Genomic DNA, 121,896 nt, shown 5'->3' on the forward strand with positions numbered 1-121,896 from the left:
CTTGAGTCTTTTCCAGAATAAAATGTATGAAGAATTAATCATTTAAAAAATGCCACCCCCCTAAAAGCTGAACTAGCTACTTCTGCAATGTAATATAGCCCCTTTAACTACTAGGATTCATAATCTTTGGACACCCAACATCACAATTTACAAGAGTGCAGTAAGGTGGAGGAGGGCTTTACTATTGTTCTCTGAATTTAACTGGAACTTGGCTACCCAACAAAATTGTATTGCTTTAACTGTAACAGTATAATTCAAGTGGAACAAAACCCTAGAGTGGATGCAATTAGAGCAGGATAAAAGGGCTTTTTACTGATACAGTCATTCCCTTTCCCATATGGAAATAACTAGACTGGTGTAAGTCACCTTTTTACGAGTATAACTGCATCCACACTAAAGCTTGCACCAGTATAACTATATTGGGTAAATATAAATCAGAACTCTACCTAACACAGATATATTGGTACCACATTCCAATGTCGACTAGGTCTAAAGATTTAATATCAAGATAATTCAACAGGGGCTAATGGTTTTGGTTGCTTCCATTTTGGGGTGCCCAATTTAGACAGTCTAAAGGGAGCCTGAATTTCCAAAATTTGGCCCTTTGTGAAATTTCTTTAAAGTTGGGCATCTAAAAATTGAGGAAACCCAAATCATTAGTCACTTCTAAAAGGCTTAATAAGTTAACTTTGTATTTAGTTTCTTCAATATGAAAGACAGAGAGAATTAAAAAAAATATAATTTTAGCCATAAATGTCTTCATAATAGCACACGTTCATATCTGAAATTACAGTGATTACAGTACAAAAAAATGAAAATATAATTCCACAGTTTAGCAGTCAGAGCACTTTGAGATTCCAGATTCCTCGTCAAGTTGGTCCTGCGTGGTTTTTATGCCAGCTTGGCTGGGGTCTCTTGACTCTCGGGAGATAAAGCCATTTGCTGCATGAAAAGGCTAGTGCGTGCTATAGGCAAGTCTAACCAGTATTGTCTCATTACTAACATTTTCAGTTCTACAATAACATGCTATGCCACGTACATGAATAGCCCCGTGGACAAATACTTCATTGTATGTGTTCCCATGGGAGAGCTGGTGAGCATGCAAGATATACATTTGCTGTCATTCTCTCAAAGATATGTTAGCTTTAGAATATCTACCAAATCTCACACACATTTATTTTATCTCAGTTTTCTATCTACTTTAGACATTTCTGTTGGGTCCATCACTATGTTATCTACACACTAGACTTTTACTGAACACTTGCGTTTGCACCAGTATATGATGTATAGTCATGTTTTTAGCCTCATTTATATTCTTTCCACAGCATACATGAGCTAGCACAGCCCAAAAGCTAGTTCTTTTGTTTATTTTCCTCCCTCCTTGATTATGGTCCTTGACTTAAATGTCAGAAGCATGATCTCCAGTGACGGAAGTAAAACCCACTGGCCAAATATGACAGAACCACCAATTCCTTGCGAGAACTTGCGCAGAACCAAATCTTCATCTGACATTCTCGTGTCCATTGTTAGCTTTCTCTCAAGAGCTGACTCAACATAAAATGTGCTCCGGTATACAGGAAAGCGCTATGAAATGTCTTTACATTGAAGCGAAAAATCATAGAGAAGGTCCCGCCATACAACATCTTCAGGTTCATCAACTTTTGGGCCTGCTGCCACCAGACCAGAAAGGAGAGCCAGGCTCCATAACAGATGAGGGACTTTAACGAGAGTTGCACCTCTGAGCCCCCTATTATTCAATCTCACAGGCAATGGTCCCTATTTAGGAGAGCGGTCCCTGAATGTTTCCCCCTCATGTACACACCCTGTCACTCCGCAGAGCTGTCTTAATCCAATGTGTTTTAAAGTCATAGCCCCCTTCTCCTTCTGCCAACCTTCAGGTGATACCGACACACACATCCCCATTTGGAGCTTCCAGATATTCAGTTTTTCATAACCCATACAAGCTATCCTTCCTGTTCTTTCAGCTGATGTCAGACGTAGGACTAACGGCTGGGAAAAGAGAACAGAGGGAATGTCTGAGGGTGGCAGAGGGATAAACTGGCCATAAAGGGAACAGGGAGATGCAAAACTACTCAGGACAACACATGTGAGTTTTCCATAAAAATGCAGACTTCTCCCACTCTCACGGAGAGGCCTTATCCAATCAACCAACTTGAGGTGAGGAGCTATGTGTAGATCTGCCTTGACGCCACCGCACATCTACTCTGGGTTAACTCATGATCAGGAAAAAAGGAGAGGTAAAGTAACTGAATTAAAAATGCACCCAGCTCTAGCTGCAATACAGCAGTGCTGTTCCTTTAATTGCACAACGAGGAAGTGCCCAAACCAGGTTTGTACCAGTTAGACCAATACACTATCAGCAGAGAGACAGATCATTTAAATTGATAAAACCTGATTCACAAATAAGGGAACAAAGAATGTGTGTGTTTGTTTTTTTAAGAGGTTGGCACTGGATTCGGCATTGACAGGAAGACCGTGCGTAGATTTCGAATGGTTGTGTGCATCTGTTTTTCCTACGTTCTTTGTCTAAATGCAAAATAGGCAATAGAATCCAAAGACAAACAAAGCTAACAGTACATAAATATTGCCTATGCGTCATGGGGCATAAGGGATTGTGTTATAGGTGATGCAGACTGCAATGCCTATAGTTAAGGTTGCCCAATGCTTCCTATTATAAGCTCCTGTATTCCTTTGCTTATAACTTAGTCGTAATGTCAAGGTTCATTATAAAAGAGTGGCTAATGTTTTTCTCCTTTCTGATTTTCAAACAACACTCCACTTCTAGGTTTCAGCCAGACCAGAAGCATTAAGATACCGTGAGTGCTGCTGTCAGATTTCCAGCATAGTTAGAAGTAGAAAAAAAATCAGCAATCCTATGAGAGTTTATTAAAGAAAAGCTTGGTTGGTCATGAACTGTTCACTTTAACAATGCTTTCGGCTGCTTGCTCTCTGTTGTAAAAGTAGTTGCCTCCCTCACCTGGTAGTGTTTCTGATCATTGTTTGATTGAAACTTAATAAATAGGGGAGGTAGAGGAGTCAGAAACAGCAGGTGCCCATAGTGTTGTTTCCATGCACACACAGGTATTTGCATGGTGAACAGTCATCCCCCAACATCTATGTGAACAAAACACTCCTCAAAAGACTATTTGTGGAAAAACAAACAAAAAGGGGGTGTGAATGTAGTAAAGTTTTAAAAAGCCTGCTCAGCACAGTTAAGAATTTGAAAACATTTTTCCTACTGTGCATGCAGGTCTAATCTAGATGATAAGCCCCAAGGACAGACTGTCTCTTTTCTGTGTTTGTATAGCACTTGGCCCAATGGCGTCCCCAATCCCAGCAAGGGCTTTGGGGTGCTAGAATAAAAATGCTTCCTACTAATAATAATTGTAGCATAAGGTGTACTGGCATATTTTCCTCCACTCATTTCTTACACAGTTGTTCTTTGGGGCGGCAATCTGCAAGAGGCGGCAGTTCCTGTGGTTTTGCCCCCAAGCAGCGCGCCGAATTGCCGCCGCAGGCGGGGGGGGCAGTCTGTGTGCCTTTACGGCGGCAGGCACGTTTCTGCGGCGGCAGCAATTCGGCGGCAGCTTCTATGTTTAGCTGTCTGCGGCGGCAATTCGGCGCGCTGCTTGGGGCGGCGAAAACTGTAGAGCTGGCCCTGTCTTTGAATATAACTTATTGCTCTACATAGGCAACTAAACTGGATAGAGTGGAGACATTTTGTGATGCACTAATAATTAGGAACACTAGAATCAATTCTAATTTCTCTTTCAAGATTCCCCATTCAGACCCAGATTAACCAGTGCACTTTCACGAGCCCCCAACCACTGTGGCTGGTGGGGGAAGCCTCCCCCTCACACACACCCCAAAAGCCAACCCAGGGCCAGGAAGCGGGCAGAGCCAGCATGCCAGAGCAGGGAGCCAGGCCAGCTCCAGAGGACAGGAGCTGCTGTGGGGATAAGTACAGGATGGGCTCACTCACCAACAACCCCACATGGGGACTCCCACACCTCAGGGGCAGGGAAAGTAGGCTCCTCCCAATTGCTATAGTGCACAGGACCCCCAAAATTCTTTAATTCAGCACTGTCCCCATTTTACTGGCTTGTCCCTGCTTTAGTTGCAGATCCTTTCCTCTCATCCGGCAGCTCAGATGGGCATTTGTGAGCATGAGCAGCATATGCGTTCGACTGTGGCCTCTTCCAAAGCCCATCGCAGGTAAAATTCCTATTGGCTGGAAAGAGCTTTTGTTCAGGCCATTAAAGTGATGTGCACACATTTCTTCAGATCTTGTGCGTGCGTGAGCGCGCGCGCGCACGCACGCACACACACACACACACACAGACTGAAAAAAAATCCCCTAATCCCCTTCTCTTTAAAGGTGAATGATTACGGTGTCAACAACTGCAAAGACAGCTCCTAGTAGACAGGCAAATGAGTGAGGAGGCTCTTGAGGGTCAGCAGATATCATGCGGAATCTGACCCTGTGATAAAAGAGAGGAGGATCGTCTCACAAGGGGAGAAGCTGCAGAAGAGCTCAGCAGCCTGACGTCTCCAAACAGAGAGTTACAAGAAGTTAGAGATGGAAAAACAATTGTTTTTTCTATTGCAGCAGCAGCTAGTAGCCGCAGTCATGGACACAGGCCCCATTGTGCTAAGTGCTATACAAACACAGAACCAAAAAGATGGTCTTTATTCCAAGAGTTTACAAGCTAAGATCATGCAACCCATTCTATATTGCATCATACAATCGAGAGGTGGCACAGAAGCGTTACTTAAGTGACAGTTGTTGCCGTGTCTATTTACTAAATGATTTCATCTAAGACAAAGCCCAACCTGTTAGGAATGTATGTACCTATGACAAATGTCATGCAAAACAAGATATGGGATCTAGTCTGAGGCTAGGTCTACAGTGGAGGGGGGAGTCAACCTAAGATATGCAACTTCAGCTACACAAATGTGAGGACGGCGGCGAGTCGACCGCTGCCACTCCCCCATCGACTCCGCTTCCGCCTCTCGCCGCGGTGGAGTTCCGGAGTCAACAGCAGAGCAATTGGGGATCAATTTTATTGCGTCTACACGAAACATGATAAATCGATCCCCGATAGATCGATCACTACCCGCCAATCTGGCGGGTAGTGTAGACGTACCCTGAGGTACCTTTTTATTTGCGACAGAGGGAGAATGGTGTAAGAGTCACACACCCAGGCATACTACACTGCAAAATACACAGCAGACACCAATATTATTAGCTAACCGAGAATAGACTGACAAGCACTTGGATCAATGGGCAAGCTACAGCTGCAAGAGGCAGTGAAGTACAGCGTGAAGGGAAAATGAGAACCATTTACAACATGGTTTAGGAGTGGAGCTACACCCTATCCTGCCCAGATAGACTCCCTATGGATACCACCCTTTTGTTTCTCCAGGAGCACAAGCTCTGGGAAGAGCTACTTGTACCTTCTCTCTGTGTAGCACCTTCATGCAGAGCAGCCCTAATGGAGCCCCGAGGGCTCAGTCCTGTCAAATAGTAGCTATTACCATAACCCAGCAAAGTATTTAAGCATGTGAGCAGTCTCCTAGATTTCAAATGGGATTATTCCTGTGCTTAACTTTAACCATGTGCTTAAGTGCCCTGTGGCTGAGGGCCAGAGTGCTCAGCAGGATCAAGCCCCAAATATTTTGTGCTGTTTTGGAGGGTTCGGGGGGGTTGGGGGAGGAAGAGCTGTGTTCTACTATATAGCAAGTCAATCATTTCAATACTGTATTTGTTTTCACTGTTCATTATTATAGGAAGTAGAAATGGCGAAAGACTATATTTTGAATTGATTTGGCCAACTTTAAATTATCTTGGTTGTTTTTTTTTTAACTCCAGGTTACAATCTTACAGTCAGGTTGGTCCAACAACAGGAGTGCAAGGAGTATTACAAAATAGAATAATGAATGCTGCATTCACGCTCGCACGCAAGTTGGGGTGAGTGACAGGACTGCTGACATTCAGATCAAGCTTGTCTGCATTCTTTCTGTGTTTCAGCAACAACCTGCCAACAGATTGCCCTACTCTAGTTTTCTGTAGGACAGAGGTTAAGTTTATCGTACCAGGAACGGCTGAAGTCATCCATGTTCTAACCTCCAGCACAGAGACTATTACAGCTGTAGAGACAGAAGCCCTGATTCAGCAAAGTACTTAGCCATATGCCTAATCAAGCACATGAAGTAGTTTCATTAAAGACAATAGGACAACTCACACACTCCAAGTTAGGCACATACTTAGTAGTTTTGATGGATTGGAGCCAGATTCACTAGAGCAGCCATAGAGAGATGGAAATTAAACATCCCTGTGCCTGCTGAGCCACTTGCTTAGCAGAAGGGACAATGTTAATGCCAGCAGGAGGCTCCTATAAAAGTCTACCAGCAGGGGTTACATTACGGCCCAAAGCATTCACTGCCTCCCTAGTCCAACACCAAGGTAGGATAGGGTCAAGGTTATGAGCAGATCCCAGCAATGTCTGTTTTGAGGCCCCATTTGAGCCTTTTGGGGCATTGCCTAGATGGTTTTATATATCACATTATGCTACTTTCTCCATGCACTCATCCACAGAGAACAGTTTCAGGGAGTCAGTAGGAGGTCATGCTAGCCATGTGATCAAATCATTATAGTTAACACCTTTTCATGACTGCAGTCACACACTGCACTGTTCAGTCTTCTACAGCTGTTGTTTCTTATTCTATCATACCTAGGATACAGCACAAGCACCTCATTTCAAACATCTGTGGCTTTTACACCAGCTACTTTGTCAGAACCCACATTTCAGAACCGCATAGAAGTGTGGTTAAAATGAACATTGTGTATAATCTGGTTTAGTTGTCCTGGACACTGATTTAGGATTCCAAACATTTTATTCAGGCATGTAACTATCCCCTGGTCAATGTCATCTTCATTGCAGTTGTCATCTATTATGATGGAATCCAAGTAGCAGAAACTCTCTACTTGTTTGATGTCTACACTGTTAATAACTGCTTTAGCCTGTGTGACGCTGCGGTTCTGGCGGGACCCAACTGAGAGTGCCAATTCAGGACCAATTGCTCAAACAGGGCAGTCACAGCCCAAGGCTGGGGTTTTTCCACCTCTAAGGCAAACCAAACCAGCCAGACAAAAAGGACTTCGGTTTTACCCCACTGGCTAACCACAAGTCACACAAGCAATTTCCTTAGACACACCAGTCTCCCAGTATCACCACCAGTGCCACCCGTCCTGGGATGAATGGTTATGAAAACCAACACCCCAGTAAAAGAAAAAGGTTCTCTCAATCCCAAAGGACCAAGCCCCAGACCCAGGTCAATATACACATTAGATCTTACCCACAAATCCCGCTGTTGCCAATCCTTTAGAATCTAAAATCTAAAGGTTTATTCATAAAGGGAAAAAGATAGAGATGAGAGCTAGAATTGGTTAAATGGAATCAATTACATACAGTAATGGCAAAGTTCTTAGTTCAGGCTTGTAGCAGTGATGGAGTAAACTGCAGGTGCAAATCAAGTCTCTGGAGAACATCCCCCACTGGGATGGGTCCTCAGTCCCTTGTGCAGAGCTTCAGCTTGTAGCAAAATCCCTCCAGAGGTAAGAAGCAGGATTGAAGACCAAATGGACATGAGGCCTCTGCCTTATATAGGCTTTTCCAAGTGTAAGAGCACTCCTTTGTTCCTGCTGTGGAAAGTTACAGCAAAATGGAGTTTGCAGTCAGGTGGGCCAGTTTCTGCACACCCTGCTGAGTCACAGGGCGTAACTGCCTTCTTTCGACGGGACAATTGTGTAGGTGATGGTCCTTAATGGGCCATCAAGCAGGCTAAACAGAGCTGACACCAACTTGTCTGGGATCTTTCCCAGTAACACAGCACAAGTTTGCAATACAGACAGCATACAGCCAATATTCATAACTTCAACTACCAAAATGCTACAGACATACAGACAGCATAATCATAACCAGTAATCCGTAATGCAGTTTTAGACACATTATATGACCCACTTTACCTAGGATTTGGTGCCACTACAGGACCTTGGTTGCAACCCATGTTCTGTATGGTCCCAGTTTATATCAATAACGTCACAGCCTGTTTCTTGATTTTTGATGTTACCATTAGTTTGGTCTTTTGTTCATTTATTTTTAATCACAGTTCTCTAGCTGGCATGTACAGGTTAGTTGTTGCTTCTTTGTTGTATTCCTCTTTAGTATTAGCATTACAATACAGTCTGCAAAGTCAAAGTGATTGATAACTTGCCCTGGATGTAGCCTCCACCAATGCTTCAGAACATTGAACTACAAAGTCATTTTCACTCTGTCTCTCTCTCTCTGGTCCAATGACTATTTAAGTATTTTTCCCTAGTGGAAAAGTAAAAGAGAAAGCTATTTCTAATGAATTGTGTGTGAGTGTGAGAGAAAATATGACTCTGAAACCTGATAGATTGGAAATCCCAGTCCCAGGGCTGGCTTTAAGAAGTGCGGGGCCCAATTCGAACATTTTCGGCGGGGCCCCGGCAGAGATGACTAAAAAAAAAAAGTATAAAAAAAAGCCTTTCATTTCTTAGCAAATGGTTCCCTATAAAAAGTTCTGATTTAAGGGATGTGCCACAGTACATATTTTTTGTATCAATAGGGTTACCATACATCCATACTTTCTCAGGAGGAATTTTTAAATTTTAAAAATTCTTCCTGGATGGCGATTTAAGAACCAAAAAGCCTGACATGTCCAGGAAAATACAGATGTATGTTAACCCTACCTAAAGTTCTTTTTTTAAAAGATGGGCCTGAACTAGAAATGAGCTCCGTTTCACATGTGTGGGTCCCGGCCACTCCCTAGGGGTGTGCTAGGGTAATCAGATGTCCCGATTTTATAGGAATAGTCCTGATTTTGGGGTCTTTTTCTTATATAGGATCCTATTACCCCCCAGTCCCAGTTTTTCACACTTGCTGTCTGGTCACCCTAGGGTGTGCACCTGTGTGGGTCCCAACTGCTCCCTGCCCCCTTCATTGAAGCAGGTGTGTAGGGTTACTGCCCTGGGAACTGCAGGGCACCACTGGACATGGGACTGGCTGGAGGCAGGGCAGGGGCTGACTGGAGGTAGGGGCTGGCTGCAGGCAGAGCAAGGGGTGCCGGGCTGGCTGGAGACAGGAGGGTGTGGGGTGGGCTGGCTGGCTTCAGTCAGGGCCACAGGGGGGTGCGCCATGGGTTGGCAGGGCTGGAGATAGAGGAGTGCAGGACTGGCTGGCTGGCTGGCAGGGGGGGTGCAGCAGGGGTTGGCTGGAGACAGGACATGGGGTGCAGGGCTGGGGCGGGCAAGGGGTGCAGGGCTGGGGCGGGCAGGGGTGTGTGGGGGGCTGGCTGGCTTCGGGCAGGACTGCAGGGGGTGCGGCAGGGGTTGGCTGGAGACAGGGGGTGCAGGGCTGGCTGCAGACAGGACAAGAGGTGTGGCAGGACAAGGGGTGCGGGGCTGGCTGGAGACAGGGGCTGGGTCTGGGCATGGCAGGGGGTGCGGGGCTGGCTGGAGACAGGGCAGGTGGTGTGAGGCTGGTGTGGGCACGCCAGGGGGTGCAGGGCTGGTGCGGGCAGGAGGTGCGGCAGGGGCTGGCTGCGGGCAGGGCAGAGGATGCGGGGCTGGCTGGAGACAGGGACTGGCTGTGGGTAGGGCACGATGGTGTGGCAGTGGCTGGCTGGAGACAGGGCAGGAGGGTGTGGCAGGGGCTGGCTGGAGACAGGGCAGGAGCTGGCTACCGGCAGGGCAGGACAGGGCAGCCAGGGTGTATGGGGGCAGGGGGTATAGCCCACCCTCTACGGTAAGTGCCCCTTCCTCCTCCCTCCCCCACCAGGGTAGCAGCAGCAGCCTGGGGCTATTTAAAGGACTGGGGTGGCAGAGGCAGTTGGAGCCCCCCTGCTATCCCAGGGCTCCAGTGGCTATTTAAAGGGCCAGGGTGGTAGGAGCAGCTGGAGCTCCAGACTTTTTAAATAGCCCCCAGAGCCCCGCAGCCCTACCCTAGGGCTCCAGCAGTGGGGCTCTGGTGGCAATTTAAAGGTCCTGGGACTCCAACCCCTGCTGGGAGCCCCAGACCCTTTAAATTGCCCCCGGGGAAGCCAAGTGACCCCAGTATGGTGCACGGGCTCTTGCTGGTATGCCATACCAGGGCTTGGGCACGGCCAATTCAGGGGAATAGGTGGAATCGGCCTAAAGCGGGCCCTGCCAGTCCAGTCCTCATGCATCCACCACTCTTTCATTATTTATTCACACCAAGAGGGAGGTTGCAGTGCACATGCTGAGAGGCAGAAATTTAGGCACCAAAGAAAGTTTTCCCTGAAAACTTGGGTGCCAAGTGAGTTTAGGGACCTACAGGGTTTGGCGGGAGTTTTGTGGATTGGAGAGCCAAAACTAGGATGTAGGTTCCTAACACAAGACTTGGGCTCCTAAGTACCTTTGTGGATCTGGGCCCAAGCGTTTGTCTCTCCTCTTGCTGAATGAATGACCCCAGCAAAACAACGAACCCTACAGGGAAAAGAGTGACCCTAACAATACACAAAATGCTCTCAAATATACAAACAGCAAAATATTTTCCATAGACTTTCAGTTACACTAATCATAGGTGTTAATTTATTACACACCATTGTTATACTGTTGCAGACAGAAGGATGATTGTTAGGTTAACAGCATCTCTTTAAACTTCTCAGTATGCATATGTCATCATCATACATTACATATGGGGAAACTGAAGTAGAGCAGTTAAGTGACTTGCTCAGGATTACAGGACTACATGGGGTAAGTGGCCAGGGTTGCAGTTGAGAATTATCTGCTCTTTCCATTCGGCATTTGATCCCCAGGCTGTACTTTATGCTTTGATCATTGAGTAATAATGACAGCTGGCATTTGCTATAGATGCCCAAAATCAGAGGGGAAGTTAAATGAAAGCCTTTGTAAAAGAGATTGAAAGTCCCAAGATATGGCACTCATGGCAGATTTTAATCTAAGACAGTTATTGGGTAATAACATTTACAGCAATAATCCAGGAGCTTTGTGAATGCTGTGGTAGGTAACATTCTGGTTCAATACACTGAACACACAGTTAAAAGGCAATTTTGGACTGCCTGTCCACTGTAAATGGATTAGACAGGTACCTGGAGCTAAAGTGGAATCCTTGAGCCGGTGAGCATGAGTTAACTGAGTTTAGGATAATAAAGAAAAATAATAGAGTAAGCCAGTGGGCAAAAGCATTTAGGTAGGTTCCAAAGACAATGTTTAAATATACATTAAAAAAAGACCCCAAAAAAAAAGAGAGAGAGAGAGAGAGAGAGAGAGAGAAAGAGAGAGAGAGAGAGGGAGAAAAGGGAAAGCATAACATAAGACCCAGAGAAGAGAAAATCTATTTCAACAGGAAGAACTGGAGAAAATGTATGTAACACACATGCCTCAATGATAACCCCCATCTCTGGCATGAGCATTGGAGCCTTGGGAACGGTCAGCCCCTTCTGCCTCAAGCATATATAAAAGAAAAAAAGAGCAAGTAATTCTTCCCTGGGAGCTGACACGTAGGAATGAAATTGGACTCCACTATTTACATCATCATTAAAAATTAGTAAGCATATCAGCTAGTTCAGCCCATAGAATCAATCTCAAACACACGGCCTATCATGAAAGTGTCTGTCACGTGCCTGGTGTCAATACTCAGTGACCACTACAGTAGTACGCAAGAGATGCCAGCAGCAGGACTGATAAAGAAAAAAGCAGTTTATAAAATAGTTTATAGTACCCATAAAAGGATTGATACTTGACTGGACAGCAGAACACGTTGTGTTGAGTCACTTAGTCTTTATGCACACAGATTAGATTGCATTGGAATTTTTTATTTTATTTTATTTTATTTTTAGATTTGGGAAATTTACAGCACCAGATACACACTAGTCAGTGGGAGCAGTGAGATTTGTATTAAGTGCCTTGTTGATTAAGCTGGCTGAAAGCAAATGTAACTTCACAGAAGAGATGGCAGCAGAACTGACAGACAAAGGAGAAAGAAGTTAACCTCCCATTTCAGGAAGTGCAGAGAAAAAAAAATCACATGACTAAAGTGACTCCAGTAATAAAGAAGAATTGATCATCCAGAATTCAGAGGGGTACACTTTCTTACATAGTGCAAACAGACTGATTCAGACAATTTCTTCTGGAGGTCTGGAATACACTAATTCTCTTTTCAGCTGTCTCAGTACTTCTGCAGTTCTTCCATCCTCTGCACTAAGCAAGTGCATCAAAATTTAACCATGAGAGACAAGGTGAGGGAGGAAATATCTTTGATGGGTCCAACTTCTGTTGATGAAAGAGACAGCCTTTTGGGCCACACCCAGCTCCTCTTTAATCATGGCAATTCTAGATGGGGCAGTTGCGCCCTTATCACTGAAAGCTAAAGATCTCACCACTGTCTCCTACTCAAGAGGCAAACGGTACCTCTACTTAGATGCAAGCCACTCCAGATAACATTTCACATGAGGGGAATTACTCAGAGTTTAGGCTGGTCAAAGTATGTGCATTGCAGTTTAAGGCTAAGTGAACCAGGTTGGAGAAGACAAGAACAGGCCCAAACTATGAACTGAAATGGAATCTTTGTGGCATTTGGGGTGGAGGAGGAACACTTGATATAAATATAATTTATGTTTATTTCCTCATACCTCTGCACTTCCACTTCAGGCTGTAACTAGCCAGTTCCCAAGTCACACAAGCACTCTTTACTCACATTAGCAGTCCCATGGAGCTGACCATCTGTGCTAGCCAGCGTTGCAGGATTGTCTCCAAATATATTGGCATCCTTGTAGCGTTTCTTTCTCATGAGGTCTCCAGCCTGATTTCTAAACCAAAGAGCGTCCAACATTTTTTGAACTTCCAAAAAAATCTCCAAACCTCTTAGTATTTCCGGGCTCACCCCCAGCACACCCACTTCATTTTAGACCACAGATTTGTTGCTCTTCTCTACACATAAGCAGCAGCTATCACACAGTACAAGCTTTGTAGCTATGAAGGATGTACATCTTCCTTGGGCTGGTTCTTCTTGCAAAACCTCTTGCCCAAAAGCAAAGTGTTCTGTTCCCAAACCTCATTGCGAACTGAAATTTCCACTAAAATCCAGGGCTTAAATCTTCCTTTCAACAAGGCCACCAGCCTCTAGCATCCTGAGATGCATGAATCCACAAAGGATGGCCTCAAACTCTTTATTGCCAACATTGGACAGCCATGCCAAACTACTTGTTGCCTTGGAAGCTAGAAACAGAAAAGACCTATTCAGTCATATAGTCCCAGTCAATCCTGCCATGGCATAGTGAGCAACATATAATGCTCCTCTTTGTATTTTACAAGACCTTCAGCCTTCTGCAAGGAGACCACATAATGAATTCCTATTTTTCAAGTTACACTTTTTATAAGAAATACATAAAAAAGGTGAAATTTTAGACCAATTTAAAAAATGAAATTTTGACTCCTACTCACAAAAAATGGAAATGTCTCTAGCCCAATGCAAGTCATTTACATGTGTGCCAAGTAAATACAAAATGCTACCAAATCCAAATTCTCTACTCACTTGCACCAGCAGGATCCATTCTTGCAACCTTCCACTCTTGGTAGTGTTTTAGATTCACTTTGTACAGACATGCGTCATGAAAGGGAGTTATGAAAAGTATCCCTCAACTGAAGTAATGAACAGTCAAAAACTCTAATAATTAATTAATTATCTTCCAAAGCATTTCGGGTGTTAATGAAGAACAGACACACTATGGAGTGTAGAATGGGAACTAGTCTAGAGAATTTGAGCGTTTTAGTGCACTGGAATTTATTGCCACAAGATGTTGCTGAGGGCAAAAACTTAGCTAGATTCAAAAAGAGATTGGATATTTATAAAATAGCTGGTCAGAAAATTCCTTCTTCCCCGCCCCCCCAAAAATATCAAAACACAATTTTTTTATCTGAAAACAGTACCTTTTGATTTGGAATTGCCACTGTAGTGCATCATGAGAGATGTAGTTTGGTCAGAGGTCTAGCCTATGGGAGAGAATGGAAGTATCCAAACTATATCTTCCATGAGACACCATGATCTTCTCTCTTTCTTAGCCGCTGTGGCACATCATGGGAGAACATGTCTATGGTGCATCATAGGGGAGACAGTCCCCTGGGGAATCCAGCCCATAAAGGAGAATGGGAGCATGAGGCAACCAAATTGCAGCTCCTACGAGGCACCATAGACCATTTTTTAATTCAAACTTTTCAGTTTCCAGATGTTTGTGTTGTGTGGAAAATTTTAGACTCTCCATTGACAAAGCAGACCCTTTTCACATAAATCTTCGTTCAGTCAAAAAACACAAATTTTCCATTAAAAAAGAGTTTTGATTAAAATTTCTTTGCTAGACCTAATTTATATGAATAACCCAAATATTCAGTTATCATATAGTTCAGCCCCTTCATTTTAAGTTTAAACCAATGTTTAATGAAAAAAATCCCAGGTTTTACAAAAAGTATTTTCCCCCCGATTTTCACCCTACTTTTGTATCATTCAAATATATTAAAATTACTTGTTTTATTTGGAAAATACAATACATTGCATGAGATATATGTATTATGATAATACATTAATCTGTGTGTATATGTAAAGCTGCCTGTTGAAGTAAGGCTACATGTATTAGTCTAGAACAGGGGAAGGCAAACTTTTTGGCCTGAGGGCTGCATCGGGTTTTGTAAATTGTATGGAGGGCCGGTTAGGGGAGGGGGTTGTGGCCCGGCCCCCACCTACTATCTGCCCCCCCCGGGACAGATGCCCTATTCAACCCCCCAGTGCCCTGACAGCCCCTCTGGGACCCCTGCCCCATCCACACACCCCCGCTTCCTGTCCCCTAACTGCCTCCAGACCCCCACTGCCCCATTCAATCCCTCCTCTCATTCCTGATGGCCCCCCCAGGACCCCTGCCCCATTCAACCACCCCTTCTCCCTGTCCCCTGACTGCTCCCAGAACCCCTGCCCCTGACTGACCCCAGCCACCCCATCCAACCTCCCTTCCTTCCTGACTGCCCCCCGGGTCCATTGCCCCCAGTCAACCCCATTTCCCCCCTGACCAACATCTACACCACCACCCCAAACTCCCCTGCCCCCTTACCACGCTGCCTGGAGCACCAACGGCTGGCAATGCTACAGCCGCACCGCCCACCTGGAGCCGGGCCACGCTGCCGCCACCATGCAGCACAGGGACTGGGTCAGGCCAGGCTCTGCAAGCTGCGCTGCCCTAGGAGCTCACAGCCCCACTGCCCAGAGCATTGTGCCAGCAGCAGAGTGAAGGAGCTCAGGCTCTGGGGGACGGGGAACAGCAGGGGAGGGGCCGGGGGTGAGCATCCCAGGCCAGGAACTTGGGGACCAGGCAGGACAAGGACAAGTAGCCATTTCTTGTTCCGTTCAGGTTATCAGAGGAGCCCAGACACATCCCTCTGTGCTCTATCAGGATAACTTTACTTTTGTATTTTCTCTGATTGGTCTCTAAGGTTAAGGTCACTCTGGACAATGTTCATTTTCCACACAGAGAGATGCAGTTTGTAACAGTCCTTTTCCTAATTGGGAGTGAAGCTGGAGGGAAGGGAGCTAGTGAAGGGAGAGTGTGGGGAACTCTGGGAAGAGGAAGTGTCATGAGAGGAAAAAGTTCCCAAAGGGAATTAAAAGCAAAGAATGAGCAATTGGTCAGACAAAAAAAAGTTTAACTGGGGGGGGGGGAGGGAGAAGAGGAGGATATTAAAAATTTTGAAAAGAACCAACAAAGCACCCAATGCATCCTCTGTACAAGGCAAACAAGGGAAAATTTCCCACAAGGTACAGTTACTAATGTAGTAGGCATTTAAAAGTTGGTTAGGAACATTTGACATTTTTTTTTAAACTTAACATCTGTTCTATAGAAGCTGGAAGTGAAAAAAGGAGGGGTCAGGGGAAGAGAGTGACACCTTAGGCTTGCTTTTGACTTATCTGTCATTTCTCACTTCACTCCGCTGTCATGTACATGGTCCCTATTAAGCCCGGTTGACCAAAGGGGTGTGACCATCTAGACATAGTAATTACTGAGCCTGATATGTTATGGGCGCCCTATAGCTCATCACTTCCAACCCATCCTGCCATTTGCCAATAAATTTGCTAGATCATTATTTTGTTGCAAGTGCTAGAGGCCCAACTTTATTTTCATTATTCACAAAAGAGAAATTGCCACACCAGATCAGACCAATGGTTCCTCTATGGCAGGGGTGGGCAAACTTTTTGGCCTGAGGGCCACTTCTGGGTATGGAAATTGTATGGCGGACCATGAATGCTCAAGAAATTGGGGGTTGGGGTGTGGGAGGGGGTGCAAGCTCTGGGGTGGGACCAGAAATGAGAAGTTCAGGGTGCAGGATGGGGCTCTGGGCTGGGGTAGGGGTGAAGGGGATGAGGGCTCCAGCTGGGGGTGCAGGCTCTGGGGTGGGGCTGGGGATGAGGGGATGGGGGTACAGTAGGGTGTTCCAGGCTGGAACCGAGGGGTTTGGAGGGTGGGAGAGTGATCAGGGTAAGGGCTTGGCACCCGGGAGGGAGGCAGGCTCCAGGCAGCGCTTACCTCAAGCATTGGCATGTCTCCCCTCCGGTTCCTACATGGAGGTGAGGCTAGGCTGCTCTGCGCATTGTCCCGTCCACAGGCACCGCCCCTGCAGCTCCCATTGGCCATGGTTCCTGGCCAACAGGAGCTGCAGGGGCTGCGTTTGGGCATGGGCAGCGTGCAGAGCCCCCTGATTGTCCCTACTTGTGGGAACCAGAGGGGGGACATGCCGCTGCTTCTGGGGAGTCAGGCAGAGCCACGGCATGCGCAGAGCAGGTCCAACCCCCGACCCTGCTCCCTGGCTGGGAGCTTGAGGCCCAGATTAAAACATCTGAAGGGCCGAATGCCACCCCCAGGCCATAGTTTGCCCACCTCTGCTCTATGGTCTCTAAACAGTGGCCCACAACAAATGCATCAGAGGAAGGTAGAAGAAACCATGTAATGGAAAGTGTTATAGGAAAAGTTCCTTCCTAACTCTAGGCAGTTAGTGGTGTTCTTATGAAATGACGCATGAAGATTTACATTCCTTCTAAAATATTGTTTTCTGTCTAATGTAAGTAGGGATGTTCTCATTAGCTATATAAATATCTACTCCTTTTTCAATGTTACTAAGTTCTTGGGCTTAGCAATATCTTGAGGCAATGAGTTCCATATGTGAATTGCATATTGTATAAAAAAAAACTGCATTCCCAAGTCTGGTGGAAGGGAAAATAGAAGATTGCCAGCATCTGTCAACAAATCAAGACTAGCCATAATCAGATTTAGGCTTATGCTGTAAAATTTGGCTCCAGATCTAGATCCAAACCTAAAATTTCTGAAAGCACAGAGTTACTCTGATTCTAACCCATCTCTAGCACTAACCTAAATACTTGTCACTGCCAGAAGTTTGGTTTTAACTACTAGTTTCTATTTGAAAGTTGTGTTTAAAATTCACACAGGTTATAGGCTCTAGTCACTTCCATTTTTACTTATGTCAGGTCACATAACACTGGATGATGAAGACTGAGTAGAGACACTTTATCTCTTGCCTTTGTCATGACACCTTTCGGTGTTATAACTGAGCTCTTCAGACATTGATAAGCAGGGGCTTCAGCTGCTAATATCCCATTTCCATTCCTCGCCTTTCCCACTTTGTCATCACCACTTGCTTTCTGCACAACCATCTGTGAAAGTAATCAAGTATTGCAAAAAGTTTCCAGCTGGAACTGTGACCTTTATTAATAGGGAAATTTGGTACTTTTGTTGACTTCACTAGGGATGGGCAGACTGGTACACTTTTTAAACCTGAAAAAAAAAAACCTTCAAGTTCTCAGCACAGTTCAGGGGGGAGAAGAAACAGAATATTTTGAAAATATGTAACTATTTGGATAAAATACAGCACCAGATGTAATCTTTCCCTATCTATGTCCACTAGTTTTCTATCTGTCTCCCTCCTTGCTGCTTTCTCACCAAGTCCCAAACATCCATTCACAATCCTTCCTTCCTAACAAATTCTCCTTCCCTCTCAACTGCTATTCACCACCCGTGTACGTCTAACAACCCCTAGAAGAGGCAAAGAATGGAAGAAAGTCCATAGATTCCTCTAATAGGCTGTATTTTCTTGCTATTTTATCTGAACTAAATCTGTAAACTTTGAGAGGTTCTTCCACCATTTTAACAATAGAAAGCAAAGTTCTCTTCTATCTCCATGTGTCAGACTAAGTTCCTGATGTACACTAGAAGGTTTTACTGCTTTAACTATACCGGTATAGTTACAGTGGTATAAATCCTATCATCAAATCCGCATTTGCTCCAACCCCTCAGACAGAGACCAACACCTACAAGATCTTCATCAAGCACTCTCAAAACTACGATACCCGCATGAGGAAATAAGGAAACAAATCAACAGAGCCAGAAATGCACCCAGAAGCCTCCTGCTATAAGACAAACCCAAGAAAGAAATCAACAGAACTCCACTGGCCATCACCTACAGTCCTCAGCTTAAATGTCTCCAACGCATCATCAGTGATCTACAACCCATCCTGGACAATGATTCCTTGCTTTCACAGACCTTGGGTGGCAGGCCAGTCCTCGCCCACAGACAACCCACCAACCTTAAGCATATTCTCACCAGCAACCACACACTGCACCATAACAACTCTTACTCAGAAACCAATCCATGCAACAAACCTTGATGTCAAGTCTGCCCACATATCTACCTCAGCGACACCATCACAGGACCTAACCAGCTCAGCTACAACATCACCGGTTCATTCACCTGCACGTCCACCAATGTTATATACACCATCATGTGCCAGCAATGCTCCTCTGCTATGTACATCGGCCAAACTGGACAGTCCCTACGCAACAGGATGAATGGATACAAGTCAGATATTGGGAATGGCAATATACAAAAACCTGTAGGAGAACACTTCAACCTCCCTGGACACACAATAGCAGATGTAAAGGTAGTCATCTTTTGGCAAAAAAAAACTTCAGGACCAGACTTCAAAGAGAAACTGCTGAGCTTCAGTTCATTTGCAAATTTGACGCCATCAGCTCAGGATTAAACAAAGACTGTGAATTGCTAGCCAACTACAAAAGCAGTTTCTCCTCCCTTAGTGTTCACACCTCAACTGCTAGAAGAGGGGCTCACCCTCCCTGATTGAACTAACCTCATTATCTCCAGACTTATTCTTGCCTGCATATTTATACCTGCCTCTGGAAATTTCCATTACATGCATCTGCCGAAGTGGGTATTCACCCATGAAAGCTTATGCTCCAATACATTCGTTAGTCTTTAAAGTGCCACAGGACTCTTTGTTGATATTTAGTGCTGTATGGGGTCCCAGCTCCTACCTTACCATGTGATCAGACAAATACATAGGACAATAGTTGCAAAGCAGGAAGGAACCTAGCCATAGCTAGGGAGGAGAGCGATGTTTCTTCAGCCAGAAATGGGTTTTAAAGTGCTGTTCTGCTCTGAATAAAGACAATAAAAAATGCATTTTCTAACTGCTGGCTTCAATGACGGAGATACGCTTTTACTGTTTTTAGTTCATTAGGCCTTGTAGAGCTGGCACAGTTCACAGGAAGTGAGCTGGAGTCCATACGTACTTTAAATCATCAACAGAATTGTTTGCAGCTTTCTAGTCTGGTACATCTGTGCGAACCATTTGAAGGCCATCTGATTTCACAGGTGTCATAATTTTGTCTCAACATCCTTTATTACTGGTGATGATGCACGAAATGTAAGGAAGCCAGCTTGACTCTCAGAGCTCAGGCAGGGTTTGCAGGGCTGGCAGTTTGAGAAAACTTTTCTACTTCTAAACTGAGCACATTTGACCTAGACAGACAGACCAAGAAAAAAAATGGGACCCTACAGCACTTTATTTTCCTACAATGTCTCTTTTCAGAATAGGCCCACCTGTTAAGGAAGGGTCTGAAAGAGGACACTTGGTTTAGAGTAAATGGAAAGTGGCAGTCATAGGAAATGACTGGAAAGAAGGCACACGAGAGAGAGAGAGAGTGAGAGAAATCCAGGAAGTAGTTAAAGAGGATGTGGCAGAGTGAGAAGTGATATCAGATGACAAAAGAACAGATATTTTATGTTATCATTGCTTCAGTGACTAGATCAATTATTCCATTTTCTGTATCAAATCAGAACTGGAAGAAATATGACTACAGCTGGAAAGGTAGATTATCCTCAAAAACACTCTCAAAATTAGTAACATCAAATACATCAGCAAAGAAATCGTGCCTAACCCCATTCTTACAAGGGGGAAGGATGTTTGTACTAATACAGTAATTAGAAGTTGAAGGCAATTTCCTTTTATTTTAAAGTTATTTTCACAAAAACATCTGAGAATCTGGAGTCATCTTTGCTCCAAGTGTACTACCTGCACAGCCTGCCAAATGCATGAGAAGCAGACACTGGTCAGAAATGGAAACTTTGACAGCAGTAAACCTCATCGCACGCAAGTACCTCTGCCAGACTGACTAATGCAATTAAATTGCCCTTTCCGAAGCAGAGAACAAGAATTTCACCTCTATTAATTTTATGTTGCAGTAGCACTTAGAGGCCACAGGCCCTCATTGTGCCAAGAACAGTAGTAAAAAACAGTTCCAGCCCCGAAGATCTCACAATCTAAGTAGGTGGAACAGACAAAAGTGGGGTTGGGGGGGGGGGAAAGAGGTGGAAACCAAAGGAGGGGGACTTCCCTAAAATCACAGACAGAGCAGAGAAATGACTCTCAAGTCTTCCAAGTCCTAATCTAGTGCCCTATGCATTAGATCATGTCTCATGTACTTTAATGATCCAGCATCTTCCAAGCTGAATGTCAAGATGTCATATCACATAAGGATCCATTCGTTTTCAGTCGCCTTTGTGTTTGAATCACATCCTTGTGTTTACATTCCAGTGCCTTTGTGTAATTATCAATTTGTAAAAAGCAAATCCATTTTAAATTCTACTTTTCCATTTGCACAATTAACCCCCCCAAAACCATACCGAAACCCACCCTTTTGGATGTGTTACCATGTTAGGCCCACATTTTCACCTCACACACCACTGGTAGTTAACTGTGATATTTATTACCACTCTATCTGACAATACAATGCTAAGTCTCTCAACTAGAGCCATCAACCAACTACTGCCAGGTGAGCTTGGGAGGAAGGTCTCTCATCTCCTTGCCCTTGCATGTATAATATTGCAAAATAAGGCTATATGTACCTTCTTCTGAAGCATCAGGGTTAGGTCACTGTAGCTCTTTAGAGCAGGGGACTTTGTTGTTCTGCGTATGTGCAATACCTAGCATGATGGAATCCTGGTCCATGACTCGTGCTCCTAGGCTCTATGATTATACAAATAAATAATTATGATTAATAATATGGACTGTGGTCTGAAGCAGTTTATTCCTATCAAAAAAAAATCACCACATGTTAAAAAATCACTGGCAAGGGGGAAAATATGGGTTTGTCTCTCTTTTTCGCTTCTCTATGAAGGTGACCTAAAAGGTTTTTCTTCTCTTCCCAAAACAAAAGCTTTTATCCTAGCTTCTTTTTTCCTATTAGAAATTCAGCTCTTGTCTGCCCTGCTTTCCCCTGAAAAACTCTGGATGACTGGAGAATTAGTAGGTATTAAAAACATCATGCATATGAAACCTGATCAACTGAGAGGAAAGGCGATTTTTAGTCAGGCCATGTAAGGTCTTATTTTTATTATTTAACTCTGCACCCTGGAAAATGTAGAGAAAGAGCTGTGTTTATAAAAAATATTGTATTTCCCAACACACACACACACACTCTCCCTACTCCTATTACCAAAGCTCTGGGAAAGCTCACCATTCATTTTAGGTCTCCAAGAAGTCTCTGAGCAGAACTAGGGAAGATGGAGATACCATTAACAATTCTCTCTATTTTATTACAGTTCTCACGGTGTTTGGTGTTTTTCTTAAAGCTCCAGCCGCTGAAATCAGGTTACTATTGGAAAATCTCAGCTTTCATTTTAAAAAAAATTCTAGTTCTCATAATTACTGCAGACAGGGGGGAACCATGTTGAAAATGTGAACCTTACAAGTTCCAATTCCAGAAGGCATATAAAAAGAACCTCAAATGTGTTGCTTGTTTGTCTTTTAAGCATCACGATTTTTAAGCGAGTATAAGGATCTCTGAATCCTTGGGTTTTGCAATTCTGTCAATATCTCTCAGGTTAAAAAAACAAAACACATAGCAAACAAACAAACAAAAAAGACACCTTTCAGACTCCCTTTATACACCAGAGAGAGGCAAAAAGGGACCATTTCCCAGATCATTTAAAAAGATTCTACAGATGCATTTTCTTGTATTTTCTTGGGAAGGATGGGAGCGACTGCATCGTCCGCACCTGTAATTCTTGAGATGAGAGATGCAGTATTTACTATATCCATGCTGTGTGTGAATCAGAGTAAACAGACTCCACAGCAGAGACAGATAAGGCTGTTGTACATACAGGTCATAATTAGATTGCATTTACACCACAGCAAGAACAAGAAGTGCTGCATTTGGCTCATTCATATTTTGTGTGTTGCAGTCATGGGGAAACCCTAGTGAATCATGAACTGTGCTTTCCCTAGGGCTTCTCTGGAAATCTGCATCTCGAGTAGAACTTCTCGTTTATTCCTTTCCCAGACAGGGGACATTGACTTATTACAATTTGGTATTTTGGCAAAAAAGTGTTATTGTAGCATTTACTAAGTAGACCAAAATGTATCCTTACTTGCTAGACAGAGAACGGCCATCATTGTCAAAAAGCACAACTGTAGCATCTTCATCCTCAAATTCCTCCACTCTCTCCCTACTGAGGGCCTGATTCAAGGAAAAATACCCATGCAGGACACCATTTAGGTATATGCTCAACTTCAGTGTGACTTAAACATGGGCTGAAACCTATTCCTGTTCAGACCCTTATTCAGACCTATTGGGTCTAATATGCTTAGCTTTAAACATGAATGAACTAGGGCCTCAATTTAGAATCCAGGTTAAACCTGCCCTTTCTCCTTAAAAAATTTTCATATATTTGATCAGATAGCCTCATATTAGCCTCTTCCCTTCTTTTCCCATCTAAGCACTGGTCTCCTATCTAGTCCTTCCCAACAATCTTGTTACTCTTGTTGCAAAAGCGTTCTCATCTGCAGCGTCTAACATTGCAAATGAAGATACGGAGCAATCACCATAAAGTTTGATTCTCACCTGAACACTGTTTTACTTCCTTGTCTATACCTGAAAGATTCTCCCCCCCATTACTGAATATTAGAGCTTGTTGAAATATTTTGTTAACCAAAAAAGAAAAGGAACCCCCCACTCCATCAGAGAATGTGGTTTCATCAAAGTTGATGCGCTCGCATGAAAAAATGTTGATTTAAACATGTTTTTACATTTTCCCCATTGGAAAATTTGAATTGACAGTTTGAAACTAAATGAATTTTTGTATCATCTTAAACATTTCGACAACAAAAACATTTTGGTTTTCCATTTTCAGTTTTTGGATGTTTGGTGTTGTTTCTGCTACTCTCTCTCTCTCTCTCTCTCTCACACACACACACACACACACACACACACACACACACACACACACACACACACACACACACACACACACACACACACACTTACTTTTATCCCAACTTGAACAGTCTTTGTGTTTTCCTACTTTTTTCAGTTGGAGAACAATATAAATAATGTAAAAAGTGGGTTTCCACCCACTTTTCTAATTTTAACTAGTGTCTAGTAGAAAAGGAGGGAGAGTTTAAAAGAAAAAAGGAGCAATGAAATCCAAAACTGGGAAAATAACATTTTTTTTTTGTTTCTCAAAACCAAACATTTTAAGACAACAACAAAAGTTATTTCAACATTTTTTGGTTGTTTCAAAACAAAAAAATGAAAAGAAATTTCATTTTGTGCCTGGAAAAAACATTCTGCAGACAACCTGCCATTTTTCATCACTATGGGATTTTCCCCCATTGGAAAAAACTGGGCAACAACTGTGGCATACAACAATTAAACTTGACTTCTGATTGAATGTACGGTCAAACAATGTCTATTGTTCACCTCCTAAAAGGTCAATACTGTCAAAGACTAGTGTAATAAATATCCAAGTAGATAGCAAATTTTTACTGAACTCTGTGCATAGTAATAACCAGTCAGAGTAGCCTGCTATTCACTTTGGAGGAGCTAAATCAAACATGCAAAAATCTCTGCTTCCTGATTATCAGAGCTTATCTGGTTATTAGTTCTTTGGACTAAAATTCATTGGACTAAAATTCCCATTAATTCACTTTCACAATATTGACAGTCCTCGTTTGCAATCCTGATCAAAGAAAAATAATGGTTGGACAAAGAAAATATTGTGACTATTCATTGAAATGTGTTCACATAAAGTATATTTGCATGCTTATTTTGAAAGCTCTCTGTGGTTTCAAAGTCACTAATCTGGTCTGGGAGGGGAAACAGTACCCTGTGGCCCCTCTGATCAGTCACAGTTTAAACAGTGAACCACAAAGAGTAAATACTTGAATCAGTCACAAACAGTTCATGTGAAATCCATAAACTGAAATATGTTTGGAAAAACAAACTCATAAAATCAAAGTCACTCAGATAATTTTGACCAGTTAACAAGAAGTATACAAAAATCAAAAGTTTCTTCTCCAAAAATTTGACAACACATAAAGGGGTAAAATTAATAAAATAAATTTTCAGAGAACAGTTCACACAGCTCTACTATTTGTCATCTTTCAGAATCCAATTTTTTCAGCACCTGGCATTTAATCATGTAGTTGTGATGGATCTGCTAAGCAGGGGACTACAACTCCCATCAATCCGCTACCCAATGCAAATCACTTTTCCTGGACCATTTCAATCCTGAACCAGGAAGTGGCTGGGCTCGGTTTGGGAATTGGGACCAGCAGCTACATGGCAGGCAAGGAGATGGAGGCAAACAGGAGGCAGGAACAGTATGCAGAGCTGTGAGTGGAACAGACAAGAGAGTGACTGCCAGATGTTACAGCTGGGTGTGGGTCTGCATGGACTTATGGGGAAGCAGCTGCAGGCAGAGGGGCCCTTACTTTTATATAGGCTGGACAGGAGAGGGCACCCCAGGCACTAGGCCTGAACAGCCTTGACTCTCCATTGGACTGCCCCAGGGACCCAAAGAAGAATTACTGTTGCTCACTTTGAACTGTAACTGTTTAAGCCTCTGTACCTAGGGTATTTGCAACCTTTCCTGCCATCCCTAGTAAAATGCCCTTTCCTTTAGCCATGTGCTGTGTGGTTATTGGGCCCCACCAGGGCTAGCACCTAGGAGTTCTGGCTGCTGAAGCACCTGTGGTGCTTGCTTCCCAATCACAGTACACCAAGAATGCTAATGGCACCCTGGAGGTTTGGTGGGCTTTATTACTGAGCAACGGCAATAATTACACAGTACATTGTGACACTTCTGAAATTCATAGTCATAACCAAGAGATTACCAGATAATCCTAATTATGGTAACTGTCCATCTCAGAAAACTCTGGTGTTCACACCAAAGCAGACACAGGAGAAGGCTATACAATTTGGTTACTGTGTGTCGCACTGCAGCAGCACGAGTGGCTAAGGCAGCCAGTTCTTGAGTGATAGTCCTTGCCCCAGATAATGCAGGTCTAAGGCACAGGGCCAGAGAATGAAACTGGTGCACTACTAGTGCTTGAGGCCTTCTGTGCTTTCCTTTTTGTTCTCTTCATTTTCCCTCCCTTAACCATCCTCTGACTCCCTGGTGCAGCCCTCTAGGGTAGCCTATTAGTTGCATCTTCTCAGCTTGCAGTATTGATGCTGAAAGTTTAAGTCTCCCTTACAAATGTCCTTCAACTTGAGCCTAGGTCTGCCCAGTAGCCTCAGAGCATCCACAAGTTCTCTATTCAAGAGATATTTTTGAATATGTCCTTTGTCCATCCACTTACTCTGGCCCTGCAGCTCTTCTTATACTGACCTGCTGGGCCCTGACTGGCTCTGTGGGAATCAGCCACTCTAGGCAGCTTTGAGGACCTCTCTACTGCCCTTTTCTGAGGCAGGGTGTGGCAAGGCCAGAAGGCCTCGAGCAGCGGGCCTCAGAGCCTAGTCCACCCCATCACACACGCATATTCTCCATGTCCTCTGAAGGTAGGCCAAGAAGTAAAGGCCTTAATTTGCAACAAGAAAAATTTTAGTGAGATAGTAGGACAAATTTTCTAACTATAAAGGTAGTTAAACTCTGGAATAGTCTTCCAATGAAGGCTGTGGAATCCCCATCATTGGAGGTTTTTAAAAATAGGTTGGCCAAACACCTGTCAGAGATGGTCTGGGTTTATTTGGTCCTGCCCTAGTGCGGGGGCAGGGATTTGATGACTTCTTGAGGTCATTTCAACCCTACATTTCTATTATATGCTTGGTCAGTTGGCCTTTCTGTTGCAAGAATTAAGCTAGTCATCTAGAGATAAATTGTGCAGTGTAGTTGATCATAGCAGAACTTGTACACAACTTCTAGTTTGGCATTACCTATTAGAACTTCTGGTGTAGTCAACACACCTTGTGCTATAATCGTTGTCTTCTTTAGACTGACGGTTAGTCCAAATTTGTCACAAACAAGCACAAAGTTATTGCAAAGTCGCTCCTCTTCATCGCATGTGATGAGCACTGCATTATTATTGAAAAGAAGTTCTCTTATCAGTAGGTGTGTGACTTTGCTGTTTGCTCGTAGACAAGCAAAGTTGAGTTTTCCATCTGACTCTTAGTGCTAGATAAGAAAGCATGACAAAGCAGCAGAGAGAAGAATATACCAAAGAGTGTTCTGCCAAAACACATCCCTGTTTGATTTCAAAACTGTCAGACTGATCACCATCACAGTAGACTGTAGCCATCATGCCATTATGGAAGAATTGAATCAGACTGCTGCAGACTTGGGGACAAATCAGTTCTCTCTAGCAATTGGAAAGGGACCTTTCTGCTGATCAGGTCAAAAGCCTTTGGAAGATCTATGAAGGTCACGTAGAGAGGTTTCCCTTGTTCTTGACACTTTTCTTGCAAAGTCCTTAGTGCGAAGACCATGTCAGTAATCAATCTACCATCATGGAAGTTGCACTGACTGTCTGAACATACATGTTCAGCAAGAACATGAAGTCTTAAGAATGATCTCTGTGAAAGCCTTGCCAGAAATACTAAGGAGAGAGATTCCTCCATAGTTGTTGAAATCACTCCAATATCCTCTGCCTTTATACAATGTATGGATGTTGGCATCCTTCATGTCTTGTGGTATCCCTTTTTTCCTCCAGCAGGCAAGTAAGACATTGTGCAGATGTTTAAGCATGAGCTGACCTCCTTGGTTCAGTATATTAACTGGAATTCCATCTTTTCTTGTTGCACTTCCTGGTGCTAGGGAGGTGATCGTCTTTTCAAGCTCATTTACAGAGGGTCCTATATCAAGCTTTTTTTTTTTTTAATCTGGAGCCTGGAGAGCACATTTAGCACTGCTTCAGAAACAGAGATTTCACATGCATAGAATTTGTAATAGGGTTACAGCCAGCATTGCATCTGTTTGCTTCTGTCAATGATGATGTCTCTATTAAGAGATTTGAGTAGGGCAGGCTTCTCGACAGAAAGACATGCTTATTTCTTGCTTCCATTGCACAGACTTCTTAGACCTCCATTCTTAGGATGGCAGCATTTAGTTTAATATATTTGTCATTTTGATGATTAATACTGCTTTTTTATTTTTACTTTTTTTCAGTTTAACCATTTTAACTTTCACAGGAACCTAAGCAGGAAGTTAGGGTTAAGGCAGTGCTGACAGCGGGGCTGCAGGTGCTCCCTTCACAGCCCAGGGGCCCAAGGCATCCAAACGCAAGATACGGGGGAGGCTGCTGTCCTGACCCAGTGGAACAGAAACCACCCTACTCAAAGGCACAAAGAGGAGGATGTGCCCATGGCTGCAGGGGAAGCCACCCCAATGCTGAACAGCTCCTGCCTGGGGATGGCCCCTGCACTCCTGGCCGTGAGTGAGTGAGGCTGGGAGAGCAAGCCTGCAGAGGACTTCCTGCATGGCCATGGGGCCGGTGATGGTGGATCCTTGTGGGTAGTAGGTGCAGGAGGGGCTACACTTGCCTTACTGTAATCAGTGGAAAACTTCTGTGTGATTGTGAGGAGAAATCAATATTTAACAATGACTCCTGATTTAAATCAAATCCCGCCAAACCTACCCATCCTCAAAGGATGTTTGTATCTTCTCTCACGTATCGAGTCAGTATGATTGAGCACACAGCCTTGCTGTTCAATGCAATGCACTCTTGGCCACTCTGAGGTATCTTGGGAGAGGGGTTCACGTTGTGGCAGAGATATGCTGGGCATTTTGCTTCAATAACTGGAAGCGTTTCTTCAGAGCATGCTGCAACCCAGTCTTCATCTTGTCCAGTCTTTTTACCAAACACTAAGGTTGCAGCTATATGAGTATTCATCCTGAGTGTGCATCAGCATTCAGGGGATGTGCAGTCGATGACACAGATAGCTTCCTTGAGATTCATAGCGAATTGGAGGCATCTTTCTTGGTCTTTTGTGATGTTGACGTTAAAGTGTGGACAACAGCTTTGTTTGGTACAAGAGGATTTCCATAATGAAAGCCTTATTTTGCAACATACAAGCTCACAGTCGGTGCCACAATCTGTAGTGTGAAAACTTGGAGTATGGAAGTATCTTGTAGGTGTTTTCTACGGGTGACAAATCCAGTTGACACCTGTGTCCAGATCTGGGGTGTCTTCACAAGACTTTCCAGTGGTGATCACCACGGAAGCAAGTTTTGGTAATACCCAGTCATCAGTGGCTGCAGAGCACCAGTAGTCTGTTCCCATTGTCATTCATTTCCCCCCCCCACTCATGGTGACCAATGCACAGTGACCACATATCATGATCTGAGCCAAAGCTTGCACAGAATCCCAGTAGATAGAGTCACTCGCCTGATATTAGCAGCAAAGAGTCCTGTGGCACCTTATAGACCAACGTGCATCTGACGAAGTGGGTATTCACCCATGAAAGCTCATGCTCCAATACGTCTGTTAGTCTACAAGATGCCACAGGACTCTTTGCTGCTTTTACGGATCCAGACTAACACAGCTACCCCTCTGATACTTGTCACCTGATATTAGTTTACTGATGATGCTGTGAAGTTCTTGATAGAACAAGTCCTTCTCTTCAAGGATGAAAGAGAAAAGCGTCAAGGCATATGTACAGATGATTTTGGCAAAGCCACCCTGTGGCAGATATTCTTAGTGATATATGTTCTGATGTTGCAACAGAACACTTTTGCAGTTATATTAACTGGCAGAGTCACCCACTACTTAAGTGTGTTAATGTGTTCTAGCACAAAATGTGAAAGATAAAAGAAGGTGGAAAACAATATTGCCAGTAATATCAGTTATAGCCTACCAGAATAGCTGGGAGACAAACATTCGGTTATTAAAAGTGATAGAACAGAATTGCCTAATTAAGCTCGACAGCTTGTTATGTACAATGGACTGGTGCCAAAATAAGATCACGGTTTTATGGCTGTTATTGCTCTGTTCATAAGTGTCTGGGGAAATTAGTCAGTTTTCTAACTTACTAGATATGATTGACAAAAAAAAACCTAGAGCATTTGAACTCAGGAGATCATTTGGATGTTTTTGAAGATGAGGTGATCTGTCCAGTGCTTGGTCATACAGTACACAGCAAAGTGCAGGTCACTCTCCTCGCTGATGAAGTTTACTTCAAGGTCAGATTTTCAGTGACAGCATCCATTTTTGTGTATGCAATTTTGTGCTCATAAACACTCGAGCTCACCATGAATTCTGGATGCAAGTAATATTTAGGCATCACATGTCACTGAAAAGTAAAATATGCTGGTGTAAAGGTGCACCCACAAAAAGAAAAGAACTGGATTGCATGCTAGGCTGGAAGTCTGGCCCACTGTCCCCTAGGTGCCAGCAAAAGCTCCACAACAAATACATTCCCTGCCCCAAAGTGTTTACAAGACAAACACCAAAAAATACTAGAATGGGGAGTGGTGTGGGTAGCTGGAACACTTCACAGAACAAGTTTGTTCTTCAGGTTTAAAGGCACTTGGCAAAAATGAACTGGGAAGTTTTTCCACGCATAACAGGCAAGATGAGAGCAGGGATAAAGTTAGGAGTGGGTGAAAGAGAGAAGTTTAGGTAGAGCAGAGAAAATATGAAAAGAGGGAGAAGGTTCTACCATTCATGGGTAATGAGTGCTATAGTTACAGTTTGATTAAAGCTTACATTCTGTCTGAGAAGAAGAAAAAGTGTGCCCAGCATGTTCCATCATTTTAGGAAGCCATTTTTTTTCTATGAAATTGTGGTGTAATATCCTGGGAAACATGAGACTGGGGTTCTGGCTCCATTTCTATCATTGACTTGCCGTGAGACCTTGAACAAATCACTTAACTGCTCTGTGCTTCATTTACCAGCCCTTCACTTAAGCTCTGAAAATGGTCCGCTACTCACTTCATCCAGAGAACCCCACCAAATCATGCAAGTCAAGGGATTCTACCCTTTGAGTCCACTTCAAGCACACTCATGAGACAGCTCAAGCTATCAAGGGCATGCATATCCAGAACGCCACTAAATATTTAAAGGATGTGACCCTAAAAAAGCAGTATGTTCCCTTCCATCATTACAATGGTGGAGTTGGCAGATGTTCTCCAGCCAAGCAGTCGGGCTGGACACAGGGGCGTTGGCCTAAAAACAGTGCAGAGTTCCTACTGCACAGGCTCAAAAATGCTGAGAGTAATGCTGAACTCAAATTGAGCATATCCAGGTCAGCAAGGCCCCCCAGATGCACAGGCGTTCCTACAGAGCTCATGGTCGTATCAACCCCTACGTGAGCTCCCCCTGTCATATTGAAATGATCCTCACTGAGAAGGAGCAGATTATTCCAAAGCCAGAAGAGGAAGTTGCTCAGAAGAAAAAGTCTCTCAAAAGAAGCTGAAGACGCAAAACTTATGGCTCAGGAGTAAATCTGACATAACAGATGTACATAAATAAAAAAGAAAACAAAAAACTGCGGTGTGACTCCTTAACACCATTAGTAAGGATTCAGAATAGCAGTCGTGTTAGTCTGTATCCGCAAAAAACAGGAGTACTTGTGGCATCTTAGAGACTAACAAATTAATTAATTATTCTGAACTCCATTAGTAAGGAGGTCAGTATAATCATATGCAAAGCACAGCACTTTAATAGCTCTTAGAAATAATGTTGAAATTAAAAAGGTGCTATAGCTATGCAAAGTTCTCTCTCACACACACTGTCACACAGTCCAGGTACTTAAGATTCTTTTGCAAAAGTTGCATTTCCCAAACCCCCACAATCAGTGTAAGCCAAAGTCCAGTTGTTAACATTTTATTGCCTGTTTTAAAAGAGTATTTCCAGTATTGGAACAACAGCAGCAAGTTACCAGAATGGTTGCTTTGAAAGAGTAATAAAATCCTAAGCAAAGTGAACTTTGGATTATACACTCTGTCAAGTTATTGAATTTGAAAGTTTTCTTTGTTCATTTATTTGGCCTAGCCACCATACTGTTTTTGTGTTTGTATAACCATAAATGCTGTTGTTGCTCCTATAAGTGTCTAATCCTGCTGTACAAATTGACCAGATCTGCAGAAGAAGCTGTCACCATAAATTCCCACAGCAAGCAGCACACTGAAAACCATATGCAGCCCCACAGTGTATTGATCATTAAAATATTATGTTGTGGTTGCACCTAAATGCCACAGCGGGGTTGGCCTCCCACTGTGCTAGGTACTGTACAAATATAAGTGACAGTGCTTTGGGGCAATCACTGATTCCAGAATAGGAATTTGAATGCTTATGGCTGCTTGGTTGTATATATTCACTTTTTCAGAAGGTGGAGGAGAGACCAAGGGAAAGGAATGAGAAACAGGTGTGTGTATGTATGTAGGGCAAGAGTTGCTGTTGGAAAGAAAACCAAAGCAGGCCAGGCACCGTATAAGGCCAGTCTATGGAGCATTAGTAGAGTGGAGTTAAACCAATGGAGAATTTTCCACCTCTTTGTGTTGTGTGATTTTTGTATCCTCCACAGTTCTTCGCAGGAGGTTTGTTTAGGTAAAAGTTCAGGGAACTCAATGTTTTGGCAGTGAAGCATGAGAAAAAGCCCTTGACAATTCAGACATGGGAAGTGTCAAGGAAGTTGAAGGCTGAGTGCCCACAGAGTCCAACTCTGCTGTCACACTAGTTTTACACTAATGCATCTGAATCTAGGAGCTCTACTCCTAATTTACGCTAGTGTGAGTGGGAGGAAAGTTGGGTCTTATATAGAAGAAATTAGCCTTAGGAACACATTTCTCCAACAGACTGGCTTCATTAACACATTGAATTTATACAGCACTTTAAAAACACTAGGCAAGATTTCCCTTCACCAGTCCCTCTGAAGCAGATAAATAGCCTAATCCCCCATTCTGCAGAGAGGAGACACATAACTTGTCCAAAGGTCAGAATCAAAACTGAGATTGCCTAAATAAGCTGCCTACATAATCCAACAGGCCATAGTGCCTCAGGTATATTTCACTTAGTGAGTGGACAAAGTCTAGGATGACCAGATGTCCCGATTTTATAGGGACAGTCCTGATTTTTGGGTCTTTTTCTTATATAGGCTCCTATTACCTCCCCACCCCCTGTCCCAATTTTTCACACTTGCTGTCTGGTCACCCTAACAAAATCATCTCTGCAATGACTTCAGTGGAGTTACAGAAGGAAGGAATGTAGCCCACAATCTCAGTTTCTTCACCTCTAAAATGGAGGCACTGATGTTAGGAGCCTGTGGAGCATCTGTGCCAATGTCGGCTTTCTCTAACTCTTTTCATTTAAAGTATAAGCAACAGAGCTGAAAATTTGCCATAATGTTTTCCCATTCCCCACCTCTGAAGAAAAAAAATAATTGCTTAAGCACAGTCACTGGGGAGGCATTTTGGGTCTGGAAAGTCCATGGGCACAGGGCCAGAGGACTGATAGAAGTCACCTGGAGTAAGGCCAACAGCACTAGATCAGCCAAAAGGTATGGCTGAAGGGTTACAGGATGCTCTCCAGGAGCCGTTGTGCCTGAGAGGTGTTGTGAGACAACAGGAGTTGAGCCTTGGGACTCCCCGTCTCTGACCCTATCTGTGGCAGTGCGATATGCTGCCAGTGGATGACTGGGCCAGGCCTTGTTATATCTTACTCCATAATGGAAGATTATTCGCAGCACTGTTCTCCCCTTAAAGTAAACTTTCCGTGTTCAATTAAGTTGTCTTCATATCCTTTCCAGCCCAGCTCTGGGGTAGAAAGATTTCTTGTTCCTTCCAGGAGAGGATGAATGTGTTTGGCGCTGTCAAAGGTCCCCTCACCACTTTCCCCAATGAATAACTTCTGTTGTCTGGTTCTTGAGTCAGCACGGCTTTTGGGATGTTTCCTAGCTTTCAGGCCCAAACACTTCATGGGCCCACCCAATCCTACCTTTAGGGAACACTTGTTCTATACCATAGGTATGAGCTGGCTCTGCATGTATTTGCATGTCTTGTTGTAATTACAGGGATAAAGGTTCCTAGACATTTGCAGAGGAGATGCACTTAGGGCCCAATCCTGTGCCATTGTGATTAGTGGCAGAACTTTCATTGATGTCAGTCATGCAGGCTCAGGCCCTTAAACTGTGTTACTTACACACAAATAACCCACACATCTCCAGTTTGGTCAACCTGGTTGTCCATTACTTTCATCTCCTTTATGCTACCAAACACAGAAGGACATCAAAAGGTAGCAGATCTTACCCATCCCTGGCATAAAGAGTTTCCCCAAAGGTCATCAAACTGGCAGAAGGCTGTTTCTGAGCCCCCACACCTTCTGGCACAGAGGACATTCCAGAAGCAAGGCCAGACTGCTGCTGCATTCTAGCTATTCTGAGTTTCCCACAGAAGGCTAGGGCAACCTGTGCATGGAGTTAGAGCAGCCTCGCAATGTTTAATGTATATTGGCAAGTTCCTGTACAGCCCCAGAACACAGGAGGCAGAAAGCCAACCTTTGCCCCTCTGTCTCCAAGTGCAGTAGTGAGAGAATTGAGTACCGAGGCCAGTGTTTTTAGGACAATTCCCCACCCCTACCCACCGTCACTCCCCATTCATTTCACTTAGATCAATTTTTCAAGCCCAGCTTTATGCCATTTTGTATCCTGAAAAATTAATGGAGCCAGTTGAGGGTGGGAGGGCGCAAATGGAGAGGTGCAACGTGAAAAGCCAAGGACTTGGGAAAAACTCTATAAAGAACTGTCAGGGATTAGATTGCCTCCCACGTGACTCTGCTAACAGCGCACACGCCACAAGGGTTCTGAACCCATGGGGAGCCAGCGCTGCACTGCAGACAGGATTCTCTCAACTCTTCTTGTCTTTGGTCCACATGCACTCAGAGCATGCCAAGGCAAACAGGCATTGGGTTTAAGCCAAATGCAGACTTCTCACCTGACTCATCTATCTTTTGATCTGCAGCCAGCACTCCACCTCACTGATTAATGTTGCTGGGTCTCTGAATCATACCAGATTCTCTCTCTTCCACCTCCGCATGCCACAAAAGGAGTAATTGGTGATTCTCAGGCACCCTGGATTACATTGAATGCCAGGTTTTTAATCAAATGGCGTGTCCTCTTACAGGGGAATGTGAACAGATGTCTCCAAAAATATTTCAGAGCCCTCAGGTTTCTGATCAGTGCATAGTGAGGTACAGAAGGGATGCAAGCTACATTAAAGGAGATTGAATATAAGAAATCTCCGCTACAGCCACCAAGTATATTGTCAACACATTACCAGTAGGCAATCCATGACCAGAGCACATTGTTGGTGATAGGAACTAACTGTAAGGTCTGCAGTGACAAAAGGGTTTTAGGCTCCTAACTCCCATTGAAATCAATTGGGAGTTAGGCACCTGAGGATCTTTGAGGATCTGGGCTATAGTTCCTTGTCTTTTTTTGGCAGGGGAGGAGGTCGAGAAAGGAATATCCTGGTTGGATAGAACATCATTCACATCAGGACTATTTATCAGGAGAATAGGTTCAGTACAGATTTCCCCCACAAGAGTCTGATAAGGGCCTGACCTTCAAGAACCACATCCAGGAGAGATGGTTGTCATGCTTATTCAGTCTTTGAGCTCTCTGCCAACACGGGTGCCAACTGGGCTGTAGCCACCCATACTAGGAACTGAACCAAGACCACTAGTCATTTCAAAACAAACCATCTGATGTGTCTGTCAGCCTGGACAGAAATAAACCAATTTACTGATTGATGGACACCTCTGTAATGAGTCCCCTGCCATCCCCTACTGCCTTCATTTTCAATTGCACTTCTTATAGAGGCAGCCACTTCCATACCAGTACTTTTAGAGCTCCCTAAGCACTGAACATCTGTAGCTAAGACAATGTGTTGTGCAAGAGGTGCTGTGATGTGTCATGAGAGAAACAAGTTTTATAGCAGATATGCCATGAAAGGAGTCAAGAAGACTCTTTTTAGCCCACTCAAAGATATCACCGTCTCTGTTTTTATTCTTCCTGCTGTGCTATTAACATGTTTACAAGAATACAAGCTCCCATGGGGGTAACAATCTAGAGAGACAGATATAGAGGGTATGGGAAAGACATGATAAAGGAGAGGAAAGGGAAATATAGAATTTCCCCACAGTTGACAGTAGAGATTTATTGTGAGTGGCTTTTGTTGTGGTGGGTTTTTTTGAAGTTAAAGTATTTTGTTATAAATCACTGACGCATGTTTCAGCTGTGAAAACAGAGCTTATTGACTAGCCCTTCCCTAATTTATGACTTTCATGCACCAGCCTCAAGGCACATTTGCAATAAGCAATAAAATAAAAAGCATCTGCTAAACCAATGATAACGAATACAAACAGAAATGCCCTCAACCCGTTCATACAGGGCTGGGTAAACAGATAGGCCTTGTAGGCACCTTGAAGGACAATAGAACTGCACTGTAGTTTGAGCGAGGGGAACAGCAGATTCCAGAGCTGAGCCCTGCACTCAGAATGCCCTGGCCTCAGAGGTACAAATCTAGGTGTTGTCAACTGAAGTGTCCCAAAAGCCTCTACTGCTGGCTGACAACATAAGTGGAGAGATGGCCTCTAAATAAACAGGACCCAAACAATGAAGACTTTGTAGATCAAAGAGAGCACTCCCGCTCCCACACCATCTGCATGTAGCATCCAGCAAGGCCAGGTGATGACAGGCCACATGGAAGAAGTGAGGTTTGAGGAGATGTGAATGAACGGGCTTATGCCCCAGTGCAGAGAGGCTACACTAGACATAGAGACCAGTAATGGAAGAGAGTGTGAAGGCAAGAGTGGGAAGGATATGCCAAAGGATGTGGTTAGGGAGAGGCTTGAGTGGAACAAGATACACAAGGACAGTAGAATTAAGTGAACGAGCTCCAGTGAGGCGTGGAGTTGGGCAAGGAACTGAAAATGAGAACCGAGTATTTGAATTTTAGTGATGGGCAGCCACTGAAGGGATTTGAAGAGGGGAGCAATGTGGTCCAAACAGCAAAGAGGGTGAATTTTGAACAGATTGGTGCAGGAGGGAGAGAGCAAGAGAATCGGGAAGAATAGTAAGGAAGATGCAGCAGTAGTTAAGGCTGAAAATGACTGAGACTTTGACAAATTTTTCAGCAGCAGAGATGGCGAGGAAAGGGATGCTAGAAAGGAAAAATACATCAGTGTCAGGGCTTGGACGTAGCGGGGAGCAGAGGAGACAAAGTGAGGATGTTGCCAGAGTGGCAACAAAGCAAGGGAGAGAAGAGATTGAAAACTGACTGCTGTATCAGCATACTAAGCATGAACTGATAAAAATATCCAAGGTGAGATGTTACATAGGGAGGCAGAGGTGCCAGACTGCATAGAGAGGAGGAAGTCAGGTGTGGAGAGAGAGGTTTGCTCAGCATAGAGGTGGAAATCGGAGGCCATTCGGACTGGGTGTAGAGGCAGACCAGGAAATGGAGGACATATCCCTGAGAGAGGCCAACAGAGAACGGGAGGGAGGTGGTGCTGTCAAGGGAAACACTGATGGAGCAACTGGAGAGGTAAGAGTAGAATCATGATAGTACAGAGTCATGAAAGTCCAGAGAGAGAGAGGGGTAGTTTGAGAAGCAAGTGATTAGAGTCAAATCCAGTAGATTGAATACAACAGAGAAGAGGCTCTCAGATTTGCCAGGAGGGACTCATGGATGACCCTTGATAAAAGCAGTCACCCTTGAATGGAAGAACTTGTCAGAAAATTAAGCTCTGGGGATAAAAGGAAACAAGAGGTTGGAAAATTTTTCCAACCAGCTCCAACAGAAATCCTCATGAAGGAGGTACAACAGGGGATTGGAAAAGACAAGGAAATGGGAATAGACAAACTGGATAGGCAAGGAAGGGTTACCAGAACATTCATGAAAGAAGCAGGATAGAGACCAGAGGAGAATAATTCTTAACTTTTCCCCTCTTCTTCCCACCACCCCCCAAAAAAAAAGTCTTGGAGGAGTCAGATGTTGGTAGATTGGAAATCGCAGTAAGACCAGATAACAGAGCAAGTGATGGGGAGAGGATATGGGCAGCTTTTAAAGTGATGAGCAGAAAGAAAGTACTAAGAAAGTAACATGATTTCTCTCTCTATATATATCTCCTTTCAAGATGCAGTGAGGGCCATCCAGACAATGTATAGCCTGAAATGATCCTGGACAGAGGTAGTGCCTGTGAAGGAGAGGGAAAGCCCCAATTCAAAGTCACTTAGGATGAGGGGGTGAGTGGAAGTGATTAGCAGTTAGAGCCAGAGGGGAAAGAAGAGACAGATGGAGTGGATTTCAAAATAAGAGAAGATGTGGGAAGAGAAACTAGGCTGGTCTAGAATGGGCAGGAAGGGAGATGGGAAGAGCCCAAGGGTGGCCTTCAGGGTGAAGAGAGTGAGAAAAGGATAAGCTGTTATAGGAGATGGCAGAGACAGAGGGAGAAACCCAGGTCTCAGTCAGAGTGGAGAGCAGAAGTTGAATTCTTGATGACAGAAGCAGCAGGAGAGAGGGGCAGGGTTTGGGAGAAAGGTTGGCCAGGGTGGAGCTAAATAGGCAAGTGTCAGGGTGGGAGAAGGAGTGGGAAGCAACAAAGGTGGGAAGCCAGAGTTGGGAAAGGAGGAGGTATCAGTGGAACTAAAATGAAAGTGGCAGCAGAGTAGAACAGTGACAGAGACAGTGGGCCCGGGAGATGGTAAAGGGCTGAGATAAGAGTGGAAATAGCCAAGAAAAAGCATGGAGACAAGGATCCAAAGTATCAGTGTGGGGACATGTTTCAGAGAGGGGAAGTATTGGGGGGGGTGCAAAAAGAGAGAGTGGCCTCACTGAGCAAAAGTGGGAGGTAAACGTGTTAGCACTGGAATTAAGAAAAGCAGAGAGGAGGCCACAGAACTGTGGGAGTGCTAATTAAGAGGCCTGGTACTGAATAAAATGGCAGCAAGGAATTCAAGGTTTAGAAGAGTCAGGAGTTAATCAGGAGCCTACAAAGGTGAAGGTGGTTTACAGCATTAAAGGGAGGCAGCAACTAGGAAGAGCCCAGAAGCAATAAATGAAATGATATGACATCAATAAATATAGCCGGAGCCAGAGCCATCAGCATGATAACAGGGAGAACAATGCTACAATGTGCAAAGCATATGCAGGATCAGCAAGAGATTGAGCTCTAATCCCAGCTGGCCAAGCCCTCCTGCTACCCCCTTTATCTACATCTTTCCTGAAGGCTCCTGTCTCTCAAGGCCCTTGCATGCCATAAATAAAAAATTACCAAATTAAATGCGCCATTCAGGGGAGGACAGAGAATTTGTACAATTTTTAAGTGGCTCCTTGCTTGTCCTGATTTCCCTGTCCATCTGTTATTTAGACTGTAAGCTCTTCAGGGGCTGGGACTGGCTGGATGCGTGTTCTATGAAGGGCTGAGCATAGGTGCCAGTTGACAGCAGCAGGAGATACTGGGAGGTGCATGGTAAGGTGTAAGATACATAGGCGGTTCCCTGGGACCCTGGGCAAAGGGCCAAAGCAGCTGGCAGCTTCCTAAAGAGCCGGGAGCTTTTATAACCCACCCTTGGAACCAATTGCCCTGGCTCACGGTTGGTGTACCTGTTGGGAGCAAGGGGAAGGCACAGCAGGCCCAGACATAGGGTGACCAGATGTCTCAATTTTATAGGGACAGTCCCAATTTTGGGGTCTTTTTCTTATATAGGCTCCTATCATCTCCCACCCCCTATCCCGATTTTTCACACTTGCTATCTGGTCACCCTACCCAGACATGCTCCCTCAGAACCCTTAGTAAGAGTGACAGCTAGTGGCTTTCTGATGAGCTGGGGTAGCTGGTAGCCCTGCATGGCCCAGCGATTTGTGCAGACTTTGGGAGGTGAGAAATCAAGGGCAACAGGGGCAGACTCTCTCCTCCAGAGCTCTGACTGGGGAGGAGCTGGGGGTTTTCAAAAGAGCAGAAGGTTTTCAAGCCTCATCCCGGGTGGCTGGGGCTCTGCTGTTTGGCACAGTAACTTGTGTGGTGTACTGGAAACTGTGTTAAAGTTACAAGCTGTCACTTCACAATGGAAAGAGTTTCCTGATCTTGCTGGCAGGCAAGGGGCCTCACAGGGAACCCACATGATATGCATCCTCAGCAGGCTGTTTGCAAAGAGCCATCCTAGCTGAGTTGTGACTCTGCCTTAGGGAGCAGCCTGCTTTGTGACTCTTGCGTGTTAGGGTTCTGGATTCGAAGACAGAAAGTAGTGTGGACTTGCACCCTTCCAGAAAGTATTTGATGTTTTTATCTAAGTTCTCTGTGGGTATGCCTCAAATAGAATAACTTGGAACACGGGCAAAAGGTGGAGGGATGGGGGTACAAGGACTCAACCTAGATCCCAAGTGGAGAGCAGCAGCAGCAGCAGCAGCACTGCTGTTAGTGAAAAATTCACCTAAAAGTGGGAAGGAAACAACTTTTTTGTTGGTCAACAAGCAGGAGACAAGTGATTCTTTCTGACTTGGCAGTTCCCTTCTCCCCCCCTTGGAAGAGCAGGATTCTTAGGAAAAACAGAGCAAAGTAACACTGCTTCAGTAATACTGTTTTTCCAGTAAGTTAGCAAAATACTATCAGAGCTACTCATAGGATATGTCTACACTGCCCAAGACACCCACAGCTGACCTGGGTCAGCTTACTCAGGCTGTAGGGCCCAGGCTGTGGAGCTGTAAAAAGGCAGTGCACACATTAAGGCTCGAGCTGGAGCCCTGGTTCTGCAACCCTACCCCCTCACAGGGTCTCAGAGCCCAAGCTCCAGCCTAAGCCCAAATGTTTACATCACAGTTTTACAGCCCAAGCCTCTGCCCCCTCCCCCTGAGTCCAAGTCAGCTGACATAGGCCAGCGGTGGCTTCATTGCAGTGTAGACCCACCCTTTGAGGCACTACCTCTGTGGGATTTCCTGAGACTCTAACCTCATTTGAGTAACTAGACCAACGGAATGCTTCTGTTCTGAAAAGTGTTGCTGTAAAATCGCATTATGGGTTTCCATATTTATTGTGTCTCCAAGATTTCCAGTTCAAATAAGCTCAGTTTAAAAAGCTGGGGTGGGGTTCACCCCTAAGCGACCAGCTCTAAAAACACTCCTGAGAGCTGAGAGTCAAACAGGGCTCTTGTCTTCTCATTCACCATTGCCCCTATTAAAGATTCTGCGGCCTAGAGCATGGCTTTTGGCGTCTGTACAACCCTCATGGCTCATTAGCTTGGTAGTAACACTGGGGTATTACTGTTGTTTTCAGATGACTCCCTTTCCTACCTGGGAGACTTGGTAAAATTCAGGTGCGGCATGAGATGCCTGGGCTATGAACAGAGGCCAAGGTTCACGTCTTAATACATGCTGGAGGATCTCAGAGCAGCATTGGCACTTGCCTTTTGCCCACAGCCCTGGCCATCTGAAAATAGGCAGGTATTTGGGGAGGCATGATCTGTCCAGAAGAGGCATGGATACTGATAGCAAGAGGGAGATTCCCAGTAAAGCAGTTTCAGAGAGACAAGACTAGAGGACACATTTGCAGACTATAGGGAGAGGTTTGAAATCGGGGGGCAAAGCTGTATAAATAGCTCTTTTCCTCATTCCATATTACAGGAGTTGACTTTACTAGTCACTGGTGCATGCTGTAAAATACTCACACTGATCATTAATACCATACCTAGCACTGTTGAACCAAGGGAATAATGGAAAATGAAAAGATTCAAGGCAGCCTTGCAGTGACTAGGAGAAATAGTGTACCTCATGGATCATATGGTGTAGGACGCCTATGTCCAAGCTTGGAGGGATGTTAGCCCTGGGCTGGATTTTCAAGAGAGCTCTATTCCCATTTAGGCACCTAATTAAGTTAAGGAGCACACAGCAGTTCCCCTTACACCCCATGCTGCAAGCATTGTCAGTGTGGACTACTGGGTATTGAGCACTTCTGAAGTTGTCTCAGAGTGACATGACTGAATTTACAGGAACAGATGGCAAAAGCACCAGATTGCATAAAGCCAATAGTGGCATGTGGGCTGTCTTGAGAAACTCGAAAATCACAGGGAAGAACTTGAGAAAGAAGAGAGTGTTCTCCAGTTCACAGTATAAATATAGAAACACTTGGGTAATGAAACTTCATTCGGCAGTTTAAAGAGGAAGAACTAGACATGCCGTTTCCAATACTGTTTCTCTAAAAGGAGCTTTTTCGTACAAAGATATCTTGGTGCAAGGGTTCGACAGGGCTTATGGATACCAGATGGGAGTTCTAAGTAGCAGTAGGTGCTGCCCCTTGGCATCCTGAGCAACAGAGCACTACCCCATCACAAAGTTGACTCAGCTTTCCCCACTCTGTGCAACTCAGCCTCCAATTCAGTCTAGCTTCTAAATCTAGATAAGGTGACCAGTTAAGGTAAATTTTACTTTTCAGGCTCCAAGTTCTCTTTGGGTTCCCTTAACCCTAAGCCAGTCATCTGCCTCTACAGTGAGCTAACCCATATTCTGATAAAATGGATTTGCACGTTGTGCTGTAAACACCTCTTCAATGGAATCCTCAGACTTTACTAAACTGGGGCCCTGACTACATAAAGCACATGCATAACTTTAACATGCTGAATCTGGGCCTTCACTGAGCTTCTCCTTATCTCTTCACTGCATTATAGTAATCAAAAACACATGCAAATGCTGTGTCCCAGCTCACAAACAGTTGATACATTTGTTAAAAAAATAAACAAACTGCCTGGAATATCCATACACAGTAAATCCCTAACATTATTAGAAAGTCATATAATGTAAAAGTTTCTCTGCATCAGAGCCTTGCAAGTGTTTGTTTTTACAGCTTCATGCTGTTTGCTTTCCACTCCAACATTCCTCAGAGCTGGATGGGGGAAGACAAGGGATGAAATTCTAGCCCTATTTGAAGTCAGTGGCAAAAATCTCAGTAACTTGGGACACTGAGTGGGGCAAGATTTCACCTAAGGTGGCCCTATCTGCAGTGGTCAGAACTTTGCAGGCAGAGCGACAGATCCTCAGCCGCTGTGCATTGTCATAGCTCTATTGAAGTCAACGGAGTGATGACAATTTGGACCAACTGAGGATCTGCCTGTAAGAGTGACACTGGAACCTTAATTATTTCTGTTCTTCAAGAGTCTCTCATATTTAGTTCCCAACATTCACACATCGGATTATTTTTGCAACTGCAGGTTTCTACTAGTGTCTTAAATATCAGTTTACAACCTTAAGTTTGATTTGTGTGTCCAAGACTGTCCCTATTTAATTTTTAATATGAGAGAACCAAAAATTCTGAAGGCATAGAGCGTAGGCTAGCTATATTTTCTCCTAGACCATTTGTAAAGTACTGATTTCCTTTACAGTATTTCTAGAAAAAGGAAAGTGTTGTATGGGTGTATATAGGGTAACAATACATTTTCCATGTTGCCAATTCTTCTCACAGACTCACAGACTTTAGGGTCAGAAGGGACCAATGTGATCATCTAGTCTGACCTCCTGCACAAAGCAGGCCACAGAACCCTACCTATCCACTTCTATAACAAACCCCTAACCTATGTCCGAGTTACTGAAGACTTCAAATTGTGGTTTGAAGACCTCAAGCTGCAGAGAATCCATCAGCAAGTGGCCCATGCCCCACGCTGCAGAGGAAGGCGAAAAACCTCCAGGGCCTCTGCCAATTTGCCCTGGAGGAAAATTCCTTCCCGAGCCCAAATATGGCGATTAGCTAAACCCTGAGCATATGGGCAAGACTCACCAGCCAGCACTCAGGAAAGAATTCTCTGCAGTAACTCAGATCCCATCCCATCCCATCCCACATCCCATCACCGACCTCTGGGCATACTTATCTGCTGGTAATCAAAGATCAATTGTCAAAATTAAGCTATCCCATCATACCATCCCTTCCATAAACTTATCAAGCTTAGTCATAAAGCCAGATATGTCTTTTGCCCCCCACTACTCCCTTGGAAGGCTGTTCCAGAACTTCACTCCTCTAATGGTTAGAAACCTTTGTCTAATTTCAAGTCTAAACTTCCTAGTGTCCAGTTTATACCCATTCATTCTTGTGTCTACATTGGTACTAAGCTTAAATAATTCCTTTCCCTCCCTAATATTAATCCCTCTGATATATTTATAAAGAACAAGCATATCCCCCCTCAGCCTTCTTTTGGCTAGACTAAACAAGCCAAGCTCTTTGAGTCTCCTTTCATATGACAAGTTTTCCATTCCTCGGATCATCCTAGTAGCCTGCCTTCTAATTGCAAAAAGAAAATCAACCCCCTATATAAAAACTCATTAGGCTTCTATGCTTGTCTATATAGCAGCAAGTAAAAGGAAGGGAGAAAGTCAGAGAAAAATGCATCAGCTTTTGCCTTTAAGAAGCTAGAACACAAAACCGGGCCAAAGTTATATTCCAAACTTAGACAGTAAATAATCCTCCCTTATCTACTACCATTTAAAGCAACAATTTTCAAGATAGGTAGCTCAGCTGCATCTTGCTCCCACAGGAGCATTACTTTATCTATTGGTGTCAAGTTGCTAAGGATGATGGGTTAGGCTCCTTTAATCAGGGCCAGTTCCAGGCACCAGCATTCCAAACTGGTGCTTGGGGCAGCAATCTTCAAGAGGCGGCAGTCTCTGTTGTTTTGCCCCCAGCAGCACGCCGAATTGCAGCCCCAGACAGTGGGGGCAGTCCGTGTGCCCTTAGGGTGGCATGTGCGTTTCCGAAGTGGCGGTAATTCGACAGCAGCTTCTGTATTTAGTTGTCCGTGGCAGCTTCAGCTAAATATAGAAGCTGCCACCGAATTGCTGCCACCACGGAAACGCGCTTGCCACCCTAAGGGCACATGGACTGCCCCCGCCGTCCCTGGCGGCAATTCGGTGCGCTGCTTGGGGTGGTGAAAACTGTAGAGCCGGTCCTGCCTTTAATAGTCCTAACCAATCAGACAGATGCTTATTCTGGCTCTTTGAATAGTATCCTTGGTTTGTATCAGAGGGGTACCTTTGTTAGTCTGGATCTGTAAAAGCAGCAAAGAGTCCTGTGGCACCTTATAGACTAACAGACATTTTGGAGCATGAGCTTTCGTGGGTGAATACCCACTTCATCGGATCCTTGGCTTGAGGAATCTATTAGCAATACAGTGTCCTTGCAACGTATCATACTGTGCTTTAACATGTCCCCTCTCACTCTCCACAGTACATAGCCTTCCATTGCTTTGCTGCAAGTGTTCATGACATACTCCCTTTAGAGATGGGCAATACCTCAAAGAGTTTCCCCATAAATAATCACTTGAATAACAAATTGAATTAATTTTGCCTACATCTGGGTCCATTCTGTGTTTGCTTGTCTGCTACTCTTTTAGCAATCCAGGGTCAGAACAAAAATCTTTCATGGAAAGTGAGTTTTTAAGCTCACTTGTGAGTTTTTGCACCAGAAACCTAAATCTAAACCATAGCCCATCCAACTAGAGGACAGTCAATCAAAACAAACACTCCTCTTGAATATTTTAATAATTTCAAAGAACTCCTCAGGAACGACCTGCAGACCAGGAATTGACCACGGAAATTATTCTGCAAATAGTTGAGAATAGCAAATAACTGAGAGTCAACTGCAAGCCATTTAGACTTCAGTGGATATTGGATCTAGTCCTTTGTGTCTCTTCCCTCTCACAAGCGGCTCTCTGACAAAATCTAGGGGGGACTCGACAGAATACTGGACTCAGGCTCAGCAGACATAGATTCTGTTTCCAGCTCCTCCGCTGACCTAGTGGATGACCTTGGACAAGTCACTTTGTCTCTGTGCCTCAGTTTCCCCATTGGTAAAATGGGGATAATGATCCTATCACCTTAGTAAGAAGCTTTGAGAATTATTGGTGAAGAGGGCTAGGTATTAGTATGATGCTACCATCTGTACTTGGAGTTTCCTCCCAAACCCCCATCCGTCCTCTCACTCATGCTTTTCAGCCAGCCTGCTGTCAGTAACATCCACCCAGCTCTTCGTTCTAGACATTTTGCCTACAATGTAACACTGTAAAGAGGAATAAGATGCAAAAGCAACAATAAGCATCTCTCATGATCTTTTGACTGTTGTAACCTTTGTTCTCCATATACCTCCCCTAGTTTATTGATGTCACTTGTTAGATTGCCTTCCGTTTAGATTAGAAACTCTTTAGGGCAGGGATTTTTATATTTAAGCTTTACATTTCTCTCCCTGCACACTTAGTGTCCGGTGCAAGCAAGAGTGATATATGCTTTACTATTATTTCTATTGTGAGGCTGAGTTAAAGTTTACAGTGTACAACTGAAGACTTCTCTGCACCTTCTCCTGTTTTACTTAGTATGGTATTTGGTACCCTGGGAACTATAGACTAGAAAAAGAAAAAAAACGTTTTGTATGTTTCAGAAGAAGCCAAACAAACCAAACCCAACCCCTAAAATGTAGGCGTGGCAGGATGAGCAAACATAGTCACACAGAACTTCTCCCAAAATGTGTTTTCCTATTCCACTCCTTAAAAGCATCCCACCACTGTATCCTGGTGAAAGATCATTTCACTCAGGCACTAAAAACAGGTTGGAATCACAGCCAGAGCAGAGCTACAGTAGCAACAGGGCAACCTTTTTCAACCCTATGCTCCCACTCCTAAATCAAATGCTTCAACTGCACCATCTTCCTCAGGCTACCCAGTGAGCGAAGGGGAGCAGAAAAAACTCACCAGAAACTAAAAAGGAAGCCAAGTGTGAAGTATGGGGTAATGCAACAGCCACCTCCTTGAAAGGCAAACTTCAAAGAGCAGCTACTACTCCTTATTTTAAAATTAATATTCAGCCATTACCAAGTCTCGAGGCAGTTATAACAGAGCAGAATGACCATCATCAAGTGACATTAATGCCTCCAAAACACCAACTTAATGCATCACATGCTTTGTGAGCAAAAAAGCCTAAGTTAATGAGCCTTGGAGTCAGTCAGCAAACAATGGCTGTTTCAGGCCAAAAGGAAGGAGTTAATTCCAGAGAGGAAGGCCTGCTAATGAGAATGGGCACCAGACAAGGACAAGAGTGCTAATCTAATTAGAAAAAGGCCCACAGCTGAATAACTGTCAGGGGATGTGTGTCATTTGGGAAAGTCACTCTAAGGTAGCAATGGCCCAAACTAAACTATATATTACAGTCACCACCTTCAATTGTCTCCAGAAGGAAAATGGGAGCCATTGCAGAGAGCAGAAGCAATATTCTTTTTACAGCTAACACTGCTGAATAATTTGGCAGTCATGTTTTGAACCAGCAGAAAACACTGAAGAGAACCAACCACATGAAGGTCACCACAGCTACCTAGGTTTTTGTGAATTCCCCACCCAGGTTGACAAACCATTACCACTTGGTAAAATGCAGATGAAAAGTGTTGCTTCTAGCCATCAGTACCTCTTGATAATCCAGGATCAGTAAAGAGTCCCAAAGTATCCCAGATGGCTAGCCTCATGGATAAACATACCTACTCAAAGCTAAGCTCAGATACCAATCAAGCCACATTCTCTAAAGAGAAGCAGGATGCTCTGCAGAGAATCAACCATTAGGATATATTCTTCTTTCATATTTATCCAAATCATAAAATAAAGGTGGAAGCTAGGGATATAAGAAACAGTTTGTACATAAAGGCAACAAAATTTGGCCAAGTGGGAAAGGTTTTAATATTACCTCAGACTAAGTCTACCAGTAAAACTCCTAAAGAAGGTGATGATGGTTTGAATAACCTGACAGGCCAAGGCAATTTGCTAGATATTTAAATTCAGGAGCTCTCTCAGTTCTGACCCCTCATTTTCAGTACTGCTCTCCCCCTCTCCAGGATTGTATTTGTTCCCATAAACAGAGGCAACCAGATAAGCATGCTGCTGTTGCTAGAGAAACAAAACATCCATGTAGCACATTTTGAAGTTGCCATTGCTGCTGCCATACCCAGCCACCCAAAGGGTATACACCCAGTCTATGGTTTCTTGATAAACACAAAATAAATGACAGATGTGGGAAATGCTTCAAAGCAGAGCCATATTTCTAGGACATTATGAGCAGGCACCTTTCCCAACCTGTACTTACCATATGGTCCACAAGTCCAAACTCACTCCTTTCCAGGGTTTGACTTTATTAGCCAAAGAAGTCAACAATCTGGGGATAAAATTCAGCTCAATCCTTCTCTTCAAGTTTACTAGCATTCCTTTCTCAATGCTGCTGAAGCCCCAACCTAGATCCCCTTTCCCACCTCCATTACATCCAGGTTAGATAACAAGGCACCTGTACCAATGAATCAGTAAAACCTACCTTAACCCTTTCCCAGCAGAATCACCTGCTAATGGAGTGCAGGGTTTCAGGCAAATGTTACCCACCTGCTATCCAAGTCAATTCCTAAAGTTTCTTACTTTAATAAAAAGGATAACCTCTAACCTTTGCCTATTCCATAGTATATCAGACACACTAATCACTTTCCAATTTTATGTAAGAAAAAATAAGTTAATTCTATTTGGGGCTAGATTCTTTTTTGTTAAATTGTATACTTTAGCCTTGGAGATAATGAAATAATTCTGGGTACAAAATAAAGTTGTATCAAAATACTGAATTTCTCTCCGAGGGTTGTCTATCCAAAACCTTAATTCCAAAAAGTGTCCCTCCAATGCAAGTATCATTGTTATGAACCTCAATAAGGCTCCCACTAGACCATCTGTGATACTGACCTTATACTCAAGCACTTACTATACCTACATTCTATCACCCTCAAAAAGTACTTTGCTCACTTGCTAGGTGAGCTAGCTAGTAATGACCCCAGAGAAGGCATTCTAGTACATTGTCTTAAACCACAAATTAATAAAGTGGTACTGGAGTGGGACAAAATATGAGCAGCATCCTCACAGAAATGAGCACCATCTTTCTCTCCCAGATCAAGAGATCAGCAGAGAAACTTAGATACGCTACTGGCAGATGTGGACACACTTTTTGACTTCAGGTGTGTCTATAGATCAGAGTCTCTCAAGACACACATTTCCCCTATGAACACTTGTGACCAGGAGACTCTAGGCTAAATTCATCAGTTTATCCATGTGCAACTTCATGGACTTTGAGTTATGTCCACCTACACTAGCTGTGAATTCTACCTTGCTTCAAGTCTCCATGACCATTTGAGATTCTCTTTTCCACTGGTTGATACTTGGCCTCCTCCCACCCTCTCCCCGCTCAAGAGAAGCATCTGCCTTGCAGTAGTCCTTAAGAGGCCCCAGTTACTGAAGAAGGTACTGGGGGAGTATTTGCCCCAAACAGCACCCTGACAGAATTTGGACAAATCTGCTATAACTTCTCATTATGCATGGCACAACCGATGCCAGTGGAACCAAATCAAACTGTTGAACCAAATGGACTACACAAACCATAGGGAAGAAAGAATGGAGTATCAGGAAGAAAGGTCCAAGGAAGGAGATAGTGAAGCTTTGGCACTTTAGCCAACTTCCTGAGTACAAATGTAGAAGAGAGGGCTCTTTGCATGTGAGGTACGATTGTTCATGTAACGACTGCAGTACTGTGTTCAAACAACCTGTTAATGGGTAGCCCTCCCAGATCAGATCCCAGTAGTAACAATAGAGTGTACTAAGAAAAGTCAAAATATTTCATCAAAACAAAAGTTATTTATTTGTTATAAATACACCACAACCCAACATTTTTGGATTAACAGATTTATTTGAAACTGTACATGAGAATTCAGTGGATATGCATCACAGCTACCTTTGAGGATACCAGATTTCTCCAATTAACTTGTCTACAAGACATACTTTGTCAAACAATGTGATCAGATTATCCCAAGTTAGTTACATGGCTATGGAAGAGAATCATATGTGATGCAAGAACAGTTACAGCAAAGAGAGTAAGAACAAACTGGATTATTGTACACACTGGATCACTTTGGAAACATGAAATTCTTTCCAACAGAGCATGTCTATACAGCATCATTAGTAAACGTTTTGCAATAATAGAATTATTCTTAAAAAACTAAACAATGTTAGCTTCAAATATAACTTAGCTATCCACTATGCTTATAAAGGACAAACATAGGACTTAACTGTTGAAAGTATTCTCCTTTAGAGGTAAATACATAGCAAAAGTATTTAAAATTGAAACCAAGGAGGGGTTTAAGCTGATATTTAAGTATTTCACTGACTAGGGAGGGAGTAAAGCAATATGTGCTTAAGTACTTGACTGAATCAGGGCCCCATATTCATTAAAGCATGTTGAGGAAAATATACACACTGTATAGATAGGGATATTTCTCCCTCATAATCCACTGTTAAGATGAAAAAGTCCTGTGCTGATGCATGCAAAAAGGGGCTGATACTGTCCCCACAGATTTCATTGGGAGTAGGATCAAGCTTATACTCATTTAGTTATGGCACTTCATTTCCTGTTAATAACTTTGACTGATGTATACAAGTGTCCATGACACTTCATCTTCACTATACTCTTTTCCCCCACAATCATACATAATGAAATTCATCTATCTGTACAAGCATAATATTAGAATTCAATGTGCAAAACACAATACAAAGTTCTACATTTGAAACGCTTGTCTCTTTAGTTCATTTCAAGCAAATTACAAAGAACTACGGAATAGCAGGATAATGCTACTGATTTATATACAGTACAGCATAAGACACTGAGAAATATAAATATTCTGTTGGCCTCTAAAATTAATATTAGTTTTTCTCCATAAGTTAAGATTGTGTGATTAAAAAAGAACTGAACATTGTTGCCATTTATCTCATACCTATCTAAATACAAAAAAACCTTCAATACAATAGTCCTTGCCTCAAAACTAGTTAAACTGTTTAAATAAGTCAGCTTGCCACAGCTATTAAATCCAGGTATTCAGACACCTGAGTATGGAACATTCCCATCTGTTCAGAGGAATTTGAATTGTTAACATAACCCACTATATGATAGTGAACTAAATACTTTTGTTTCATAGAAACAACTCACATTTGCCTCCACAGGGCAAATGGTCTATTTACAGATACATTAGGACTGCCTAACTGACAGTGAGTGTACTGAACTCCAAGACACAAGGAGTTTAATATGGTGAAGCTCTTTGCTGAACCGCCTTCCCCTTCAGGATACGTCGTATCTGAAGAAAAGAGAGAGACACAAAGATTAATATGCACCTTACCATACTCAATCATTCTAAATATCTAAAACCCAAACCTGTATCTCTTTCCTGCTAATAGCTTAGAGTCTGAGCCCATTCATTTCAGTGATTTGCCCTAAAGTTAAATGATTTATGCCACTGTAAATGAGGTCAGAATTACTTACTTGCTTAGAGAACAACAAGTTTTTATTTGTTATGAGCATCTAGCACAGTGGGTTCCTAGTCCTCGCTGGGGCTTCTAGGTGCCACCACAGTACAAATAAGTCAAGAACTAGTCAGTATTCACAAGATTGGGCCTTATGTGCTATGAAGTTATGACACTGGGGAGAAAAAAAAAGCTAAATATTGGTTCTACAATAAAAAGCTATTAACGCTACAAGTACCTTCTAGAATTCTGTGCATCTGACATGTTAAAACTACACATGATCCTGATCCTAAAAATTTAGATTTTAAAGGAAACGGTATTTTTAATATCTTGTTTAAAGATTACTATTTAATTATGTAAGGGAATGCTCAGGATAATCGGACTGGGCCAAATCCTGGTCCGACAGAAACCACTGTCCCACTGTATTGAAGAGTCTAGAGTTGTACAAATTGGGTATAGCAAATCTGCTATGTGATTCAGAGATAAGCAAACTGAACTGCTAGACTCAAAAAAAAATTCAATTCACGTTTCTGAAGAGCCAACCACCATTCCTGAAACTAAGATCAGCCAATCACTATCTACGCTACTAGCCTTGTGACTCCCCGAGCAACTTAACTTTTAATTGCTTCAAGCTTTACATTTAGCATGTCGCAATTACAAGAGCATTGCAATGAGGGGAAAGGGCTATTGGAATACTCAATTGTCCTATGCAGAATGGTCACACTATTCTGCTCTCTTAGGAAAGAGAACAGGGAGGGTCTCATCTGAAATGAGAACTCAGAAATGTGTTGATAGCTAGGTCTCTCATAGAGGACTTCTAGAGGGAGGGCTTCAAAAACCATCACTGATTTGTATCAGTTGTCAGCAATTCCCAGAAAAGGACTGAAAGAATTTGAAGGGTTTTTTTTACCTGTTCTCCTACAGGGCCATCAGGAACCAGGTGAACTGGTTGCTCATTCTCCAAGTTTCTAGCACTTGGATCAGCTCCCTTTCGCATCAGCAGACGAACTGCATCCAACTGAGTCAACCGATACTGTAGGCTGGCAGCCACATGGAGTGCTGTGTTGCCATTGTAAGCCTAGTGAACACGAGAGAGTAACACTATTAAGGATAGGAAGGTTTATGAACCACAGTGCACACACAATGCCATTACCATACAACAACATTCTACTCCACTGCTGAATTCAAGAAAGATACCATACCTTTGCGTTAACGAAAGAGAGGCAGTTAGGTAGATCCAAAAAGAAACGAATAAGCTCCAGATTGGCTTCTTCTGCTGCCAAATGCAGAGCCGAGCGACCACTTTTACCATCCTATCCAAAATGGAAAGAAAAAAAAAACAAAACACTTTCAGTATTACATGCTGGACATTTGGTGGTTCCACTGTGAGAACACAAACATATATGGACATTCAAGACAAAAAGGGAAATAAACATTTTCATGGGGAAAAAAAAATACCTGCCTTTCCCACCCCACTGGTATTGTAATTCCATGAACACACTTAAAATTAATCCAAATTAAAGCAGAGTTAATTCTTCTTAAAAGTAAGTATTCTGGATTTAACACACAATGGGCCAGACCCTCAGCTGGTGTTAACACTGGCACAGTTCTACTGAAGGCAAGGGAGATGGGCCAGTTTGTCAGCTGGTGAAAATTTGGCACACTACACACTTGAACTGGATACAAGATCAGCATTTAACTCAAATTCAAATGTCAAGAACGGTGCAAAACTAGCACCTAATTATTATGGATATATCAGACTGCTTCCAGTGACTTTCCCTTTACATAAGGCAGAATTACCAACACTGCAAAAATTAGTTCATCTAAAAATTAAGCGGTCATTCCCCTCTCCTAATATCTATTGTTTGCACTGTCTGGCCTGAATAAATGTAATGTTCCTATTCCAATCACATAAATTAGATCCTACTGTGCTTTGATGCTTTTTTTTTTTTAAATCTGCTTCATTTGTAGTAAGTGATTCTTTTCACTTGGAGAAGTCTTTTGAGACCAGTCAGTCCCCAGTTAAGGAATTATTGCTCTTACTTTTGCTTCGACAGAGGCTCCCATTTGGATCAGAGCTTTGATGGTGTCCACCAGGCTCTTGTTTTTCAACAGAAGCTCCTGGACTTCAGGAGAGTGCGGCGGCTGACTGTTCCGGAGTTCGTGCACCACAGCGTTATGGGCCAGCACGGCACAGTGCAAAGCTGTGAACCCTTAAAATTAAAAAAAATTCAATGAGCAAACAGTAAAGAACCAATGGACAGGCGGCTTGTTTCAAAAGGGGCTCCCTTCCATGGTTCCACTTTTCTGACTAACACCAGATGTCCTTGCGCTGCTCTGTGTTTGTGATGTCAGGGGTTAAACAGTAACCAGTTCTCACAGCAGGTGTCTAATGGAAGAACTGATTTTCAGAAGACTGCATTATAACATGTACTTTAGACTAAAAACTGTTCACAGAGCAAGTTTCAATTTAAAGAGCTTTCACCTGAATTGATGGTTTGCTCTGTATTCCTTATTCTTCCCTCGATACTCAGCCACACCAGTTATTAGATTGGTATTAGATTAGAACTTGATAGATGTATGTTTTAAACATTTATCCACCAGAGTTAATGTAGAAGTCGTGCAAAATCCAAGAAATTAAGCTCTTCATAGAAACTAACAGTTTCTACTTGCTTAGGAAATCCTAGCTGATGTGCCAATCACAATTATCTTCAGGTGGGAAAGAAACATTTGACACCCCAGCTGTATTGCTTTTTGCCCAGTGTAGCATGTGTGTCAGTGGCTATAAAAACACAATAACCAGCAACTCTGAATTAAAAACAAAACAAAACCACACACACACACACAGCTGCTCACCATCATAGTTTGTTGCCTCAAGGGCCACATACTGACTACTTCCAATGGCTCCCTTCTGGATTGCCTGCAAAAGTGGGGATGAAGTACTCATTAGTTCAATCCAAAAGATATACCGGTAATTAAAGCATTTTGACACCTTGCTACAATAGTGTGTTGGGAATAAAAAAGGGAAACAATCATAATATTAAAAGGACAATACTCTTCTTTTTTAAAAAATAAAATAAAAAGGTGCTACATGATTCTACAGTCATGGCCTAATACACTGTAGATCATCTTAGAGGAAGCTGCAGGTTTCAACCTCCCTGGCCACACTATAACAGATCTAAAGGTGGCCATCCTGCAGCAAAAAAAACTTCAGGACCAGACTTCAAAAAGAAACTGCTGAGCTTCAGTTCACCTGCAAATTTGACACCATCAGCTCAGGATTAAACAAAGACTGTGAATGGCTTGCCAACTACAGAACCAGTTTCTCCTCTCTTGGTTTTCACACCTCAACTGCTAGAAGAGGGCCTCATCCTCCCTGATTGAACTAACCTTATACACACACACACACACACACACCCTGGAAATTTCCACTACATGCATCTGACGAAGTGGGTTTTCACCCACGAAAGCTCATGCTCCAAAATGTCTGTTAGTCTATAAGGTGTCACAGGATTCTTTGCAGGTTTTAGGCTATTAGTGTAAGGGATATATTTATAAAAGGCTTGTTGATAATACTTGGCAATGCAGAGGACTGTTTTCAGAATCTTCTGGGAAGGGTCATACAAGAATATAAAGCCATTAGGGATAGGGAGGAAGGCAAAGGGAAAAGATTTACAGCCTGACTCTTACCTGAAGGACTTGAGAATGCCCCTTCTCAGCACAAACATGCAATGGCGTTCTACCCCAGCAGTCTGTGGTGTTCACTTGGGCCCCCAGGCTAACGAGGTCCTGGACGATAAGATGCTGATTGGCAGCCACAGCCACCTGAAAGGCACTCTGCAAATATTGAGAAACAAAGTTAACATATTAGTCAGCTGTTATCTACCAGGAAATGGGGATTAAATATATCCCCACTACAAAACTATTAATAAAACAATGCCTATGGACGCTGGGAAGCTTGGACAAAACTCCAAGAACATAATCTTACTGATTCTGGGGAATCCACTGAACTGGTGACAGCCCAAGGTGGCATGCAGGCTCAACCTTAGGTTTAATATTAACAGGCATTCCACCACACTTGGCTTAGAGTTTGGAAATGTAAAGCATTTGGAAGCACATACAAGAGGCTGGGACATAGAGAACCTCACCTGGCCATTGTGTTCTTTAATATCCAACATGTGCAGAGCAGCCATCTTTCTAGCAAGAACATAAGACAGAGCCCGTCGGCCCTGGGCAACAGCAATGTGAAGGAACCTGCAGGGAGGGGCACAAATACAGAGAGAGAGCGAGAGAGAGAGAGAGAGAGAGTTACAATTTAACTGTGCAAATAGGGGACGTACCATTAGAGAAATACAAGTGCAGGATATACATGCTACAAGCATTCCACATTCAATGATGGCATGCAATTTGTGCTTTCGTTTTAATTCACCTAAGCACTGATCTACATCAGATTCTACAACAGTGAAGTCATATGAGATACTGGGTACCGGCAATATTACTGTACCACCTTTATTTGATAGGAGAAGCTATCACACATTCTCAACATGCACCCACTGCTAATACGTGAAAGGAATCCCATTCCAACCCAACAATCCACAGAATCAAGCATAAACAATCCACACACTTCTAATTTAGCAGTGGTCAAATAAACAATACTCACGTGTCCCCATCTGAGTCTTTTGCAAGGATCTGCTCTTGAGAGATGTTGGCCAGTTTGTTCTCTTCCTGTTCCACTTGCCACTGAAAGAATGACTTGCCCAGCTGTGTCGTGTTTCTGACAATACCTTGGTGTTGTAGAGAGGCATTCAGAGCAGCCAGAGATGAATTATGTCCATCGAGTGTACTGCAGTTGTTATTTTGCACTAGGCCAAAATTCTGAGCGGGGGCATTGACATCAGATTGCTGATGGGCAGTGGCTAGAGGCTGGAGTATATTCTCTGAGTGTTCAGATTCATTCAAGAGAGATGCGAAACTTTGGCCTGGGCAATACGGCAGTTCGTGGCTTTCAAAGACATTCTGTTGGTACGCAGGGGACTGGTCATTGCCAGAAAATGGCCTGTATTCCAGTAATGAATCTTGAGTATATTTCTGTGGCAAATCCTGGGTCTGTGAGGAAGAAAACTGGTAATTCTGGGGTGGATCCAGCATTTGTTGGGGACTGTTGGCTTGGAAGGCTTGGTACTTCTCAGACGGGGAGAAAGCCTGTGCCCCTTGGATATCCTGATATCGTTCCCCTGGTGAGTTATGGTTAGATATGCTGTGCAGCCAGCTGACCTGCACTGTGTTCAAAGAAACAGGATTTGACTCATTCTTAATATTTATAATGTTCTGAAGCATGTCAGAACAATTATGTTTTGGTTCATTTTTATGGGCTTCTTCCATGTTATCCATAGAGGTTGGTGTTTGTGGTGGTGTCTGGAGAAAAATTAACAAAAAAAAAAAAAAGTAAAAATTTATTTGGCTGACCATTTCCTATTACACAAACCAAGTAGAAAAATAATTTAATGTTAAATATTATATAAATATTTACCAAGAGGTGAGAATGGAAAGTAGCTGGTCTTTTGTAACTGGGTCCATCACAGAGAGACTCATGAGCCTTTCTTTTACCACTGTGAGAGAGTATGTTCTTCAATTCTGTTCAAAGAAAATGCATTTATGATCAGTTTTTAGGTTACTCTTGAAATCTACTTTGCAAATATTCTAAAATATTTACACAGATATTGCACAGAGGCATACAAAAGTAAGAACACTTGTACCTGTAAACTGTTCGTAGTTCATCAATCCTGCTTGTGCCTATGTAGAAAATAAGTACATTATTTTTTAAAAAGCCAAAACTAATTTAAAAGGAGCTCTTTAAATAATAAAATAAAATAAAAATGCAAACACTAACTATCCCCCTGTCCCTTAAAGCAGCCCTAACAGGTGATGGCCTGACCATATTTTCATTTTTTAATCTCCATCAGACTGGATGAAGAAAAAAATCCTTTATTTTTAAGCCCACTCTTACAAAAGAGTTCTACAGAATTTTAGAGAAAATTATAAGGCTTTTCGAGCCATCTTATAGAATGTACCAGAATTATATCCAGGCTATAGAATTTGATACAGTGGTTCAAAAAAAAAAAAAAAAAAAAAAAAAAGAAAAAAAAAAAAAACCCACACCTATACATTCTAATAAATTCCATAGAATCAGAGAAAATTCCATGGAAACCCATCAGCGTCATCCCTATTAACTTCTATAGGGGTTTTACATAAGAGAATCCTCCTCAAGACCCTTATGGGTTGTCCACGAGAAAAAAAAAAAAACAAGATCAAGACACCCTTCTAAGATATTCCTCGCTCTGGGGTTCCCAACACATCTCATTTCCTGTTTCTGTCTATTGGATTGCAGGCTCCTCAGAGAACACACCACCCACCCACCTTCACTCTTGAGTCCTGTACAGCACTGAGCAGGCCATCAGCTCTGAGGAGCAATTAAATAGTTCCCTTCTCAGAATGCCGCACCCCTCAACCCTTTCCAGAATTCTATCAGACTGCATAGTGAGTTTTCATAGTTTCAAATGTAAGTGTGTGTTTATGTGCGCTTCATTTGGAAAATAATGTTTAGTAAGAAAAAAAACTTTCAAAATGTGTTTCTTTTAGCAAGCACAGTGAAACTGCCTGCTGGCTTCTTCCAAGTTACCTCCCAACCACAACTTCTTTCCTCTTCCTATTTTGGGAGAGAAAAATACCTCTGCTCATATGGACATCAGTAAGGAACCAAGTTTGGTTTCAGTGTTATCAGGTGGTGCATCTCTTCATTCAGAGCTGAACTCATTTCGCCAGAGCTGAATTTGACCCATACTATCAAAAATACTGAATTACCTTGAATTCATCAGCAACATGGCCTGAGGACATCTTTTTGTTGCTTCTAATGTGCAATAGGAGCTCCTTCACTGAATTTTTCACACGAACCCCTTGGAAAGGTCCTCTGTGCTGCTTTCCTCCCCCCATTTGGTGTTCAGCTGTTGAAAAAACAAAACAAAAACCAAAATTAATGCATCAGCACAATCCTGATCCAAGGAGGCACATCAAGAAACAACTTCAAACTCTGCTTTCAACTGAAAATGCAGACAGTCCTTTGACATAAAAATATATTGCACAGAACACTGCCAGCCAGCGTTTCAGAAGAATATAAGCTGTATGAATTTTATTCTTCTGGAGTCTTCCAAACCCCCAACTCTTATTGGTTAACAAGCTGGAAAAAACATAACACATCAGCATAATAGTGGCTAGAAGCACCAGTCACAGAGCAGGACCTCACTCATAGGCACTGTACAAACACAGGAACAAAAACAAAACAAAAAGAAACTGTCCCCTGCCACAATCTATTACATATAAAAAAAGATGTCAAAATGCTACAAGGGTTTGTATAATAATTTTCAGAATTACTTGTGTTTGTTATCTCCATAGTGACTGAAAGTGCAGCTTTAAGAAAGAAAACTTGCTTTGTTAGAAGTACAATACAACTGTGACACTCCAGGCCTGACCTCTTCTGTCTCACATCCTCTTTAAAATTAAATCAGTTTTGAAGCTACAAAAACAGAAGTGGAAGACAGGAAATGATGACCTAAGGCATTCAACTTGCAAAAGGAAGTTATGTGACCTGACAAGGAAAGTACACAGTCTAGCATAGAAAAAATCCCTATACTGAAGTCTTAACTGGAAATTAGAGTTCAGGTTCCAAATTTCCCTGGCCAGCAGGTGCTGGGATTTCTGTCTGGGAAAGAGGAAATAAAGACCACTGATGTCAAGTAGGAGTCTCTCTATGGTCTTCAAAGACCTTCATCCCAGCAAACAGTCCAAGAGCCCCAGCTTTCCTTAGCTAGAAGCAGGGCCTTTGAGTGAAGGCATGAAGTGGAAAAAGAGGCTGACAGGTCATTCCTACCCAGAAAGATGATGTTTTGTTTTTAAAAAGACAGTATAAACAAGATTATTAAGATTGCTGAAAACATTAACCATATAAGCACAAACAAAAGTCTTATGAAAGATAAATCCAACCAGATCCAAATCAAATGGGGGGAGGGTTAAGATTATTTGGGGAGGAAGGACATAATGCAAATATATCAAATAGTTATAGAGAGCTACATTAAAATGGAGGAGCAAACATTTTCAATGACTTTTTTTAAACAAACCGCTGTAGAAAAAAAGACGGCTTCCAAATTGTACTGACATCCCACAACATACAGCAACACGCACACAAGCTAGCTTTTGATACCCTTACTCCACATGCAGAATTCCACTTAAATCAATGAGATTACTTGTGGAGTATGGTGCTACTTACCATGAGTAAAGGGTATTAAGGGTCTGGCCCTATGGGCCTCATCCTCCAAGGTGCTGAGCACCTACTATGAAGTGCCAAGTGCCCTCCCCACCTACTGAGCAAAGGCTGTTGAGGGTGCTCTGCTGAGCTCACAGGATTTTGTCCTATAAAAGATGCACTAGACTAGAGGATGAATCATCTAATGCAAAACATACTGGTAGTTTCTTCTCCCATTTGAAGGTTGGTTTCAAAATGACAGTTTTTCTAAAGCATTTTCTTCCTAGCCTATTTTCAAGCCTCGAACAGTTATGACTTCGCAGCCATTCGTTTTCAAAGTATCCCTTGTAACCAACTTGCTTTACACACCGGTTGTGCCCACCCCTCCCCCTTCCTCACTTCAATATAAAATTTAAAAATTATTAAGGGGCAGCAAAAAAAAAAAAAAAAGGCAACAACAGCACACGGCCAAGTTTGCGACTATTTACACGTGATCTTCTACTCATCGCAACTTCTTACAACTTTGGGATCTAGGTGCTGTATAAACACAGGAGATTTGAAGCGAGCACGAGCCTCTTTGGCCAGAAGAGGAAATAAGCCGCAGCAGACGCCTGGGAGGTAGTTGCACGGATGACTCTGAAGCGGCACTTTTCCCCTCAGAAGATCAGCACGGCCGTGTGGCCAGTGCAGCCGCCCCGGGGGCGGAGGAGGGCGGCAAGGCGCGGGGAGCCCCGCAGCTGCCCAGCTGGCTCGGCTGACTGCGGACGCGCCCCTGCAGCGCCAGGGCGAAGGCAGAGGCTCGGCTCTGCCTTCGAGGGGCCCGCGCTGTGCGCTGGCTCTAAATGCCCAGGCTCGCAGCGCCGCCGGCTAACAAATAGCCCCCAGGAGAAGCACGCAGCGGGGAGCGCGTCTCTCCCCGCGGCCCGGCTGGCGCCTACCTTGCAGGGCTTGGCGGCCGCTCTCCAGGGAGTCCCTCCTCCGGCCGCCGCCGCCGCCGCCGCTGCTGACGGACAGCTCGGAGTCGGAGCCGGGTGACCCCGGGGCGGAGTGAGCCGGCGAGCAGCTGCCGTCGCTGGAGTAGGGGGAGGCGCTATAGAAATAGGCCAGGTTGAAGGGGCTGCTCATGGAGTCGCCGTCGGCCGGCGCCTCCCGGTTGCTGTCCACGATCATGTTCCGCGGGGCGGGCCGGGGAGACTGGCGTGAAGCAGCAGCAGCAGCACCCACCGCGGGCTGAGCCAGGGCGCTGAGGAGTGGGAGGCAGAGGGGGCGGCAGCGGCTCTAATAGCGGCCCCGCCCCGGGCCGCGGGGAAGCAGCAGGCGCCCCGGCCATTGGCCGCGGCCGGGCGTGATGCGCTGCCGAGGGCGGGAGTTCCCGTAAATGCCCAGGATTGGGCAACACCCCGCTGGCTGCACTTGGTTAGCGCGGCCTGCCCGGTGTCCGCGCCTGGGTGGGTGAATCATTAGCCCGCGGCAGCCCAACCCCCCCCCCCCGCCCCTACTGCAAGTGTTTGTCCCTCTCCGGTCCATTTCCTGCGGGGTGGAGACAGGCAGAGAGGGACAGAGCCACAGCCCTCTCCTGTGGACCGCTGAGCACAACCGCATCAACCCAGTGAGTCATTGGCTGGGGGGAACTTCGACTTTTGACCAGCTGATATGGCATTAGGGACCACATAACGATACATAAACAAACAGGGGAACGAGGAAGAGGAATTACTTTTCATTACCCACATTTTCTTTTCGATATCAGGTGGAAGAGGAGGGTTGTTTTTGTATGTATTTAATCTATACACTCAAATCTAACCACCTGTAGAAATATTTGCATGGTTAACTACGAAACAAAAGCAGCTACCATACAAACTTTTCATGCCAATGTCAGAAACACAGTAGTCACATAAAGCTTAAAATTCACATATTTCCACCAGCAGTCTTATCATGTGTGAGCATTCTTGTTGACTGCAGCAGGCCTTGGTTTTGCAAAATCAGTTCATAGATTTTATAGATGCAGTAAATTGATTTTTCTCTCTTCCCAAACCATGTTCAATTCAACAGCACACTCAATAATGCTGCACTGATAGCGGGTAGCTATTGTCACTATTTCTTAGGCCTAGTCAACACTTAAATCTTTAGGTCAACATAGCTATTGTGCTTAGAGATGTGAAAAAAACACACACTTGAAGGCTGTAGCTATGTCAGTCTAACTCCTAGGGTAGACACAGCTTGCTCAATGGAAGAATGCTTTGCTTGACCTAGTTACCATAGCTCAGGGAGGTAGTGTTCCTACAGCAATGGAAAAGCCTGTTTCCATAGGCTGCATCTACAGTGCCACAGCTATGTCCCTATAGTCCCCATAGCATAGACATAACTTTACTACAAAGATGTGAGATCCTTTCACCCCAGAAAAAATTCTTTGCACACTTGGTAACTGATGAATGACTCCCTAAACTAGTTTTCTGAGAACTGCACAGACTGATCAGACTTTACATGTCTACAGCTGCCCTACACCAAAAGCTCAATATTGTACATAGAACTGGAGTGTTACCTAGTTCTTTAGTGGTTAGGTGTGGGTGGGTGTTTTGTTTTAACTATTGTTGCAAATGGGTTTCCCTTCTTAACAAGCACACAGTAGTTTACATGTGAAGAGTATATAATCCAAATAATTAGATCATGTTGCAATTATCAATAACATTCTCATTAAAATGTCAAGATTAATTAAAAAAACCTTTCACACAAAATCAAATTCATTGTGTTATCTGTATTGTGGAAGCTCCCAGTGGTCCCAGTAAAGTTCATGGCCCCATTTTGTTAAGCACTATAAAAACACATAGGAAGAGAAGAGAACATTCCCTGAATATTACCTTGGGGAAGTGGTTCTCAACCCAAGGGCTGCTTGTGGCCCAGTCAGCACACTGCTACAGCCCATATGACATCCTCAGGGCCATACAGGTTGTATATATATTGTGTGGATTTGGCCCACATAACATATACAGAGCTGCAGATGCAACCCACAATAGTAAATAGGTTAAGATACCACTATCTTAGAGTGGTGAACTTTGGGTGAACTTAAGTGGAGCTCTATGTCCCATGAAGAATATTGCATAAAATCTAGCTTCAGTTTAATTGTTTTGATTTAACTAGGGTTTTCTGATTTTTCTATTCTATTTCTAAGTTTTTCTTCTCCGCTCCATTCCTTAAAGGTATTTGAGGTCTAAATCCTAGTTTCTATCCTAGCATCCAAAATCCACTCAAGTCACCACACTAAGTTCATTAGTAGCGATTTCTACAGAGACATCTTATTTATTAGGCCCTCTGATAAAAGCCTATGTTCAAGTAAGGTAGATTAAGGTCTTTCTAACTCCACTGAGCTCTGTAAACAAAAACCCTTTCTATTTCACATACCCCCATTTATTGCACAGGATCCGCTCACTGGCTCACATCAACCTTATAAAGGCTGTTGCCATTTCCCAGTAACTTCCATATACATAACAATAATTTTATGTTGCCACATTTAGGTATTAAAACCATCATGCTAAAGGTCTTGAACATCAAGCAGGATCTCTGGTGGCTCCACTGGCGAAGACCCCAATAAACGTGTCCAGTATTGGAAAGTCTTCCTCGGGTAGAGGACACGATAGTGGCACAAAGAGGCTGGAATATCTACTCCTCTGAGGGACCAACATAGAGCAAGCACAGCCAAAAATGAGAGAGGCACTGGCAGAAACATGAGGTCCAGTAGATGCAATAATTCAGCACATGCAACTACCAGCCTCGCCTGGTGGGGCTCTAATAGCACATTAATGCAACAATACTCACAGCTCCACAGGGCAGGTGTAAATTGAGGTCAGAATATTAGACCCAGCTCAAATACAATCAAATAGAATTGTACCACCTTCATTTTCTGTTACTGTGTGCAACAAACTCTCAGGCAGTGGATAGCTTCCCTATGATAGACCCTCACATGGGCTCATATACTCATCAGTTATAGGCTGTGAATATGAGGTGCTAGTCAAAAAAAATACCACTGACCTAGGACAGCAAGAGCCAATGTTGTTTTTCTGAACAAGTCATGCAGTTATGCAGTGTACCATTCATGCCAACTAGTGGCCAAAGTTGGAAACAAACATTTTACTGAAACATTGCTTTAATAAACAAATTCACAAGTAAATACCTACATTACTTCTATAATATTTGGGCATCGTACAAAATTAAGCAGTGCATTATTATCTCCTTTAAAAGATATAACTCTTCTCCCTCTCTCACTTTAAACTGCTGTCTTATGCTGGTCAAATATTGGTGGACAGAAGGTATACCAACCTGGTTTTACCTTGACTAGATGTTCCTGATCACTGAAACTACTTAGACATGTAACAATTAACCAGTTAGCTTAATCATAGTTACATGTCTCAGCACCACAGTACTCTTTAATAATGACAGTATGAATTCAGTTTAAGAGACATGATTTTGCCAGCCAGCTTTGAACTAGTGCTATTTTACTCTTCATAACACAGATCAAAAACGTTTGAAACACCATAGAGCAACAATTTAGAGCCAGAATCTGGCCCCTGCTCCCAGAAAAGGAATGTAAAGAGGCCACAACCACCATTAGCAGAATATCCTCTGCAAGGAATGACTTAGCGCTGATGTATATGGGCCTATGCTGCCCACAGCATGGAGAAGTACAAGAGTTATGGTAGGGATTCATGGGGGAGTGGCTGGAGGGAGTGCTCTTTGGTCTGGCAAATCTGGGCTGCAGAGCAGCACGTAAGTGGCTGTGCAAGACTTCTGGAAGTTAGAGAAGTGTCTGGGGTTGCTCTAACTCACACTGGAAACTGCTCCAGACCCCAGAATCTAAGAGGCACAAAAACAGAATCGAGAAATCTTTGCCCTGTCCCTTCTGGCCATCATGCTCTGTGCTTTACCTCCCAAGAGCTCATAAACTTTAGATTCATATACACCAGTCAACTATGAACTGTTTGTGATACGATTCCTTTATCAACATATTTCTGGGATGGGATCAGCAGAACATTGCCTAAGTTGTCTAAAGTGAAAATACAAATGTTACAATTGACAAACGTATTCCATTATCTAGGCAAATATTTGCTGTACTAAGGCTCCTGATGTCAATACTCTTTACACTAGAATAAGTATATTTAGCCTGGCGCAGCAAGCTGTTGAGTCAATTTATACAAATATAGCTGCCACACCCTTGTGTGCCAGAAGGATTTCTAAATAGCACTCCAAAATATAGTCAAACATAACATTGTACTTGTCTTTTGAATAGTATCACAGTATTTGGAGGCTAAAGCATAGCAATTATTTTCTCTTCAGAGACTACTCAGAAGCAGTAGATAAGTTTGCTTTAAGTTTGAACAAGAAGACTGAACAGCTCAGTGGATTGGAAATGGGATGCGACACCTTTTACCTCTAAAATCCAGCACAGGGAACCTTGTATTGCTTCTGACTTCATTATACTTGTTCTGATCCCTTTTTTGTGGATGGTGGTTTCCGGAGATGTCAGGCTAGAACTAAACTGACTTCTAGAAAGATTGTGTTTGTGTGTGTTGTATGCTCATACATAATTCTTCATGTTAAAAGGAAAACCGGGAGTGCTCATACACAGTAAATATTTTAGGGTCCAAACCTGTTAGGTACAGAATGCCCTTAATACTCCTTTTTTCTTCATTGGGAGCTAAGGGTGCCCAGCAACTCATGGGATCAGGCCCCTACTAAGGGCAAAAATGAAATAAGGTTGGCCTCTCTCCAACTGTGGGCAAAACAGAGCCAAGATCAGTAGGGAGGAGAAACATCAGATCTCCCATGTATTATGAAACTGCTACGCAGCTAATCTGAATTCTTTGTAAGTAATGCTTTCCCATAAGCAATTTCTCCATACCACTTATTCGCTGCTAGCACTCCTCCTCCACATACAAACTGCTGTAGGTGATCATCATTTTTCATTAGGTTCCCGCTCTCATTTCTATTGTAAGGGCCTCAGGGCAGGGACTGGTCTCTAAAGCAACACGCACAGCAGTGACACCATAATGTAAAGATAATTAATAAGCAAAACGCAGATTTCCCCATGACAAAGAGCAATGTCACATCACCCGGTACGGATATCTTATTCACTAGTGTGGGATACATACCACATGTGGCTGAATGTTTTGCTCACCGATTTTTACCATGCCATTCCTCTTGGAATGAACATTAAGGCTAGGATTTGTAAATACTGCCTTGGTGTTCCAGAGCACACATTTTAATTTGTTACATCTAGATCGTGTCTTAGGAACATGCAAACACTTCATTCACCAATGAAATTAAGTCACCTTATGGAGTGGGCTGCAACAGCTGTTTAACAAAGCACAGTATCACCATTCAACTGGGTAGGACTGGAAGAGGGGAAAAAGTCTTTAACCAATTGAAATGACATGGAGAATTTAGATAGTCAGAATTAGCTACTCAAATTGGAATATGGCGAGGACCCTAAGTTTCCAGTCTCACGACCCATATGCACTGCATTGCCTTGGTGTAATGGGTGAAGGGTAAGTTAAGGAGGAAGTCTTTCTTCTATGGACCTGATCCAAAGCCTACTGAATTCAGGGAGCTCCTGAGATTCAGTTGTCCAGCTTTCATCTATAAATCAGCATGAAATTCAAGAAGCAGGAAATTTGATCATAACAAAGCTCCTAAACCAATGCCAGTGAGCAGACAAAATTTTGCCATAGCAAGGAAAGTGTTGAAAGTCGTGGTTAAAAGTTACATAGTACAGGCATAAACTGTATGTCTTGGGACCGACTTTGCCCTCTATTAAATGTATGTAATCCTCATCCACTGGACAGCACTAGTCTATCTGAGGGCGGTGTTACATATTTAAAAGGAGTCATCATAGTCATGGATAACAACAAATTACAGCAATATATCAACCCTATATAATTCAGTTTACAATTTCAGGACTCTTGGAAATAAGCCACATGACCCAGGTTGACAGCTAACAAAATTCTGTTCTCAAATAACTGGGAGGGGGGCTGGCATTGGGGGGGAAGAGCTCTCAGTTCCAGCATTCTGTTCTTCCTACCAGGCAAGAAAACTGAGCTGGGAATACAAAATATCTAAATCCAGATCCATCATGCAGATGCGATTGCAGAATTTTGTTTTGGAGGAGCCAGGCCATGGGCAAAGTTGGATTCACATCTCCTACTCACTACTATTGCCCTTTTCATTACAGTCCCTTAAAAGGGGGCTTGGGACACAAACAATTTTAACCTCCACGACCTACACTTGCTCACGCAGCAGTGATATGCTGAGGTTAGTCTCAGGAATTCAGGGAGGGGAAGCTGATAGGAACACAGGATCAAGAGTAACACTCCTCCTTTTGTGCATTTCCTGTAGGCATGAAGCAAAACGTAACACCTTCTGCAAAGAAAACCGGAAAACTAATAACCAAAAAGGAAAAGGGTGTCTGTCTTGCTTTATGAGTTTCAATTTGAGCAGAAAGGTGCCCTAATTCTAAGTGTTCCTAGGTGCTTTTTGTCCTTTATTATTTGGCTTTATGAAATGGTAACCTAAGACGTCAGGACATCATGCTTGGTTTGCTCTGCCACACAATGACATACAGGAAGAATATATCCTATCCATGTCTATCACCAAGGTATCCAACCCCCAAACAACTACTCCAGGTAGCAGAACTATGTCCAAATGTATCTACTCTCTCCAGCATCCAGACCATGTTTTGTCCTTTACAAGAGTCACTTTGCCCAATTCTGTAACACATTCCCTCACCTTCTGATAAGATGTGTGATACAATGAAATAGGATGCTATGCAAGAGTCAATAATTTACATTAAATGATAAGCCAGAGAAGCTCCTACTGGCCAATAAACTTTGTTTCAGTCCTCCAAGTAATCAATAAGTTCCCATTCATGATAAATATTTATTTCCCTTCCTTATATGTATTTGTCTACAGTCTGTATTATGTATTACAACTTGCTACTCACTTTAGATTGCAGCTGTGTTGCTTCCACTCTATCCTCCTGCAGTTCATTGATAAATTACAAACAAAAATAAAATGTAATGTAGCCAAAGCTACTTGAAACAACTGCTTCCTAAAACAGATGCCTCATCTAATACTCTAAGCTTCTCTGCTTCATCCATCATCCATTTTTACACAAGCCATGATAGTTACCAAAGGGGATTTCCATTAGGATTTTCAAAAGCACCTAAGTATTTTAGGCACTCAAGTCCCAGTGAAAATCAATGGGATTGAGCTCCTAAATTACTTAGGTGCTCTTTAAAATCCCACTCTTCACTTAAGCTCCTTCATTCCTGAATGTCAACTGTTAACATTAGCCAAAATCATACATTTTAATACACCTGGTATTCCACTACAGAAATAACTAGACAATGATAGCACAAGCAATTTCCAAGGCTGTCCAACGGGAAAAAAATACAGTTATATGCCTTCTATTATGATTTTTAAATTATAAAAGTAAATAATAAAATAATAGTGTACCTTCATTTCTGTAGAGTGATTTAGATATCTACAAAATAAGCAATTACTTTGTTCCCCACTGGTAACCGATCCTCAATAATTACCAAATCTGTGTGAGAGAGAAAAGGATACAGCAGTTTCTTCCGAGATGTAATAATGAGAAGCAGCAGCAGCAAGGAAACTCCCCCCTCCACGCTCACACAAGCCCTACTCACGTTAACTCGTAGCCAAAAGAGAAGAGACCTGACTCTATTTACATACAGATCTGGTGTAACCTACCAGGGTCTTTATATTGTAGTGATTCAGACCCCAGTTATCTTCTGCAATGGTTAACAGGAGGTGGGAGATAGGGGAATGGTGTAACATACAAGAGGAAGTTGGGGTGGAGAGGGACGAGAGTGGCTACTTGGACTTTTTCTGCACTGTGGAAATTCCCAAGCAGGGTAAGCATCTCAGGGACATTCCCCTGCCTGAGGGGCATGCTGAAAAACCCGGACTGGCACACTGCTGCTGAAGAGGATCGAGATGCTCCACAGCAAGGCCTGGGTCCTTGTTTATTGTTACTGCAGGATCAGATTCCACTTCACTGGGATATATTATTTAAATATTTAAATAATAATATTTATTTAATTCAATTCAAAACGTTGCAACTCAGAGAGCAGGATTTCTTTCCTGGTGCAAGTTAAAGTCATTTCCGTAGGACATGCTTTGTTTTTAATGTTGCTTCTTTAGCACTCAAGTAATCAAAAAACGTTTTACTTTTTTTCCTTTTCTTACAAGACACTTTGCATCTCTGTTGCAAATGTGTTACAGGACCACTGAATAGTCACTTGCCTTTTGGCAACACTTCTACTAAGCACATACACCACCACCACATACTGCTCTATACACATTAACTAAGCTGTACAGCAGTGACACACATTGGCCAAATGCATCCCTATGGTAATTCCTTGACTGCAGAGAAATTACACCAGGGATGAATCTGCCCCAGTGGGTCACAGCCTATCTTGTGTTCCATCTATCCATCCCGCTGGCTTCAGTAGGGTGGTTTAGGTTTAACTGATACTCGTAATCCTCAGCAAATGAAGGCTTTGCATGATGAGCTAAATGTTCTACAGAATGAAAAGGTAGGTCTCCTTCATTTACCATAACAATTTTAATCAAATGTAAAATATCATCCACCAAAAGAGATGACTGTGATCTTCAGTACACTGTTGTCTCTGGAGTATTCTAAGAGCAGTTTGGATCAATCTATAAACTCGCACAGACACAAGCAGACAACCTATCCTTCCCCTGGTGATGTATGCCAGGACTTGCTACACCTATCAAACACAGCAAGCAGGCCAGTGGCACTTGAATCTTAAACATCATAGAGGTAGCATCCACTGCTTTAAGCATCCATCATTAACCCTGCCCCAGCATGCTTATAATGAATATCAATGCTGGTTGCCAGCACCAAAAAGGTAAATGCACTGAACAACCTTCCCTTAGCATCTCTCTGTGCATTTGCTATCACTGCCACCTATTGCACTGGAACGTGGATGTGAAGAACATAGCAGTAACCTCCGCCCCCGCCTGTCTGAACAAGCTGAAAGATGTATGAGATTACCTTCCCTTCCCAAAGGTGATCATTTTGAAACCACACCCCATATAGCCAGGAAGTGCTGCGTGGGTTCTGTTTTTGCTGTTCTCAGAGATATTCTATCACTGGAAAAAGGCCAACAGATAATCTTGACGCACTCAAACATTTTTCTTTGAAATAGGAGCTGTTTGTTTCAAGAAGGTTCTAGTATTTTATTATTTATTAGCTGAATGGTCGTGATGGTAGGCTCAGGCCTGTATAAATCACAGAAAAATGCATCTATGCCCAAACTATAATCCTTTTCACTCCTATGGTACCTTTCCAGGGAGGATCTTGAGGCAGTTTCCAAACATTAATTACAATAGGTCTCTCAATACACCTATGATGTATGTAAGTTCTCTTTGCAAGTGGGGACAGCTGCAGCAAAGAGCACGGCAGACTTGCCCAAGTTCACAGATAAGGTGTCTGTGGCAGAAGAAGGAACAGCACTCAGATCTGCAGGCCCCCAGACATCTGTTCTTACCACTAGCCCTGGTTCCCGCCTACATATTTTAGTATCTGTTTCACAACTTCATGTGAAAGGGCTCACGTGCTTGTGCCTTTTCTGAACCAAATGAATACATCTAGAATGCTTGCCTAGTTTGGTGATGTGTCGTAATCATGGGGCTCCGTTGTACGCAGCATCTCATGTTAGGAAGAGGAAGCTCTGCCTTGATTCCAGAGACAATACTTCCTGTTAGATGAGACAGGGCATCCACCGACCACAGGCCTGCCTCCAACTCATTGCCAGGTTAGGTAGAGAGGAGAGACCAGGATAAATCTTGAGATTATATAAAGTACCCCTGCAAATTCTGTGTCCGAAAACTCTATGCCTTCCCCAACCTGTGAAAACAAGTCATCATAAATCTTACCTCCAATGTGAAAGGTTTCTAGGAACTGGGATTTTTTCCCACACCATTCAAGCCATCTAGGGAATTAAATGATCATTTGTAACCTACAACTGAGATTGTGCAGCACCCAGAACAACGGCTGCCAAACACACAGTAAGAGACAATCCCTTCCACAAGAGCATACAATCTACGTAGTTATGATGGACAAAAAAGAGTGGAATGGGAACACTCACAGAGAAAGCAGCGAAGAGTCCTGTGGCACCTTATAGACTAACAGACGAATTGGAGCATGAGCTTTCGTGGGTGAATATCCGACGAAGTGGGTATTCACCCACGAAAGCTCATGCTCCAATACATCTGTTAGTCTATAAGGTGCCACAGGACTCTTTGCTGCTTTTACAGATCCAGACTAACACGGCTACCCCTCTGATACTTGACACTCACAGAGAAGTGATTCAACTTGACCAGGGACATACAGTAGCTCAGTGGCAGAACAGAGAATAAAACCCATGCATCCCCAGACCTAGACCACACTAGGAGTCCACCACAATTAGAGGAACTGCAACTGTCTTTGGAGACATGGTAGGAACTCAGTAGGATAAGAGGCACCTAAAGAGAGACACATGACTACATTTCAAATAGAAGTTACAAACTTACCAGGAGTGAGAGGTGCATAGCTAATCTACATGCCTATTTTACATGTCTTTTTCTATGAGAAAACCTAATATTTGCTTGATTCTGACTCTATTGGTATTTTTTCTTTAAAAGATCTATACCTATTTTGAGCTAGTCTCCTCTTTCGGTAAAGTAACTGCCACTTTGTACTGTTCTTTACTAAGTCAAAGGCAAAAATGAGACACACTGGGAACTGAAAACCAGAGAAGAGAAGCCAAGAGACAAAGGAGAAAAGTTTAAAAAAATAAATAAATAAAGTGGAGAGGGAAACTGAAATGGAAGAAAAAAGATAGACGGTAAAAGACAGCTAAGACAAAAATACCTTCTCACTATTGACAAAACACACCTCCTTGAGGAACGCTGAGTCAAGCAGACAAATGTGGCAGAAGAGATTGGAGGTATGACTCAGGCAGCTGGAGGCAGGAAAACTGGGGGTGGAGGGGACAGGGAAGACTAGAGATAAAGAAGAGAGGGTGGAAGGAGGAGAAAAGAGCCCTGAACTCTGCCTAGTTCCGACATTCCACACTTCCAGCAAATTCAGCTACTTTCTTCAGCATCATTGCTTCATCTACCCTACTGAATTCTGAATCACCTGCCCAGTTTTTGGCCCTAGGATCCAGTCCTTGACATTCTGCTGTGCTCCCTGTTTTATGGGCTAGTTAACTTGGAACAGACTATCATACTGTGGTACTGGAGCATTGTTCATGCGCTTCCCACAGCCAGACCATGTCACTAATAACTGGTCCGCCCCCTGCTCTACCAGGTATAGATGTACAGGAGTGGTGGATAGACAAGCTGCAGTGCAGGATCTGGCAAAGCAGATCAGACAATACAGGATGCAGATTGATAGGCAGAGGACCTAGTCATGAGGGTGTTGGATGAAACATACTTATATTTTGAGGGCTAAGAAGGAGGAAAAAGAACAGAAGGTGGAAAGAAAGGGCAAAGTGAAATGCACATGAGATGGATGAATCATGGATCAGTGAGATGCTAGTGAGGGCTCCTCCTATCCTGGACACACCATGCTATTGGGGTAGCCTCCGAGACCTGTTCCATTGAGTTTCCCATGAGCTCGATTCGACTCCGAGCTCATTACTCAGGTTCCTTTATACCGCATGCAGTAAAGTTATGCTGAGTTGATCAGACATAGGCATAGGGGATGGGTACAGGGTATACCAGACATCCAAAGTTACACAGAACCCCTCTTCCTTTATATACTTGGTACTTACTTTATATTCACTATACATTGCATCACATTTTGGGACTGGCTTAGTTACTTTGCAGGAACCAATGCCTGTACAGCATGCTCTGTCCATGTTTGACTTTACTCTTTACCTCAACTTTATGATCCCAACTTCTCTTATCCCTTGTTACCTTGTTCTTAGTAAATGGTTCCATGGTTGTTCCTCCTCCTATTTCAGCTAGCTGGAAATTCTGTGTCTTTCATTTACTGACCTATTTACTTATCTTAGCACAAACATTCTGTTTTCAGCCTGCTCATCTAGTTACCTCTCTAATCCTGTCTTCCAAGAAAAGAGGCCTTCCCCACGTTTAATTACTCATGTAAAGTCAGGCCTAAACACACTACATGTTAAACTGTTTTCCCATATGGTGGAGGAATTTTGAGTTGCTTTCTTTGCCTTGATGAAGTAACCTTCCCCCACTTACCTTAGGGTATGTTGGCTTTGGGGTGGGAGAGACAGGGCAGAGAGAGGAAGGATGTGCCAGTGGTTAGGATGCTAGCCTCTGACTTAAATGAACCAAGTTCATCTACCACATACTTCTTGTATGACCATGGGCAAATCACTTTGCTTCTCTATGCCTCACTTCCCCTCTGGGAAATGGTGCTGCTAAACATCCTGTGGCTCAAAAAAATACTTATCATTTTGCCTTCAGAATGGGCCAGATTCAACAAAACCCCAGATGAAGATAATCCCGGAGAACTACCAGGATTTGACCCCAGCCCCGTGACAAATTACACAATGGGAACACAGTGCTATACCCCTTCAAACCTAGTCACATGTTTCCACAATCCAGCCTTCACTGCAGTATCTAGGCCCAGCATTTTTAAGAAAAATTAACGAAGTATAAATATTCTATTTATTTATTAAGGTTTCACCTCTAAAAGAAGCTTCCCAGCAGAGGGTGCCTACCCAAAACTCTGAGTATTCTTGACATACATTTAAAATCACAACCACAGAGGCATTACAAAGCGTAAGTCAGACGCAGCCCAGCTTTTTTCCCCTCCCACTCTGCTATGCATCATAGGGCATGTCTTCACGGAAGAGTTAGCCTGGACTCTTTCTCAGGTGCTGTCTTTAACATCAATCTTGCCCCCACACAGAGCCCTCTTATCTGAATTTGGTGTGGCTTTCAAGCAAAGTTTGCTGGCAAGGCTGGGGATGCAGGTTAGAATGTGGCTGCCACTTTCACTGGGGCTTGTAAACTCATCCACTTTTCACTGAGGGCACGGACTGACTCACTCAAGTATGGATTATGCTCAAATGCCTTCCCACAATTCCCCCATGTTTCTAAACCAGTGGTTCTCAAACTTTTTTTTTCACGGATCACTTGAAAATTGCTGAGGGTCTTGGCAAACCACATAATGATCTTTCCAAATGTTGTTTGTACCATTAGCTAACTATTGTAAAGCGCTTTGGATAAAAGTGCTATATAAAAAAACTTACTAAGTTACTTTTTTTATTCTACAAATAAAAGCACGCAACTCATATTTTAATATCAGTAGTCTTACCTTTCTAATGCAATGCATGTGCCCTCTCCCCCTGCTGCAGCAGCCCCCGGAGATGGGGCTGAGAAGGAGGGGGGTCTCTCCCCAGCAGCTGCAGCCCTGGAGCTGGGGAAAGTCGCCTTTTTCTCTGGCCGCTGCAGCCCTGCATGTCCCAAATCCCCCCCACCCCCTCTTCTCACCCTCCCACCTACCCCCTTTTCTCCCCAAGGCCACCACCTCACCTTACATGTGTGTCTTCTCCAGAGTTCAGGCACCTAATTAGTGGAGCTACACCTGCGCAGCTCCACTAATTAGGTGGATGGCCCTTCATTCTCTTGTGTGCAGCCGCCCAGGTGTGCACCTTAGCGGGAACTATCTGCAGACCACCTGAATGGAGCTCGTGGACCACTGGTGGTCCACAAACCACAGTTTGAGAACCTCTGGTTTAGAAGGACAGATAAATTCTCCCACAATTCACTGGGAAAGAATCATAGAGCAAATCAGTTTACTGCACTGCAGCACACAGAACTATGGAATGTGCTCCCAGCAATCCTGGCAAGCAGCAGCACACATGGGTGAAGGCAGTAACTGGGGTAGGGCTTTGCAGCATGGCTGCTCTCACCTGGGCTAGTCTAACCTAGGTGCCAATCACCTGAGTTAGCCCACAGAGATGGCCATTCAGCAAGATACTGAAACATGTGCCTGATTTTAAGCACGTGTTGTCCCCGGTACAGTCAGTGGGGTTGCTCACGTGCTCAAAAATATGAAAATACCTTGCTGAATTGGCACCTTAATCTGCACTCACATAACCAAAACAACTGAAGTCCCACTTCACTTTCCCACCAGACAGAAATCCCACTCTTAACTGCATCACCTCTGTCAATTTCTGCTTAAATACATAGACTATTTAACCATTTGCTAGAAAATTGACAAATTGAGGCTACGTTGGCTCTGAGGTGGGAGAGGCAGGGCAGAGAGAGGAAGGATATGCCTGTGATGAGAGTGCTAGCCTAGGACTTGAATGACCTGGGTTCATCTACCACATACTTCTTGTATGACCATGAGTTAGTCACTTTGCTTCTCTATGCCTCACTTCCTCTCTGTGAAATGGGGATAATAGCTCTTCCCTACCCCACAGGAGAAATACAAGGCACTCGTGCTACTATGGTGATGGGCCCATGTAAGCACCAGAGATACAAGAGCATTCCCACGGAAAAAGACTTTGACAGCAGATGGCACTAATTGAAAAAGTTTGGCAAGTTGTGCCACCTCCTACGCTGGTTGTGAGAAAATGTTTGAGGGAGTTGTTTAATAAATGATTCCCCTTCTCTTTTACCCTTCGCCTCTGCAGACATGTGAAGCCCTGGTTCACAGATTAAATATGAACATTTCTGTAAGCAAGCCTTGTAAAATATTGCTGTATCAACCCTGCCCTGGAGGGAGGCGTGTCTGAGGTAGGGGAGTGGGACAGACAGGGGCAGAGCCTGTGCTTCATATTTTAAGGCATCTGATATTTTAAAAAAATGCTTTGGGGCTGCCGTTTCCCACAAGGGCACCCTGTCTCATCTAGTCACTAACAGTGTTGCCCAAATCTATCAGCCCTCCTCTTGTCCTGTGGCATAGAGCAGGACCCTGGTCTCAGATATCTGCAATCTCCTCCCTCCTCCGCCCCCTTTCCCTGTTCCATCTTTACAACACACTTGAAGGGCCTCTTGCTCTGCAGCCCTTTTAGGCTAAATCAGGAACTGCTGGTGCTGAGCACCCATCCGTATAAGTTGGTATCTACTGGCTTCAGCTTCCTGGGCAAGAGCCAGGCCTTAGGGAGGCTGGTTGCTGCCTGTCACCTAGTGACTGCAGGGAGGCACTGCAGGCAGGCACTGCAGGCAGCAGCAGTTCTGTGGGAGCTCCAAGCATAGCATCCCCAGCACTGCAGAATACAGAAACACACCTGCTTACAAGGCAGAGCAGCTAGGACCATATTGTGCCTTCCCTATCCGCTTCACAGTGGATGCCTATAATATGGCAAGCAAGCTTTATGCTGGATGTGTACGTTTTTAAAGCCTTCAATACTAGAGTCCTATGTTCTATTCCAGGGGTAGGCAACCTATGGCACGTGTGCCGAAGGCGGCACGCAAACCGATTTTCAGTGGCACTCACACTGCCTGGGTCCTGGCCACTGGTCCGGGGGGCGAGGGGGGGGCTCTGCATTTTAATTTAATTTTAAATGCAGCTTCTTAAACATTTTAAAAACCTTATTTACTTTACATACAATAGTTTAGTTATATATTATAGACTTAGAGAAAGAGACTTTCTAAAAATGTTAAAAAGTATTATTGGCACGTGATACCTTAAATTAGAGTGAATGAATGAAGATTCAGCACACCGCTTCTGAAAGGTTGCCAACCCCTGTTCTATTCAAAGCCCTCTGAGGACACATCCCAACTGGTATTCACATTTAGACACCAGACACCATATGACAATATTGGCACTTGAACATGAGTGTTAAGTTTATGCCCTGCAGACAGATTCCCCCCACCTTATCAATAACAAAAACTAAACTGCAAACACTTTTCCCTAGCTGCTTTTTCCATTTTAATCTGCAGACGCCTTCTGCAAGATGTCTATACAACACAGTGTTTTAAATAAATTACTTTCCAGGAACAGGAAATATGACACACTTACTTACAGAGAGGCTATAAGAACGCAAAAGAAAAATATGTGAGGTTACAGCAAACAAGATAAATTAAAGGGAAAATAGAAGTTTTAATAATGTTTAAGATTATACTTCTATCATTAAGAAAAATATACTCTCTGGTCTTTTGGTGGTCTGAGGTATTATTTTGCTCATATCTCACAAACAGGAAATAGCTGAGCTCCCCTTGTTTGTATTCTTTGTAAGCTTCTCCGTAACATGTATTTTAAACCCTTTTAAACCAAGTAACTTTTTTTTCCCACCAATGTGCAGCCATGAGGTATTTCACTGCTACCAACAAACAGATAAGCAACAAGCTTAGAAGTATCCTAACAATAGACTAGAAATATAGACAAACGACACTTTTAAAAGTACCAACCATGGTTGTGGTTTTATTTTAGTGCAGTGGCCTTGTTTATAAACAAAATTAAGTATGTAGTGTGGCTCAATTAAAGGGGACATAACTTCATTCCCTAAACTCTTTGAAGTTACTACATCATAAAACAAACAAAAAGACAAATACCTTCCTAGGCAAAACAAAAACAACAACAAAACTTTTAAATAAAACTGACGCTTCAAATAATTTATAGGAGAATTTTGCATATAGAGGATAACGAGTGCTTGAAGATGCTATTGTTGAAGACAAGTGGTGCAAACATTTTTTTTAAAACCCTGCAACATTGTTACTTTAATCTAATAAGGGAAGAATGTCAGAGTGCAGTACAGTGGTTTGAACTAGAGGTGGTTGAAAACGTGGGTGGGAGAGGGAAAGAGGTTACTTACCTTGTGCAGTAACTGGAATTCTTTGAGATGTGTCCCCCTACGGGTGCTCCACTGCTGGCATGCTTACGCTTTTGATTGGAGATTTTTGGTAGTAGTGCTTGTTTGACCCATGCATGCACCCTACACATCCTCACGCCCAGCACTGAGGATATATAGGGCTTTGCAGGCAAACCATCCCCTTCTCAACTGCAGAGAGTCTCACAGAGGAAACACCAAAGCAGAGGGGAAGGAGAGTGGTGTGATGTTCCCCTCTGATGTTGCCTGGACCAGTGATCTGCTAGGCCACTCCAATCCTTGACTCTGGGAACCAGCCTTACCCTGCTGTGTTGTGACAACCCCAACTTCGGGGCTGTTCACGCACCACCTCTGGCATGTAAGCTGCTCCCAGCTACTTGCAAGAGAATGACACTAGCCAATATCTCCGGTCCCAGACACAACCCTGGGAACCTCTGTCTTGCACTGTCCAGTTATGTCCGCTGGATGCTGCAAACTTATATAAATTCATCAATTTAACAAAGAAATTGATATGTTCCAGGCTTGTTATCCCAAGGGGAGCCTCTGACACATTTCAAACCAAATATACTGCTTCAGGTAGAATAAACAAACAGATTCATTAACTGTAAAGATAGATCTTAAGTGATTATAAGTCAAAACATAAGAAGTCAGATTTGGTCAAATGAAACAAAAGCAAAGTGCATTCTAAGCTGATCTTAACACTTTCAGTGTCCTTACAAACTTAGATGCTTCTCACCACAGGCTGCCTGGTTACTTTTCAGTCAGGCTCTCTCCTTTGATCAGCATTTCAGTCACTTGGTGGTGGTGGTGGATGTCTGTAGATGTAGATGGAAAAGAGAGAGAGCATGGCAAAATCATATATTATTAGGGTTGGAAGGGACCTCAGGAGATCATCTAGCCCAGTAGTCCCCAACCTTTATCGTCTGGCAGGTGCCAGACGAAGGACCACTGCGGCAGTGGAGCACCCGCCGAAATGCCACCGAATTTCATCGGCAACACCTCTTGATGACGCCGCTTGCCGTAACAAGCGATGTCATCGAGAGGCGTCCCTGCCGAAATTCGGGTGCGACGCCTCTCGATGAACTCACTTGTTGACGGCAAGTGTCGTCATCGAGAGGCTTCCCTGCCGAAATGCCCCTGAAATTCAGTGGCATTTCAGGGGGTGCTCTCCCGGGCTCCAGGACGTGGGCACATTAAGATGCCCCTGCGGGCACCATGTTGCCCGCAGGCACAGCATTGGGGACCACTGATCTAGTCCAACCCCCTGCTCAATCCCCAAATGGCCCCCTCAAGGCTTGAACTCACAACCCTGGGTTTAGCAGGCCAATGCTCAAACCACTGAGCTATCCTGCCCCCACATTGAACTCTCCTGTCTCTCCCTTTTATCATGTCCTTTGCTTCCTCTTGGCTTTGCGCCCCCCTCACCCCGACTCAGGTGAGCATTACCTCATTGCAGTCCCAAACTGCCCAAAGGAAGGAGTGACTCCCTTGAGGGTCTGACAGATTCTTTTGTTGCTGCCTAAGCCAGTGTCCATTGTTCCTGTGAGGCTGGGCTGGGCTTGTCCCATCCATGCCCTGATGAGGTGAGAATTGCCTCTCTGTTCTTGGGGAGTTTTTGCCTGGGCTTGTTTTAAGCCACGAGGATACATTTTCAGCCTCATAACTATATACATGAAATTATAACCTGTAACCTTACTATAACAACATTACTGTAACAATTACCATAACATCACTATAACAACCATACTCGGTGCATTATGAGCCTTCCAAAGACACCCAACATGACAAGCTTTGCATTGAATACTACACAATCATTTTATAAAGATGTGTGTTCCCCCGAAGTACAAAGCGTCACAGGCAGGTAGTGGAGCACCCATGAGGAACACATTTTGAAGAACTCCACAAGATTGATACCACACAAAATGGGTAACCTTTCCTTCCTCAAGTAGTGTCCCTATGCACGTTTCATTTCAGAAGACTCCCAAGCAGCATATTTAACAGGAGAAGGGAGCTTTGGACCCAAGTCCAATACTGGAGACAAGGCAGCATCTGATCAAGAAGAATGAACCACTGTGTAGTGCTTGGAGAATGTATGTGTTGAAGACCAAGTTGCTCTAGAGGTAGAAAGAGACCTTGTGGAGTGGGCCAGTACCCTAGGAGGAAGTTGTAAACTGGAGATTCATAGCAAGAAATAATACATTCAGAAATCCACCTAGAGTGCCTCTGGGTGGAGATTTGGACCCTTTGGAGATTTGGACACTAACAGTCTTGCAGATTTTCTGAATGATCTGGTTCTGTCCAACTCAAAGGTTAGTGCCCTTGTGACATCCAGGGTATGGAAGGCAGCACTTTCCCATGTCCAATGTGGCTTGGGGAAGAAAACTGAGAGATGGATGACCTAATTGATATGAAATTCAGATATCATCTTAGGTAAAAATTTTGTATCCAGACATGAAAAATACTGTAAAGAGGGTGCGGGTATCCGCCATTTAAGCACCTAGTTCCCCAACTCTTCTACTAAAAGTGATAATCACCAATAATGGCTGTTTTCATGGATAGGTGAAGGAGGGAATATGTGGCCATCAGTTTGAAAAGGGTAGTTCATAAGACATCTGAGTACAAAGTTTAAATCCACATGAGGTGGTTTCTCTAATGTGAAGGAAATGATTTCTCAATTCTTTAATGAATCTCGTTGTGGTGGGATGATCAAATACTGAGAATCCCTCAACTTGGGAATGAGGCCAAGTTATAGAGGCCAAGTGGACCCTCATGGAACTCCTGGTTAAGGCTAAGATTTTGTCACCGATATTTTTAGTAAAGGTCATGGACAGGTCATGGACAATAATGAAAAATTCAAAGAAGCCTGTGATGTGTCCCTGACTTTTACTAAAAATATCCATGACAAAATGAGGAGCCTAAGCAGCTGTGGGCTGGGAGCTCCAGGGGCCCCCACCACCCATGGGGACTTGGAGCTCCAGGGTCTCCCTCTGCTGGTGGCTCTGAGCTGCAGGGGTCCACCTTGCCTCCCACAGCTGCTGGGAGCTCTGGAGGTCCCTCCTGCCACCTGCACAGGTGGAGAGCTGCAGGGGGTGTGACGCATGACCAGAAAGGGTTAAGCGTCCTGCAGAATGAATGACTCAAATTCAACCCTTCAGACATATGGGGAGATAATGTTTGTGGTTTTGTGTATTTACATATATATTGGGAGTGGTCAACAATGTAATCAACAATCCCTGTCTATGCTGTTTTCTGTTAATTCAGAGATCAAAAGAACATCCTAGCATTTAAATGAATTGCAAACATAGGATGTCACTGTATTTATCTCTCTTTAAAATGTATAGCCAATCATCTGCGAATGGTGGAAAACAGGCAATTGCCTTATGCTAATTCATGTAGCTAATTACTGGTGATGAGCCTACTTCAAAGTCGCCTTGATTGCATATTATTCACCTAAGGATTGCAACCCGTCAAAGAAGGCTTGGAGTTGTATAAGAGATCCTTGGGTCCTGATCCTGTCATCTCAGATCGCTGAAGCTTCATTGGGGAAGTTTGAGGTGCAAGATGAGATCCCAGTTAAGCTGGTACACCCTGGATATGATATTGGACATTGGACTATAACCCATGGACTAAATTCTAAAAGAACTCTTTGCAACAAAGCTCACGATCTCTATTATAAATCTGAACCTCAAGAATTGAACTCGTGTCTGTATGTATATTGATCTTTTAACCATACTCTCTCTCTTTTTTTTTTTAATACATTTTAGGTTAGTTAATAAGAATTGGCTGTAAGTGTATATTTGGGTAAGATTTGGAATATTCATTAACCTGGGAGGAAATGTGTTCGATTCTTTGGGATTGGTAGAACTTTTGTATATGATGATATAAGATTTTCATTAATCTTCATCATATCTGACCTGGGTAACTAGGTGGAGGCCTGAGGCTGGGTTACTTTAAAGGAACTGTGTTTTGGACTTCTGAGTAAATTACAGAAGCTGTTTAGTGTTGGCTTGGTAAATCTAAGTATTAGAATATCCGCCAGCTTTGGGATTGTTTACCCCATTCTTTGCAGTTCACCCTAATTAAGTGACCTCAGCTGGCACCTCCAAGTCTCCGGTCACACAGGGTCCCTGCTGCTGCCTGCAGAGTAGGTGAGCTGTGGGGGTCCCCCCTGCCACCCACAGTGGTGGGAAATGCGGGAGTCTCCCCTCCCCCTGCAGGAGCTCCAGGGGTCCCCCCCTGCCACACACAGAGGTAGAGAGTGGTGGGGGTCCCCCCTGCCGCCTGCAGAGGCCAGGAGCTCCTGGGATCCCATGGAGGCGGGGAGCTGCGGAGGTCTCTCCTGCTGCTGCCATTGGCCAGGAGCTGCGGGGTGCTCCTGCTGCCTGGTGAGGTACCACCCAACTCCTTGCCTCTGCAGGTAGCAGAGGTCCCTGCAGCTCCCAGCCGGCATTGCCTGAAGTCATAGAGGTCTTTGGAAGCCATGGAATCCATGACTAAATTGCAGCCTTAGTCATACATAATCCTTACTTTATTTCCAATAGATCATCAAGAACAGCAGAGAGTGGATAATGAACAGATGAAAGACATCACAGGCACACTGACACGGAAACCTTTTCAATTTTTGAAAGTAGGTATCTTGTGTAGACTTTTTTTTTTTACACTATTTAATAACACCTGCTGTACCTCTGCAGAACAGATGGTCTCTATTCCTGTGAACCTTTGTCTGACCAAGCCTTGTGGTGAAGAATTTCCAGATTGGGATGGTGTGTCCGCCTGGGATTTTGAGAGAAAAGGCTGTGAATGGATGGACGGCTCATAGCCACACAAATGGCTAGGTGAATCAGGGAAAGGTTCAAGATCTCTCTGGGTCATGCTGGAATCACTAATATGATCTTGGTTTTGTCTTGCTTTATTTTGTTTACCACCTTCAAACTCCGTGGCACCGGAGGAAATGCATACAGAAGTATCTCCCAGTAAGTGAGGGCCTAATCCCCATCTCCAGAACGATCATCTGCACATCCCGTTTGTAACAGGGGCAAAGAGATCCATGGTTCTGTAACTTCCCAGTCAGAAAAAAATGCACTTGAGAATCCAACTCCTATTCATAGTATCGGAGAAGTGCCTGCTGAGGTCATCAGCCATAGTATTTCGTACAATTGGAAGGCAGACTGCAGAGATTAGGATGGGGTTGACCATGCACCAGTACCATAGCTTCATCTCTTTGGCACAAAGAGAAGGGGATATCACCATGCTCCCACCCCCGGTTAATATAGAATATATAGACAACATTGTCATTATTTTTTATGGATCTCTTCCTGATTAAAGGCAGGAAGTGGATACAGGCATTCCTGACCGGCCTCAGCTCTAGGAGATTGATGAGTGACAATACTTTTTTGGCCCTGAATGGCATGGGATCCCTAAATGTGCTGCCTAGCCCAGAGATGCATCTGTCATTATGGTGATGGAAGGGGAAGGTTGGATGAATGGAACACCAGTGCAGACATTTTTACCACTTGAGAGTCTCATATTTGACAAGAGACCAATACGAGCTTGTTCAGGTTGTGTTTGTTCAGGGTTTTTGAGGCAGCCCTGGAATCAATGAAGTAATAACCTGGCATGCTGCATCACAAACATACAAGCTGCCTGAGTAACTGAAGGAAATTTTTTGTTGATGTCTGTGGACTGATTTGAATTTTTGACATAAAAGGTGTGTTAATGTCAAGAACTTGTCCGTAGGAAGGGAAGTTCTGATACTGCATCTAGGGAGGCGCCTATGAACTCTATCATTTGCACTGGCCTCAGAATAGGTTTCTTGACGTAGCACTGCAGTCCTAGTCTATGGAACAAAGACATTGCTGTCTTTACAGAAGAGAAATCCTCGTTGTAAGACCAGCCCTTGAGAAGTCAGTCATCGAGGCAGAGAAATACAACTATCATAGACATCAAAGATAAGTGGTGATCACTGCCAATACTTTCAATACTCTTGGAGCAGAAGGCTGAAAGGAATCTGAAGCCTGGATCCGAAGCCAGATGGAGAGAATGATTCATCTTTAAAATACTATGTTGTATTTCTTAATTCTTTCCAGCCCTGCTTTTGAATGCTGAGCAAATGCAACACTTGAAGGATGTCTCCCCCCAAACAAGCAGAAGATATACTGGGAATACCCATCACTGTCTCAGCTTTCTGTCAAGAGATGCAACTTTTGAAGCCTGGAGATCCTGGAACAACAGACATCTTGAAAGGAAAGCGCTTCCGTAAAGGAGAAAAGGGATTGTAAAACAAATTGTTCTATAAAATAAATATGAATTAAATAAAACAAGGAAAAGGATAATTAAACTAAAAGCAAGGCCATTGAGAAGGAACTGAGAGCAGTTTGCCCACGCAGCTGTATAAATAGATTCATAGACTTTAAGGTCAGAAGGGACTATTGTGATCATCTAGTCTGACCTCCTGCACATTGCAGGCCAGAGAACCTCACCCACCCATTCCTGTAATGGACACCTCCGCCACCCCCATCTTTGGCTGAGTTACTCAAATCTTCAAATCATGATTTAAAGACTTCAAAGTTACAGAAAATCTACCATTTACACTAGTTTAAACCTGCAAGTGACCTGTGTTCCATGCTGCAGAGGAAGGTGAAAAACCTCCACGGTCTCTGCCAATCTGACCTGGGGGGAAATTCCTTCCCGACTCCAAATATGGTGATCAGTTAGATCTGAGCATGTGGGCAAAACCCACCAGCCAAACACCTAGGAAAGAATTCTCTGTAGTAACTCAGAACCCTCCCCATCTAGTGTCCCATCTCCAGCCATTGGAGATACTGGTTGCTAGCAGTCGCAGATCAGCTACATGCCATTGTAGGCAGTCTCATCATACCATCCCCTCCGTAAGCTTATCAAGCTCAGTTTTGCAGGGCACAAGGATGTGTAGGGCATGTGCACAGGTCAAACAGGCACTATTAACAAAAGTCTCCAGTCAAAGATGCATGGGGTACAAGCACACCTGAAGTGGCATGCCGATAGGGACATTACTTGACGAAGAACTAAAAAGTTTTAAGATTTTTCCTTTTCTTGGTCAAAAAATTTCAACTAGAATTTTTCATCACAGATTCTAAAAAACAGCCTCAGCTGAAATAAGTGTGAGGAAACCAGGGTTCTAGAACTACCTGCCACTGACTCACAGTATCACTTAACTCCACTGTACCTCCATCTCCTTGTCTGTAACTTGGGAGAAATGATTCTTACCCACATTTTGGAAAGCATTTCAAAATCTTCAGATGAAGACCACCACGAAAGTGCTGGGTATTTTTAATTTAAAAAATCCCTGTTATTTTTAGATATTTACAATCAGGATTGGGGTTTAGGGTGTTGGAAACAGTACAAAAAACAAAACAAAACATTGCTTGCCCCAAAGGGTTTACAAGTTAGAGATGTAAATAGATTGGGCATGAGAATAATACACACAAGCATGAGAATGGTGAGGAATTGTCTCAGCTATGTATTGTATTTTTTGTTTCCTTAGTTGTGGATAGAGGCAAGGAGTAGGCAAATAGGTGAAAGATAAATAGTCACAGCTTCTCTCTTGACTAGCTTCTCTCTTGATCAGTAGGCTGGGTTTTGTTGGCATAGCTGAGGTATGTGTTAAGGGGTAGGAAGAGAAGATTGTGGCCATTTATATTTTATCAGGAAGTTTATATAACTGCTTCTTAAGGCTTAAAGCAGTTTATTTAGCTAATAAAGACAGAAACCATGAAGTAATTGATTTAAAAATATCGTATTACTTATTGTTGTAATTCTATCAGTACTGTCAATATACAACAGGTGAGATCATTGACAAATATAGAGATGAAAACAGCATTGCAATTAAATTTTACTGATTAAGAAGTATAGTGTCACTATTGTTAAGTTGAACACTGGAAACTCCAGTTTTCTTACTTTCCTCTCAATCCTCATTCCCAAAGTAATAAAATACTGGTCCTTAACTTGAGTAAACTGGCTACGTTCTTATTTTAAAATTCATGCCCTAAAAGAAATTGGTCATAAATGTGATTGAAACCAATTTCAATTAGCTTTTTATAAAGCAGATAGAAATACCTCTTGTGGCAGTCTTTCACCCCCTTTTGAAACTGCTAAGATAGGAACAATTGCATACTGGATCCATAAAGGGATTTAGTTTTTCAATTACTGTTGCTTCCAAATCAAAACTATCTGTGTCACCACAACATCTTGCAAAGGGGCAGATGCACCTCTTTGCTGGTTTACACACACTTATTTCTGGTACAAGAGAAATAACCACACCAACAAAGGCCCAGGTTAAGCTCCCATGCCATAGCTCAGTTATCTGACAATACAATGGTTATGGTACACATGTATACATTTGTGATAAATGAAGGGTGGGCACCCAGCCAGCCAGTTAGCTGTAAAATCCCTCTTGGCAGCTGTTCTCTACTTGCTTTACCCAAGGGTTAAAAAGTCCCCTAGGTAAAGAAAAGAAAGTGGGCACCTGACCAAAAGAGCCAATGGGAAGGCTAGAACTTTTTAAATTGGGGGGAAAAAACATTTCCCTTTATCTGTGGTTGTCCTGTCTGGGGTGAAGAGATGGGGCAGCAGGAATGCTGTGAAAAGTTTGAACCAGATATGAAAATCATCAGATCATATCTGGAACTACTTTTAACAACCCAAATATGGAAGTAAATTAGGAATGTTTAGAAAAGGAGATTAGGTTTATTTCTGTTTATTTTTCAAGGCTTGTGGATTCCTCTGTGCTAACCTAGATGCTTTTGTTTACCTGTAACTTTTAAGCTGAACCCCCAGAAAGCTATTTTAGGTCTTAATTTTTTGGAATTGCTCTTTTAAAATCTAGCAAAAGCCTAAGTTCCAGATGTATTTTCTTCCTTTTTGTTTTTAAAAAAAATTACCATTTTTAAGAACAGTATTGGATTTTTGGTGTCCTAAGAGGTTTGTGCATGGAAGCAGAGGACAGAAGCGAAATGCTTGGAAATGGAGCTGAAGCACTTAAGAGCTGGAAGAGGCTAAGATGGATCAACTGGATTAACAGTCCTTCTCCAAGTACTGCTCCCCATGCCAAGAAATTCCCCACATACAAAGTAGGCAATGATACAGAGGCCTTCTTAGAAAATTTTGAAAGGGCCTGTCTTGGGTATAACACCCTACAGAGCAGTATGTGGTGGAGTTGAGGCCGCAACTGAGTGGACCCTTAGCAGAGGTGGCAGCTGAAATGCCTAAACAAAAGGCCAGAATTAGAATGGGGCTAACACCCGAGCATGCCCATTGACAGTTCAGAGCCCTAAGGTGGAAACCAGACATTGCACGCCTACCACATTGTAAAAAATTGGGATGCCTGGAAATCAGGAGCAAGTGTTAAATCTCTGGAAAATCTGTCTCTCCTAATGCAAATGGAGCAGTTCTTAGAGGATATTCCTGAGGAAAGCCCAAAACTATAATTGAGGCGGGGGAGATCAGAACCGAATGGGTGGAGGTCGTGGAGAAGAAGAAAGCTAGTAGCAGTTGGAGCGGATACCAGAAGGGGCAACCCGAGACACCACCCCATCGGGGTCAGCCCAAAGCCTCACCTCACAAGAAGCCCTCCACACAGCCAAGGAGACCCCAGATACCCTCTTGTCCCACCATCCTAGTTTCCAAACACCAACCTCACCCCAGCCCACAGTCAGCTGGGCAATGCTTTAAATTTAATGAGCTGGGGCATGTGAAGGCCAACTGCCCCAAGAGTATCAGCTGACTACAACTCATCACCCTGGAGTCCCACCAAGAGCCTTCAGGCCCAGATGCCTCGCAAATACCCCTGGAGTGAAGGGAAACTGAGTGTAGGAGGGAGGAAGATTACTGCATGGAGAGACACTGGCACACAGGTGTCAGCTATCCACCAATTCCTGGTGGACCCCAAATTCATCGACTCAGAGGCCCAAGTGATGGTGCAACCCTTTAAGGCCAACTCTTTTAACTTGTCTACAGCCAAGTTGCCTGTCCAGTAGAAGGGCTGGTCAGGGATATTTTTTTTGCAGTCTATGATGATTATCCCATTCCCATGCTGCTAGGAGAAGACTTAGCCAACCATGTGAGGCTAACAAAAAGGGTGGAGATGGTCACCTGAAGCCAGGCTACACAGGCCTCCACACCTAACTTCATTCCTGAGCCTCGTACAGGAACCCAGCCAGAGGTGGTGGAACCAGACCCCAAACCAGAGGTTATAGATCCAGTTCCTGGAACTCTGCCAGAACCAGCCTAAGGATCAGAACTGGTGGAGCAGTCAGCACCAAAGCCCGTGCTTGCAACCTCACCAGAGACAGGGGAGCCAGCACCAAAGGGCACCACAGAGCCTGCACCTGCAGCAGCAGCTAAACCAGTGCAAGAGGCTCAACTGGAGCCTGAAATACCACCTAGTGCACCAGTGGAGAGTGGTTCACAATCGATGGAGACAGCCACACCACCTGCATCACTTCCAGTGGGACCAAGCCCAAGTCCACAACCCAGCAAGGAACTAATGTCTCCAGCATCAAGGGAACAGTTCCCAGGCAGAGCAGGAAGTGGATGACAGAGGGAGCTTGGACAGCTGCACGGAGCGACCCACTGCCTCTCAGCTCTTCTAACAGGTCCAGTCTTGTTATAGAAGGAGGTCTCTTATTCCAGGAGACACTTTCTGGTAGGCACAAGGAGGACTGGCAACCTCAGAGACAGTTCGATTCAGCCTTGACAACATTGTACTACCATAAATAAAGGCAACAAAATCCCTACAGATCACAGATAACACACAACCTTTGCCAGAGAGGTTCCCACGGCACTGCTAGCATAGCATACCTCGCCATGCTGCCGTAAATCTGATGCTGGCAGCCAGGTGAATTTAATCTGATTTATGGGGTTTAGAGGCCGATGAGTGCCAAGCTAGTTTCACATCTCAAACTCTAAAGCTGAATTTTCTCCTACCTTGCTATGGTTTGTGATGAGAAGCAAGTAGAACTCAGCTGCGTGTGTGACTCATTCCAGCATATTCATGGGCATGCTCTCATTACAGACATGTTGTATGTGCACTGATGGGGACATGCCACTTAGGACTCTGCTCACACCTGATGCACAGCAACAGGGGAGCAAGACTGTGGCAGAGACGGGCTACAAAAAGAGAAAGATGGCAACGCTCTGTTCCCACTGAAGTCAATGGTAGAATTTCCATTGGTTTCAATGGGAGCAGAGTTCTGAAGATGTCATCGCTAGTGCTTAATCTGGGAATTGAACTTTATCAAGCCAATAAATCAAAGTGGGATTTACACTGTAACCAGGTCCAATCAAAACAAGAAGCACAATGTGCAAATCTATTAACCCCTTCTCTAAAAATGCCACTCAGCAATAAAGTGTCAGCTGTAACACTGGAAATTCAGGAGGGATTTACCAAGTATCTGTACACAGGGCAACACTGAAGGTATTTTGTACCCCATATAACTGGCAGATTTGGCAGCTATGAAAATAGTGCAAAGAATGTCCAACATAAAAGTGGAAGAACAAAGATCAGTCAGAGCAAGAATTTATAGTGACACTGTCAAGAGTTGTAGGCTCAAAATTTGACTCTCTCCCCCACCTTATCCGTTTGTGAAGTCCATGTAATTCTGTGTGTTCCTCCCCCTCAAAACAAATATATTCTTTAATATAAAACAGAAACCCAGGTCTCATAAGAAGCTATGAAATAGTAAAACAGAGCGAGCACATGACAGGAGGGGAAAACAAACATTTTAATATCAAACTTCCAATGAGTTATTGCAGTGTTGTTGCTGCTACTGAAGAAACTACCTACTACTGGTGCTGGCTATCTGTATTATTTAGAAGCCATTCTGTAAACATTGTGGATGGTTGATTAATATGCTGTATCAATACCGACACATCCAATAAATATTCTGATAATTCTGCGGGCTTTTTAGGTTATGCTTCCTGGACTGATCCAGTGGTTTTGGGACACTCCCTTTAGACTCCTGATTAGGACTTTGGATTACTTCAATACAAGAAGCACAATATGAAACATATTTGGTTGTTCTAGATACCCAATACAACTTCGGAACAACCAAAGAAAGGCTGTTCCCAAACAATCCTTCCCAGGTTTCACACAGTACTCTGGATGGTGAGAAAGGACTTTGGGAACTGAATCAGTGCTGTATGAATATTCATGCAGTGCAGACAGACAATTAATAAAGCTAATAATTTAAGTAGTTCTGTAGTGACTCTTGTAGTTTTGATTTAAGGAGCACCCTAGTAATCTGAGACAAAATTACAAGGTCAAGAGGAACCATCCCTACAGGAAGATATAAAGGTGGTCAGAATTAGTCCATTCCTCCTTACTGCCACTTGCAGTCATCTGTCTCCATGGCCAAACAACTGAGATCACATGTGGGAACAGTAACCATATAGTTTGCCTGTAGCTTCATTTTATAGCTCTGACGGAGAATGATTTGGTTATGCTACAGCAAAACCCGATATATATGTCATGGGGCTCCTCTCCACCGATTGTGCTAAGTTTCTGAAGGACAAACGAAAGACAGGAATGCATCTATCTGATTCTTAATAATGATGTCCTGTGGATGCAAGTTGTGTGGCAAGTAATGGGCCAGAGACATCTCCCAGGCGTCCACAAAGGACACAGCAATTCCTGAGAACATCTTCCTCATGATTGTGTCAAGCTGAAAGGAATACCAGTCACTGTTGAAGAGACTCACTTCTGGCCCAAGCTCCTGAACATTGGCTGTTCTGATGACTACCAGCGTTTTGGGGCTGCGATCCAGCAGTAGAATGATGGACCTGCGAATGTTCCTCAGTCTTCGGATGTACACCTCCACAGGGAAGGTGCTGAAGTGTGACCATATGGTTATTGCTATCACAGTGTTTCTTCCGCCTACGATGCCATTCAGCTCATTGGCAATGTAGCGTAGCTCGCTACTGAAAACAGTGGTAAAGCGAATGGGTGGCCCATGACAGCGGAACTTCAGCAGGACATTGTGCTTCAGGTCCACAGACATAAAAGGACCTACGTTTTTAGGACTCCCAAGGTTAAATTCCACTAGATCTGAAACACAAGAAGAACAAAGATTTCCTCTCCTGCCATCTTTTACTATCCATAAATCATTTGGACAGTATGAAAGTTCTGCTAGAAAAGAGTGTTTGAACAGAATACTAAATGCAGTTAAAAAACTTCGATGTTTGCTACCTGAGCACTGAAACATATACCCACTAAGACTGGCATCTCTCTAAAGCTGAAATGCTATCAATGAAAAGCAATATCTTCGATTAACTTCAGATAAATTCTTTTTCCCTCCACCACCTTATAAATATAGGGATTTTCTGACCAGATTCTTTCCATCATAAATACCCCACTGCATAAAGTGCCAGCAGAAAGCCTTTTCTACCAACTTTTAACCTCCATTTAATTTAATTAGCACTTCAGGAACTAAGTCAATTGTATTAAAATGATTTTCACCCTTTATCTAAATAAAATTGATTCCTTTATGCAGTTATGATGGTTAATTCAATTACCGGCTACTAAATTATGCCATCTAATAAGGAAGGTCAAAATTCTGAGTGAAATGAAAGAAGAAAGAGTCCAACACTGACCAACAATAATTGAAAAAGTTACATTACTGCAGGGGTGGGCAAACTTTTTGGCCTGAGGGCCACACTGGGGTTGCAAAACTGGATGGAGAGCCGGGTAGGGAAGGCTGTGCCTCCTCAACAGCCTGGCCCCTACCCCCTATCTGTCCCCCCTCCCACTTCCCGCCCCCTGACTTCCCCCCTCAAAACCACCAACTCATCCAACCCCCCCCTTCCTTGTCCCCTAACTGCCCCTTCCTGGGACCCCCTTCCCCTAACCACCCCCCCTGGGACCACACCCCCAATCCAACCCCCCTGCTCCCTGTCCCCTGACTGCCCCGACCCCATCCACACCCCTGCCCCCCGACACCCCACACTTATCCAACCCTCCCTATTCCCCTTCCCCTAACCCCCCCCCCGAGAACCTCTGCCCCATTCAACTGCCCCCTGCTCCCTGTCCCCTGACTGCCCCCCAGGGTCCCCCCCCTTATACAGCCCCCCGGCCCACTTACCACGCCAAGCAGAGCATGCACAGCAGCATGTCTGGCTGCCGTGCCAGCTGGAGCCAGACATGCTGTGCTATGCTTGGCAGGAACGCACAGCTCTGCCACCCAGAGTGCTGCCCGTGGGGCGGCGTAACTCTGCAGAGGGGGTGAGGAGAGCAGGGGAGGGGCTGGAGGCTAGCCTCCCTGGCTGAGAGCTCAGGGACCAGGCAGAATCCGGCCCGCGGGCCCTAGTTTGCCCACCTCTGCATTACTGGAACATCGCAATTGCTACCACGTATATGTATATGTATTTTTTTTCTTACTATATGTTCCATTCTATGCATCTGATGAAGTGGGCTGTAGCTCATGAAAGCTTATGCTCAAATAAATTTGTTATCTCTAAGGTGCCACAAGTACTCCTGTTCTTTTTGTGGATACAGACTAACAATCTTATATAAGCTACATCATGCCCCTTGGTGGTTGTATATTAACATGTTCACTTATCTCAAAGTAATAGAAATGGTCTTGATTGACGTAAGCAGAATACACTCCACGGTGCCAGTTTTGAGGGTGTATTGCACATATATTTGTTCACTGGGATTTGGCCCCATATATTTCCACTCTTTACTAAGGAATTTGGATGACTCATCCTGTCAATGGTTATTTACTGAAAATCCATTTGCCATCCATCCTTCTTTATTTCTTCCATTATTTTGATATTAAGATATAAAATCACTATGGAGTGAGAGACATAAAGACTTTTTTAAGGCAATCTGCACAAAGAAAAAAGAAATTACCTGGAACAAATGTGGTCAGATATTCAAACCACTGTCTTATTGTAGAGTCGCCAAAGAAGTGGACTACTTTTCCTTGTAAGCATTCACTAATACCAGCTGTCTTGTTAAAATGACGGATCCAATGTGTTCTTGGCCTCCACTCATCTTGGTAATAGTAACCCAAAGGGAAAACAGCTGGGCCCTGAGATCTGTCCAGATTGGCTGATTCTGGAAGAGGAAAATAATTCCAGATTAATACACAATTACAAAAATAAACTCTGTAATTTTCATGGAAGTATATCCAACCGAGCAATAGCCTCAGCCCTTATCCTAATGCAAAGTAGCATGACAAAGAAAACAGATTAAACACCACAATCTAACACTTTTTAAAATTTCTGCTGCAACAAAAGACAGTTATAGGCATCTCTACCAGCTTCACCTACAGTTAAAGTTACTTAAGTACATTACATGTACTTCACATTATAAGACCCCACTGTAAGTTGCTTGTAACTTTTCAGCCTGAACCGTTAAAGGATGGCAATGTCCCTTGCAAGCTGTTTGCCTGAGGCTGGATTTTATTTTTTTATGTTTCAGCAAAAATGGTTCGATTGTTTCCGAGACCAAGATTAGGGAAGAATATATAGTTTTCCCCATGTTTTAAAAAAAAATCTTACAGCCATTTAGTTGATAAGCTCTAGACTCTCCATGCTTTAGCGAAAGAAACTGAAATCGGGATGAGGGGGGTTACCTTAGTCAGAGATGTGCCATGAAAAATTATCAGACCAAAACTGGACAAGTTATAAGCCTTTGAAAAATCTCAAATTTGCACATGTGCAGTAGAGATTTGTTTGAGTTTGCAGCTAAATTCTCCCAAGATAGCATTCCTCACTGAGCATGCCCTATCCCGGGGCTGCAGTGATGGAGCTGCAATTGCTCCTCCCAGCTGTCGTAGGTCGCTGTGGTACCAAGCATCAGAACTGAGGGCAGGGAACCTGTGTTCTCAGAGGTCCCCCTGCTGGCTCCCAGTTAGCACGGAGAAGGAAGCAGCCTAACTCAAATACAAAATGGATGGGGAGACTGGAACAAGGAGGTGCTGGGATGGGGAAGGAGAGACTGAAGGGAACAGGAGCAAACAGGATAAAGGCTGGAATGGGAACAAGGGCAAAAAGGTCTGTGCCCACTACAGCACACTTCCCTGCAGAGTAGACTGGAACAGAAGATTCCCCTGTATCACCATTTCTCCATTGTCAGCCAACACCTGTGAAACCCACTGGGCAAAGTCTCTCTCTCATTCCCCTCTACTGGCTGGCAGGGTCACAGCTAAGGAGGGGGCCTAGATTACCAGCCCACCCGCATCAAATTTGAGAGGTGCTGCAACCTGGAACATGAGGTCTCAGATTGGATCACAAATTCATTCCAATTGCCTTTCACCCCAAAGCACCTTTCTGGCTGGCCCATATAAAGGATAACAACCTAATATTGCTGTCAGTTACTCCATTAGTTTAAGTGGCAGAGATCACTTGTGCAGTGGACATAAGGTTCCAAACCTGAAGACCCATGAGGTGTCAATATTATGCCACATGATAGTACTGTTTTTTCAGTTTGTTTTTTCCAAAAAACTAGGAAGTTACACATAAAAACTGTTAAAACAACATTAAAGTTGCAAAGTCAAGCACTCAGGAGTTAGGAAATACTAACATTAAAGTTGCAAGGGCAACCTTAATTCAGCCCTCACGTGCGTATATATTATGTTACAGTCTTTAATTACATGATCACATAGCATTCTTTCCACAGGACCCCTGCCTCAGACAGCACACAAAATGAACTATACTTCCAGATGAACAAATGTTATGTAGTGAAGGAAGATGTTGTCTGTAGGATCCCTGTATGATGCTGGCAGACCAGGTGCCAGCTCATATCTAGGCCCCTAGTCCTCATTGAATACTGACAATCTTATAGCTGGAAACCAATCTGGCCTACCTGTGTGTGAGTGGTATTAAAATAGATAGAGTTATAAGAATGTGTTTAGACTTCATGGAATCCTTGTAGGATGCTGCATGTATTACAATTAATTGTAATAGCTGCATGTTATAAAGTAACATTTAAATGTTGGCGCTATAACTATAAAAATGTTTGCTAAGGCTTTGTCTACCCCGGAAGTTCGTCGGCCAAACTTTTGTCGTTTGGGATGTTGAACACACCCCCAAACAACAAAAGCGTTACTCACGAACAGCGCCAGTGTGACAACGCTTTGTCAACAAGAGCGCTCTCCCGCCAACAAAACTGCTGCCGCTCATCGAGGGTGGAATTTTTTTTTTTATCGGTGGGAGAGCTCTCTCCTGCCAACAAACAGCGGTTACACTGCGCAGCTTTTAGTGGCATGGCTGTGTCACTAAAAACTGCATAGTGTAGACATAGCCTAAGACTGTAAAATCAGTCTGAGGAGAAGCATTACCAAGTTTGAAATGCTAGTTCCCCACAAGAGGTGTTATCTTCTCCCTGACAAAAGATGGTCTACAGACATCAGACAAACCATTGTGGACAAAAGACTTTGTAGATTGCTTCCCCACACCTCTGAAGAAGGTACATGCACAAGCCCACATCCCATCACAGTTTGAATGCTGGAGGAAGGAAATAAAAACGCCTGTTCAGAAGAAATTGTTATTCCTATGCTGCTTGATTCTGACGGGTGAGGATTTCTAAGCATAAACAAGGAGTTCCCAACTGTTTATCTTAGGTCAGCCCAAAAGGACAGAGTTTACTTATTAGAGAAGTTTCTATTATCTTTTGAAATCTAAGATAAACTTACACACACACAAATGAGTTAATCTTATAAATAACTCTCATATGTTTTCCCTCAGTAATACGCCTTTAGTGAGTTTATTACAGGGGTGGCTACAGGTGTTGTCCTTGGCTTACAATCTAAATACAGTTGAGCTGAGGTAAACGACTGGTTCTTTGGGACTAGGAGTAACCAGATTACTGATTTGATTTTTGGTGCAAGCGACCATCTGTTACAAAATTCATCACTTGCAGCTTGCTTGGGTGCCAAGATAGACTGGAATGCCCAAGGAGACTGTCTGTGACACCATGGTAAGACTGTTATAGTGGTTTAGGAGTTCATACTTGTTAATGGGTTGGAGAAATCTAATTACAGAACATACAACCAGACTGGGGGTTTTGCCCTGCCTCTTGACAATCTGCCTGACTAGATAGCAAGTGTGAAAAATCAGGACAAGGGTAGGGGGGTAATAGGATCCTATAGAACAAAAAGACCAAAAATTGTGACTGTCCCTATAAAATCGGGACATCTGGTCACCCTAGTCTGCCCTGAGGTTGGCACTCACAGTCGTGAGCCACTCCTGCAATGAATGAAGGAAATGTCAGGCTGTCTGAAGTTGGAAGATGCACAGCGACTGAAGCAAGGAATTGCAGGAAGAGAAGGATGGTCTCAAGATTGAGTCAGTTTTATCCCTGCCCTGGCCACAGAAGTCCAACTTGATGTTCATCATATCAGCTAAACCAAATTTTTCACAGATAGTCACTAACTGTGTGTTCCTTATTTTCCAGTGCCCAGCTTGAGACCCTGGGTCTGAGTATTTGCAACTGAAGTCAATGGGAGCTGTGCAGTGAACGTATTTCAGGAATGGCCAAACCGTGGCTCATGAGCCGCCTGCGGCTCTTTTACAGTTATAGTGCAGCTCTCAGACCCCTCCATCCGCCCTTCCCCATTCTCTGCCTACCAGTCTGCTTGGGGGGCTTCTGCCCACAAGGAGGGAGGTCTTGAGGCTTCAGCCCCACAGGAGGTGCCCCAGTCTGTCCTCCCCCATTAGACCTTATGAGCCCCTGTCTGTGACCCCCAGTAGCTCCATGCTGTCTGTCTCCATATCCCTCATCTCCTGACCTGGCCGGACTGTGAAAAAAGCACTGCAGGCTCTCTTTTCTCCCTAGCTGGCCAGAGTGACTGCTCTGTTCTAGCACCATGGTGCCCTCTGATGGGCAAAAGGCAGACCTGCAGCAACTTACTGGCAGAAACTATTTTCGGGGGCGGAGGGAAATAAAAATATGCACAGCACATTAAATATGCACATGTGCAGTGGTGCAGAATTCCCCCAGAAGGAACAAACCCTAGTAAGAGTTTGTGACAGAGAGTGTAAGATCAACTGATGACTCTATTCCTAGACAACGCCTCTTCAAACAAAAGCTCACTGTTGTAATGGTTGTTTAATTTCTACATTTATATGGCAAAGATTTGTAAAACTATTAATACTTTCTAAATAAATAGATTTTACAAAACAGATTTACCATCTAATTGTATTCAATGCATAAATTAAAAAAAATTGCCAAATAACTGGGAAAACAGTCTCCAGTATTATTTAATCATGCCTGTTTCCCTTTCTATTGATTTCACTATGATTTACAAAACAATGATATTTAAAAGACACTTTACCTGTAAGTCCTAAGGGTTCTACAGTCACTGAATCAGGGCCACTGGGAAGTACTGGCACTTTGATATTCACATCACTTGAAGAACAATAAGAAAAATATAAATGTAATAAAGCAATGCTGGATATTTCAAGTTCATTTTTAGCATCTAACTCATGTGCACACACTGCATAGGTGGTAAGTTTTTTATTTTTAAGGCGCACTCTACCTTCTAGCACTCCAATCAATAAGTATTAATCTTCTTGAGACAACTCTCTTAATCCCACTTAGCCAAAGCTTTAACATTTTGGTAGTCCTAGGATATTAGATTTTACTTTATAAACCTATTTTTACTTGCACAAAGCCAGCGGGGTACATCACTTGCAGCAATCAGAAGTCCGTACAAGACACTAGGGGAGCTACCTCATGGATCCCATGAAGTCCTTAAGCCATGATGGCTTTTTACTGGCTGAGACCCACACATTCTTGTATAGGGAAGGCAGAGCCATAGTGCTATACAGTGACCTCTCTGGTTCTACTATAGGAATAATCCATACTTGAAGGCTGTCATGCACTCATTTTCTGTCATTTCAGACCACAGTGATTGAGAAGGAGTGAAGAGCACAACAGGCAATCAATTTAGCAATAACATGCTGATTTTCTAAGGAAAAATTACTGTGACTGAAACCACCCTTGTATTCACACACTACTGTAATAATTTTTGTATAAAATATGCTTTGTGAGGTATTATATGAAAACTAATAACACTGATCATCAATATTCTTGTGTAATGTACGTACCAAATGCATATTTAGAGTTATGAACAAACTGAAATGATGACTGAAATAAGTGGAGCAATCTCACTCACACACAAAAACAAAACAAAACCAACCACTACCACAGGTGGCAGTAACACTCATCAGTGTCAGCAGACAAGCCTAGTACTGATTTCAGGACACGGAGACTCAACTACCTCTCTCCTAGTTTCTTCAGTTTAAGACTGAAGCATGCAGGCTGGGCAGCATGGGGAAAACTTTTGCTGTTACTAATTAAGCGGTATGTGTTTTGCAAATAAAGAGAAGACTTCTATCTCCAGGAATGTCAATCCAGCACCTGTCATCAACTTTGCAACTAACTTGTTGCTTGATCTCTTGTCAACATAAGCACAGATATAACTTAAATTATGACTGTAAAAAAAATAGTGTGCACACTTATGCATATATTGAGGAACATACATACATACATACGTTTGGAAAAAGAGACTCTCAGAAGGTGTCAGAAGGCCCTTTTGATATCCTCCCTTGGCATGGTTGATTCTGCTGGCACAGGACAGTTTTCTCGGCTTGTAGCAGAACCATGGCTCACCAGTGTAGAGGTCTGTGAAGTTACAGACAGGCAGATCTCCAGGCAAACACACATTGCATACAGTGGTTTCTGAAGTGCTACCAGACCTGAATAAGCTTTTAAAGTAGACTCTATCTGGCCTTTCTTCCCGTAAACGCTGCAGGACTTGTATCCCTTCACTAGGGTGGACCAGAGACACAGATACTCTGACCTCCCCTGGCCAAAGTAGAGTGAAAAAGACTTTGTAAAACCCGTTCTGATCATCTACAACCCTTCCCGTTGCTCCAGCTTTCAGTAGAGGAGAGTGAATTCTCGCCTGTATGTAGTCTCCACCATACTGTTTTGGTTTGCCTTGAAAATCCTTCATGTGGACACGCACCTCTAACTGATCTCCCACCTTGAAGCGCACATGGGAATTCACAATCACAAAATTGCTGTGGGCAGGATCAGTGCTTCTTATAAATGGGATTTTGCCTACCGGGGGATTTGGCCACTGTATAGCAGCAAACAAGGATTCCTCCTCAGCTTGTTCTCTTTTGGACAAAGTTTGATGTTCATAATCACAGTACTGCTTTCGGGTAGTTTTAGTTGTTGGTGATGAAGACTGCTGGTCACCGGTCTCCTTTATCCAATTTAATGCCGAAACAGTGTTGTGATCCAAGTGCTGCAAAGGAAGAAGACTATTAGAAAATGGGCTATTAACATTACAAGTGACCAATGTTTTGTCAGGATATAAAACCATAAAAACTGTGCTTTGTTTTTGATAGTGTAGGTCGGAGTGGGCAAACTATGGCCTGTGGGCCGGATCCAGCCCCTCAGGGCTTTGGATCTGGCCCACGGGATTGCCCCTCATGGTGCCACGGGCCCAGCACATCTCTCAGAAGCAGCTCCCGGGTGGAGGGAGCAGAGGGCTCCATGTGCGTTGCCCTTGCCTCCAGGCACCACCCCACGCAGCTCCCATTGGCTGGGAATGGGGAACCCTGGCCAATGGGAGCTTCAGGGGAGGTACCTGGAGGCGCAGCAAGGGCAGCGCATGCAGAGCCCTCCGTCCCCACTCCCCCAGGGGCCACGCTTCCCGGAGCGGCACGGGGCTGGGGCCAGGGCCAGGGCCAGGGTCAGGGCCAGGGCCAGGGCCGGCATGCAGGGAGCCTGCCCTAGCCCGGGTGCGCGCCACAGCCACCCCGAAGCCGCTTTAGGTGAGCGGCACCAGGCTGAAGTTCGAACCCCTCCTACACTCTGCCCCCCAACTCCCTGCCCTAAGCCCCCTGCCTGCATCTCACACCCCTCCTGCACCCCAACTCCCTGCTCTGAGTCCCCTCATGTACCCCACACCCCTCCTGCACCTAACCCCCTGCCCTGAGCCCCCTGCTGCACCCTGTACCTGTGCCCCTTGCCTGCACCTCACACCCCTCCTGCACCCCAACTCCCTGCCCTGAGCTCCCTGCACCAAGTGATGAGCTGCCAAAATATTAACAACAGGTTCCCTTCCCTCACCCCACGAGGGGGTCGTGGCCGGCCCCCCCGGGACTCCTGCTCCATCCAACCCCCCACGTTCCTTGATGCTCCCCAGGACCCCTGCCCCATCCAACCACCCCTTCTCTCTGTCCCCTACTATCCCTGGAATCCCTGCCCCTGACTGCCCCCCACCGCCCCATCCAACCCCTGCTCCTTCCTGACTGCCCCCCCCAGGACCCTTGCCCCCATTCAATCCCCATGTTCCCTGCCCTCTGACAGCCGCACCCCTATCCACCCCCCTAAAATTGCCCAAACTCCCCTTCCCTCTTCCAACACCCCCTCCCTGCTCCCTGCCCCCTTACTGCGCTGCCTGGAGCCACTCGGCCGGGACCGGGGCCAGCACCGGCATCGATGCCCGAGCCAAGCCGGGCCGGGCTGGAGCCATGGGGCCGGGACCAGCATCAGCGCTGCGGGGGCCGGGCCGGAGCAGTGGGGCCAGGACCAGCACCAGCGCTGCGGGGGCCAGGCCGGAGCCGTGGGGCCGGAGCTGGGGGCGCTCGGGCCAGGCTGGGACGAGCCTAGGGGCGCTTGGCCAGGACTGGGTTGGGGCTGCTCGGCCGGGACCTGGAGCCGGGCCGGAGGAAGCCACGGGGCCAGAGCCAGGGGCACTCGGCTGGGGCTGGGCTGGGGCTGGGGGCACTCGGCCAGGGGCGCCAGGCCGGAGGGAGCCGCTCAGCCGAGACCAGGAGCCGGGCCAGAGGGAGCTGCTTGGCCAGCCTGGATCAGCCACGCCTCCCCTCCCACAGTACCCCAGCTCACCATCGTGCCTGCTGCTTGTTTCAGGCTTCCTGCGAACATCTGATTCGAGGGAAGGGGGAGCAGAAGGGGGGTGGTGCATTCAGGGGAGGAGGGGGAAGGGAGCTGGAGCCAGGGCGGAGTGGACATCTGCCGAAGCTTTTGTTAAATAAAGCCGGGGTGAAAGTAACTTACAAGACTTACCAGTACTGCCAGAGTCCTGAGGGGGGTGTGGCCTCATCCAGAAAAGGCGGGGCCTCTCAAGATTTAAAGGCCCTGGGGAACCAGCTGTGGCTGGGAGATCCAGAGCCTTTAAATCAACCAGGGGCTCCCAGCTGCAGAGGTGGCTGGGAGCCCCCTCGGGCTCAAGGCAAATTAAAGGCTGGGGCTTTGGCCACCAGGGGGAACCCCAAGCTTTGTGGGGGTGGGGCAGGGATTTAAAGGGCCCAGAGCTCCTGCTGCTGAGGGAAGCCCAGAGCCCTTTAAATCCTGGCCCCAGCCCAGCCACCAGAGCCGTGGCCAGGATTCAAAGGGCTCTGGGCTGCCAGCAGCAGCGGGGAGCTCTGAGCCCTTTAAATCTCAGACGCGGCTGGGATTTAAAGGGCTCAGGGCTGCCCGCAGCCGCGGGCAGCCCAGAGCCCTTTCACGCCCCACCGTGGAAGTTGATGCGGTCCAGCACAGCGTACTGGCTCTTGCCGGTATGCTGTACCGGACCGGACCGGCTTACTTTCACCTCTTGACTGTATGTATGTGTATGTGTATGAATGTGTCACAAACAATGCAGCTGCAGCCTGCCACCGACCAGCAGCAATCCCAGCAACCAGCCCCTGTGGGCTGCTGCCTGCAGAGAGCCAGCAGATGCCGCTGGACTGAGTCTGCCAAGGAGTAAGTGACCAAGGCAAAAACCACAGCCAGCCAGCCAGCCAGAGAGGGAGCCGGGGGGGGGGAAGTCAGGGGTGAATGAATGAAACAGGAATAGCCTTCATGAAATATACAAGATATTTAGAGAAAGTTTTGTCAATTTCAGCCTCTGCACTCTGCAGGCAGGACAAAACAAAAAGAGATCTGAGATTGCACCCAATGTCCTAAGGTTATTACTTCAGGTGTTTAAATCAATATATAAAGAGGGTGGATTGGAATGAAAACTACTATTTCTTTCAAAGGAGGCACAATAATTTCCCTGAATATTCAGTTTTCCCCTCCAATCCCTTTGTGGTTTTGTCTATGGGGGCTATTTGCTTTCCCTGTGAATCTTTAGTTGCTTTAGCAAAATTGCTTTGCCCAAAATAAACCCTCATCATCATGACACATCTTTCCACCATGTTGTTCATGGTTTTTGTGTTTTGTTTTTTTTAAACAGTAACATTTCAAAGAGGATCTGCAAGCAGTTTGGACATCACAACCATGATCCTCTGCTGGGGAGGGAATGGGATAGATTTGAACTTGGAAATGGTTCCTGATTTTGATTGTGTTTAGGAGATCCCCTCATCCCAGGGGCAGAAAAGAACTCACCCTGCCATGGTCACACACACCCAACAACAACTGGGAGTGAAATTAACAAGGATGCCAGAAAGGACTCTTAGCTCTGGGCACTGAACTGCACAGGGAACAGCTGAGTTTAAACTGTTCTTTTGCAGGCAGCAGCAGCCAGTGTCCCTATTACAAGCTAGAATCTAGAGGAGAACCAATGCTGGGGGTGGGGAGAAGGAGGAATGCAGAGCCTTGTCTGCAGCCTGGATGGAGGAGGGGGAGGGAGGAGCTGAGAAACCAATGTGACAGTGAGTTTTCCCCTTCCACCTGCTTTTATTAGCTTTGGATTTAAGCTGTGCTTGTATTTGTTGTGTATATTAGTATTGGAGAGATCCCCTCATCCCGGGGGCAGAAAAGGACTACCCCTGCCATGGTCACACACACCCTCCCCTTGACTCCCTCCCCCCAGGTACTGTGAGTGAAATTAACAAGGATGCCAGAAACCTAGCTCTGGGGGCTGAACCATCAGGGAACAGCTGAGTTTAAACTATTCTTATGCAGGAAGCAGGCTTCTCTCTCCCTCCCTCAGTCAGTCTCCTTTTCTTACAGGTCCTCCGTACTGGCCTGTACCAGCTTACTTTCACCTCTGAATAAAGCCCTTATAGAACTGGGTGTCCCGGAACAACCGGTTCTAAAAGGGCTTCTAAATTTAACAATCAGTTCCTGCGAACCGGCATGAACTCGGTCCAGCTCACCACTGCCTGCACCCCGTGCACCTGTCATGGTATAATTCCTCAATCTGAACTTTAGAGTCCAAAAATGGGGTACCAGCATGAATTCCTCTAAGCTTAAATACCAGCTTAGTTCTGATAGGCTGCCGCCACCCAAAAATATAGTGTTTTGGGGCATTCTGGTCCCCCAAAAAACCTTCCCTGAGGGACCCCAACACCCAAATTCCTTGAGTCTCACAACGAAGGGGAATAAACCATTTCCCCTCCCACTCCTTTCTTCCTCCCAGATATTTCCCACCCTGGGTACACTAGGAGATCACCGTGATTCAAACTCCTTGAATTACAAAACAGAGAAATCAGGTTTTTTTCTCCCCCTTCTCTCCCCCTCCCAGGCTTTCCCTCCCTGGGCTATCCTGGAGAGATAGATAGATTCAAGCTCCATGAATCTAAAACACAGAGGAAATTCACCTTTCCTCCCCCACTCCTCCTTCCCTTCTCTCACCAATTCCCTGGTGAGTACAGACTCAGTTCCTCTGAGCCTTAACAAGGGGAAAAAATTAATCAGGTCTTTTAAAAAGAAAAGCTTTTAATAAAAGAAAAAAAAGTAAGAAATCTCTGTAAAATCAAGATGGAATATTACAGGGTCTTTCAGCTTATAAACACTAGAAAGAAGTCTCCCCCAGCACAAATACCAGTCAAAATCCGTCCAGCAAAATACACATTTGCAAATACAAAAAACAATCAAAAGACTATAACCGCCTTTCCTACTTAATACTCACTATTCTGAATATATAAGAGACTGTAGCAGGGAGATTGGCAAGAAACCTGGTTGAACGTCTGGTCCCTTTCAGGACCCAGAGAGAACAAAGCAAAACCCAAAAAACACAAACAAAGGCTTCCCTCCACTGAGATTTGAAAGTATCTTGTTTCCTGATTGATCCTCTGGTCAGGTGTTTCAGGTTCACTGTTTGTTAACCCTTTACAGGTAAAAGAGACACTAACCCTTAACTATCTGTTTATGACAGCATCCCAACCAGGGCTGTCCTTAGGCATAGGCAACATAGGCATGCCTAGGGCACCTGAAATTTGGGGCACCACTGGGTCTTAGTGTCCACCCTCCCATCTTTCCTATCCTTGTTCTGACCCTTCCTGCAGGTTCCCACAGCTGGCTGCTGCAGCCTGGTGAGTCTTCCTCAGGAGGGGATCTAGTAGTTAAAAGTGAAAAAGTCTCCAGCCTGCCAGACCTATTAGCACAACACTGAAACTGTTAAAGAGCCATTCAGGGGGTAATGAAGCCATTCAACAGGCATTTGCCAAACCGCCAGGCACTTTCTGTCAGTTTCTGAATTTACTGAGAAAAACAGTTGTGCATGACTGTAATATTTACTCAGAACATGTCAATCTACAGGACCTTAGTTTAAAATTTGCTTTAAAAATATTTCATTAGTGAGTTGGTGAAGATTATAAAATCACATCTCTAAAAAATCCTTGCATAAGTTTTTAGATGCACAATCATCTTTAGCCTTAAATGCCTGGATCTTCAGACATATTCTATGATTCTAAGGCCTTGGCTACACTGCCGCTTTACAGCGCTGCAACTTTCTCGCTCAGGGATGTGAAAAAAACACCCCCCTGAGCGCTGCAAGATACAGCACTGTAAAGCGCCAGTGTAAACAGTGCCGCAGCGCTGGGAGCGCGGCTCCCAGCGCTGCAAGCTAAACCCCATCAGGATTTGAAGTTTCAAGTGTAGCCATACTCTAAAAAACAATATGAGAGTTGGAAGGGACCTCAGGAGGTCATCTAGTCCAACCCCTTGCCCAAAGCAGGCCCAATCCCTAGACAGATTTTTGCTTCCATCCCTAAGTGGCCTCCTCAAGGACTGAACTCACAACCCAATGCTCAAACCACTAAGCTATCCCCCCCAAACTTAAATAACTATTTCAAAAGATCACCTTATCTAAAACACACATTTTAATTACTACAGTAAAAAAAAAAACTTGCTTCCAAAGTCTTCCTGTCCATCCCTTTCTCCCTTCACCCCCTTGCCTCCCCACCTGCCACTGAAGAGAGTCCTTAAAGGGACAACACCCCTTTGCTTCCAGATAGCTGGACAAAGTTTCCCTTTCTTTACTTCTGACTATCTGATGAACTAGTTTTAAGAGAAACCTCCAGCAAAATCAGAACCTTAGAAAAATATAAAATCCTTTGTTATGCCCAAAATCTTTGGAAACATATTTTTTAAAGTTGGTGAAATTTCATAAACATGTCTATTATTATGGAGATCACACAAAGTAAACTAGTGTTTCCTTTTCCTAAAAGCAAGGAGTATTGTTATATACACACTAAACCTCTGTGACTGATTAATTTAAAATAATGTCTGTTTCAGTGAGTTAATCTGCAGTAATCTAGAATGATTACTTTATGAAGGCTTAAGAGTACATTTAAAATATAAAATCAGTTTAGAAATACTGATTAAGAAAATGTAAAATAGAGAAGAGCTGCATCATGTATTTCATAATATTTAATGTTGTATTCAGCAAGACAGCTGACTCTTACTGTACAGTTTTTGCAAATAAATAAACTTCAGGGCATATCAAAGAACCTGTGACTGACATTTTTCATTACCAAATCAGAAGTGCTTTTAATTAGGTACCTTCTTCATGTCCATTTGGCGTGAGGGAGAGGGTACAGGGGTCTCTGAGTGGAACTGTGACTCTCCGCCACCGTGAGGTGGGCCAGGTGTCTCGTTATGCTTTCTGCCTTGTCCCTCTGCCCACCTCCCTGCCCCCGCCAGGCTGTAAGCTCAGGCTGCCGTTGGGCATAGGGGCACCAGTTTAATAATGCTGCATAGGGCCCCATAAATCCTAAGGACGGCCCTGACCCCAACCTCCTTCTCTGAGCCCCCTGCCGCACCCTGCACCCCAATCCCTGCCCTAAGCCCTCTCCTGCACTCCGCACCCCAACTCCCTTCCCTGAGTCCCTTCATACACCCACGCCCCTCCTCTGCCCCAATCCCTTGCCCTGAGCCCCTTCCTGCACACCGCACCGTCTCCCACACCCCACACTCCCTCCTGCACCCCAACTTCCTGCCCTGCATACAATTTCCCCACCCTGATGTGGCCCTTGGCCCAAAAAGTTTGCCCATCCCTGGTGTAGGTGGTGATCAAATATTTTAGTGGCACAGGGACACTGAAGAAGATTATATTCACCCTAGGATTTCTGAGAAACTAGATGCCTGACTCTCATTTACACAAAGGCTCTGAAAATTAGGCCCAAAGATTTTATGGTTACATTTTGAACATCCATGCAACAGCAAAGTATCAGTAAGGTAATAATTATAAGACTTCCTTTGCCTAAGATATGAAGGCTAGCTAATGTTTTATTTTAAAACTAAGGCACAACGGGCCAAATTTATCACCAACATGAGGCAAAGGAAGTTGCTTACATTACTCCAGGGACAAAACTGATCCCACACATTTACATGCTTTTTAGACTGTCCACTGCCTTTGGCGATCATGCTGTATTTGTCTAGTCACTCTACATTACTTTTCATCATCCTTGTGTAAACATGCATCTCCTTGTTTAAAGTCAAGAAATTACAGATATTCAAAAAATGATTGAAAGACATGAATGAATGCATGAACTGGTTAATGGTTACACAAGTAGAATACTGAGTGACAAGACCCATTCTTCAAGCATTCGTCAGGACAGACTATGATTTCACATGCTTCTAAAGCTCTAAATCAGTAAACACAATATTGTAGGGGTAAAAGTAGCACAGATCAAGTGTTCCATGAAACTGAGGGAGATTTAGGAAAGTTAGGAAGGTTTAAGTGCTAGGTCAGGCTAACAAAGAGGGAAAACTCTAAGGAAGTTGCTGGAACTTCAGCAAACTGAAAGTATTCCCAAATATAAGTTTTAGGGAAAACATTAAGACACCAGTGAATTCATGGTGGCTTCAACTTGAGAAGTACACCCTTCAGCTTCAGGCCTCGGTTCAAACATGCATCAAGCCAGGGGTTATGGAGACATTTTCCAAGCTAATCGATACACAAAATAGGGAAACTCTTCTTACTTCTCAGTGAAGACTTAATATGAGATCTCTTTGCTTTACTTACTAATTACTAAGGCCTTATCAACTTCACAAAATATCTGAAGAAGTGGGTTTTTTAACCCATGAAAGCTTATGCCCAAATAAATCTGTTAGTCTTTAAGGTGCCACGGGACTCCTCGTTGTTTTTGAGGATACAGATTAACACGGCTACCCCTCTGATACTTTAGAAGATATATTACTCTACATTATAAAGTTTCAAAAAATTACATCTGCAGTATCTAAAAAGAGATGAGATAAAACAGAGAGTTTTTTTTTATTAAAACAAAGATTTTTGTTTTCTTGCCCTATAATTCACAAGATTCAGTAATACAGTGGATTTCCCAGTAATTCATAAGAATTAGTGAAGTTCTAATGTAACTCAATCCTCTACACGACATGGCAGCACACGACATTATTTTGTATCTTTATTCAGTCATTCCCCATATGTCTCTCCACACTATCATTATTTAAATTTTCAACTCTTCCAAGCAGGGACTGTGTCTTTATGCTCTTAGAGGTGCTTAGTGTGCTTCCGGGTGCTAGATACTTTTAAGAATAAGAATGCACAGAATACACTTTAAATGATTAGCAGAAGTTTTTTTTTAGTCTCAACGTAGTGCTGGCGGCATGCACTATGCAAGTCCTATACTTATCCGCACAACAGGCATTATACAGGCATTGCAAGCTTCCTCACACTGCCCCACCAGCGTGCCACAGTACTGTCTTGGAGGGTACACTTTTCAAAGTCAGAAGATACCATGTCCTTTCAGTGTCTGGCCTCTGCCATGTCTCCCAGCAAGTGTACCAAGCAGTGCAAAGCAAGTTAGTGTCAGCTGAGACGTCTTTTGTGACGTGGCCACCTTCCACTGACAGTTGGACTGTAATCAGCTGTCACCCACACAACCAAAAAGCCATCAGATAGCAATGGCTTTTGGCTTTCACCGGCCAGAGATGGATTCAGACTGCAAACACAGAGATGAAATGGTCTATGTCCTATTATCAGTGGTCTGGGAGACAGTCTTAAATATTTAGTGACTTTCTAGATTACCCTCATGGTTAATTTCAGGTGATAAACTCTCCAAAAACTGACCAACAATGACAGCACTGTGAAGGCAGCGAGTTGCTTCGCAGTTTCCATGTATAAATGTCCCAAAGCTGCATCTGAAGGCCCTGAGACAGACGTCACTTGAAGAAAGGATTAGTTGACCTCCTGTGGACCCTTTGAAAGGGTTGGGAGGAATTACAGTGTGGGAGAAATCCCCTCATGTACAAATGAAAATCTGTAGTTGACTACTCAGGTAAGTACCCAATACAGGGCTGATGAACAGAAAACTTTGAAAAAGATCCTTTAAAATTTCAGTATGATTCCAAGCAGATGAAACTTCAGCTCTGTTCAAAAACTCATAACCCTGTTTCAGCTATAATTCTTAGCCTGCCTTAACACATCTGGACATGGGTGGCGAGTTCTATGGGCCCCTGGTGCCTGGATACCATGAATATTACTGGTGCCCAGGCACCACAGGCCCAGCTCGAGCACTGTCTGATGCCAGGTCTCTCCCTCGGCCCCACTTTCCACCTCCAAGCGCCCTCCCCGACCTGTGCATCCCCTGAGCTATTTAAAACAGCCCAGGGCCCCCAATCACCACGGGCAGCACAGTGGCGCTGAGCAGCTTCCTGCCTGCTCACTCCACATGGCTACCGGCCCCTCCCTGCAGCCCCTGGGTGGGGTGGGTCTGTGTCCCGCCCCAAGTGCCCCTACGGACAATGGGAAGCTGCGGGGGCAGAGCCTGGGGGTAGCAGCACATGGAGACCCCGGGCCCACCCTGCCTAGGAGCCTCACTCCCTCTCAGAGCTTGCACCCACACTGCTTTCCCACACACCACCTCCCGCCCTTGAACCCCCTCCCAGAGCCTGCAGCCCCTCCCTCCGCACCCCCTCCTATCCCCCAACTCCCTCCCAGAGCCTGCACCCCCACACCTTTCCCATACCCCCCTTCTGGCCCCCAAACTCCCTCCCAGAGCCTGCACTGCCTCCCTCCACACACCCTCCCACCTCCAAACTCCCTCCCAGAGCCTGCACCCCCTGCCCCAGCCCAGAGCCTGCACACAGACAGCACCCAAACTCCATTCCAGAGCCTGCACCCCTTCCCTCTGCACCCCCTCCTGCACACCCACCCCCTGCCCTAGCCTGGAGCCTGCATTCAGCACCCAAACTCCATCCCAGAGCCCACAGCTCCCACTCCCTTCCCACAAAACCTCTCCTGCCCCCAAACTCCCTCCCAGAGCCTGCACCCCAGTCCTCTGCACTCCCTCCTGGAGCCTGCACCCAAACTCCCTCCCAGAGCCTGCACCACTCACCCCCTCCTGTACTCCCACCCCCTGCTGCAGCTCGGAGCCTGCACCCATCACCCAAACTCCATCCCAGAGCCTGCACCCCTGAACTCCTCCCACACCCAAACTCCCTCCCAGAGCCTTAGGCAGGTGGGTGGTGGAGTTTGGAGGGGCAGGTTCTGGGCACCACCCAAATTTCTACAAACCTGCCACCCCTACATCTGAATGCCTCACTGCAGGGCCGGCTTTAGGAAGTGTGGGGCCCAATTTGAACAGTTTTGACAAGGCCCCGGCAGGGATGCCTATTAAATATTATATAAACACATGGGGCTTGTGCTCCAAGTCTTCAGTGGCACTTCAGGTCTTCGGCGGCACTGAAGGATCCGCCGCCAAAGTGCCGAAGACCCAGAGCAAGCGAAGGACCGACCGCCAAAGTGCCGCTGAAGACCCAGAGCGCCACCAGGTGAGTAAAAATTAAAAAGGCACCTCCAGCCAGGGAAGAGATTCTCACTGGGCACGGGGCCCTCTGAGGTGCAGGGCCCGATTCGGGGGAATTGGTGGAATTGGCCTAAAGCCGGCCCTGCCTCACTGTTGCAAACCAGCATTCATAACTATAACATTAAAAGCAACAAATTGCAGTGGGGAAAAAAAAAGGTCCAAATGGTACAGATCAATTCTGAAGAAGTGTGGAGAAGAGATTTTATCCCCACGAAAATATAAATGACACTATATGGAACTAAGAATGTCCAATCCTATAGTTCAGTCTTCTTATTTTTATAGTATCATATTTATAGTATCATATCCTTTGTACCTTGTGCCTACTCTCTGCCTGCTTAGACAGGGAACAGGTCATTTCTGACCTCACAGCACATGGTTGATGCTATGTAAGTAAGATTTTCTAAATGTTGAAGACAATGCTAAAAACTTAACAACTGACAAAAAAAAACATTCTAGAACGGGCTGACTGTCTTGGATGTTTGGCAACTGATGGCTTGATGTAAAGAACATAATTGCCACACTGGGTCAAACCAATAGTCTTTCTAGCTCAATATCCTGCCTTCTGACAGTGGCCAGTGACAGATGCTTCAGAACACGGCAATATTAAGTTATCCATCCCCTGTTGTCCAGTTCCAGCTTCTGGAAGTCAGAGGTTTAGGGACACTTGGAGCATGGGGGGTGCATCCCTGACTATCTGAGCTAACAGCTAATGATAGACCTAGCATTCATGAACGTATCTAATTTTTTTCCTAACCCAGTTATACTGCTGACCTTCACAACATCACATAAAGACTTGCCTAACTAGTCAGATAAGGCAACTTCCTGGACTAACCTTACTGAATTACATTTAAGTATCTTAGGAGCTCATTCTTTGAAGGACTGATCACCTGCTACAACTCTTGTTGAAGTTGGGAGTGATCTCTGCTAAGCTTATTAGCAAGAAAGTAGGTTCTTACATTGTTTTAATATGTTTTCACTGTAGTGTTTTTACTTTAAGAATAAATTTGCTTGCTTAGAAAGAGCTGTGTGGTAACATAACTGTGGGCAATTACAGCCTCTGAGAAGATGGCAAAGCAGACCTCCTGAGGAAGTCTGACTTGCTGGGGAATTCACAGTGTAGGCAGGGAATAGTGTAGCCTGGAAAAATCCTGGTCAGGAGGGGGAGATGCTGGGGATACTGGAAGCCTGGGAGTGGGTGCTTTTCCTGAAGCAGAAAGGGGGAATATGGGTGCAGTTGCCCTGAACTATGATAGATGTTAAAAACGAGGAGCAGGAAAATAAGTAAAAGCACTGTTTAAGACTCTGCACTGCAATATAATGGACTCAGACAACAGAAACTTTGTACTTTATTCTCATCCTTTCAATAATTGTTATGTTTAATTATGATTTAAGTTTCACTTTGGACATCCAGGGCAGGGATTTGCACATATCTAAAGCGGCTAGCACATTATTAAGTGTTATATAAAGAAATACCTGCTTCATGACATTAGTCCTATTGGATGATTATTTCCCTACACACAAACAAAACCAAAAAGTCTGCAAAAGAAACTGATGCCAAAAGAGATATGCCCTTATTCTTCAAAAGTAAAACACTTTTGGACAGAATCATATTAATATCTTGGCACAATATTTAACCCAAGTGGTACAATGGCCCTGTAGTGAGGCAGTGTGGCGCCCCGCCACCCTAGAGGGAGAAGAGCCCATCCGGAGGCTGGAGTGGGCGGAGCTCTGAGCCCACCCCTCAGAGGGTCAGGCGGCGACCTGGAACTATAAAGGCCGGCCCTCAGCGCTCAGTAGGAGCCTAGCCGCCGGAGAGAACAGATGTCCTTAGCGGAGCCCGCGACTGGCAAACCCCTGCGGCCCAAGGCGGCCGCCCAGACTGGCTGGGCCTGCCCTGCGCCCGCTATCTGGAGGAGCTACTGGATGTGCCGAGTAACCCCTGCCGCCGCCTACGAACCCATGCCCCAGACCCCCCGAGGCCAACCCCAGCACCCAGGTAGGGCCCAAGGGGGAGTGTAGAAGTAGCCTGGGGGCAGCCGACCCCAGTCTGGCTGCAGCACCCGCAAAGCCTATGTTGGTGTGTTGTGGCCAGGATTCCCACTGACTAAGCAGTGGATCTTCGGCCGCTGCTAGGGCCCCGGGCTGGGATGCAGTGGAGTGGGAGGGCCTGCATCCCCCCTGCCACCCCAGTCCAGGGTAGCAGACTCCCCCTCTCCCTGACCTGAGGAGGCTGGAGCCTGTTATTACTGCTCAGCCCTGCCTGGGGGCCTGAGCATATTGACTCAGTGTTTGTGCCCCACCCTGACCTAGGGCCTGGGTTTATCTCTGTTGTTACTGCTCGGCCCTGCCTGAGGGCCTGAGCTCCTGACTCAGCGTTTGTTGCCCCAACCTGACCTAAGGCGCGGTTTCTACTATTGCTCAGCCCTGACTGAGAGCCAGAACCCAGATTTAGCATTGTTGCCCTGCCCTGAACCAGGGCTGAGCTGACCGGATTTCAGCCAGCTACAGCAAGGGCTACCGAGGGAGACCCCACAGCCAGACTAATTGCCCGGGATCAACTGTGTGTAGTGAGCTGGTGTGGCTCCCTGCCACCCGGAGAGGGTAGAGCCATGGCGAACTCTTGTACAGGCCCCAACAGTAAGGTAAAGATTCTGGCTTTGATTCTCCAGATCACTGGAAGCAGTTAGGCTAAGTATACATTTATCTCCAAATGGGCAAGACAAAACTCTGTTGTAATATCTCTCTCCATGAAATAGAAACCTGATTCCACACCAAACATTCCACTTATTGGGCTGAGAAAGCTATTTTGGATTTTTCAAAGGGATTTCAGCTCTGAATCAATGGAATGACAGCATAACTCCTTAAGCTTAGGCATGACCACACTGCACAGTGTCATTTTAGCATTCCTGGAGAGAAATCCCAACTAGAAACACTATGACCTGATCTACACATGGTGCTTTCAGCACTGCCTATGCTCTTGCTTATCTGTCAAGGTGGCTGTGTGACTACTCTGGTGGCATTTCTGTTGTAACAAAGAAGAGCTGCAGCACACAAGCACCATGTGTACAGCCATTTGAACGTCCTGTATGCCAACAATACTAAATAAGGTATTTGTTACGTTTTGCAGATACATACTGGCATTAGTCAGCCTGTGGTAACAATCAGTGCACTACGCATTAAAGCTGAGAATACTGCACACAGAAGAAAGGCATGTTGTCCTTGTTCACCAAGGACCACCATAAGCCTCTAGTATGCAGTATCCTGGGTGCCTTACCTCACAGGTTTTAAGTCACTAAGTTTAGACTGCAGGTTTGTTAGATGCTTCTTTCAGAGAAACTCCAGTCTGACTCAAGAGTGGATCAGTATCCCAGAGAAAATTTTCCTCCTCTGCTGCCAGAGCTCTTCAAAGGCAGGTAACCTGAACTGACCACACTGACTCAAATGCTTATATATTCCTCTCCTCACCACACCACAAAATAGCAGCATTAGATGTCCCTAAAACACCAATTATCTGAGTGGGGCTAGCCATTATCCTTCCCTGGCATTTGTACTAGCTATGAAAAAGGAATGGTAAATGTTATCTTGTTATGTTTTCAGCTCTGTCTCACTCCACATACCAATGAATCAGGTTTACCAGAACGAATCAGTCATCTCTCATCTTCTGCAGAAAAGTTCTGGGACCCCCCGCACCCGACACCCCATTTGCCACAAAATCTTTTTCAACAAGCTTAGGAAGGTTTGTTATTAATTTATATATAGTGCCCAGGTGGACTTGATTTAATAGAGAATGTATTGCTGAATCCCTGCGTCAAAACTTTCACAATCTAATTCATACAGATACAATACGTGGTCCAACAGATAAAGTGACAGAGAAGCACAGATGGTCATTGAGGAAAGCAATATATAATAGGAAGACATTACAAAAAGTGTTCTCATAGACACACAAAATTGGGAGATGGGTGCCCCACTATGTGTAAATCCCAAGGACATTCCTAGCCAATCCTGAAGTGGCTCTGTTGGTCCAAGTACAATTTGATATGTAAATATTTGTTTGCCTGTGATAAACAAGTCACCACCGTTAAGATAATTATTTTATTGTTATATCTTCAAGAACCGCCTCACATCTCTTACTATAATGCAGCGCTCAATCATGGACCTTGATATGGGAGCAGCTCAGCCTTAAGAAACAAATAATCTATCAAACACCTGATGGGCAGCTCGAAGATTTAACTGAAGCTAAAAAGCTAGCTGAAAGAGTTCAAAGAGAAGTGACATTTCTTAGCATGAGACTATTAAACAGTAAGTGGCTTGCATCTGCATCCACATTTTAAACAGTAATCAATGGGAAAGGAGAGTTCCAGAATCTGATTCTCAAAAAGCTCCCTCAAACCAGATCGTTTCGGAGAGCATTATTCATTTGAAGAATATCAACATATAAACCTGTTCTAAACTGACTGGGAAGCTATGCCCCAAAAAAATAAACAATGCAGCAGCACATACATTTAGAGAAGTCAAGGACAATAAAAGAATCAGAACCGTTTGAATGTATGTGATATTGGAGTGATTTAATAGCAACATATAACTTGGTTGGGGAATGTGGGATTTATACAATGAGATTTATATATGAGAACATACCTACCCCCCAAAATATATTTGTGAATTTGACTTCCTAAAAATAAGAGTCAGAGCACATATTTCTAGAACAAATAATGAAAAATTAAATGTGTTCAGAGACAAGAATACCCCAATATCCTACTGTAAATGAAAAATCAGTAAGAGATCGCAACAGGAAACAAAAAAAAAGAAACAAAGATCACCACTTTTCACTAAGAGCAAATGCCATAGGAAAGGTACATTACACTCCCAAGACAGTCTGCCTAACCCACTAATTTGTAAAAATCAGTGGTGATGTAAAATTCCTATTTCATAGGTAACCGAACTAGTTGTGAAGAACAGCAAAGGAAATCTATGGTGTCTTACTCAATGTCAGATTGGGTACCAAGTGTCCAGTTAAAGATAATATTTGAATTAGATGTTGTGATGTTGCACTCTATATGATTTTATGAAAGTATGCTGATGAGTGTGAACATAATGTAACTAAAATATGCTTCATGGAAAAAGGTCTCTTGTGAGGTATCATTACAAAGCTTATAATCTACTGAGTGTGGTCATCCTATTTGTATAAATGTATCACTCTTGTATCTGAAACTAGAAATATGAAATATAACTCTGGGGCCTATTGTAATTATGCAAAGTGTGGGCCATTAATGGTGGTTTGGAATCTTCATGGCTCCCATCAACCAGGACAATTGACTGTAAATGGCTCTGTTTTCTTGTAAGTCTTCCTGTATATGTGTGTGCTGACAAGTGGGTAATGAAGTCTTACAGTGACATGTGATCATGTCACCTGAACTGGAATCCATCTTTAACCTGGTGCTTTTCCATTGAGAAAGAGGGGTGGGAACCCAGAGGAACAAAGGATCCCCGCATTATGCAAAAGATATACAAGGGGGTGGAACAGAACAAAGGGACAGACATCATGAGAAATCCCCTAGCTATAACCTGAGCTGGAACAAGGGCTGTACCAGGGGAAAGGACTGTACCCAGACTAGGAAGGCATCCAGTTTGCAAAATAAACTTATTGAAAACATCTCTGAGGGTGAGATTTTATCTGTATTCAGTTTTACTATGTATTAGGCTAAGATTTGCATGTTTAATTTTACGTTACTTGATAATTCACTTTGTTCTGTCTGTAACTACTTGGAACCACTTAAATCCTACTTTCTGTATTTAACAAAATCACTTTTTACTTATTAATTTACCAAGAGTATGTATTAATACCTGGCGGGAGCAAACGGCCCTGCATCTCTCTCTTTCAGTGCTCTAGAGGGTGAACAATTTATGAGTTTACCCTGTATAAGCTTTATACACGATAAAATGGATTTATTTGGGGTTTGGACCCCATTGGGAGTTGGGCATCTGAGTGTTAAAGACAGGAACACAACTTAAGTGGCTTTCAGTTAAGTCTGCAGCTTTGGGGCATGTGGTTCAGACCCTGGGTCTGTGTTGGAGCAGACTGGCATGTCTGGCTCAACAAGACAGGGTCCTGGAGTCCCAAGCTGACAGGGAAAGCAGGAGCAGAAGTAGGCTTGGCACATCAGTTGGCAGTTCCCAAGGGGGGTTCTGGGCTCCAACCCGCCACAGACGTATTCAGCATTTAGAAACCGCTGTTAGTATATCTCCCCAACAAGATTTGACTTCAGCACAATCAACTGAAACAGTGTTAATTTCTAAGAGCCCTTCTTAAAGGTGTGTCACTGCCCGCAATAGGCAGTGCTTTGTAAAGCACAACAGAATGCAAGCTGAAAGGCTCGTTTTTTATTTTTGCAGCTGTTTTAGGGGAAGTTGCCAAATGCAATCATCCAAATATCTATGAAAACCGGAAGACATCTGCCTTGTTCAGAGTCAAGATTAGGCTGCACAGTATCTAATTATGAAAGGCAGTGCAGCCTCCCTGGCCAGAATCTTTAAACAGGTCTATTCAATGAGACCTCTAATATGTGCTGACTTTCAAAGCTGGAATACTTCAAAAACTTTTTATGATGCTTTTTATTCCCCATATGTAACAAAATGTCTCTCAATATTTGATGCTCAAAAGCATCCACCAAGCTGGCAAGCAACAAAATGTTTGCAAAACAAAAGTTCTAATGTAAAACAAAATGAACATATAACTTCAGAAATATAGGAAACATTTATTGCAAAATGCTATTCAGTTTATGTTTCCTTAGAAGAGTACTACATATTCGGCAGATTTGAATAAAAGTTGAATAAGCATTTTCAATTATACCAGACTAACAGTTATTTAATATAAAAATTTCATTTTTCTTCAGCACCAGAAGCTTAAATTTCAATTTGCTGGAAGATTAACACTTACTATCCCTAACTCTCACACACACACAAACCCCTTTGTTATAGCAGTTCTACTCAGCCCACGTCCAGACTAACCCGCGGCATCGGCGGGTTAAAATCGATTGCTCAGGGATCGATATATCGCGTCTAGTCTGGACGCGATGTATCGATCCCCGAGCACGCTTACATCGATTCCGGAACTCCATCAACTCGAACGGAGTTCCGGAATCGACACGGAGAGCCGCGGACATCGATGCCGCGCCGTCCAGATGGGTGAGTACCTCGATTTTAGAAATTCGACTTCAGCTACGTTATTCCCGTAGCTGAAGTTGCGTATCTAAAATCGATTTTAATACCTAGTCTGGACGTGGACTCAGTGAAATTAATGTATCTGAATAGCTGTGTATGGAACAATGGAGGAAGGGCGAAAGAGGTGATGAGATAGACTGAACTTGCTGGAGGTAACTGATAAACATTACTGTGAAGCAATTCTAGATGAAAGGAGATTGGTCTACTCTCCTGTTTACATCATAACCACTGTCCCATTGGTCTTTCTATTGACCTCTAAGAGCTACACCTTAAACAAGAACAACGCAAAACATACAGACTTTCACTGGTAATATGATTTTAGTATGAGCTACAGAAGGACCTTTTTGGGCATCAGTCACACACACACACAAAAGAGGTGAACAACACTCTGATAAGAAAGCGTTAGCACACGTAGAGCCAGAGAAAATGTACGTATAAGACCTAGACAAAACACGTGAAGAAAGAGCAGTGCAACAGAAAGTGGAGACATTATCTTTTAGTGGGGACCAATTGCCTAGAAGGTCAAAGCAGAAGTGCTGATACTACAAGAAGAGCTTAGTGGCAAAGTGATAAACAGTAAGAGCTGGCAGATAGGAAGGCACCACAGCAAGAAGTTGATACGTAAAAGTAATTCAGTTAGTATTGTAAACTAAATGAAATAATGTTAATTAAACCAGTTATTTAAAGTGTTAGAAGTTAATGTGGATTGAAACTATAGTTTGCCTCTTTTATTTAGTCCAAACACAGATTTGGGGGGTGGGGGGGAGGAAGGGAAGAGATATTGTTTATCATCTACTGTTAAGCCATAGTCACAAGCACAATATTACTCCTCAGGGAATTATGTGCCAAAAAATTAAAAATTCTGTGCCAAAAGAATTAAAATTCTGCACACAATGTTTTAAAATTCTACACATTTTATTTGTCAATAAATAAACGTGGCTCCAGCATGGCAGTGGGGAGCACAGACCACTGGCTGCACGGAAGTGGGAGATCACCCTGACCCCCCCACCTCCCCGGTACAGGGACTCAACAGTAAGGCTGCACCCAAACCTGACAGTGCAAGGGCCGGGTCTCATCCAGAAACACCGCAGGATCCTGACCCTCTGTTCCAGGCACACCAAGTATTGGTGGGCAGGCTCAGCCCAGCAGGATACAAGCATGGAGGGGCTTAGTGTGGGGGGAGAGGTTTCTCTGTGGGGCAATCTGGATGCAGGCAACTCAATGGGAGATCTGGATGTACAGGGACTTATTGGGGGGTTTTGAGTGCAGGGGCAATGGGACTCTGCAGGGGATCCAAGTGAAGGTGGCTGGGGTTCAGCGGGGGGGTCTGGGTGTGAAGAGATGAGATTCAGCGGGGAGGGTTGGGTGCTGAGGGCTCAGTGGGGGAGGTCTGGGTGCTGAGTGAGTGGGCTTCATGGGGTGGGCAGTCCAGGTGCAGTTGGTTGGAGCTCTATGGGATAGGGGTCTGGGTGTGAGGGGGCTGATCGGGGGGTCCAGATGTAGGAGGATAGTGCTAGTCAGGATGAGGGTTTGATGGGCCTGCTTAATGGGGGAACCCCAGCTGCTGCCGAGGGGACACCACATGCCGGGGCCTGCTTACCCCCATGATTCCCCTATCCTCTTTTCTTACCCATCTCAGCCCCCTCCCTTCACTCCCACTTCCCCTCCCCGTTCTCCTCCTCTACCTTCCCCACTGCTTCTTCCTCCCACCCCTTTACTTCATTTCCCCCCAACCCCCCTTACCCAGCCCCACAGCCAGCACTCACTGTTGCACAGAAAACAGGAAACCTCCCAGCACACAAAAGGGGATCACAACTGGCACTAGAACACAGGAGGTGGCATTCAGTTGCAAAGCCAGTGGAGCAGAGATGTGGCTCGCCTCTGTTTCAAGGGGGCAATCCCCCCTTCAAAAAAACTGCACACATGGTCATGTCCCATCCCCCACAAAGCTCCCATTTGCTTCCCTGCTGTTTTCTGCAGGGAAGCACAGGAAGCAGGAGAAGGGGCATTTTCCCACAGAATTCCCATGAGTAGCATAAGCTAAACAGGAAGACTGTTACTCAACCTCTTCCACCATTAAAGAAAACTGCTTGACTCACCTCTAACTGACGGAAGTTGTAGACCAACAGCAGAAAAGCCAAAACTGTCAGGATCATGCAGAAAACCTGTAGTCTACAGAAACTGGGCCACATTGTCCACTCATGTCTTTCTCAACCATGTTAGATACTGTCATGATTTCCATATCCCACAGGCACCAATGTCATCGTGTTTCAGTATTACATAGGAGATTGAGTTGACTTCTGCTTCATTAGTCTCTTCCTGTGAATGCATTTACAAGGATTTTAATAAGTCCCTAGATGTATTCAAGAGAGTTGGGTTTAACATTGAATTAGGAATGTCTAAACCAGGGGTCGGCAACCTTTCAGAAGTTGTGTGCCGAGTCTTCATTTATTCACTCCAATTTAAGGTTTCCCGTGCCAGTAATACGTTTTAACGTTTTTAGAAGGTCTCTTTCTATAAGTCTATAATATATAACTAAATTATTGTTGTATGTAAAGTAAATAAGGTTTTTTAAATGTTTAAGAAGCTTCATTTAAAATTAAATTAAAATGCAGAACCCCCCGGACAGGTGGCCAGGACCTGGGCAGTGTGAGTGTCACTGAAAATCAGCTTGCGTGTGGCCTTTGGCACGTGTGCCATAGGCTGCCTACCCCTGGCCTAAACGTTGAGCCAAGGAGAAAGGGAAAAATAGACTAGATAATATATTTTTATGGTACTATTATTTTACCTAGACAGTACTCACCGATATGTCACTACGTTACTCCCTTCAGTGTTCAGACTCACCACCTCACCATAAAACCAAATTTGGCCACCTATACTTAATAGCATTACCCTCGGAAGAGAATTGCATGATCTCTTGCCTGTAACTTTAAGTCAAATTACAGCACCTGCTCTCTGCACTCTTGACATGCTTTCAGTGCAGTAGCAGAAAGCAATTTAAAAGGACACGAGCAAACAAGGCTCCAAGCTACATCACACAGTTTGCTTACAAGTAAATACTGTGCAACGTCCCTGAAGGATGCTTTCTACATATTTTCTAAACAAAATAAAGAGACACTTGATTGCTTTGATCCTGAAATCTTTTTTAAAAATACAAAGGTATAATACATATACATGTATAATTTAAATGGTATATATAGCAGGCACACACAAATGATAGTCATACAATAAATTGATAAGGGAGTTATCATTCAATATGTTTATCATGCACCTTTGACTGTATTCTTCCATCCCAACCACCTGAGAAATTTCAAAGGACTGCTTTAAAAATAAAAAGTCTCTTCGAGAAATGTCCCCCCAACAAATTCCTACTAGATTCCCCCACCCAAAGCTGTCACCATTTGAGCCCCAGTACAGTTAACGTTCAACCCTGGGCCAATGATGGCTTTTGCGTACATAAATACATGTATAAGGTCCCATACCTTTCGCCATTGGAGAGATAGAAACAAATGCATTATTATACCATGGAAAAGAGGATATTTCCAACATTCTGATGGATGAAAATGTACCACTTCCAGTCACTGAAGGGACCAAGTTTTGGTTGCAGCCCTTTGCAATAAGCTTTTATTCAGGGACGTATGAAAGCTTTCACAAATATGACTCAGCTAGTGTCTAATCCCATTTTATATGGACAAGGTCCATATGTGCTGTGGGTGTGAACTGAAAGAAGCAGCCACTGCTGCTACCCATTTAATTAGGGCTTCAAGATTTATCTTCTGTTCTATCCCACTCATCGTTCCCAGAGCAAGCATATACATTCGTTGCTATAAGGATACACAGACAAATTTGCATACATCTTGTGTGCTGGCAGGTTTCCTCATTTGCACACAGAATAAAACCCTGCAAGAGGCTGCAAGTAAATCTCAACATCTGCAGTAGCTGGAAGCACCTTGCAAGGGAAACTGGGATGAAACTGACAGGTACCCAAGTGCACCTGCTAAAACGCATAGGCTTATAAATGGCAAGTCTGAGCTGAGCTCCAGAAGTGGCACAGACCCAGAAAGACCCTAGACGTACAACCTCCAAGCCTACAAACCCCACTCACTCCAGCACCTTGCTCCTCTCCTGGTACCTCATCATGCACCCTACCAGCTCACCGACTGTCACCCCCCACACCTCTCCTATCCTGCCCTCCCAGTACAGCTCTAGTCTCCCCAATACCAGCCAGTCTCCCCCATGACGGCCCGCCAGTCCCAACACCAGGCCCCCTGAACCCCAAGACCTCTACACCATCCCGCCCGCCAGCACGCACGGTGGTAAAATGGGGTTCTTCCTAGAGTCTCCGCCGCAAAGGGAGGCTGCGCTGGACCCCGGCCCTGCTCACTCACCGGCCCCAGATCCCGGGGTCCCAGCCAGCGCCTTCCCCTGCCCGCACCCCGCTCTTGCGCGGCGGAAAAAAACATTGGCTGGGGCCGGGCGGAGGCGGGAACTGGGCGGGACTGACTCTGGGAAGGAGACAGCTGCGGAAAGCGCGTCAGTATCCCCTGAACCCGCCTATCTCCCCTCCTCCATTACTGTGCACCACACAGCTCCTCTACACCTTGTGCAGAGCCCGGCGCTCCTCCATTGCACAGCCTCCCCCGGGCCCACCATAGCGAGCTCCCTCGCGCATCGTCCGCCTCCGCCCCCCGCGCCGACAGCTCCTGCGCCTTGCGCGGGCCTGGCAATTCTTGTTTTCCACTTGCATCCGCGCGCTGCCGCTGGGCTCGTACTGGCCTCCCCCAGCCGCTGCATGGTCTCCGCGGCGTCTTCTCCCCTCCGCATCGTGCATCTGTCCCCAGCCGCTGGCGTTCTGCACGGGACAGCTCCGTTCCGCTACACGGCATTCCTCATAGCCCCTGGCGTCTAGTCCTGGCTCCATCTGCCCTTCCTTCAAGGGTTCTCCAGCAGCCACGAAAAGCGTTTTTCAGGGGCCCTGGAAAGCTGTTTCTGTCACAAGAGCGTAGGATGGATCAGAGATCAAGCACTGACATCTGCAGCTACGTGCAGCCCTGCAGTCCTTTAGGATTTATTTAAATCTCAACCAGGAATAAAAACAAGCCCATTTCTGAACCCTGCAGGGCTGCTTCGTGTATTTCTTTCCCCTATGTTTCTGTGCTGCGAATTCAACTACAATGAAATACGCAGATGCAACAGAAACTGCATATTCCTCTGACGTGTAGCTAACATAAATCCACACTTGTAGTTCCAAATTTGCAAAGTGACCTAGAGGGAGGGGAGGGGCTGTAACTAAGGCAGGAAGATTTTGTGAAAGCTGTCTGACCCCCCCTTAATAGATTACAAGCGGCCAGTAGGTGGGAGGGGTGAGTACTGCTCATGGACACAGTAGCCTGAACTTTTTCACTATCTCTTTTCCTCTGCCTCAAAGCAGGAAGATCCTGCTCCAAACCAGTCAGTACTAGCCAGATAAGGGGAACATGAGATTTTACACTTATC

General features: G+C 44.2%; 2 protein-coding genes and 1 pseudogene across 8 annotated transcripts; 1 reads left to right on the top strand and 2 right to left on the bottom strand.

Moving 5' to 3' along the window:
- Positions 1-30,539: 30,539 nt before the first annotated feature.
- On the top strand, positions 30,540-31,159 carry LOC115646569 (annotated as a pseudogene).
- An 18,201-nt stretch (positions 31,160-49,360) lies between these two features.
- NFKBIZ (NFKB inhibitor zeta) lies at positions 49,361-77,933 on the bottom strand. Of its 5 annotated transcripts, none has more exons than XM_030582390.1 (12): positions 77,915-77,933; positions 57,898-58,037; positions 56,793-56,829; positions 56,567-56,670; positions 55,697-56,451; positions 55,185-55,290; positions 54,727-54,873; positions 53,893-53,956; positions 53,080-53,249; positions 52,239-52,349; positions 51,947-52,114; positions 49,361-50,870 (listed from the first exon to the last, which is right to left on the bottom strand). In XM_030582390.1, exons 2-12 carry the CDS (start codon positions 58,024-58,026, stop codon positions 50,817-50,819), a joined length of 1,845 nt encoding a protein of 614 aa, XP_030438250.1. In that variant the 5' UTR covers positions 58,027-58,037; positions 77,915-77,933; the 3' UTR covers positions 49,361-50,816. The 5 variants fall into 5 exon arrangements, with proteins under 5 accessions (XP_030438250.1, XP_030438241.1, XP_030438221.1 ...); XM_030582381.1 differs by lacking the exon at positions 77,915-77,933 and adding an exon at positions 71,307-71,384; XM_030582361.1 differs by lacking the exon at positions 77,915-77,933 and adding an exon at positions 71,283-71,354.
- An 8,605-nt stretch (positions 77,934-86,538) lies between these two features.
- Positions 86,539-121,636, bottom strand: NXPE3 (neurexophilin and PC-esterase domain family member 3). 3 transcript variants are annotated; one of them, XM_030582402.1, is made up of 6 exons: positions 120,789-121,636; positions 118,500-118,719; positions 97,714-98,474; positions 96,492-96,565; positions 92,063-92,269; positions 86,539-90,259 (listed from the first exon to the last, which is right to left on the bottom strand). In XM_030582402.1, the coding sequence occupies exons 2-6, from the start codon at positions 118,590-118,592 to the stop codon at positions 89,709-89,711; spliced, it is 1,686 nt and encodes a 561-aa protein (XP_030438262.1). In that variant the 5' UTR covers positions 118,593-118,719; positions 120,789-121,636; the 3' UTR covers positions 86,539-89,708. The 3 variants fall into 3 exon arrangements, with proteins under 3 accessions (XP_030438262.1, XP_030438265.1, XP_030438274.1); XM_030582405.1 differs by having other exon boundaries at positions 120,713-121,636; XM_030582414.1 differs by lacking the exon at positions 120,789-121,636 and adding an exon at positions 119,883-120,688.
- Positions 121,637-121,896: the final 260 nt, after the last annotated feature.

The sequence above is a fragment of the Gopherus evgoodei genome, chromosome 1, assembly GCF_007399415.2.
Source record: "Gopherus evgoodei ecotype Sinaloan lineage chromosome 1, rGopEvg1_v1.p, whole genome shotgun sequence".
NCBI classification, from domain to species: Eukaryota; Metazoa; Chordata; order Testudines; family Testudinidae; genus Gopherus; species Gopherus evgoodei.

What these genes read in the sequence shown, in the direction of transcription:
- NFKBIZ (XM_030582354.1), bottom strand. Translation starts at nt 60,502, where the DNA reads ATGATCGTGGACAGCAACCGGGAGGCGCCGGCCGACGGCGACTCCATG. An exon ending in GAACTACGAACAGTTTACAG is followed by an intron (nt 56,671 to 56,792) that starts GTACAAGTGTTC and finishes TTCTTTGAACAG; the next exon opens with AATTGAAGAACATACTCTCT. An exon ending in TCTCTTTCGTTAACGCAAAG is followed by an intron (nt 52,115 to 52,238) that starts GTATGGTATCTT and finishes CGTGTTCACTAG; the next exon opens with GCTTACAATGGCAACACAGC.
- NXPE3 (XM_030582402.1), bottom strand. Translation starts at nt 118,592, where the DNA reads ATGTGGCCCAGTTTCTGTAGACTACAGGTTTTCTGCATGATCCTGACA. An exon ending in ACAACTTCCGTCAGTTAGAG is followed by an intron (nt 98,475 to 118,499) that starts GTGAGTCAAGCA and finishes CTTCCTTTGCAG; the next exon opens with CACTTGGATCACAACACTGT. An exon ending in TCTGACCACATTTGTTCCAG is followed by an intron (nt 90,260 to 92,062) that starts GTAATTTCTTTT and finishes CTTGTGTTTCAG; the next exon opens with ATCTAGTGGAATTTAACCTT.